We start from the raw sequence: 144,179 nt of genomic DNA, 5'->3' as shown, positions 1-144,179 counted from the left end.
CATGCTGGATATGTTTTAACCAGTTTGACATATACAAATATACATATATATATATATATATATATATATATATATATATATATATATATATATATATATATATATATATATATACATATACATATATATATATATATATATATATATATATATACAGTGAGGAAAATAAGTATTTGAACACCCTGCTATTTTGCAAGTTCTCCCACTTAGAAATCATGGAGGGGTCTGAAAATGTCATTGTAGGTGCATGTCCACTGTGAGAGACATAATCTAAAAGAAAAAATCCAGAAATCACAATATATGATTTTTAAACTATTTATTTGTATGATACAGCTGCAAATAAGTATTTGAACACCTGTCTATCAGCTAGAATTCTGACCCTCAAAGACCTGTTAGTCTGCCTTTAAAATGTCCACCTCCACTACATTTATTATCCTAAATTAGATGCACCTGTTTGAGGTCGTTAGCTGCATAAAGACACCTGTCCACCCCATACAATCAGTAAGAATCCAACTACTAACATGGCCAAGACCAAAGACATGTCCAAAGACACTAGAGACAAAATTGTACACCTCCACAAGGCTGGAAAGGGATACGGGGAAATTGCCAAGCAGCTTGGTGAAAAAAGGTCCACTGTTGGAGCAATCATTAGAAAATGGAAGAAGCTAAACATGACTGTCAATCTCCCTCGGACTGGGTCTCCATGCAAGATCTCACCTCGTGGGGTCGCAATGATCCTAAGGAAGGTGAGAAATCAGCCCAGAACTACACGGGAGGAGCTGGTCAATGACCTGAAAAGAGCTGGGACCACCATTTCCAAGGTTACTGTTGGTAATACAATAAGACGTCATGGTTTGAAATCATGCATGGCACGGAAGGTTCCCCTGTTAAAACCAGCACATGTCCAGGCACGTCTTAAGTTTGCCAATGACCATTTGGATGATCCAGAGAAGTCATGGGAGAAAGTCATGTGGTCAGATGAGACCAAAATAGAACTTTTGGGTCATAATTCCACTGAACGTGTTTGAAGGAAGAAGACTGATGAGTACATCCCAAGAACACCATCCCTACTGTGAAGCATGGGGGTGGTAGCATCATGCTTTAGGGGTGTTTTTCTGCACATGGGACAGGGCGACTGCACTGTATTAAGGAGAGTATGACCGGGGCCATGTATTGCGAGATTTTGGGGAACAACCTCCTTCCCTCAGTTAGAGCATTGAAGATGGGTCGAGGCTGGGTCTTCCAACATGACAATGACCCGAAGCACACAGCCAGCATAACCAAGGAGTGGCTCTGTAAGAAGCATATCAAGGTTCTGGCATGGCCTAGCCAGTCTCCAGACCTAAACCCAATAGAAAATCTTTGGAGGGAGCTCAAACTTCGTGTTTCTCAGCGACAGGCCAGAAACCTGACTGATCTAGAGAAGATCTGTGTGGAGGAGTGGGCCAAAATCCCTCCTGCAGTGTGTGCAAACCTGGTGAAAAACTACAGGAAACGTTTGACCTCTGTAATTGCAAACAAACAAATATTAACATTGACTTTCTCAGGTGTCCAAATACTTATTTGCAGCTGTATTATACAAATAAATAGTAAAAAAAATCATATATTGTGATTTCTGGATTTTTTTTTTTAGATTATGTCTCTCACAGTGGACATGCACCTACGATGACAATTTCAGACCCCTGCATGATTTTTAAGTGGGAGAACTTGCAAAATAGCAGGGTGTTCAAATACTTATTTTCCTCACTGTATATATATATATATATATATATATATATATATATATATATATATATATATATATATATATATATATATATATATATATATACACACAATTTTTTATCAAGAAATATATTTTTTTTTAATTCAAATTTCCTTTTCCAGGTGTCACCAGGATTATGTTTTTTTCCTTTTTTATGGACCATGTGCAAGTCAGAGGTCATGTGACCAGGACAAAAATCACTTTGCTACCCGAAGATGATGATAATGTTATATGATAGTAGCATGAATAATCGAGCGGTTTGGAAATGAGCGCGAGACCAAGATAGACTGAAAGAGTGAGAGAGAGACTGTGAAAGAGAGAAAGAGAAGAGAGATAAAACAAGGAAGTGGTTGAAGCTTCAAACAAATCGATACGAGTCTGCAGCTTAAGCTTGAAGGCTACTTGAGTGGAATCCGAGGCACGTTCAGTCTGTATCTTATAATCCGCCCGAGTAAATTCTCCGTGCCGTAAAATGCAATTTATGAGGGGGAAAATAAAGGAAGTGAAACCTAGAATACAGACAAAAGAAATAAAAAAAAGGAAGAGGAAATACGAAGAAATGGACAGGAAAAACCAATGAACGAGTAAAACCTGCGCCGATGCTGATTGGTCGGTGTGGTGTGCAGCATTGTGACATCACAACACCAAACGTAATCCACAAATACAGATTTTCTATGTGGAAAATCTGGTAGAAATATAAAAATAAATATACCATAAAAGCAAGCAAATGACAATTACATATAAGTTCTAGATAAACAGCTGAGTTCGCAGCTCCATATCGTGGCTGAATTTTCTTCCGAAAAGCATTAGGATGATAAAAGATGCAACAATAAGAGGAAAAAAAATAAGAAAGAAAGCTTGAAAGCTCACCAAATCTTATTTTAACTTAATTTCTCATAGTTCAACTCACCATTATTGTAACTTAATATCATTATTTTAACTTACTACCATTATTTTAACATAACTCATTAGTTCAACTTACTATTATTATTTTAACTTAATATCTTAGTTCAACTCACTATCATTATTTTAACTTGATATAGTGTGGATTACTATTATTTTCACTTAATTTCTTATAGTTCAACTCAATCTCATTAGTTCAACTTACTACCATTATTGTAAATTAATATCTCATAGTTCAACTCACTATCGTTAGGTAAACCTAATATCTCATTATTTCAACTTACTACTATTATTGTAACTTATTCTAATTACATGTAGTTCAACTTACTCTCATTAGTTCAACTTCCTACCATTATTGTAACTTGATATTGTTCAACTCACAATCATTATTGTAACTTAATCTTATTTCATGTGGTTCAACTTACTATTATTATTTTAACTTAATGTCTCATAGTTCAACTCACTCTCTCATTAGTTTAACTTACTATTATTGTAACTTAATATATCAATTCAATTCACTATAATTTTTTCAACTTAATATCTCATAGTTCAATTTAATATCTAATTAGTTCAACTTACTATTATTGTAACTTAATCTCATTACATGTAGTTCAACTTACTACCATTATTTTAACATCTCATAGTTCAACTTACTAGTATTGTAACTTAATATCTCATAGTTCAACTCACTATCATTATTGTAACTTAATCTCATTACCTGTAGTTCAACTTACTACCATTATTTTAACATAATATCTCATAGTTCAACTCACTTTCTCATTAGTTCAACGTACTATTATTGTAACTTAATATCTTATAATTTAACTCACTACTATTATTGTAACTTAATATCTCATAGTTCAATTTAATATCTAATTAGTTCAAATTACTACCATTTTAACTCAATATATCATAGTTCAACTTACTATTGTTTTAACTTCATTTCCTATAGTTCATCTCACTCATTAGTGCAACTTACTATTATTATTGTAACTTAATTTCTCATAGTTCAACTCGCTATTATTGTGACTTACTTTCTCATTCGTTTAATTTACTATCATCATTTTACCTTAATATCTGACAGTTTAACTCGCACTCGTTTGTTCATTTCGGCAATATCATTGTTTCGATTTACTCTCTCATTAGCTCCTCTTATTGACTCATAACGTAATATCTCATTAATTCAACAGACCATCATTTCAACTAAATTTCTCATAGTTCGACTCACTGTCTCATTAGTTCAACTACTAATTAACCTCACTATCTAATTAGTTCAACTCACTAACTTATTATTTACCTCAATATCTTATATGTTGATAGCACTACTTTATTCGTTGGTTGCAGCAATATCACTGTTTTGATTTACTATCTAATTAGTAACTCAAACTCAATATCTCATTATTTTGACTCACTATCTCATTTTAAATAAGCACTTCACTTAAGCTTTCTATATCATTATTTCAACCCATTAAAAGTAAAGAAAGCAAAATATTACATACATTTTCACTTCTTAGAGTTTTTTCTAAGCAGAAATGCTGCTCTGGAAGCATCATTTTTTATACAGCATTTATTTACACAAGACGTTTTACCCACTGCTGTATATACAGTATAACAAAATCCACCACAATACCTGCCACGTTGACCTTGTCCCCATTGGCGGTGCTAGGAGCGGGCGCCGCCGTGCCGTTGGTCAGGTTGGAGGCCGAGCCGTTGACGATGATGATGGTGTCCACTTTGGACTCGAGCTTGGACAGCCTGAGCATGATGTTGTCCAGCAGCACAGCCAGTGTTTTCTTCAAATCTACAGTATTTGAAAGAAAGAAGCCCGGGTGAGAAATATCAATAAATGAAAACAAATTGGGTCTGTGAAGATGAACAGAACGCCATGGTAGAATCCGTTACCATGACAACCGTTACTATCGATTTTATATCATCGTCACCGATCAAAACTTGGTATGGTGGACAAGTCACGTGCGCAAATCCTAATAATAAACATATATACGTGAATAAAAAAAAAATATTGGCTTTTGCATATGTCGGCACTTCGCAGGTTTTCCACTGTAGAAAAGTCTTCAGGACTGACGGGCTTGTGCTTTTCTCATTGATATCTTCAAAGAAAACAAACAAACAAAAAAAAAAAAGATAATGAAAGACTATCAGGACTATTTGGTAAAGTCTAATCCACAGGAGCAGCACCTACACAGCTCAGCTGCTGCACTAAAAAGATCTCAGTACATGTCCTCAGTCACGGCCCGGATCGCTCCAAAAAAAAACAAAATACACACAAGATCCACAGCAAAAGAAAGATTTACAGCATCGTTCTACACCACACTGGCATGTGGATAAGCACTTAAGCAAACAATGACACACACACACACAATCTCTGAGCCCCACACTCAATTCTTCAGACTGATCCTCAATCAAGCCCTGATATGAGCTGGAAGAAGAGCAATCAATACGTCAGCCATCTTTCAGCTCATCATAAGAGAGAGAGAGAGAGAGAGAGAGAGAGAGAGAGAGAGAGAGAGAGAGAGAGAGAGAGAGAGAGAGAGAGAGAGAGAGAGGGGAATTGGGTTTAATGTGATTATAATGCTGACCATCCTGAGAAAGAGAGAGAGAGACACAGACAGACAGACAGACAGACAGACAGACAGACAGACAGACAGACAGACAGACAGACAGACAGACAGACAGACGGGAAGAAAGACAAAACGAAATAAGAAATAAAGGGACAGAGAGAGAGAGACAGACAGAGACATGCAGGCAGATAGATAGACACACAGACAAACAGAGAGACAGACACAGAGATAGATAGATGGATAGACAGACAGACATGTTAAGTGAGACAGACAGACAAATATATAGATGGACACAGACAGACAGACAGACAGACAGACAGTGTCTACGTAGGAAGACGGGCAGCTCAATGTGAGAGACAGACAGACAGAGACAGACAGGCAGAGACTAATTAGGGGCCAGACAGTGAGACAGCACAAGTAAGAGATAAAGAGGTAGACAGACAGGGACAAAGAGAGACACAGACAGACCTAATAAGGACCAGACAGACAAAACGACAGAACCAGACAGGTACAGACATTGACTGAGAGACAGGAAGATACACAGAGACATGAATACATATATAGAGAAATAGACAATGAGAGAGACAGAGAGAAAAAAGAATTAGAGAAAAAACAAGAGGGGGAGGCGCTTAATCACTTGCTCAAAGGTTAGACAGAATGATATGTATGCATGCATGTGTGTGTCAGATTAGTTTTTCTAGCAGCGAAACGAAAAGAAAGCAAAGATGGAGATGCAGAGAGTGAAAGAGAGGCGGCAAAACAAACGAAAAACAGAAAGATAGGATTTTCCAACCTCATCATCCCCCTCTTCTGCTCGCTCACTGCACCAGGAGCCGGAGCTTCAAGGTCAAGTACACAGACGCTAACAGTTAAGACAGCATTAGCTTTCAGAAAGGGCACGGCAGTCTGCTCGTTCGTCTAACAAACCTGTAATGACTTCAGGGGCGTCAAAACTTTCTGCTTTTGTCTCGGTTTCCTTCAGGGAATTATCACATCCTCTGCGGTACACCCGTGGAAAGATATCGAACAGAAGCATTATTGGTATGGAGGCAGAGAACATGCTACAGCAGTGAAGCTAATTCTTTTCTTTCCTGAAGATCGAGCAAGAGTTCGTAATTTATTCACAATAAAAAAAATTTTTCCCCAGAACGACTATTCTACTATTTGCACTTCCGGTAGACGCTAAACTGATTTTCGCTGCTGTGCGTCTGTACAACTGAATGTGGGGCTGCAACGATTTCTCAAGTAATTCGAATACAAAAAAAGCTTTGAGGTGAATTATTGTTTAGTCCATTTAACTACACACGAGGTACTGCGTTTCCCACGGACCATTATTACTGACGCACCTCCAACTCTGGAGAAAAATGTAAAAAAAATACTTGCTACCTGCACAGAGCGCTTTAGGGGTTTAGCGGGTGGAGCATCAGTAATAATGGTCCGTGGGGAAGCACAATGCGCGGTGTGTAGTTAAATGGACGAAACGAGTATTCGAGTTACTCAAGAAATCGTTCCGACACGATTATTAAACGATATTAAACTCCTACATGGCTCCTTGCCAGTCGAATTGCATAGTTCATTACAGTAGTTAATTTTAAATTCAAAAAATAAATACAATGACAATGCATGGGTTACAACTAAAATGTAACCACAAACTCAAATGCAACCACAAAGTCATACAATTGAAAACACACATCCAACTCAGATTGAACTCAAAGGCGTGTTAATCTCACTAAAATTATATCCAAACTCTATTTAACACTAATTAGACACAAACTCAACCTCCACTCTTCTGGGAGGAGGCTCCACTAGATTTTGGAGTGTGATTGTGGAGATTTGTGCTCATGCATCCACAAATATATTAATAAATTCAGGTACAGGTGTAGCGCGAGAAAGCCATTCAACATCTTCCACTTCAGTTCACGTTACAATATTTTCATGGAGCTGGCTTTGTGCACAGAGGCATTGCCGGGCCGGAACAGGTTTGGGTCTCCTAGTTCAAGTGAAGGGAAAATTCCATGCCACTGCATCCAAAGACATCATCCACAATTGTGTACCCCAACTTCATGGAAACAGATCGAGCGCTTATGGAAAAGTCGGGTGTCCCAATACTTTTGCTCTACGGCGTATCATGCGCTAGTAAGAAATCTGTAAAACGCTGCAGAGAGCAATTTCATTTCATTGTGAGATCACACTTCCATCCTTTACAACTACTTAAAGCCAGTGGGATTTTCTACACACTAGACAATCCATGTTACCATGCCATAGGTTGCTGAGTGCATCGTCCCACATCATTAGCACAAAATCCCTTGCAATAAAATCCATCAGGGATCCATCTGTCCATCTCATTATCTCGCCTTTCTACAAATGCTACATATTTTCTACCTTTAGTATGGACCGAAAAATGTTCACATGGTGTCTTCACAAGTTAGTGGCCGTTTAAGTCTAAGCATATACTTTCTAGGATGTTTACAAAGATGCTATATTATCATTTCCAGGAGAAGAGAGATTGACCAAAGGTACAAACTCTGTGTCCTTGAAAGAGGGCCCTTGTCTGTGGGGTCTGTGCCCTTGACAGCAACAAGATATAATATCATTTACCTTTAAATCTGAAAACAATCTGAAAAACTACTCATAAGCTGCATTAACTGCACATGATCTCCCTACAGTATATCCTTATAGTTTGCATACAACTGCATTTGTAGTTCATGTACTTAAACTGCTTAAACTACTTCAAACCAACCACAACTCAACCACCACATCCCACCTAAAATAAACTACAACCGGACCACCACAAATCAACTCAACTACAAGTCACCTAAACTCAACCCCAAACGCAACTCTATTACAACCCAACCTCGACCACAGTTCATTCAACTGATTCACAGCAAGACCACAACTCAATTATACACCACTTAACTCATCCTTAACTCATTAAACCACAACTTACTTAAAATCAACCACAACTCATCACTCTTAACCACAAATCTAGCCTTAAATCAACAACTCAACCACCACAAATTAACTCAACCTTTACCACAACTTAACTCAATTACAATTCACTCAACCACAACTCAATTAAACTTCACTAAACTCGACCACAATTTAACTACATCCTGCTCAACTCAACTCAACCACAACTCAACTGAATTTAAATTTACTCAACCACAACTCAAATAAACCTCACTAAACTCAACCACATCTTAACCACATCCTGCTCAACTCAACTCAACTCAACTACAACTCAATTAAACCTCACTAAACTCAACCACATCCTGCTCAACTCAACCACAACTTAAATACATCCTGCTCAACTTAACCACAACTCAACTCAATTGACGACTCAACCTTAGTCAAACCCAACAATTCAAATATGACTAAAACAAACTCAACCCCCAATTAAACATATTTTAACATAAAACACAACCCAAACGCACACAAAAACTAATCCCAAACTCTAATACATGAGACCAGTTATACGCAACCTTAGGTGTCTCATCAACTATGGGCCAGAGTTCAATTCCTGACTGGCAATTAAGAACTAGCTAACATCATTTCAGCTACCATCTTTTGTCAACAATGAGCATTTTAAGCAACAAAAACCTGGGTCTAGTAACGCTAGGAATAAAACATTCAGACCTGCATCAGTCCATTTTCCAATTGAGGCACTTACAACGATTTGAGGCCGTGTGATCATGTTACAGTATCTGTTCGACACTTTGAGCAACTCGAACAACTCCAAATGAATCTGAAGGCATAGTGGGAAAGAGAAAAAGAATTACCATACCATGTATGTATTCGCAAAGAAAATCGGACAAATTACAGCAAAAAGGTTTTTCCTCCCTTCAGAGGTTACACTGAGCTGAAACTCAGGTAATATATGAGCACTTCTACTTCTGCGTGCCGACATTCGATAAGGCTTAGAATGAAGGAGCTCGTCTGGGATTACTGACCTCTCAGCAATCTATACGTTCTTTCTTCCCATACACCGCCCCCCCCCCCAAACCAACCACCACCGCCATCTCACTTTCTCGCTCTCTCTCTGCCTCTCTTTAGTCCTCCACGAAATTGATCCTTGGCTTTGCAGTCGAATAAGCTTTCCCGGCTCACTTTGCTCAGCAGGAGAAACAACTCCTCAACATCACTCAAGTCTCTCCATAAATGTTTTTTCTTTCTGGAAACCGAGGATTCGCTGCAGTTTCGCTCACCCGCACCGGGGTGCTTTCGCGTGACATTAAACAAACTTTTATCGGTTCCAGTGTTAGGACATTTCCTCGGTCCTTTCTAAAACTGTTACCACAAAGTTGGAGGCACACAAGTGTACAGGATGTCTGTAGATGCGATATATCGTGAAATAAATCTTTCACTTAAACTAGGGAAGCAAAACCTGTTCCAGCATGACAATGCACAAAGCCAGCTCTATGAAAACATGGTTTAAATGGGTTGGAGTGGGTGACCTTAAGTGAAATCTCCTCGAAATCGAGTGGAACAACTTCTCATGCCCCCCCCCCCCCCACACACACACACACACACACACACCCAAACCTACCCTAACACCACCACAGGAAGTCTCAAGTTTAACTGGTTTCAACTGTGAGGAAGAGGATTAACTGTGAGGAAGAGGAGGCGAGTTCCCCAGACACGAGATAACCATCAGTCAGAGATCTCCTTACACTGATAAATTAACCAGACAACTTCCCTTCCTGACAGCACATACAGTATCAAGAGCAGGCCCAGACACATTATCTTGGTTTGGACAAAGACAGCGAGCGAATTTTCCAAATGCCCATGCTCGGTGATGAAGGTACATTATATGGACAAAAGCACTGGGACATCTGACTTTTCCAGCCATACATGGCTCTTTCCATGGAATTTCTGCACACAATTGTGTCTTTCAAATGTGGTGGCAGGAAATTTTCACTTGAACTAGGAGACCCAAATGTGATTTCTCAACGCTAGGGCCCTGAATGTAGTCGAGGTGTTGTGGAGCTCGATTGCAAAAAAATGAATAAATAAATCAAAGAAAAAAAAAGAAAAGAAAAACGCATCAAGGACTGCGGCATTACATTTTCACCCAAGCAACTACAAAAACTACGACAGACCATTTCTTCGCATTCGGGTTGGGGGTAAATACATATACAGTAATACTCATATTTACTGCGGTTCGAATCTGGCGCCCCCCTGGTTTATCGTGGAAATGCGTTTATCACATAACTAATTTGTTTGGCTGATTTTTCCGGTTCCTCGCGGGGAGCATGACAGACCAAAAAAATGTACAAAAACAGTACTGTAAACATAAAATAGCATTTTTGGGGTGGCGTCCGGAAATTACCGTACTTTGTACCCTAAAAAATGCCGACTATTAAGCAATCACGTGGTTTCATGTGGAAACGTTTCAAGCCAGTCTCAAAGTCAGTTGGGAACAAAAACCCATTCGTTTATTTTTACTAATATGCTGTATTTACTTCAAAAAGCCTCTCAAAATACGACTGCCCCAGAGACCAGACAATTATTTCTACTACAAGGCTGGTAAATTTCCAATACTGATTGGTCAAGATCGCGGTGATAATGTTGACAAACACCGAGTTTGTTCTGTAGCTTTTCAAGACAAGGTTAAAGTAATAGCACTGTATAGTCAAAATAAACAAATGTAATTGTTACGTTTCCAAGAGATGTATAGTTGGCATTTTTCTTCTTCTTTTTCTTTTTTTTTTGCAGTCAGCAATGCCAGCGATTTTTGTTTGTTTACTGACTTCTATATCATAAGTAATTATGGACCAAAAATCTTCCCTGAAAAATCTTCCCAATGATGTGTAGATTATTCACAAATAAAAATCTCAATCACTGGCAAACTCAGGTAAAACCTGTTTGGGAAATAATACACCTCACCTTCCTATTATAGGAAACGAGGCCAACTTTAAGCCAGTACCAGTAACTCTTCCAAATCTTTACAGAAGGTTCTGGACTACAGAAGTTCTGAACTACTCATAGGCCGTCCCGGATTGAACTTGGAACGGACACTGATGACAGAATTGTGGTCTGTAGCGAAGTCTTGCCGTCACACAAACGCGACATTGAGAAAATGGCAGAAGCCGAACAGTTGAACAAAAGGTCTGTTTGCTTTTCACACGCTCAACGCTGGCAAGTACCTGCTCTAAATCAGGGCCAGGATGGAATATAACACAGGTTGCGCTGCGAAGGTAAAGCCGAGGTGAAAAGTTAGGGGCTTTTAAATGAAAAAACAGCCTTCAGAGTTTACCCTGGGTCAATGAACTTTAAACAACCCAAGACCTTTCTCAGCATTCCAAAAACCCGCAATAATCGCATCACCATAATGAGATTATCTTTCGAGTGAATAGATTTGGATTAATTATGGAAGGGAAAGAACAAAAAACTAAACAAATTATCAGTCACATTCAACATGTGCCAGATTCCTGATTGCCAAAGGTTTGGCCTGTGTTTGAATTGGGACGCTGACAACTTTGAAATCCTGGATTTAAGTAGCTGGGCGTTGATGGTTGGGGGGGTTTGGATGGGTGTTTGTGCGTGGGTGTGTGTGTTTGGAGGGTGAATAGCTGTTATCCTGTCGCATAGAACCAATTCGGATGAGCATTTTTAGGGAACAGTGTGAGGTTAAGGTGTACAATTTAGCACTTCAGTGTGCTTTTAAGAACTGATGCCTTCTACTTCTACCACTGGCCGATTTCAGTGAACTCATTACAGATCACAAAGTGTGACATGAATCTAATATTATGTAGCTTTATGTTGTTTTACGTGTCACCAGGGTTCTGGAGGAACATTGTTTCATTTCGCTGTGTACTGCGTCAGCTATATATGGTTGAAATGACAAAAAGCTTCTTAAATGTCTTCAGAATGCGCTGAAAATAAAACGAGCAAAACAAGAGGATTTTGTGAAATTGTGTTCCAAAAGCAGTGGTGGTTTCGTACACCAACCATTTACTTGAGAAAAAGTAGAGCTACAGTAGATAAGATATTACTCGAGTAAAAGGGCTCCTTGTACCCTTTTACTTGAGTAAAACTAGTTCACTTAATGCTAGAAAGAAACTTTGACCAAACAAATATAGAACATTACACTTTTCTTTCATTGTAAATATCCTCTTTTAGTATGAACACCAGCTTCACACACTCTTAACATCCAGGCAGTTCGGTTCTCCAAAACTAATCTTCGCCCGTTGGAGATTTCTTTCTGAACTCACTGATCCAATAGGATTTAGGTGCAGTGACTGGGCAGGCCATTCCACTGATGTACGCTTCAGCTCATTGTTTTGTTCTATCATGAGGAGGCTTCCAATGAGCTGCAGTCCACATGGGAATTAATGGTAAAGTATGGAATGGTAGCCATGTTGGTTCAGGATTCCTTTCACTTTCCAGAAAAAGTCTCCAACCTTCCCTGCTCTAAAACAACCCCAATCTATTAAGCTTCCTCCACCATGTTTGACTGTGTGGTTGGAGGCAGTCTGCTAACATCATCCCTCCTGTTCCTCATCTAACATAAGTTCTTCTTTCAGAGGCAGGAATCTCGAATTTGAACTCAGCTGTCCACTGAAACTTCTTCCAGTCATCCACTGTCCAATGTGTGTTTTTTTGTCCTTTATCTAGTTTCTTGAATTACATGTGTGTGAATGAGAGGGAGGGCAGTGGAGTGGTGCGGTTGCAGGGAGAAGAGGTGGAAAAGGTGGAGGTGTACAGGTACCTGGGGTCAACAGTGCAAAGTAATGGAAAGTGTGTTAAAGAAGTAAAGAAAAGAGTGCAGGCAGGGTGGAGTGGGTGGAAAAGAGTGACAGCAGGAGTGATTTGTGATGGAAGAGTATCTGCAAGAAAGAAAGGGAAAGTTTATAGGACTGTGGTGAGACCTGCGATGTTGTATGGATTGGAGACAGTGGCATTAAGTAAAAGACAGGAGGTGGAGCTGGAGGTAGCAGAGCTGAAAATGTTGAGGTTTTCGTTAGGAGTGATGACGATGGACAGGATTAGAAACGAGTTTATTAGAGGGACAGCGCATGTAGGACGTTTTGGAGACAAGGTGAGGGAGGTACATGGGGTATATCAGTAGAAGAATGCTGAGGATGGAGCCACCAGGAAAGAGGAAAAGAGGCCAAGGAGGAGGTTCATGGATGTGGTGAGGGAAAACATGCAGGTAGTTGGGTTGAAAGAGGCAGATGTAGAGGACAGGGGGGTATAGAGACGGATGATCCGCTGTGGCGCCCCCTAATGGGAGAATTTTAAGGTTTAGAAAGGAAAAAATAAAAACAAGAACAGTTTTACGCTCGCATAAAAAAAGAAAGAAAGAAAAAGCACCTAAATAAATCTCCTCACCCCCCTCCCACACACACACACACACACAAGAGATCAGTCACGGCAAGACGTTAATAATCAACTAATCCATGTGAGATTAACTTCAGGCTGAAAGGGAATTCAGTGTAATAAAAGAGACTTTAATTCGATTGTTCTTGGGCTAAAATGCTCTTAGTGCAAAAGTCAGGAAAGCGCTGGGAAGTTCCGAGCCTGCCAACTTTCCTCTACTAATGTGATCCGAATAAACAAAGCGTGGTGCATTATGCTAGACACCTGAATTTTCCAGCCGTATGTGGTTCTCCAACCAAAAAAAGTTCTCAACAAGTTGAAGGTGCACAAATGTCTTAGGATGCAGCGACATGAGATTTTCCCGTCACTTCCGCTTCATGGAGATAAGAGTTGGAGTGGAGGATTTGAGCACTAATCTCTACAGGCACGCTCCAAAATCCGGTGGAACGTCTTCCCAGAAAAATTGAGCTTTTGAGGACTAAATGAGAAATGGGATGTTAAAAAAAAAAGACCAAAGAGTACCACATAGGAATCGTATGGTCAGGTGTCCCCCTGATACACCATATAGTGTATCTAAAACAAAAACTACAGGATTCGGTGTGCTAAGTTAGCGTTAAATGTAGCCACACTTGGGAGGGGGTTGAAGAACAAAATAAAACACTCTCACTGGAAAACTCGAGACTTTTGACATTTCACTCAAGGCAGATGAAAGTCGAGCCCACAATGAGGGTGGGAGGGGACGTTTAAGGTTCACCGGCCGAAACAACAATAAAAAGCCACAGCATGATAAAAAGCGTGTAGCTAATAAAACTATAAACAAAGTATCCAGCTGGATCTCTCCAACAAAACAAATTTTCTACACAATATCAACAGGCAGCAAATACCTGCAGCATATTTAACGTACCAGATTTACCGCTTGAGCAAGCGTTGCCCGGGTGCCTCCGACAGTATTTGCTTGTCTAAACAGTTTTCGGATGTACCGCCATGAGGGGTGTAAAAGAACATTAGCACGCGTTTTTAGCTCCAAGGCGCACCTTAACTGAGTGCCGGGTTTGGAGGAAGAGCAAAAAAACAAAGCCTGAAAGAATGGTTTTGATCCTAGAGGACGTTGCTGAAAATATCCGCTGCAGTCCTGAACTAATTGGACCGTGCAGCTCCCAGGGAAGCTGGAATATCATCATAAATGAATCATAGTCCACCCCCCAAAAAGCGCTGGGATCAACATCTACAGTTTGGGGCGTTTTTATTTATTGAAAAAGAAAAAAAAGGTTCCCTTTTGAGTTTGGTAACTCTCAAGGTTTCTTCCTCATGCCATTTTAGGGAGTTTTTCCTTGCCTCATTTGGCACTGGTTTACTCAATTGGAACGAACCTGTACATTCTTTTTTAACAGTTTCGATGTTCAATGTGCGTTGTTAAAATCGCTGTACAAATAAAAATGAATTGAAATTAACCAAAATAATTGTTTTGTAGTCAGTCTACTGTCGTGCTAACGACACAATCATACGCCATCGTAAATCGCTAGCCACGCCCCCGATTTGTCCAACATTGCATTTCTTATGGAAAAACAATCAAATGAACTGAATGTGAAAACTTTGCACTGTGAGAAAACAAAACGTCGATAAGAATTATCTTGGCGTCTTACCGTATGCAGTCATGGTCCCCACGTACGGCCCGTCCATCACGCCCTGGTTCTCCTCGGCCAGAGCTTTGATGTATCGCTTGCTCAGGTCGAGGATCTGCATGCGTAGCTGGGCGCTGCTCTCGTGCGTCGTCCTTTGCTGGATGGTAAAGTGTAGCAGCATCATGCCCCAGATGAAGCCGAAACTCACCAGGAAGAAGCCCAGCTTCTGCGACGACAGCTTCCATAAGTATATGGAGCCCATGTTTGGGGGAAGAGGGGGAGGGGGTCGCAGAAATTAAGCAGGAAGGTTCAGGATGGGTCGAGTTTCATGGTCGAGACTCGTAAGGATTGAGGGTCGGGGTCTCCCCTATCTAAAAAGACTCATCCCGTAGACGGCCCATCCCTCTTGCTCGTCAATGAAGCGAGAGAGGCGTCCACGCCGGATGATCCATGCCGACTGAGATGCTCTAAACAGAGAAAGAGAGGGAGAAAAGGCCGATCAAAACCTGAAAGAACCCACAAAAAGTGAGCCCCAGCTATAAATGTAATGTAAATGCCCCGGATACCTCGGAATTAAAACCGAGAAGTCGTATTCTCAGAAACTCAATGGCATTTTGTAATAAATAAAACACTTTGAACCGTGAAGCTACACCTCTTCAAGCCCCTCCCCACAAACAAGCTAAGGTTTCCCAGAACCCAGCACTATTTTTTTTTCTCTCTTTCATGCAGTACAGTCATAACCCGATAAATGTGCACTAAGAATCAAGAAAAGACTGCTATACCACACAAAAACTTTACAACTGAGACGTGTGACTGTACAGCACTCACTCAAGTGCACAAAACAGGAAAGCAGGAAACATCTGTTCAGGATGGGTAAAATGCAACATATGCTTTGTGTTCAAGTCTTGTTTGCTCTGTGGAAGTTGGTTGCATTTGGCGGTTTAGCCAAATGCAGGAGCATCCTACAACTTTTACTGGACATACAGTAGATCTATCCAGTGATGAAATGACACCAACAAAGGATGGATGAAACTGGACCTGATAGATGTCAAATAATATAAAAAAAAGCAATAAAGTCCAGTCTATAGTGTGGTAGAACCATCTTCTCTCTCTCTAAACCCCATTTGAAGAAGCTAAAAAATTAATACAATTGGACACAGAATTCAAGATACGAGATTCAAGATTGCAAAAAAACTAAAAAAAACCAGTAGAACCTTAAAGGCGCTCAATGGCTGTTCATGAGCATCAATATCTCACATACAGTATCATCGTTACTATAATTTCTATTTCTAATATTATCCTATTAAAGGGTTTATTGAAAGTTCATGGACTTCATGGAATGGCGCCCATTTTTTTAAATAATTTTTTAGCTCAGACAAAATTCGTAACATGTTTATGTGGATGATAAACGATGCAAAATAAGATTCGTCTGCTTAACGTTTGCATTTGATTGCTCACGGAAACCAAAAGCGGGTCTTTCAGGTGAACTTAAACATGCTTGTCTGGATTTAGTCTTCACTTTGTCTCGCCATGGCTTGGACTTTGTCTTAAGTGTTCTTGACTACAACACAAGCTACCTGACAGAAAAACTTGAGAAGTAAAACCAGGAAGAAGCAGAAATATCCTAAGACTGATACGGCTAACAATATGAAGAAACCTAAACCAAAAGCGCATGATCAAACGGCTTGGAAAAAGTCATATGATTAATGATGGTCACTGCTATTACTTGTTTAGAAATCGAATGTTGCTATCCACTGGGATCCATAGGTTTTAAAGCGCTCCACTTTATTGCCTTTTTACTTATTTACCACCCAGTGAAGGACAGCTGTTGGCAGGGCGCTGATGGGTGCGGCACAAACACACACTAATGACCGATCCCAAAAGACTAGACAGATGGTACCTGAATGATCAGCGAGCATTTTCAATGCTTTGAACTGCTAAGGCTTTAATGTGAATTGAAGAGATGATGTTGAGGAAGTAAAGCAAGCAAAGTCATCACAATCTGGAATGCCGAGTTAGCAGCAAAGCTATCATCAATGTAACAAGCAAGAGGTCAAGTTACTCACAAGTGGGTCATTATGAAATGATTCGCATTATCCCAAAATAAGGACAGGCTTTTCTTTAGATTTACAATCCCAGCATTTAGCACATGCAAGATCTCATTTATACAAGTGAGCATTTGATGGATAAGGGCCTTGTTTATGGGCCCTGGGGAGCTTTTTATACTGGGATTTAAACCCACAAACCAATAAGCCACCACAAGAAATTTTGGACTTTTTACAAATCTTTTTGGTTTCATCAGACTGCTACTTCTATATTCCACAAAGAGTTCAAGTACGTACAAATTCTATTTGGTGAAAGGTATCGATCAATAAAGAGGAACTAAATATACCAGTAAATAGTGGTTTGCCCGATAGTGGATTGTCTCGATGGCTAGATTGGATCGTGCTTTCCGAAAATCGATTAATTGAGTTTTTAAAATGGATACTGGATTAAAACAATTATAACACCCCACGCAAAAAAGTACTGAATTTAGTTAAAAAAAAAAAAACAATACAGAATCATATAAAATGTGCTTAATGAAAAAAATATGGACATATTAATTATATAAACAAATATTGAGGCTATTCAATGTCATGCATTCGAACGGAAAAAGAAACACTCCAAATAAATAAAAGCAATTACATCCAAAATGAATAAAAAAAATCATTTAAAAAAAGAGAGACAGTCAAATAAACAGCACGTGGTTACAGTTATTCGCCTTTAGAGGCCGCTCTCGTTCTGCAACCCGGAAAAACTGTGGGTATGGATTTTTCTAATAGCCGATACCAGCAATCGATTATCGGCGGGGATAAAAATTTATGAATCATTCGAGCTTTACAATGAACAACGTGAGGGCCATCATAAACAAGTGGGGCAACACAGTGATATTACAAAAAACAGGAAACCTTCCAGAAAATTCCCAAAAATAACAAGACAAAAATAGAATTTGTAATCACAGAGGCTGCCAAGACACCAACAAAAACCTTAAAGGAGCAGCAGATATATCGGTAGAGTACATTCATATTCATATCATATATTTAAATGGCTCAGCTATAAAGTTGTGTGGCTAAAACTAACAACAACAACAAAAAAGATTCATGCTCAACACAATCACGCCAAACCATGTGGCAAACTTGATAATGGTCTAATATAACCAATTTCAAAAAGCATGTATGAAGCAAAAAAATCAGTGAAAGAATATCTGAAGAGCTACAAAAACCAGTTGATTTACATGCAAAATGTGTCTTCAAGAAGCTGAAGATGTAAAAGAATTGTACATTTCAGCATCACAATGGCTCAAAGCATGAGCCCTGAACTGAATCCAAAACAATCTGCAAAGGGGGTGACCTGGAGCAGGCGGACAGTGTGGGGGGAAAAGAAATCGAAATAACCCAGAAGGACTGAACGGTGCAATAAAATCAAAGGGTGGCTGAACAAAATACGGGGTGTGCACACTTGCTAGACTATTGTAATTTTGACAAAAACCTGGCAAGCAAAGCAGAACTATGTAAACTCTATTGCTCTACTACATATGATTCAGGCATCATTCGGACCAGAAAAGCCTGTTCTACGACGCCTCTCCTCCCACAACTTATATAATTTTGGCTAAAGTGTAGCCTACAGTCTAACCTGTTTACAGTAGCGACACACTGTGGGCGTGTCTCTGTTTATTCAAGTATGTGCGGCATTTATGGCGAGGCGAGAGCAAGACGAGTTTCTCAAAGTGTAAATATGCTCATTATTTCACTTTAGTTGAGCATAAAGACCTTTTAGTCAAATGTAAGCTGTGTCTTTCTGGTTCGAAGGTCGTATCTACTGCGATAAACAGCAACTCCGATATGTCGAAGCTCCTCCAGAAACTCCAAACGAAGCTAGAAGCTAACCCAGTGTTCTGTTGTACATTGTTAATAGTTTTCATACTAACACAACAGCTTTTATGATGCAGAAGCCACTTTAGTTTTTGATTCTGAATATATTATTCAATTACTTTTGTTATTTGTTTCAGAAATCGAAATTCGGTTTGTGCTGGTCTGACTTTAATAAAATAGTGTTTAAAAATGACTTTGTGTTTAAGTCAGTTTTGTGTTTGTAGACCATAACGCATAAAAGAGCATTAATGGGAACATTAAAGAACGTTCTTTAAAAAAGTAACTAAAAAGTTACTTTTAACAGTAACGCATTACTTTTTTGGTGTAAGTAATCAACAAAGTAATTGAGTTACTTTTTGAATGAAGTGACTAGTAACTGTAACACTGGTCACGAGTGCGTGGGAAGCCACGGCAGGTCCAACCGGTCGGATCACACAGAATAGCTACTGTAGGCCGAATTGCTGAAAAAGTTGGTGGAAAGGTCTGAGAAAACACAGTGCATCAGCTTGCCGTCTATGCGGCGGGGGTACCCTAGGACACCTTCAAAGGTCTTGTGGAGTCAATGCCTTGGCCTCGTTTTTTAAGAATAAGGGGAACCTACCTGATAGTAAGCGGGTGTTTTTAAAGCTGATGAACAACTACATGTTCTTGGGTGTTCGGATAAGTGTTTAAAAAAGCAAAGTGGAGATTGTATTTATTTGTATAATTTGTATAACTTGTTCTACCGCTGCAAAAAAGGAAAACTTCTTCATAGGACCACGACATTCTCGAATCCACATTTCCAGCCCTAGCTAGAGAAAGTCGGACAAATTTTTTAGCTTGATTTTTGATCAAGAATCACACAACGTCTAGGACTCAACCTTAAAAAAAGCCATAAATCACTTTGAAAGTAATTATGCGAAAATTCCTGTTTCCTTTACGCATCCAGATAACCGCATCCTCGTTTTTAGTCTAGCTACTCCTTACTCAGACTAGTTCAGTACCGCGTTCGTTTTTCTTTTACATTATGTTAAATACGCGCAACCCCGAAAACATGGAGTGCGAGTATGCGTGCGAGAGACCGAGAACCCCCTCCCGTTTTACATACTATTCAAATTCGCTTACCTCACCCACGTCAAAAGCATTTGAATGTAACAAGCAAACGTGCTAGAAACATATCTAAACAAACTATTTAGTACACTAGCAGGGAATTTAGTATAAGTATTAAGCAAACCTAGAGAAGAAAATATTCATTCACTCATTTATTTTTGGCAATTTAAAAGTGAAGAGTTTTTTTTTTTTTTTTTGGGGGGGGGGGGGGGGGGGTTCCTTCCTTTTTTCAGTAAAAACGTGGACACAGCCGGAGGTCAGCGTTGCCAACAAGTGGACGGAATTTGCTTTTCTTTTTCAGGGTTTACATTGCTTTATTAACTCGGGTGTGATTTTAGCTAGTACCATGATATTTGTCCATTTTTTTATACACGATCTGTTAAATATTAGAATTTCTCAGAGAATATTCCAAAATTGCAATTAATAGGATACAATTTTTTTTATTTGACTAATACTTTAATATAATCTCACCATATATATGTGTGTGTGTGTGTGTGTGTGTGTGTGTGTGTGTGTGTGTGTGTTTGTGTGCGCGTGCGTGCATGCACTAAAGAAGCTCAGGCACCAAACAATTGTCTACTCCCAGTATAGAAACCAGGCCTTTTGTGTAAACGCAGGTTAGACAGCACACACACTTACACACACGCACAGGGCTACGGACAATGCAAAACTACTTATCATATAGAAAGGGGAAACAAGGTTTACATCAGAGCACTATCCTTTCATCTACGAACACACACCAGCGCCTTCACTCTGACGTGCATTTTAAGAAAGAGGAGGAACAAAGATCTGTTCAAATACAAAGTAAAATCAACAAATAACCATGCAAACCCCTATAAAGCCTTATAACATTGATAGAAGGTGACAATTGAAATGTTTGAACACACACGAAAAAAAAAAAAGGTTGATTTCCTGAGGTGGCTTTGGTTAACACCTTATAGAAAACGGATAATCGTAAAAGTTCCTCAGTTGCACTTTGAATACTTTATAACACTCGTTTGTTTAAAATAAATAAATAAATAAATGAATTAAATTGTAATTAAAAATTTTTTTACACAGTTATTGAGTGGAAAACAAGACTGGTGCGTTCTACATCAGGTTCTACAGAGCATACAGAATATTTAAGGGCTCCTCAAGCAGGTGGATCTGGTTAAGCTTCATTACTGAGGATTCCCACACTAATTAATGGCCACGCTTTTTCTTTTTTCCTTTGTATATTGTGCACATGGTTGAATGTAAAGTGGCTCGAAGTGATGAGCAGGAAATCATTTCACACAAAGCTTTACTTAATGACTGTCAGTTTAACATTTACGACTCTTTACACCCTCCCCACACACACACACACACACACACACACACACACACACACACACACACACACACACACACACACACACACACACACACACACACACACACACATCTAAGAAATGCATCAAATGTAAAACCGCTCTGATAAATCAGTAGATAATCCGTTTTTCTGTGTGTCAAATCCGATAGTTAAAAGGTCAGTAACTGAAGGTCTAATTACAGAATCTCAGACCAGACAAAGACATTATAAAAAAGCATTTATAAAAAAATTATAGTCACAAAAAAAACTGTTTAAATGTAATTAAATGAAATATAAAAAAATCTAATATATGTACTGTATATATATATATATATAAGATTTTTTTTTATATTATTTTTTTATATTTGAGTATATTAAAAAAAACTGCATACAAATCTAAACACATACTGCATATGATATGATAAAATATAAAGCCACTTCAAATACATAATCACAAATAAAAAAATAAAAAAAATAAAATAAAGAAAAAGAATTGACTCGAATTGAGGTCGTGAGTTGACAAAGAAAATTGAGGGAAAAAAGGAAAAGTCATCCAAGTTGGCTATAAATTATTACACATTGATGGAGCTCTGAATACAGAAAGACCCACACACACACGCACGCACACACACACACACACACACACACACACACACACACCCCAAAATTAGACTTTCAATCTGACTTTAAATAAATAATTGAGCATTTCATGTCTAACTCGCACAGGGAGCTCTTTTCCTGTCTCACTGAAAGAACAGGATCTTCTTTCATTTTTCAATGTTATATTATATTTCAAAGTTGAAATATAGTGCTATAAATAGTCCATAGTTCTGCGATACGTCGTGTTCACGTAGAAATCGGAAGCGTTCGAAAAAAACGAGGAAATTCGAAACAGTAAAAGTGTAGTGCATCTACTGAAAAAATATAAAAAATTTAAAAAAGAAAGAAAAATGAGATGATAATGATATATATATATATATATATATATGTGTGATTATTTATCATTATTTGTACTTCAGCACAAATTCTAGACTCCAATTGAGCTAAAGGTGCTAAACTATTTTTGTTTTCTGGGAACCTTTTCGAAAGAAGAGCGCCACGTTTTTTTTTTTATTTTAATTTTTTTTTACCATCGTCATGGAATTTTTTATTTATTTATTTATTTTTTACACACACAATGACGGGTGACATTCCGGCTTCTAAGGAGTTCACTGACCTTGAACATAATTAACCAGTTCAGCGGGAGTTTCATGCCATCGAGGGCAACTTGAAATAGATACGATGTACACAGTTGAATTTGTTTGACAACCTTAAGTGATTTCCTACCAGCCCACGATCTTCCATTCCATATTCGATACACACGCACACAAAAGGTATTGGGACGCCTGACTTTTCCAGCCGTATGTGGTCAAATTGTTACCCCGAGAAAAAGTCTTAGGCAACACTTGGACAGGACACCTTTGGATGTGGCAGTTTAAATTTTCCCCTTCTGCTCTATGAAGATAATGCTTTTGGAATGGAAAATCTAGAGGAATATCTTCCCACAAGAGTGGAGGTTTTTTTTGATGTTCGTAATATGGCCCCCAGAGTTGTTTCGCCGACCTTCTGGAAACGTTTTTAGAAACGTTCGGGTGAAAGGCTGCTCGGAGGAAGGCATGCGAGAGGAAGACCGAAAGCTTTTTATAACCCATAGATACAATCTTCATGCAGGAATGCTTTAAAGGGCAAGCCAGAAGAATTGTAGGTGTGTGTGTGTGTGTGTGTATGGGGTGGGAATGACAGATGGAAAAAAAATAATAATACAAAATTGAACAAACCCCCAAAATGTTCATCAGCGATCTGGAATGTTCCGAAGAACTTTGCAAGAACATTCTCCGTTTTCTGGAAGCACATTGCGCAAAGCTCGCGTCCGTCTATTCGACGCGGTCTTGTGGTTTTTGGCCGCACGCATCGACCCAGGCGCTTTGGCTCTCCGTGTTGAGCGCCATTTTCGCCGTCGATATTTTAAAAGCTCTTGATTTGATTAAGCCGCGAGCGAGCCGGCCCGAGGGGGTTGAGTCATTTCCAGGCTTTGAAAGCCGAGCGCATCTCACCCTGCCGGAGTCCTGGCTTCAAGAAGAAATATCTAAACACACTATGGAGCAAAATTATTGGGACACCTAACATTTACAGCCATATGTGGTTCTCTCTTTTTTTCCCCCCAGAACCTAAACCTGTTCCAGCACGACTATGTCCCTGTGCACAAAGCCAGCTCCATGGCCTTAGAGCTCTAAAACTCAACTTCTATTGAACTTGGTGAACTGGAACCCCCAGGCCTTGTAGGTGAATGAGCACAAATCTAGTGGAACATCTTTCCAGAAGAATGGAGGGCATTTCAGGAGATGGAGAACACTCGAGAATCCCCGTTATGAGCGATCTGGAATCGGCCAAAAATTCGGCTCGTCTAACAGCCCCCAAGGACCAATCTAAGAAACCGCTGCCTTGAGTCCCGTGTTTCACTCGTGGTCCAAGCGATTTCTGTGTCTGATAAGATTGAGAACAACGACGGGTGGAGCCGAGGAGCCGGATGGGGCGTGCGGCAGAGGGGCTGTGAGGGTTGTGTGGGCATCTGTGATGTGATCGGGATCGCTCTAAACCTCGTAAAATCCCTTAAAATGTCACGTTTGGTATACGCCGTTTGGACGCACTTATACCTACGCCGCTTTTTAAACAGGTGCCACCACAACAAGAGAAACACCTTCCCCGTGACCGGACAAGAGGAAGAAACACTTGCGGTGTCCGTGTGGAACAAGGCCGCCAAGCCGCGAACCAGTACCGAGCCTCAGAGAAAAAAAATAAAAACGTGGAAAAGATGCCTGAGCGAATGTCCCGCAGTTGTTGGTCGCAATTTTTTTTTTACACAAAAAATAATAATTCAATTAGTTAAATGAAAATCCCAATTATTCTATAGTAACTCTATTAACTTATAAATAATTTCTCAAAGCAACTGTTCAGAAATAAAGCGTCTATAGGGCTGTATAAAAGAAGAGATGAAAGTTTGCTCCTTGTAATTGTACGTTTATCCCTAATGATGGAATCAGTGGTGGGTCTGGCAAACTCCCTGAGACTTCATGAGGAAGAACTCTTAAAAGGAAGCAGACTTGAAGTAAATCCATCCTCATCTGGGTGGCACCATTGGGAATGCCCATTTATTACAGTTCCATCAAAGAAGGAATGTATTATGGTGTGCTGAGCTCTATTATAATTGTACAAATTGAGGTCTTTGAACAAAATTAAGGTAAGGTGAGTGACTCCAGTCACTCGTTCACAAACTCAATACACCATGAAAAGGGTTTTTCCAATGGGCCGAACCACGAGCGCAAACAGAAACGTCTACAGGGCCCAAACAAAATCATGAGCTGATCATCACCAAGCCCAAAGTATACCACGGAACTTAAATGCAGTAGCAGCCCATGCATTTTACACCTAGACCTTCAATGGTGTCTTATGTGAACAAATTCACCTCCCAATACCACCAGAAGCAGAAACCAATGAAAGCGGTCGAAAAGACATACGTCGTCCTCAAGCAGAAGCATCGATATTAACTTTCTTTTTTTTTTTATCGGCTTCTCCCGTTAGGGGTCGCCACAGCGGATCCTCCGCACGTTTGATTTGGCACATGTTTTACGCTGGATGCCCTTCCTAACGCAACCCTCCCCAATTTATCCGGGCTTGGGACCGGCACTAAGAGTGGCTGGGGATGGTTCCCTGACCGGGAATCGAACCCGGGTCGCAGCGGTGAGAGCGCTGCATCTTAACCACTAGACCACTAGGGGACCTCAGAAGCATCGATATTAACCTTCTTAAAATCACCCTGTGGCATTTTTGTGCTTCTTTTTCCGCACATTACAATTTTCCTGGGGATTTAAAATGAGGGCAAATTGTGTGGGTTTTGTCCAAATTTCTACAGAAACGGAAACACGAAAGTATAAATAGTTCATGGAAATGGTTCGTCTCGAAAGTGTATCTGCGACCAAATCGGTTTCTTCTCCAGCAGAACGGTTCCTTCTCCTCCTCGGTCCGACCATCCAATCAAAGACCGTGAAAATGTTACTGTACGCCTGCTAGAGGGCCTCAGAGTAATCTGATTGGCAACACCTTCCAGCAACATGGATCTGAATCTACAAAGAGCTCACGCACGTCATAGTATATACAAGGCAAGTTGGTGATTCTGAGAAAGTCTTACTATCCCTGAATCACTCCAGGACATGATTATGATAATCGTACATTAAATGACTCCAGGCCTAACAATCATGACCTCAACATCTCGTAAACACCAAAGAGAAGCTGAACGGTGCAAACCAGTATCCTCCTCAAACCAGTATTCTACCAAACACCATGCCACCAGCAGGCTCGGAATCACCAGACTCGCACCTCAACGTCAATTTAGTCACATCCAGGTGCGAGGAAACCGGGAAAAACCCAGAGGAAACCTCCCCCCCCCCCCGGACACAAACCCGAGGTCAAACCAGAGGTTCCTCGGAAGCTGAAGCCCCACACTTCTACTTCAACCATCTAAAAGCACAAGCAGTGGTAAAACCCATGACTGGAAATGTATGATGTCATGATGCTCCAAAATGATGATGATGGTTGTAACGTGCACACCTGCTCTCCTATATGATGAGGATGAGCATTAAAAAAAAAAACACTACTAACAACTCAACTATGGAAGACATTGGAGAAAAGCTGGCCATCAGGTTGCATCTGGCACCAGGATACATTGGAAAAGCAGAACCTGGAGATCAATGACAAAGATCAGACCTTCTGCATGATCGTTGCACCTATTTGAACATAACCAGATCAGCTCGAGAATCAAACAACAAATCAGGAGTTTGTTTGTTTATTTGCTCATTTGTTTATTATACATAGCTCCTTTAATGATCAGGGATAAAAGGATACAGATACAGCAGCAGGTTCTGGAACACCGTAAGGCCAGGGACAGCAGCACCGCAGCACACTGCTCACGCTCACACACACACACACACACACACACACACAGCCAGTCGTCTCACTCACCTTTCTGTCCTCGTTTTAAGACCGATCCAGTGCGATTCAACGCCCTGCGTCTCCTGCTTCGGACGCCAAAATCCGCGGGTCTGCGGGATCACAGCGCAGTCGGACCGCTCGTGCGTGTATCTCCGTTTCACATTCAACAACATCCACAAGGGGAACGAAGGGAGCGTGGCGATTTTCGCAATCAGAGATTGAACGCAGCGGGGAGGAGGGAGGGAGCAATAGAGAATAAGGGATCGGGTCGATTTTCACAACAATAAACAAAAATGTGAAAAAGTGTCCCAACAGTCTTTATACACAAGGGAAAGTTATTTATTATATGTATATTTATTATATTGATCTTAAATCTTTTTTTTTTTTTTTTTTTTTGGAATATACACATATATAAAACATATACAACATAATTTATGATCCTGCCTCTGGAACATACTCTCGTGTGCCAAACACACAGAAAACAAAAAACACCGATCACGAGGAAACAATTATGTCGAGATCGCGAGAAAATGAACTCGTGATCTTTAAAAGGCAAGAAAGAAAGAAGTATTATAATGCATGGCCTCTTAGGACTTACGTAAAACCCCAAAAGAGAACAATGAGATGAATAGTCTTAAAAAAAAAAATAAAAATAAAAAAATTTTAAATAAAAAAAAAAACCTCCACAAACTACTATGCTATTTAACATTACATCATAATCCGACGGAAGGTTCAAGGAGAGTATGCGTCTTGGGGGACACTGGACTCAGACCTCGGCGCCAATTTAGTCACGTAAACGCACCGCATATTTTTGTGAGGCAGGAGGAAAACGAAAATCCCAGAGAAAACCTTAGAGACAAACCTGAGATCAGACCAATGCCTCTCAAACTGATGCGTTGACATGATGATGGATAGATGTGGGTTTAAAAAGGACACCTGACTCTTCCAACCATATGTATTACTTACACCACACAGTTTCAGCACGACAGTGCCCCTGTGCACAAAGCCAGCTTCATGAAAATATGCTTTACATGGATTGGAGTGGAAGATCTTGAGTAACCTGCTACAGCGCTCCAACTCCAACCCTATTAAACAAAATAAACTGTAACACTGAATTCACCCAGGCCTTCTCACGTCACCTACATTGGTACCTGGCATTACTAACGCCCATGTGGCTGAATCATCTTAATAATAAATCTTTGGAAATCTTTGAAAGCACACTCCAAAATCTAGTCAAACATCTTTCTGGCAGAGGATTAGAACAGCAAACAGGGAGTAAATATGGAATGAGAGGTTAAAAAAAATGCACAAACTTTTAATTTTGTTATACATATAATACACATCTGAGTGGATGCACAAAAGTACCCAAGAAAAACAGTGTATACAATAATATACATATATATATAGTAAGTAAAAAAAAAAAAAAAAAGATTGAAATGATGAACCAACGACTGGATGCGGTCTGGGATGCCTGGGTTATTTTCACACCTTTATATTTGTTATAACAAAACAACTGGTTGGTGATTCCACTTCAGTTTAACATCTAAAAAAAGATTTATTCATATACTGTATTAGAATCCAGACCTGTCCAATAAGCCTTTTAGTCTGTGGTACACTTTCACTATACTTCCCTCAAATGTCATGATAAATCACGAGGAACCCTAACGAGAAAACAGTGAATTGTTTGTGTTTGTCGCCATCTGCTGGATGTGGTTAAAATTGCATCATTAAAGCTCGTCACGTGGCTGTAAAGGAACTGACATTCACACGTTCTTTCAAAATCCGACATCAATCAGTTGCTATTCGGGTTTTTTTGGGGGGTTTTATTCTTCAAAAAAAAACCAGATTTTTAGGACTGAAGCAGCTATATGTGAGAATTAGAACAAGGAAGGAAGGAAATGACCTGTGTGTGTGTGTGTGTGTGTGTGTGTGTGTGTGTGTGTGTGTGTGTGTGTGTGTGTGTAATGGCTTCCTTCACATCATTCTCATTACACCATCACTGAAATCTTGTGGTATTGCTCACCAGTTTAGTTATTTGAAAAACACCGATTCGATCTATTTCATGCGATTTCAAGGCGATTTCACAGCTAGATGACATTCGAGCGATTTGGGGTACTCCAAAATAGCCTCAAATGAAGCGTGGATTAGACTCAGTTGTCATTCTGAACAGTCTGCAGAAAGAGGAACAATGATCACAAGACTGAAAAGGAAATGCGAAGGAAATGAAATTTGAAATTTAGCTGCGAGACAAGACAGGCTTAAAAAAAAAAAAAAAAAAAAAATGCTGAGTCAAAGGAGTTTCACTGGTACAGCCGATATGACTTTTTTTTTTAGGACGTTTCATCATTAAAAAGACAAATGGTGCTTTCAGTCTGATGGTGTGTATATTATTGTTGAAGCACAAGGACACTATAATGGGTGTATAATAAAAATCTATGTCAAATTTTCATGTTTGAGGTGAACAGAAGCAAACTTTACCACAATTTTCTACAAAAGGACATCGTTTCTGATTCCAGGACAAGATAAGGTTTAAACTGAAGCATTCGGAGGTCTTAGGAAAGTAAGATCCGCAACTGGGAATGGAAATTCCCAAGCATAATAAACACTGATACTAACACTCAACAAACGTGGGCTCCCCTTTAAGCAGCTGAATAAGGATCTAAAAAAAAAAAAAGTGTATTATTAGCGACTGGAACTAAATACCAGAAAACTGAGGAGGTAAAGGCAAGGATTTGCAGGAAGGTTTAGCTGATACCGGGAGTGCTGATGCAGGGCTCTGCCATTCCTTAATCTCGATAAACACCAGAAACAAAGGCTGTGAACTGATCTAGTCGAAATGGAAATCTTTATCCTCAAGCACCAAAAGGTACACTATGTGGACACCTGACCCTTAGATTAGTGTTTTTGGAAATCCGATTCCACATTTAGTCCAAATTTGCTGTTCTAGTAACCTTCACACTCTTCTGGGAGGATGTTCCACTAGATTTTCGAGTGCGCTTGTGGAGATTTGTGCTCATTCAGCCACAAAGGTGTTAGTAAAATGAGATACTGTTGTAGGTGAGAAGACCAGGTTTTGTTCCAGGTCAGTGGTCAGCGTTCCAAATCACCCCGAAAATGTGGATGGAAAGTACGGTTGAGATCAGAGCTCTATAGCAGGCTACTCAAGACCCTCGAGACTCTACAAACCCTTTTAAACCATATCTTCAAGAAGCTGGATCTGCGCACAGGGACATTGTCATGCTGGAACAGTTTAAGTAAAGGGGAAATTGCAACGCTACCGCATCCAAAGACAATTATGGCACAGGAAACACTTCAAAGGTCAATGAAACCAAACTTGAAGAAATTGGGAATGAGTCTCACTGTCCCCCGACATGAACATGGCATGCGTATGTATAGATTGAACATGCTGTGAAATCAAAACGGCCAAATAATTTCTCAAAACGATGACTTTAAGGGAATCCTAGCTAGGATCGAGAAAACATTTGTAAGCTACTTATTACGTACATTATGCAAATTACTAATCACTGACTTCAAAGGAAACATTCACACTATACTTTTCATCCCATTGACCATTCATACACATCAAAGTGCAAATTCTGACAACTCGAAACAATGCCATTAGAAAATCCCCACGTCACAGCACGACTCTTCAGAAAATCCAAGATGGAGGAAGCGGCGATGATTGCAGTGCTGTTTTATACAACAGCGATTCTGCATTTAGTATCAATTACAAACTATTTTGTAAACGCTTCAAGGTTCCTCTGAATAGCAGTTCGCCGCTTATAATAATAACTTTGCACGAAAAGCTGTCGGCACCGCCCCCTTTATTAGTAGGGCGTCAAACTTTTGCACACGCCACGATTAACGTTTTCCTTCATTAAGTCCAACTCGCAGGGAAAAAGAAAAACCAAATGCCTACACATGGCTCAGGCTTTGAGTCATGATTCTGATCCCGTCTATTGCGGGGTTTTTTTCCTCCTCAGAATAGCAAGTCTACACAATCACTTTGTTCCAAGAGACTTCCAGACATCGTGTTCCTTAAAAAAAGGCCAGAATGTCTCAGACCTCTGCAAACATAGCAGTGCCGGCATCACAGGCTGCAACCCGAGAGAAAAAAAAAACAAGAGCTGTGAATGTAGACGAAAGCATGAGGTTTGATGCACCTGATCAACAACAACAAAAAAAAAACCCAACAACAAAAAAAAGGATTTTAGAACCATTTATAATTATAAGCAAAGTAAAATTGATAAACACATACAATACATTGACAAAGTTTAATTAATCTGATTGGTTAATGCAATGGCCTTCAAGAAATATGTACTTTCGGAAGGCTTTGAGGCAGATTTCTTTAAGCTGGCAGCACATGATATGGTGGCTGATTGGACAAAAACTCTAGCAATCAGACACCACTGGAAGCAGCACAATAGTCTATTGGGAATAATTAAATAAAATCAAATCAAATGTAAGTCGGTAAAACGTTAACTTACTTCTGACAGACGCAAAGTCTTGCTGTCCGTGAAGGCCCACCACCGATATACAGTACATATTACACTAGCTACTAGCTTTTAGATATCCAGACAACAGTAGTACCCTAGAGCTTCGACTACTGCTACTAAGGTATCCAGATGTATAATAATGCTAATTTGATGCATCAGTATCGTTAAAGTCACTATAGAAACTACTTAGGACATTCGAGATTGCTTTGTTTTCAGTATGCTCTTCAATATAATAAAATGATCTAATGCCTTTGCCTCGTAGAAGCTAGCAGTGGGTATATGCCATTCATGGCTTGACAGTTTCAGGTAGTATTCCACCCACTCCATCAGCTACGCTCTAAACTTACAACATTTTCCAAAGATGAATATAAAAAAATAAAAAAAATAAATCATACATTTTTTTGCCTTGTGTTGCGTCTCTGACACATGGGAAATGAAAAGCTGCCGAAGGATGATGTGTTCAGATGAGCAGAACAACCTGGTTGTCAAATAAACCATGTGAAATGCTGTATATTAAAAGTCTTAAAAAATTGCTTTTTTTTTTTTTATCATGTGATTTCTTATGTTAAGCAAATTACTTTTATTCAGGGATGGAGGAAAAAACAACAACGATATTAGCAAGACAAAGCTCCAATATTGCTACCCAGTTCCATAAATTCTAAATTACAGACTGATCTGCAGCAAACATAATATAAAATAAAAGCTTTGGTTGTTTCCCTTGGTCCATCTTACAACTATCTAGTATGTCTAGTCTAGTCAGACTTCCAACATGCTAACCTGGAACATATCCCCTCCCCTGAAACAAATATTATTCATTACATTCAGGGCAAGGTGAAACCTGTATACCAGTGCTCATTATCTGTCATCGTGAAACAGCAGGGGGGAAAGTCAGGTGATATTGTCCAATGAGGTGCTGTGGCTGATGGGAAGTGTAATATTGTGTAATTCCCAGGTGATTCATCTCCAGGTCAAGATCTCAGAATAACTCTTCATGACTCTCTGCGCTCCCCTTTAGCCACTGCTCGTAACCTTGGGGTAACTATGGACAATCAACTGTCCTTCTTCTCACATGTCGCTAATGTGGCTCGTCTCCTGACGATTTCTTCTCTCGTTTCAAGACTGGACTACTGCAACTCTCTGCTGGCAGGTCTTTCTCAGAGCGCTATTCATCCACTGCAAATAAACCAAAACGCAGCTACACGACTCGTGTTCAATCAGCCCAAGTTCTCCCACACCACCTCACTGCTGCGCTCCCTTCACTGGCTTCCAGTAGCTGCACGTATCAGATTCAAAACACTGCTTACAAGGGCAAAAATGGAGCAGCACCATCTTACCTCAGAGACCTCATCACACCTCGCACTGCACCACGCTGTCTGAGATCCTCCAGCACTCCTCGACTGGTACCGCCTTCTCCCAGAATGAGAGATAAGTATACTTCAAGGCTTTTCTCTGTTCTGGCATCAAGGTGGTGGAACGAACTTCCCCTAGATGTTCATACAGCGGAGTCCCTGGCTATCTTTAAGTGATGGTTGAAGACCTACCTCTTCCTGAAACACTTAAATTAGCACTTTCCAAGTTTGCTTTGTAGAATTCAAGTTGTAAATGTGATGTAAATGTAATGGGTATAATCCTAATACTAATTATATGTCAGCCTATACTGTACATTTGATTTATGAAGTACCATGTTAACAACCCAATTTACAAAGAAAAATGTTTCTCGATTGTTTAAAACTGTTGGAGAGGAAGAACATTTGTTGTCGAGTCCCTGAGAGCTGATGTCCATCCGATATCCAGTGAGCTGTTTGAGATTTTACAACCTCATTGCAGCCACTACGTTATAGGCGCACGCACCATTAACCAGCAACTAATCGAGACCTAGAAGTATTGTACAGGCAGAGTAAGTCAGAGATGCTAAACCGTGCCAGAACAATGCTAGCTATTAAGGGCTTCAAAAACAAGCAGAAAAAAAAAAAAAAAAAAAATTATATATATATATATATATATATATATATATATATATATATAAAATATAAATAAAGATAGGCAGAAAGCCAGTTATCATCAAACCGGGTATGCTGGTATTGTAAGTAATGTCGCAGCTGAATTTTGAATTTTAAGAAGTTACAGGCAAACTGCTGCGACCAAAAAAACATTTTCTGGCAAGAGAGAAAGGACTTACAAAGAGGTTGATTTACTAGTCAAATTAGAGGTCACGGTTGGTGTGAACAAAACATGCTGCCCTGGTGTGACCAAATCATTCAACAGAGTTGTTGTGGTTTTGCATGGACATAAGAAAATAAGCTCTCATTTGTTGTCATTTTCCCAAAGACAATTGTTCCTTGTGCAGACTATAGAGCCACGTGTGGTTTATGTACCACTGAAAAGAGATTCTTCTGTTTAAAAACATTCCCAGGGATCTTTTGAAAAGTAGACAGGACCAAGGACAGATCCTTGTGGGAAACCCTGAGACCAAGAACATCCTGTGACTGAGGTATGACCTAAACTAGCTACATTGCTTTGTACACACCGACCGCACGCCCAAGGTCACGCATTATAAAGGGATATAATGAAGTACTAGTGGCTAAGGCAGCCCTAAGAAGCAAAAGAGCACAGTTAACATAACGCCAGCGAGTAGAAGGTCAGTAGTCGCTTTTAAAAAGGCAGGCTCTGTGCTAGGAAATGGCTTAACCCCAGAAAAAAACAAAAAACACATTATCACCCTCCATATGTGACCACAGACCACAAAGACCCCGGAGACAAAAGATAATTTTTAAATTGTAAAACCAGTAAAACCCCCTAATGTCTAAGTCTGGATTTTTTTTTTTTTTTTTTTTGGAAGACTGGCTGCACTAGCACTTACAGTGCCAGACCTTAAGCAGGTGTGTATAATTGATAAGATGTTCAGGACTGTAATTTCACACGGCTCATTCAGGAGGAGGAGGAGAGATGGAATAATATCCTGAAGGGGACGTAGGGGATTTTTAAAAAGACAAACAAAATAAAAATAACAGAATAGAGCTGATTAAAATGAATTCAAAACCACTAACCTAGCAATTAAACAAAACTTGTTTCGTGCACAAGGGCATCGTCGTATTGAAACAGATTTAAGTCTTTAAGAAACTAAGAGAAAATTTCATGCTACCACGTTCAAAGACGTCCTAAACAACCGTGTGCCCCCGAATTTGTGGTAACAGTTTGGGGAAGAAAAACAACATATGACTGCAAAAGTCTCCACCCCCACTTTATATAGTATATTTACAGCCTGGCAATGAAATCCGTACAGCTTTTGGATCTGCAATGTCATGGAAAGAGAGCTCAGCAGGCGCAGATGAAGCTTTAATGAAATAAACCGCAAATGATCCGGAACGCCAAAGAGTCAAACACTCGTCGCATTGAGAGGGCAGAAGTGTGGTCATGAGGAAATAAACGGCTGTATTGTACAGTGTCAGTAGAAAGCGCATTTCCATTCCGTTGGTTGGATTTTCTAACATTTTAGTTGGCACTCACTCATGTTACTTGTCTAAATAAAGTATAGGTGTACTCCCACAACTGAGCAGTACTGCATGCTATGGCGGGTGGCTGTTCTGAAAGGGCTTTTTTATTATTTAAAGGGGAAGGAAAAATAATTAAACAAAATAGAAGATAGAATTAGAAGATAGAACAATAGAAAATGTGTGGCTGAAATCGGAACACCACCAAGTTGCCACTTCTGGGCCCTTAGCCTCAACTGCTCAGTTGTATAACTGAGGTAATTGTAAGTTGCTTTAGACGAGGGTGTCTGTCAAATGCTGTAAATGTAAAGTAGCAGCACTTTGAATTAAAATAAATAGGTCACCCCTATATTCGGGCGTATGGGTGAAGGTTATGGTTATGGTATGTCATTATGGTGTTATGGTCATCAGTGATCTCTAACTATCATGGAAAAACAAAAGACAAGCATGAGTACTAAGTAAAGCCCAACACACACAATCAAATAATGGCTTATTCATAACGACAAGAAACAGCCTATAGTTATACGTTCCAATATTTCTGATCTCTCGGGTCGCTCAAAACCATAGGTGCATTGTTCCAAGTTGTTTAACACATCTGGCCAATGGAAAAGTACAAAACTGGCAACGTGTACATTACTTTATGCTACAGGCACCCGCACTGTTCTTTGTGAAGGCCTCATGTCAGATTCCTTTGAACTGGCAACATGTGATGTTCTGGCTGAAATACGATTGGATAGAAACCCTAACAAACAGACTCTGCTTGATGCGGCGAAACCGAGAGGAAAGGGATTAAATGAGCCCAAATCCCAGCACTAGGATTTTGCCACTTACCTTCAAATGCTCAAGTGAATACAGAAGGTAATTGTAAGTCAGTTTGAATGAGGGTGACTGCTACATGCTGTTAATGAGTAGTTTACTCAGTCTTTTTATATTGGGTGTAACTGCCGTTTGATGCCAATCCCAGCAGGGGTATGATACTTATTAAAAACCTGTTAAACCCCCTTTAACTATCATGGAAAACACCACACACACAAATACCGGCATATTCAAAACAAGAAGAAACACCCGTTAGTGCCCTTGTTGTTCATTGCACACGTCTGGTCAATGAAAAAGTACAAAATTGCAACATATGCAAATCATTGGTCATAAAAATTTGGAAAGGTATTGAAGTGCTTTTCACGATTAGCTTTTCCCCCTCCCCAAACAGTTCGCTGCAGCAAAACGAGCAAATGGTGGCTCAAATGGTATATTCTTGCCCAACCAATAAAACAAATACAAAATCAAATTTGGGACCTTTTTTGTTTGCCCAGCATTATACAGGTCAAGATAACTCAAATTTCAATCTATCTAAAGTCAAAGTTTTCTTTTCCCTCTATTTTCAAACTTAATGCTATCAGATGTTGTTGATTTAGAACTTAATATTTTAATAAATTTGACATCTTTTAACCTGAAGGTGGAGCACAGGTGGATCTTGAAAACGTTTGAGAACTATGATATTTATAGTTTTAGCATTGTTGAGTTGATCAGCTGTTCACTGACTTGAATAGTCCAATATCATTCACGGCCGTATTTAGCTGCAGTATTCAGTGTTGTCCAATTGATAAAAGCTCCAGAAGTAGGCCGTCAAGGAGGATCAGACAAGTCTGAGCAGAACAGTTTGTTAAAGCATTCTATGATAAAGTTCAATACACTTTCGACTTCAAATTATGCCGAAGCACATTACAATTGTGCAAAACTTCGACATGGAGGTTAAGATGCAGCTCCTTCAAAATAAAATTCTTATAAAAAGTCAAAGTTTTCTATTAACCGTAATCTAAATGTTAATGGCTTTCAATTTCTACTTCTAAATGATGAAAGAAGATGCTAGAGCAATTACATTAAGAGGCATTAGTTTTGCTGTAATATATTGCAGTTATTCACACTTCCATAGATAAGAGGAAGCAATTAGTCACACATTTTGGCATCAGCCTCCATGAACAAGTGCATCAACTGTGATGGCTCTGTGAATACAGTGGTGTGAAAAAGTGTTTGCCCCCTTCCTGATTTCTTATTTTTTAGCATGTTTGTCACACTTTAATGTTTCAGATCATCAGACTAATTTAAATATTAGTAAAAGATAACTGAGATTTAAATGAAGGCTTTTATTATTGAGGGGAAACAAAATCCAAAAGTACTTGGCTCTGTGTGAAAAAGTGTTTCTAAATCTAATAACTGGCTGCGCCACCCTTAGCAGCACCAACTGCAATCGAAGCATTTGCGATAACTTGCAATGTGTCTGTTACATCGCTGTGGAGGAATTTTGGTCCACTCATCTACGCAGAATTGTTGTCATTCAGCCACATTGTGTGGTTTTTGAGCATGAACCGCCTTTTTAATGTCATGCCACAGCATCTCAAAAGGATTCAGGTCAGGACTTTGACTAGGCCACTCCAAAGTCTTCATTTTGTTTTTCTTCAGCCATTAGAATTCAGGAAGGGGGCAAACACTTTTTCACACCACTGTATATCTAATAAACTGCACTGCCCGTCCCAAAAAAAAGTCACCACTTGGATTTTACTAAGCAAATAGGTAAGAGCCTCCCATTGGATAATTACTGCATGGATGAATATGTTTTAGCTGGCAACAAGTTATTTGACCCGAACTGATGCAGTAAATAGCTTCTGTCGGAAGACGTGGAAAAGATAATCTGTTTCAGATGGGTCAAATTATTGGCATGCATTAAGCAAACATCGAAGGAGATCTCTAAAACTACTAAAATTCGGTGAAGAACTGTCCAATGCATTATTAAATACTGAAAGGATACCATCTTCAAGGAAGAAATGAATCTGGAAAAAAAAATCCTGAATGATCATGATTGGCGATCGCTTAAAATAATTAAAAGTAATAGCATCTCCACACGACGGGAATTCAAGGAATTGGGACTATACAGCTGTGTACCTTTAAGAAAACCATTCATCAGTGAGGCTAATTGGGGGAAAAAGGCTTCAATTTGCTGGGGAGCATAAAGGTTGGACTCTGAATCAATGGAAGAAGGTCATTTGGTCTGATAAGTCCATATTTACCGTTACAGAGTGATGGACGCATCAGGGTAAGAAGAGCAGTGGATGAACCGATGCACCCATTGTACCTAGTGCCTACCAAACAAGCCTGTGGGGGCAGTGCTATGATCTGGGGTCGCTGGAGTTGGTCAGGTCTTGGTTCAGCAACGTTATGTGCCCAAAGAATGAGGTCAGCTGACCACCTGAATATATTGAATGACCAGGTTATTTCATCAAGGGATTTTTCTTCCCTGATGGCACGTGCATATTCCAAGATGCCAGGATTAATCTGGTTCAAATTGTAAAAGAGTCGTTCAGGAAGCATGAGACATCATTTTCACATCATTTTCACCGACCTTAACCTTATTGTGAATCTTTGGGATGTGCTGGAGAAGACTGGAGAAGACAGTATGAAGAAGAAGAGCAACATATGGCCGGAAAAGATCCCAAAATCCCTTTATGTTACAGATTCCATTTAAATCCACCTAAATTATAGTTTTTACCTATAAATGTACAGTTTCCCTGCACCTTAGCTGAAGACATTCAAACCTATTACCTTACAAGTGGCCTTACTAGTTGAATAATGAAGCTACTTTATTTCTACATAAGGTACTTTCTGAACAACTGATAAAAGAGAGCTTTCTTTCAACTTTTATTTGCTTTGCCAGATTCCCATTGTCCCACTTTGTTAACATTTGGTATGGGCGCATTGCTTGTCAACTGCTTGAACTTGTGTCGGTTGCTTGATGGTCCTCCGCCTGACAGAACTTAAATGTAATGTAAATCAGCGGGGTTCTGATCTCCTCAAACAGAGGTCCTTGCTCAAATGTTTGCCATCTTTAAACCAATTAGTTTTTACTTTGAAGGTGTGTTTAGAAATGCTTCAACTCTAATTAACATGCTGGTGTCAGGTGTCTACTACATAATCCTCCTTTTTCTGAAGTGCACCAGATTTTTCCTGCAGCGAAATGCACAACACAGTGACAGTATTTTGCTGCCATCCTTATACAATACATTTATAGCATTTGGCAGATGCCCATTATCGAGAAAAAAAGAAAAAACAAATAAATTTATTTTTACACACTTAGCAGCCTAAGGTTAAGGTCCTTTGTTTAGAGGCCAGCAATGGCAGCTTGGTGGTGCTAGGATTTGATATCCCAGCCTTCCAAAACAAGGGCCAATGTTTGACCACTGAGCTCCCATTTCTCTACTTGTCCATGCTGTATTCATAGAACTAATCATTATGAAGAAAATGGTTGAGTTGTTCTCACAGCCATCAGTGCCAAAGTAGCCCTAGCTACAGGTGCATTCCTATTAACCCCTAATAATGATAAGTGCCCAATCAGAAGCCTCCATACTGATTAAACTGGTGCAAACAAATAAACAAATCCATGCTGGTTAGCAACACTTTGTGTGTCCTCTGTATTCCCTAAATGTATACTAGAACTCTCAAGAGCAAAATGCCAGTAAAAAACACCTTCCGTTTTCCATTTATACCAAAAAATAAAGGGTTTTCAATCGTGTAGTCTTGTGGTAACAGTCATTTGTGTTGTTATATTGGTTGAACCCATGTGTGGAGAGGCCTAGAGTTCAGCAGTCTCACAGCTTGAGGGACGTTGATGTACAGCTCGTCTGTTTCCTTGTTTCTGGAAAGTTTCCAGATGGCGACGGGACAAAGAGGCCGTATACAGGAGTGCTGTTTGTTACAATCCTTTGTGTCTTTTTTGTAGGCCTCTACTCTGCCCTGCAGCTTTGGATTTTATGTGATTACAGGACTAGAGTTAATCAACCACTACCGGGCCTGATGGTCACTTTCGGAACGGTTGCCAAACTAATTCCGAATGTCTAGAAGCTTCCGGTAGATGCGTCGTTAATGTAAAAAGCGATCATCAGTGGCACCAAGTGGGTACATGTACAGTATAGCCATAATACTGTTTTAGCGGTGATAGTGTTAAAATCCCTGCTTAATTTTTACACGTACAGATCTTCAGAATTCACGATAATTCTACCATCAGTGTTCCGGATCTTGTAAATGGTTACTTAGGCGAACTCTCATGGATTTTCTACCCATTGTCCTGCTCAATAAAACCTTATAAAAAAAATGATCAAAGCTACTAATGGGTCTCAAAATAGTATTGTTAATGCTTCTCAGCTCTCCTGCAGACATGTCAGAGATTTTTCACCACAGCACAGTTGCAAAACTCCAGAATTGACAGTATTCACCTAATGAGCTGATGATGCAATAAGATCCCTCGGTGCTTAACTGGTGTACGAGGAGGGGAAAAACAAAACATTTATAATGTAACTAATTCAGTAAAATGCTTAACCCTTTATCAGGGAGTATAATGAATTAAACGTTTCAAGCACACAGCTAAGGAAGTGGACAGAAAGTGACTGTCTCAATGGGTACTTGACAGAAAGTGTCTTACTGGACACTGGAGAGGAAGTGACTATGCACAGGCAGTGACATGGTCTTACTAGATGGGCAGTGACTTTCATGGACACTGGACAGGATGCTGCATTTCTCACTGTATATTACACTGGAAATCGTATGGTCTCTTTTGACAAGACTGTAAACAGCAGTGTCTAAACTGACAATACATTATATTGTCTTACTGGGCACAGGACAGAAAGTCTCATTAGAAACTGTACAGGAAATGACATTGTCTCTCAGGACACTGGACAATGTTTTACTGAACACTGAACAGGAAGACGTAGTGTGTCACTGGAAATGCACAAGAAGTAAGACATCCTTATCTTAGTAATGTTGACCTGAAGCTTCCTGTTGGCTAAGAGTAAAAAAAAACAGCCCGGCAGGTTGTGCTGAGAATCTCGAGAGAATTTACCACAGTTTTTTTCTTTTACAGACTTTTGCCTAAAAGGTCTGGCAGCTGGCAGACAGCCTTTAATGCTATTCACCTCAATCTCTGTGGAGACCATGCCATCTGTTCCAAACCCATTTTTTCCATTAATATACATTGCCCATCCAAAACAAAAGTCACACGCTAATAATTCGTTGGCTTTGATTTCGCCTGCTATAAATCTCTGATCTCAACCCTACTGAATTGAAATGCACCTCACCCTACGTCAATACGCCTATACTAACGCCTATGTGGCTGAACGAGCGCAAATCTTCGCAAGCACACTCCGAAATCCAGTAGAACATCTTCCCAGAAGAGTGGAGGTTATTATACCAGCAAATGAGGACCAAATTTGGAATGGGTATTGAAATATGTTGTATCAGAGGTTTGAGTGAATGTGAAACGGTAGTTTGACCTTAGCAGCAGAATTCTGGCCTTGTGTGCAGTACAGGGGCTCAGTGATTTAATACATACTGAACTTAAAAAAAAACAAACAAAAAAAAACACAAGAAAACCCAAAAAAACACATTCTGTACCTTTTTTCCCTCCAGGTCATTTGTAATCGAGGCTGCCAAAGCAGCTGCCTGCTGCGTTAATGGAACAGATTTTAATGTGTTTGTCATGTGTAGACAGCAGGGATAATGACAGGAAGGGTTTGATTAGCTCATTTTGATACTAGCAGACAGTAATGCACAGATGCCATTTATCCACAAAATGCCAGATGTTTTTTTTTTCTTTGTTTTTCGCATTAATATTGCTTTAAAGAAGAGGCAGCTTTTATTTGAACCCACGTTACAGCTGAGTAAAAATCTGTATTTGTATATCACAGCTTGTTAGGAACTGGGGTCAAATGGCACCTGTGGAGCAAACAAGGTTAAGAGACTTAATCAGTGGCAATGTTTAGGTTTGTATTTGTAACCCAGTTTGATAAGAAGTGGCAGGTCAGCATTAATATGGTTCTCCTAGCGCAGATGGCTTTGTCAAAGGCCCAACAATGAAGCTGCTGGAGTTTGGAAGCTTAACTTTTAGATAAGTAAAATAACCAGGGCCGAACCATTTTTTGCCAACCTCAGCTTGTTAGGAAGTGCAGAATCAGTCATAATACAATGCCTTTGGAGCAAATAGGGTAAAATAACTTGGCCCACCAATGGCACTTCTGGGTCTTGAACCCCTAAACCTCTGATCAGTAGCCAAAAGCCTTAACCACTGATCCTGAATTGCCTGTTTAATGCATCATTAAGCATTTCCTTATATCCCAGCTTGTGAGGAAGCAAGGTTCAGCTTTGAGTTTCACATTGGATAATGTGCCCCTGGTGCTGGTTGGGCTTAGAGCTTTGCTCAAGGGGTAACCCAGAGCTTTACCCATGTAGCCACCTTGTGGACAGAGTCTACAAAATCTTGCTTTTTGTCGGTTTTTTGCAATCTGTACACATTTCAAAACTACGTAATTTAAATAACTATGACGGAGTCATAAATGTGTGGCCTGTTACCCATGTTTACGTTTACAAAAATGTACAGTAAAGCCCTCCGTAACTTCAATTTACCCTGAAGTGGCAAAATATTCCAAAATTCGTTAGATTTTTATTTTCCTTGCAATAATGCTGAAATCTACTTATTGCATGAAATCGGAGAACTGGAATATTCCACGAGTCACATTTTAAATAAAAGGCCACACCACTCAAGAGAAGTCACTCCCCCCCCCCCCATCATTATTTTCATTTAAACTTGTGGCATTAACTGATGAAATGCAAATCTGTTACTTAAAAGTATAGACTCAAACAGAACTATAAGCAAATCATAACTATTAAATGGTTTGAAGTAAATCACAGCAAGGTCAGTAATAACTGCTATTTAATACTTTCAGACAAACATGACTCGTATATGCCAGAATATACTGTATGAATGCCGTTTCCTTTTTATTTATACTGCACAAAGCTGCATGTCTTACATTTCTTTGATGTAATTTTGTGGTTCTCCACGCTGTGCTTCAGTTAGAAATCATGTTGTAGAGTCACTCTAATGGAAACAATAATTATGTATCCTGCAAGCTTCTCTCAACCAGGCCAAACCCTTTGTTTCTGCAGCCAAGGCCACAGACTTGTTCAGATGATGTCAATAACAAAGAGCAACATGAAGTGAACATGAGTATATTTAATTTGGAATTTTACGTAACCAGACTAAATTTAGATTGATTGGCCAAATCAAAGCCATGTATGGAGAAAAAAGTGGAAGGAGGATTGTTTGGAACTACTGAAGCAACACTTCACAACACCACAAGTAGCTCAAAGCCAAACACAAGTAGGTTCAGGCCAAACCTTGAGGCAGATGGACTGCAACAACACTAGGCCACGTTGGAGTTCATTTCTGTCAGTCGAACCAGCCATTTGAAGCCATGTCCACACTGATAGGTTTTTAATATGGAAAAATGCAGAATTTCTCTCAGTTTTTCGCCATCCGTCCACGACGAGACGCCGTTTTCCGTCAACAAACTTGCTCTCCAAAGTGGATAAAGTTGAAAGCAGCATTTTCACGTCGCAGTGTGGACTGTGAAAGTGGAGGCTTTTGAACACGGAGACCCATTTTTAAATTGAATGAACAAAAAAGTAAATAAACGGCGGGCGAGAAAACGTTTTCAGACGTTTCAGTGTGGATGAAAAACCATAGTGTGGACGCGGAGAGTTTTTAGAACACGACGCCCCTTTCAAACGTATCCCGATTAGTGTAGACGTAGCCTGAGGCTACACTGGTGTAAGAGCTTCAAAACTGGACACTTGAATTTTAAAGTTACAGCCGTGTCAGGGCTCTAACTTGTTTTAACTCTATGGCAGTCTGAAACAGGTAGGTGTGGAAACCCATATGCAGAGACAGACTCAAGAATGTGGAAAAATCCATATTTTATATACAAAGTCTAAAAACCCACAAAATGGAGAACAGAAAATATTATCATCCAGAAACACAGGTTCCAAAGAAGTTGAAAGCAAAAATTCTAAAACGGAAAAAAACTAAACTTTTCGGGGACAAAAAAAAATCTTGAACAAAGAGTCTCGGCATATCAGAGAAGCAGGAGACAAACAAAGACGTATTTAGGAGATAGGAGACTTGATAAAAATTCGAACTCAGCAATACTTACCTCACAAAGTCAACAAACAAGCAACAAACCAGCACAAAATGGGGAACAAATACATTCAGGATAAATGTGAAAGCGGCATTATCGTCTATAAATGCTCCACGTCCACGCTATTGTTTTCGATCCCTGTACTGCGCGGGAGCAAAAGGTAAGGTGCTTCAACCTGCGACATTTCCACCTGGAGTTTATTTACTTCCTGGCTTTCTGAGAAAAATGTTTTTAAAAATATCAGTGTGGACAAGGCCTCAGGTGGGAACAATAGGATCTAGAAAGGGACTCGTGAACACTCTGGTGACATCTGATGGGGGAAAAAGTAAAACAAGGAAGAAAAAAACTAAAAGCCAAAATTTTAGTCATCCACAATGGCTGGATATACTATTACTAGCATTCATTCATTCATTTTCTCCCGCTTATCCGTAAGTCGGGTCGTGGGGGCAGCAGTCTAAGCAGGCCCCCGCCTTCGACTGCTGCCCAATCCTCACAGCACTGTCCCTTACGGTCCCTCCTGCAGGTGGTGAGCACACGGGAAGGCGGCCCCACGTCACGGACCTTAATATTTCCCTCGTAAGGGACCCCCGGAGCATAGAGGGTTAAGGGCCTTGCTCAAGGGCCCAAGAGTGGCAGCTTGGCGATACCGGGGCTTGAACCCCAGACCTTCCGATCGGCAACCCAGCGCCTTAACCGCTGAAGCCACCACTCCCCCATTACTAGCATTCAATATCTTAAAAAAAAAAAAAAGTCTCTTTGCTTTAACGAATAATTACCAAAAAGTTAACTGGAGGCCATGTACTAAGTGCATCATTTCTACAGCGTTAACAGCTAGGCTCAAGTCGTGGTCACGACAATTTGTGGTATCTCATGGCTTTAAACTATATGTGCTTTGTGGCCTTGTAATTTTAAGTGCAAAACACGAAGAATCAGCTGTCAAGCAGGGCAGATGCCAACAGGTACCTTTACCTCAATGTAGAGCCAATCAAAGCAGACGAAGAATACACAGGGCAAACTTTCTGCAAATACACTGACCAAAAGCTTTGAATATGGTTTGAATTCATTGTGGAATTGTTACATGACCTAAACACTAATTCCTGTCTGGATTTGCGAACGTTTTTGGCCACTATCTTGTACTAAAGATGAGTAAAGTCGGAGTTACACACCGTAAAGTCTTCTCTGGCGCACCACAAAGACTTTCATAGATCTGTGAAAATGGTTCCACATACCTCAGTTTTTCACCATGTGAATCTAGTCCTCCTGATATATGTGTGCAGTCAGGGAAGAAATAAAATTCATTGATGGGATAACCTGGTCATTCGATATACTCGGCATGCTCCATTATATTGCCATATCATATTGCTGAGCCGAGACCGGACCCACTAATGCAACTCTGGATGATACTGGCTCCATAAGGCTTTTACAGTAGTCACTATACATGACTAGTGCATCATTTCATGATTACCTGGACATGCTCATCACTTTGATATAAGATAAACTCAGACTCATTAGATCACATGACCTCTTTCACTGCCCCACAGTCCAATTTTTCTGGTGGCCACACAGTCCTGTGATACTGAGACACTCTAGTCTTGAATTCTACTGTGTTTTTTTTACAGTGTAACTTCACACAAACTTGAATTTAAACCCAAATCTTTTTTTGCATGATGCAGGCTAGTAGCTTTGACTCAATCAGTTCTTTAGTTTACAACTCAAAGACAGTGTTCGGGGAGTCGTCCATTTTCAGGTCAGTCTCAAAATCCTTGAAATCCTTCCAGGCCACCAGGGAGCACTGATGCTCACTATATTTCTTTCTGGAAAATTGAATTTTGATTACAAAAACCTCTAAGTCATTAAATAATAAAATCACAGTGAGTAAATTCCATGTTACATACTACTATTAATATTATAATAAGTAGATTCCCCCCCCCCCCCCCCAAACTTGCCATCCTGCCTGTTGTTGGTAAATGCCAGTGTTTTCCAACTCAAGTACTGTATGTAGCCATGTGACTGGAAATTGTGACAAATGTGTCCCAATATGTAATGAGCCATATTCCTTGCTAGTGCCCCATTTCGTATCTACTGGGAATCTGCATCTCCCTAACTAAGGTAGATGCGATTTGCATCAACAATAAGATTAAAGCTATAAAGCCGATACGATGCGATTCCCTCCATTACAATGTGGTGCGATCCGATTTCTGTTATATTCGACACAACGGCATTCAACGGAATACGATGCGATGGGAAAAAAATAATACCGTATGATGCTCTGCAATTTGATATGGTACAGATAGTTTGCTTTTATTTCTTTGCTTCAGACAGCAAATCAAAAGGTCCCCTGGTGGTCTAGTGCAGGGGTGGCCAACCCGCGGCTCGCTGGCTGGGTTCATGCGGCTCTTACGTTCATATCGAAGTTTGTGTTTGTTTGTTTTTTAATGTGCGTGTTCGCTTCGCTTGAGTTCAATACGGTATTTTAAGACCTAAATGAGCTTGCCCCTACTGGGAAACTTTGCGGTATATCAGACGAAACACAATTGTAATGACGCAATAAAAAAGCGCAGCCAGCACACGGTTATCTGGATAAGAGCAACATGTCTGCGGTGTGCGGAGAGCGATTTCAAGAGGGGGTGTATCTGCAAAGAGTTTCTCCAAGTCGGGTTTAATGTATCATCTGAAATCCAAACATCCCGATTGCCATTCTAAATATGAGAAGAACGCGGCGCAGAAAAGTAAAGTCAATCCGAGCATGCGACTCCGTCTGATGGTGCCGAGGCAAAAGGCATAACACAAAAAATGATGGATTTCATTGACTTTTGAATTGAATTTTCATTTCGGTGCATCCCTAAAATATTATCGTTGGTGTGGCCCTCTGACACAATTCAGGTTTCTCATGTGGCCCCTTGTAAAAACTAATTGCCCACCCCTGCGGTATATTCATCTCACGCACATGCGCATTTGACGAAAATACCATATGGAACTCAAGCGAAGTGAACACGCACATAAAAAAAAAAAAAACACAAACAAAGTCCTTGTTTTCTACCCTGAAACACGTGAAATCAAAGCATCGATCTGTTCTGACTGACACTCATGTGAAAGAATTGCTTCGAGTGGCAACAACGGAATACGAGGCAGATTTGAAGGGGCTTGTTTAAGGCAAAGGATGCCAAAAGTCCCACTAAGTAACATGCATAGTAAAAGAAAAACGCTATTGTAAATTATAATATTTTTGTTTGTGGACTTGGTTAAACTAAGAGTTTGTGTGTGTGAGACAGTGCACACAATGTTCATTGTTGAAAATGACTGTCCTGTGGTCTTAGAACTGTAGGAGTCAATTTCTTTCATTATGTGGGTGTGTGACAATAAATCTGGCTGAGCAGAGGTGTGTGTGTGTGTGTATGTGTGTGTGTGTGTGTGTGTAAGAGGAAGGGATGGGTGATGTTCATGTGTGCCCATGTGTATGATGTGGCTCTTTGCGGTAACACAGTAAAAAATTTGGCTCTCGGTCTCTGACTGGTTGGCCACCCCTGGTCTAGTGGTTAGGATGCGGCGCTCTCACCGCTGCGGCCCGGGTTCGATCCCCGGTCAGGGAACCGACCCCAGCCACTCTTAGTGCCGGTCCCAAGCCCGGATAAATGGGGAGGGTTGCGTTAGGAAGGGCATCCAGTGTAAAAAACATGTGCCAAATCAAACATGCGGATGATCCGCTGTGGCGACCCCTGATGGGAGAAGCAGAAAGAAGGTTTTTAGACAGCAAAATCAAACATTTACAATAGTGCCTTCTGACTTCTAACGCATGGCCTTTACGCAAACGCCTTTGCATTGCGGGTAAAAAAAAAAAAAAAAGAACGGTGAAATAAAACCAGATTTCGTTTTCGTTTCCCTTTCTGTCTTTAGAATGATGCAGCTCTACCTCTGCCATGTTAATCTGTATTCTATGTGACTCTCATGTGACACGCCTCAGTCTCTGTAGTGTTGTGAGACGTCGTATTCACGTAGCGTTGGAGGTTTAGGTCACTTTCTGAATTCCAAAAGATGCACCATTGCATGCATTTTGACATCCCTAGTATGTACACGACCACGGGAGCTGAGGAACTGATTGAGATCCAATCGCCGGCTCTTATATATATATATATATTATATACACACACAGTATATATGTTCTCTCATATGTAAATACGCTTATTTAAATGCAATACAGTACGTATGGTAACGAAGTGTAATATCAAACGAGCTAAATAAAATACAGGGCTGATTTTAAGTCTTCTTGCACAGTGACTTGTTCACAATTGATTAGCCAGTTGTAGTTAGTATAGGTGAAGTAGCCTATTTATGAGGAAGTACAGTAGGTCCCATGGGGCAGTAATGTTAGAATACCACTGTGTCAGCAGATTTCAAATGCCACACCGTCTGTTGCACCATTCCTCCCAGGACAAGATGGCAAAAAATGAACCAACCTAATAATAAAAAAAAAAAAACCCTGTGTTTTGTTTGTGTCAGCAGATAAACAGCTCCGTAAATTATTTTACATTCCGCGGTCGCTCACGGTTTTGCTAATACTACATCCATGGTATTGAAATATCATGTTTGTGTACTTTTTATATTGTACATTAAGCATTTTATTTAGTCCTTACTAAAAAAAAAAGGACGAATGAATAGGCTGATTTATTTATTTGTTTGTTTTTGCGGTTTCAATTAATTTAATTCAAATTTGCTAATCATTATTTAACATTGTATTCAATTTTCTATTATGAACATTTTTGGCAAATACACAAAATGTTACTTGCTACTGTAGCATCTGTTCTTCTGCTTTTTTTCAAAATGAAAAAAAGTGTCGTTATAGTGCCATCACAGGTGCAAAAGAGGTTATCCATTATATGGACATACATATCGGGACTCCTGTATTTTCCCCTCATATGTGGTTCTTCCATAAACTGTTGCCACAAGGCACACAATTAATGTTGTAGAATGAAATGTTGCTTTCAAATGAACTAGAAGACCCAAACCTCTCCCAGCAGGACAATGCCCTTGTGCACAAAGCCAGGTCCATGAAGATAAGGTTTACATGGGTTGGAGCGGATCTTGGGCGGCCCGATATAAAGCTCTGAACTCAGCCCTATTGAACACCTTTTAATACATTGGAACACCCTACATCAGTACCTGACTTTACAAACAACCTTATGGCTGAATTTCATGGAACCCCAGGGAGTTGATGAGGAACCATCCCCAGCTGCACAGAGTGGTCTCCAATCGAAGAGAACCTAATCCAGAGGCATGCCGGGACGAAGTGGGCAGATCCGAGGAGGGGTGAGGGGCAGGAACAGTGGTCACTGGAACCTCAGGAGCATATTTAACTCGACCGAGAGACCAAATGGATCTAGTGGAACATCTTTCTAGAAGAGTGGAGGTTATTAGAACACCAAATGGGGATTAAATGTGGTATGAGATGTTTAAAATCCTACACAAACCAATCATGGAATTACCATTTAACATAACATGTTACCATAATGTTAGTGCTACATTCGCTATGTTTTAAAGTATACACACCCTTGACCATGTGCACCACAGATAGCCTGTTGCCACAAAGTTTTAAGCACACAATTACAGTTACGAATTTGTACAGACATGGTCCGTTAGGGTCGATGTGAAAGAAATTGAATGGCCCAAGCATTAACCTCAACCCCACCGAACACCTTTTGGATGAATTAGAACACTGGGCACGTGTCCATGATTCTCAATCGACATCGGTGCCTGACCTCACTAATGCTCTCGTGTCGGAACGAATACAAGTCTTTAAAGCCGTAAAAAAAATCTTTCGGGAAAGCCCTGTCAGATGATCGGTGCTTATTATGAGAAAAATAAGCAAAAAACAGCGGGTGTTTGAGGAGGCATATGCATAGTAATGTCCATGGTTGTGGAATGGTCCTAAATCTTGGTTAAAACGATAATGCTTATTATGTGTAAAAGTTTCCAAAGCTACTTTCTGTTTACAAGCAGGATATCCAGAGGATTCTTGGACCTGTTCTAAAGGCATGTCTTTGGAATGCCTTCGACATTAAAAAGGAAGTGTGGGACGATTCGTTAAGCTTGAAAACAAACGAGAGTGCACACATTTATAGATGAAGAAGATTTTCGCTTTTGCATTCTGTGAGTTGATGAGACAAGTGAAGACCCAAATGTGCCAGCTTTTGAGCAAATCTGAAAAGAAAGAAAAAAACCTCCAAAAACCCCACAATCTAAGTTTCCAAGTCATAGTAAGCACGCAAAAAAAAAAAAATCACTAATAAACAAAGTGACGAATTCATGACTAACCAAAACCTGGAACATGAAGCAAGGAAACATCTAGACATAGCAACCATAGATGACAAGAATCAAATGCCGTATCGAAAATTCTCTTGCTCATTTCCTGAGCCCTATAGAGTACATGGCAGTTAAGTTTGGTATATGTAAGATTTTTTAACCAAAAGGTGCACATTATATAGTGTACATTGCACAGTGTATATTACATTCTACACTGCAGTCATTGAATCCGTCCTGTGCACATCCATCACCATCTGGTTTGGAGCAGCAGAAAACAGGACAGGAACAGACTGCAGCATACAGCTAAAACAGCAGAAGCAATCATTGGTGCTCCCCTGGCCACTCTCTCGGACTTGTACTATACAGGAACCGAAAAAAACGGGCAAGAAAAATCGCAATGGACGCTTCGCACCCTGGACACAACCTCCTTCAACTCCTCTGCCAGACACAGGAACAGTTTCTTTCTCCCGGCAATCACCCTCAATAACAACTGACCTTAATTATATGCCCTGCTTTATATGTTACACACACTATAGCTGCTGTATATTGTACAGATGTTCTAAAATGGTGTTATGGAGTTATACGAGTGTTAAATTGTCCTATTTAACACTCATATCGTCAATATTGTCTCGCATGCGCCATCTTGTTACATCCGAGCTAAATGTATAGTGTTGTTTATGTCTGTACTTTTGAAAGTCACCAACAGCTGGAACCCATTCCCTTGTGTGTGTCAACACACTTGGCCAATAAACCTGAATCTGATTTGATATACTGTATTATAGTGCACCATGAAGGAGACAGTGAGCGCTTTCAGATGCAGCCAAAGGCTGTGATGCAAGGTGAAACTTGCACCGTTGTTTATTTGGTCAAGCATTACTCAATGGCAAAGGACAGGCAGAACTACGCATTGCTCAATAGGTGTTAAGGCTTTCTGCTGATACAGTGAATGTAGACAAAGTAATCGAAGCTAAACGCAGTACAGGTGAACACAATAAGGGAACAATCCAATTACAGGACATTCACTTTAAATGGTATTTGGCAGACACCCTAATCCAGAGTGACTTTTCTCATTTATACCCATGAGCAGTTGAGGGTTAAAGGCCTTGGTCAAGAGGCCAGTAGTGGCAGTTAGGTGGTGCTGGGATATGAACTAATGTCCTTCTGATCAGAAGTCCAACTCCAATTCAATTTTAATGTGACTTGAGTAAAAATTCTTAGAGTATCTGATTGTAACAGTATTTTACTCGCATTGAACGCAGGCTTGCAGACAGACAGAGATTAACCTCACTGTTGAATAGAACAAACACATGACCTTCAATAGTTTGCCTGAGCGCTTGTCCTGTTTTGAAGCAAAGATGAATGTTTCCTGCGTGTCTTCCACACAAAATAGAAAAAAATATTACTTGCCCTTTCCTTTCTTTTCTTCCTTCTTTTGCTTTCCACAAAAAAAAAAAAAAAGTCAATTCTCAGCACTCTGCCTCTAAGTGTGTGTGCATTTATGTCTCTCCAGATGGGTTCTCCTTTCATTGTGGGTTTTTTTTTTTTTTTTTTTTAAACGTTCACCTGATAGATGACCCACTGGTTGCTTGACGTAATTTGTGCTACCAAAGAAATACATAGCGTACAGTCATGTTGTTCTGGGGAAATAATTAAATGGTGGAGCGGTATAATGCTAGACAGGAAGCAAAGCGGGCTGAAGTTTTTTTCTTTTAGATTGACCGAAGTGTTTTATTCCTTTTACGCTACAGCAGCTCGAGGAATCGTTGTTCAGCTTTGTAGATATTTTATATTGTGATGGATCATTATGCAGTATGGAAGCTACAGTATATGCAGACATTCCCCCCCCCCCCCCTTCCCCCTAGCTTTCTTACTTCTAGTACTTTAACTGGTCACTCTTAAAATACTGTTTAGAGATTCAGGAACTATGCATGAATTTCTAGTTCTTTATTAACATATGTCTTAAACTCATTCACTTAATGAAACCACTCTATAGCTAGCTGTCACATTAGCTGAGTGAAGGCTATGGAAGTGTTTGCTCAGGATCCTGTACTGTATCTCTAGCTTTGGATTGTCATCTTTTAGCAGGTGCTCAGCAGGAACCTTAGGGTAAGGCTGCTGGAGAAATGGCCCACTGTTAAAGACAACATTCAGCAAATGTTGTACTGTAGGATTGAGTCAAGTTCTGCATTCGGGGTACAATACTCCAAAAACTAATCTGGAGCCAGTCGATAAGAACTTATTCTCATAGAAACAGCAGCACCAACACAGTTTCCTTCGGTTCAAACATTTTTCCCGTTCCTCCAAGGACAGTGTGTATTTAAAGCAGCCAAGTTGGTGCCTATTATCTTGGTAAAGCCTATATTGTGTTTTTGCGGGGGGGGGGTTTTGTTTGTTTGTTTGTTTTTTTCTAAAGACACCATTGGCCATTGCTGTCTTTAGTTGATGGACTGCTGAGATCTCTGTCCTTGATCTTCTTAGACTCCTGCGATTGTGTTCATCAAAAAAAAAAAAAAAAAGAAGTGAATGTATACAATGCAGGAAAGTCTTCTAAATGCTGGAAATTCTTGCTTCTCCATTCAGGTCAAAGCATTTATTCCCACTTTTCTGTCGTAATTAACAGTTACAGCATCACGTGTCAATCTGAGTTCCTGCAGTAGGTGACTTCAAAACGATCGTGCACGTGTGTAGCGTTGGCGCATCGAGTTGGCGAACGTCCCTTATTAACTTCATTAATTGAACATAAGGCAATTCCTTTCCGACTTGAAATACAGCGACCATTGGAGCCTAGATGTCCACTTTTGCAGCAGCAGCATTTTTATTTATTTATTTTTTTTAACATCTCTGCGCTTGAATAGGCTTAATAGAGCTGTCTTTGGATTCAGCAGCCGTATAGAACATCTAGTCCATAAAATATCAAATATTGCTACACAGGGCACATTTCCTTTAGACTGCTGTTCCAAACGTTACAAGTATGACTAATGTATATGTAATAGTTTAACGGTTAATGCATTTTGCTGCAAAAGTTTGTTATTACCGGTTATACTGTACTTAAGATTCGTTTGCGCTTTTTTGAACATTTTCATTCCACATTTAGTGCCTACTCGCCGTTCTAATAACCTCCACTCCTCTGGGACAAAGTTTCACTAGATTTTGGGGTGCGCTTGCGAAGGTTCAAGCCACAAGGATGTTAGTAATGTCAGGTACTGATGCCTGGGATTCAGTCAGCTTTTTAATCAACATGTTTTACAGGGGTTGAGGTCAGCGCTCTATAGCAGAAGATCTTCCACTCCAAACCATGTAAAGCATATATTCATGGAGCTGGCTGTGTGCACAGGTGCATTGTCATGCTAGAATAGGTTTGGGTGTCCTCAAATTCAAGTTCATTCTACTGCAGTCAAAGACGTCTAGACAAGTGTGTGTCTGGAACTTTGTGGTAAGAACTACAGTACATATGGCTGAAAAAAAAAAAAGTGTCCTTTTTCCCCATGTAATAAATGTATTAATGAAGAGCAACTTATTCGTTTCTACTTAGTTACCCCAACCTTTTAAGCACCACGGACCGGTTTAATGACGGACAGTATTTTCACGGACCGGCCCTTAAAGTGTGGCGGATAAATACAACAAAATACTAACTGGTACTAACTGGGGTACCCGGGGGTTGGGGACCACTGATGTAGACAATTGAAAAATTCATTTGTATTAAAAAAAAAAAGTCGTTCATTGAGTAGTTTTGTTGTTGAAGAAGTCTTATTTGCTCATAGGCGCAATTCTCTTGATGACTTTCTTCTCTCAAGCAAAACAATTATCTCGATTTGACTTGTGGTGTATTGTTTTCGAACCTTTCCACCACGTTTTGTATCGCTATCATTAGGATTAATCTTTTACTGAACGCTTTCTTTGGTGCTTTTTTGTCTCCACGAATATTGTTTTTCAAAGGCGTGCTAATTGCTATCTTCTTCACCGCTCTGTCATGGTTATGCATGAGGAACATCTTCAAATGGAGTGTGTCTTACAGATAAACCGCCCACACTGCCTTCCTGATTAATAAGTTACTATGTTCTCGCTCGTGCCGCTTGCGCTGGAAAGGAGGTCGGGCCTCGGCAAAGGAAAGCGGGGGAGGAGGACCCCCTGCCAACATGGAAATAATGCATTTTACAAGCAGATGTGAATTGGGCTTCAATGGACTTGCATCCATTGTAAAGGCATGAGGGCATTAAGGACAATCAAAAGATCAATATAATAATATTAATTGTATTATTTTATTTATTTCCCTTCATACGTCGGTCTTGCAATATCACTGAGCACTTGCTTGTCCTCTTCTCAATGTCTTCAGGAAATTCGGATGATGCAAATCGGTCAAATCTGTTGAAGCGGCTGTTGCATCAGGTCCTTCCGGTGCTGAGATTTGAGACGCGTCTCAACTTGTAAATCTTCTATTCGTGTTAAAAAGCAAAAAAAAAAAAAAAAAGAAAAGAGGAAGATATGTTAATACATTGACTTTCTCTTCAGTCTGGATCACAATAAGTGATTCACTGAATCTCCTGCTCTTTGGAAACACAGAGTTCTTTGCTGTGAAGGAGAACATATTTATAAAGTGTGGCCTCATATTCAAGAGCAGTCAGAAGATTAAAAATTGTTATTAGGTCTGACATCTGCTGCTGCCACTGCTTCTTCTGGTTGAATAAACACTGAGACATACAGCATGTACCTCCATGATTAAATCCATCCCATCACTTGGGAGCCTATTAGTTTCTGCATTTTTTTGCTGTAGCACCCAATTGAATCCAATGACATGGTTATAGCGCTTTTAACAATAAACATTGTTAACGAATTGCATTGATGATGAAGCGTCGCAGGAAATCTTGAAGCAGACACTTTTCGAATTCCTTATCTCTGTATGACAACAGACCAGCGAGACAAAAGGTTCCTTGTTATTGCTCTTTTTCTGCTGGTAAAATGTATACACTATATGAAAAATGTCTGCAGACACTTGACCACAAGATCCGTGTGTGCTTTTTGAACATCCCGTTCCACATTTGTTCCCCATTTCCTGTTCTAACCACTTTACATACCGGGCATATAGGACAGTACATACAGAAGACTCATGAAAGGATGGAGCGTAGAGCACAACGTCTGGGACCTTCTGATATTAGACTATCACGGTAACGTTTATATCCTCCGACTAAGATTCGGACTGGCGAGTTTGTGTACGTGAGCAGGTGTAGTTGTCCAGGCACAGGGCTCTAATCGACTCCGGGTCCATAACGAATGATTTATTGAAAGGACGGAATGCTTCAAATAATCTATTCAAATTAAAGAAGAACTACAAACAATAAGGTGATGAACTTTAATTAGACTTAATCAAGATCAATCTTTTTTTACTTATTTAGATTTGAGTTCAAAAATTGGATTCATGTAACAAATTGCAATTCGTTTTAGTAGCTTTTACAGCAGCGCATGAAAGACCAACACACAGCATTCCATCACCAACGCCAGTGGATTCAGTAATTGGACCACTGGGTGGGTCACCCCACATAACCGTTTGGGGAAGATACGAGGTGGTATCAAAACGTTTCAAGACTTTGTTTATCTACGTCGCCTCACGATCACCTTCACCTTCCTGCCACTTCTTTAATGTGTCTTGGAAGTCCTCTTTTCCAAGTGTTTGAAGCACCTTCTGAGATTTGTGCCGGATCTCCGCAACGGTGTCAAAATTGCTTTGATCCAGCTTTGACCTGGATCCTAATTTTCGGGAAGAGGATGGAGTCCACCAGAGGTGGGAAGTAATACTTCTTTACTGTACTTAAGTAGATTTTTCTGATGTATATTTATTGTTAAATCTTTCTTGTCATGAGCCATTTCAATGTTTAAAAGTTTTTTCCATTTAATTTTATTTGTGTTTTATATAAGGGATGCTGCCATATGTTGCTATTTTTTAAACAAGGATATACATACACTATAATTCTAAAAGTATTGGGTCACCTAGTCATTAGTACGGTATGTAATTTTTGAGCATTGCATTCCACATTTTGCCCCAAATTGCTCATATATTTCCCTCCACTCTTCTGGGAAGATGTTCCACTAGATTTTGGAGTGTGCTAATGGATATTTGTGTTCTTCAGCTACAAGGGTGTCATGAAAGGCAGGTACTAATGTAGGTGAGGTGAGGAGACCTGGGGTGCAGTCAGCGTTCACATTCATCCCAAAGGTGTTCAGTAGGGATGAGATCAGAGCTCTATAGCAGGCCACTCGAGATCTTCCTCTCCAAAGCATGTAAACGAGATCTTCAAGGAGCTCACTTTGTGCACATCACCATGTTGGAACAGGTTTTGGGTTTCCAAGTTTGGGTGAATGCAAACTTTAATTATAGCGGATCTCAAGATGTCCTGCATAATTGAGTGCCTCCAGCTTTGTGGTAACAGTTTGGAAAAGAACCACATATCGCTGGAAAGGTCATGTCAAACGTCTCTGGGACAGATTTGTCCAATATCACGCAGAATTTCACGCATGCTCTTTATTCTTACTTACTATCGACAATGAAATTGAAAAAAAAAAACGTGATTAACGCACATGGTCAAAGTAGTGCCAGTTTGTCTTTAAACTTTTTGATACCACCTCATATGGCATATGGCAAAAGTCAGGTGCCCCAATATATTTGCCATCCCTACACACACACACACACACACCCTATAAGCATAGATTAGGTGAAGTTTTCTGTCAGGAGATGTTTCAAAATTTATGAAAGGAGTTTTGAGTTTTGATGCTTTGAAGAGTTTGAGCTTCTCGGTTTCTCAGTAGAATGATAAGCTGTAAAGTGGTTTTTTTTTTTGTTTTTTTTTTATGGCTCATTAACTTTGAGAGAGAAAGCAGATGAGTTTGTGAGTGAATGTCTTTGTGTAGATCTTATAAATGCAGGGATAATTAGAGCCAAGTTGATTTTGGCTCACAATCTTAAAAAGGTTTCATTATAAATATCATCATTCTGATGTGTAATAACGCATTTTAAAAGAACGTATATCGTGTGTTTTCATTTTTTTTTTCCTCTGACAAAAGTACACACATCCTTCACTCAAGTAGAAGTACAGATACTGATGTTTTAAAAGAAGTTCTAACTACACTTTTTCACTCAAGTTAAAGTAAATATGTTTGGGTTCTGACATGTACTTAAGCAAAAAGTAGTTATTACTAAAACCTGTTTTGGAAACTGGACCTCACGTCATGAATAAATTAATCCAAAAGAATTTCAAATATTGTTACCTAATGAATGTATCCAGGATAAACATCCACCATATAAAACACCAGCAGAGAAATAATAACGACGATCAGGTGATCAGGAATGTCTCTGTTCTCGGTCATGTTTACATCACTGACTCCCTCTGTCTCATCTACGTTAACCCCATACTTGCTTCAGCTCCAGTCGCGTCCCACCTGAAGATGATGGACCTTTAAAGTAGTAGATGCCCGCAAACATCCCGAACCATCTAGAGACGTACCAGCGCTTTTTGGAATACACTTTATGTGGAGTTTGGACATTAGACCTCTTTGAGTGTTTAAAGGCTCTGGCATGGAGAAGCCGGTGTTGGATCTATGATGATCTTAAATGAGCTATTTTATGAGTTGCTCAGTAGCTTCTGGTTCCATAACGTCAACTGACTGTACTACTAGAACATTACTAATAATCTTACATTGACAAATGTGGATGGGTTTCCCTTTTGAGTCTAGTTCCTCTCAAGGTTTCTTCCTCATAACATCTAAGGGAGTTTTTTTCATCCACTGTAAAAATGTCCACTGTAAAAAGCGCTATAGAAATAAACTTGACTAGATTGAAAAAGCAATGCCTGGAAATTGATTAGACATTGATGACGTCACCAAATAGATTAAAAGTGTCTGGATCGAAAATGTAAGAAGTAGAGAGGACAGATATTTGTGTAAAAAAAATGTAATGGGTGAAAGTCAAAAGTTTAAAAAATAAACAGTGAAGTACTGACACCAGAAAAATTTACATAAGTACAGTAACAAAGCATTTGTACTTCATTACTTCCCACCTCTGCAGTCAAGCTTCACTTGTTGGCAGGCTTTAAATCACCAGGCGTCTCATTCGGACTTTAATGACGTCGGATCCTCTGCTGTATTTTCTTCTTTGTGAATTTTAGTGGTAACGAATAACACGACTACAGAGAGCAGGGAACAGAAGGTCTTGAGGATATAATGGAAAGGATGGATCCAAGATAATCGAAGTCCACAGCTTGAATTATCATGCCTGTCCATCTCAGTCTTTGTTCACGGTGCATTTGCAGTGGCAGGAGTGAAGCGGCGAAGGGGAAGCGCAAGACTTTGTGTATTGAACATGCCCTGAAAGGACCCTGTGACTGACAAGCGCAAATCTCAGAGGGGAAAAATATAACGGATACCCAAACACAGTTAAGGCATGCGAGATCAAATCGTTCGTGGAGTGAGTGGCATTTTTATGAAAATCTGGGAAATTTAGAGAAAGTGAATTACCTGCATTTCACTAGCAGACTAGACTTCATGGGGTTGAAAAAAAATGAGTATTAAAAATATTTTCTAGGGATATGTTGGCTTCTGAAACAGCCTCAGCCTGTCAACCCCTACACTTGGGATAAATCAGCTGAGTGGCAGGACTTTTTGGACCAGGTTTGAAGAGAAAAGGCTTTCCACATTGGTGAAGGCTTTTGGAGGAACTAACTTCAGATTGGGATGTTCAACAAGGTGTCCAGTTATAAAGGAATAAAGGACACAAATGAATAAAATAGATAATTATCAAGTGTCAAAGTGCTTATCGATCCTTGTCTGAATATGTCTCTTGGCATGGGTGTGTCTATAGAGGGTGATAGAATTGGGAAGTTAAATAAACATCTATACCCGTTCATCTACCCATCTATTTATCCATAGCCCGTCCGTCCGTCCATCCATCAACATGCAGCAGTCCATTGAACTAATTTTTATTTGTATAGCTCTTTTTTGGGCATTGTCTCAAAGCAGCTTTACACAGATAATTTATGAATAGTATAAATAATGAATAAATAAAGAATGAATAAGAATTTAATAAGTGTAAGTATTTTCCTAATACGCAAGCTGGCTTAATATTTCCATCCATCCATCCATTACCATTCATCTATCCATACATCCATAGCTATCCATCCATAACCATTCATCTGTCCATCCATAGCATGAATCCATTTATCCATCCTTCCACCTATCCATCCATCACCATCCATCTATCCATACATAACCATTCATCAATCCATCCATATCTATTGAAATCCATCCATCTATCCATCCCAAGCAATCTATCTAGCCATCCATAACAATTCATCATCTATCCATAGCCATCAATCCGTTCATCCACCCATAACCATTCATCTATGCATATCTATCCATCCATGTCCATCCATACCTATTTAACTACCCAATTCAATGAGCCCCTCCTTACTTTTTAAATACAACCTGCTTGAAACGTGTTTAAACAAAGTTTGTTTAAAAAAAAAAAAAAAAAAAAAAGCCAAAGATTGTTGGTTTTCTCAGATTCAGTAGTGTCAGTATTATCTGTTTTCAACAATCAAGTAAACAAGCACGCAAAAGGTTAAGCAATACTTAAAAGAATAGACAAGCTAAGAGTCAGGTGATCATAAAAACTATATACTAGACAGGGCTGGAAGGATAATGATAAGCAGGCAAAGCTGAAGGCAAACGATTGCGAAGAACAAATGCTTTTAATGATCCCAGGCACAGTGCTGGAGTTTCAATGGTTGTTCAGTTTGTCAAAAGCTGTTCAAAATTATTGCCTTACTACTGTGCAACATCCAATTATCCAATGATGCCTGAAGCAGGTACAAATGGTGTACTAGCTGCACATCATGAGTTTTATCACAGGCAGAAAAATAATCTCTCTAGTCTTGTACCGGGAGACCCCTCTGCTAAATTGGGGCCATTTTGTGTGCTTTTTGGTGTAATCTGCCATGCCGGAGGTTTTTCATGGATTGAAAGCTCAAATTGTGACCATTGGAAATTGATGGGAGATGTGTTTTTGTTTGAATTTTTAAGCTAGAAGCAGTATTGGTCATTGCCTTATTGCCACAGAGCCAGAATGCGGCACTGAAAGACCCCGTTCATCAATCTATAGCCAGTAATCCATCTGTTTTTCATTAATCTATTCATAACAACCATCTCTGTCCATAGACATCCGTCAATCGGTATCAATCTCACTAAACAGGATCCCAGATGTTTCTGCATGACTGCATGAATGCAATGCTCTTGTGGCATTAGTTATTGCATGTATTTAGAGGTTGTATAAAAAAAAAAAAAATGAAATAGTGTGAAATTAATACATTGGCCATGGCAATATTTCCCCCAATTTATAATTCTTCAAATATATAACAACACTTTCCAGCGCTATTCAAATCTAAGCTATACACTTGTTGTAGAGTGCCAACAGCACAAAATGCCAAGGCAATGTCATCCAGTGGAGCGGAAATTCTTTTTCAAAAACAGTTTGCTGTTTAGTCTAACTACATTTCACCATCTTGATTCAGACCCCATGTTTAACCAGTAGGGCACAAGTAGGGTATCTGTGTCCCTACTTGTTTGGGGTGGGCCCATTTGACATGTAACCACTTTTTCAATGTGTCTAGTAATCCAATTGTGGCCTGGTTTGTAGGTAACCATGGCTTTGCCATTGATGACCTATAGCTCGTATCCCATGACAAAATAGCTTAGGGGACTATTTATCATGGCCAACAAATGGCTGTTGCATGGAAGAATACCTCAGGAACATATTTGACAGAGAATATATACAGAATTCAGGGGTATATACTGGACTATACTATAAACATCTCTTTTCTAAATGGGGCTGCCCCACCACCTGCAGCATCCACTGATCCAATAAAGCAGGTAGAAATAGTGGCCCAGTGGCTCATTAGTTTAATGACTGGCAGTATATTTTTATCCATAAACATGTATCAAATTCTTCCCAATAGTCAATGGTTCTTTTTTTAATGACCCATATATACTTTAGTTTACACTTTCCTGGATTCGGACAAAAAAAAAAAAAAAACTAATTTAAAATCCCTAGGAAAACCATAATGCACGGCAAAACTGCACAAAACATTTAGAGCTAGAGATGATGTATGCGGGCTGTGGCTGCAGTGAAAGGAGACTTGTTGAATCGTGTTCATTGCGTTTCTTGGTTTCGTGTCTGTGTTTAAACTGGGATTCTCTAAACATGGATGGTTTCTAAAGCCGTGGCGTCATAATGACGGTGTGGACCGAATTTGGATAAGACGCCGTTGAAGATCTAGGTGGGAAATGCATGACCTGCCAGACCCTAACGCAATATCCTCCCTCCTCATGAAAAGAGGGAATGGCTCAGGGTCGAATCCCACTGGTTTATTGAGCACCAACAATCCTGCATTTCCACTTGGGATTTTATTCGAGTATACCAACAGTTTATGGGATGGTTGCTGTACCTACAGTGTGTGGTGCAACATTCAAAAATGCAACAAGCCTCCGGACCATCAGAGTAGATAGAGTAGCATATCAACCCTAAATATGTTGACTACAGTGGTTCTTAGGAGGGTCCATTCAAATTGCTCTGTATTATAAAATACATTTATACAAATAAAATGTAACCACATGGTCAAAGGTATAGGAACAGTCGACATTTTGTGGTTCTTCTCCAAACAATTGTGCAGGTCATGGACTGTCTTTAGAAAAAAACGTTCTTTCGGCTTCTCCCATTAGGGGTCGCCACAGCGGATCATCCGCAAGTTTGATTTGGCACGTTTTTCCGCTGGATGCCCTTCCTAACGCAACCCTCCCCATTTATCCGGGCTTGGGACCGGCACTAAGGTTTATGCAACCCTAATGGCTGGGGTTGGTTCCCTGACCGGGGATCGAACCCGGGCCGCAGCGGTGAGATCGCCGCATCCTAACCACTAGACCACCAAATGGTAGCATTAAATAATCCCTTCACTTGAACTCGGACACCCAAACCTGTTCCCTGTACACACAGCCAGCTTCATGAACATATAGATTACATGGATTGGAGTGGAAGATCTTGAGTAACCTGCTATAGAGCTCTAATCTCAACCTTGTTGAACGTGAACCCCAGGCGGTCAACCTTACTTCACCTACATCAGTGGTTGATTTTACTAACGCCCCCTTGTGGATGATGCCAAATCTCCGAAAGCACACGCTATTGCAACATCATTTAAGAAAAAAAGATAGGTGGAAGTTATTATAAAAATCACGTACGAATCTTAGTGTGTCTGAAACCATTGCTGTCATTATAATGCGCATATATATATATATATATATATATATATATATATATATATATATATATATATATATATATATATATATATATATATATATATATATATATATATAGGTCCCAGGTGCTCTATTTTCCATGCAGTGTGTTCAATTACTGTACGTTTAGTCTTCCTTCACGTTAAAACAATGCCCACGTCCCTCTCTCTTTTGTAAAAGGTTAGATGTGTGGCAGAGAACAATTTCGGGTTAATCCTTTGACCTGTTTTTTTTTTTTTTAATTGCAGATGAATCACTGCAAGCGTTCGTTCCGTTTTAAAATAACTTTAATATCCTGGATATCACTGGAATGAATCATTTGACTATTTGTTTCTTACTGACATTTAATGAGTTCAACAGGAAATATTACCAGAGTTTCAAACATAATATTTACTATACTCTGTCGAGCTTTGCACAGACCACTAAACCCCTAGACGTTTGGAACGGCATTACAGAATGTGCATAAGACTCACTTTAATGTAAATGTCAAACGAAATCAAAGTTTCAATAATAACCCATACACGTGATATGGATCAACAAAAATATTGGGACACCTGACATTTCCAGCCATATGTGCTTCTTCCTCACACTGTCAGAGGCACACAATTGTATGGGATTTCTTTGGATGCATGAACTTTTCCTTTTACTTGGACTAGGAGACTGAAACCTAATCCAGCATGACAATGTCCCTGTGCACAAAGAGAGCGACATGGGGTACATCTTGAGTGGCCTGCCATAGAGTTCTGGCCTCAACCCTGCTGAACACCAACAGGATAAATTGAAACACTGATCGCTTCAGGCCTCCTCACCTCATCTACATCAGTACTGGACTTAACTAAAGCCTTTTTTGCTGAATGAGCAAAAATGTTCTCAAGCACACTCCAAAATCTAGTGGAACATGTTCCCAGAAGAGTGAAAGTTTTATTTCAGCAAATGGGACCTAAACGTTAACCAGGATGTTCAAAAAATGTGTACCAATCTTACAATGTTACTGCTCTCTCTTTCTCTCATTTGCCTTTCTAAAATCTTGATGTAACTTAACTTTAAATTTAATTATTCAGGAAAGAGCCAAGGTAAGGGTTTGGGAAGCCATTCGGTCATCAATTATTCATGATTTTGCTGCACTTTATTTTTTTTCTCCCTACTGAATTAATTAATTTATTTTTTTTCAGGAGAGGGTCTGCAATAGGACACTTGATTGACAGGGATTTCATCAATTAAAAAATAAAAAGAATTAATAAATAAAATAACATGCAAGTTAAATAACAGACCGACACCCACAAACAGAGTGATCAAAAGCAGGAAGTAAAAAAATAAGAATAATTTCTTAGGGGAAAAATTTAACTGTTTCCCAGGAAACACACTTTCCTCCTGTAACTGTGTTTTGTGCTTTTTCATATATTTTTAGTACAGACCATGAAACAAAACAGAGCTGTGCATCCAATTAAATGTAGTCTAATGCCTTCCCCTGTGTACGTGTAGAACGAGTGTGTACAGTATTAATGGTGCGAGAACATCAGTATATAAAAAAATATATATATAAAAAAAAAGGGTTTGACACTTTTCAAGGGGTAAATCTGGAAAATCTTCCACATTGGCATGAGGAGAAAAGAATTTGATGAAAGTGTCCCCTAACTCGTTGTTACTCCTGAGATTCTTTTGCACGATTATTGAAATGGACGCCAGTCGACGGAGGAATGAATCCTGATAATTGTGGGTTCAGCGGCTCATATTTTAAAATCAGTTTGAAATATTAAGTGCATTTCTATTTGTTTGCATTGGTGCGATTTAGTGAGAAGGAAAAGGAGGTGGTACTGCAGTGGCTATGGCTCTGGGTTACTGATTTGAAAGCTGCTTGTGTTGGGCCAAATCTCTTAACCCTCTCTGCTCCAGGACCACTGCATCATGACTCTCCTCAGACCCCAACTTGCTAACAAGCTGGAGTATGCAAAGAAAGAATTTTTATATAGTTGTGACTAGTAAAATACCATCCTTTTTACTCTCTAATGTATAATTGGTGAATAAAACATGGAATGTGTTTAGTGTTAGGACTAGAATGGGAATTCACAACCAGACCCGTTTCCCTCGTCCCTCACCATCCTGCCACTGGTTTGTTAACTGACTGTTTGCTTGTTTAAATGTCCCTGATTAGTTCACCTGTGTTCCCCCTTTAAATCTGACAGTTTCTGATAAGGAAGTGCATCCCCAGAGCATGATGCTGCCACCACCATATTTCGCTGTATTTCAGCCCTTCAGTGTAGTACTTAAGTAAGTATTTGATAAAAATAAGTGTTTTAAGGCTGTTTGGATAAGGTCATATCAGCTTTGCCCACTGTTTGGGACTGATTATTCGAGCAAATTTGTTCCAATCCGATCTGGTTGTTTAGATATTGCTATTTGACTAGAATGTTAAGCAGCGCCAGTAGGATTCAGATTTGGACTTTGACCTAGCCACCTTTCTTGTTTTTGTTTTGAACCACTATTTTATACCTTTGTCTTTAAAAACTGCTATCCTGCTTTTTTTTTTTTTTTAGCAAACTGAAGCAGGTTCTCTTGTAATACTCTACCATTCTGTGATTGGTTAGTTACCTGACTGTGTTCACTCGTTTTGTGTTACTTCTTAAATTAGTTTGCTTGCGTTTTTTTTTTTAAGCTGACAGGTTTTGAGCGGGAAATGTGTCCCTGGAGCATAGTGCTGCTGCCGGTATATTTCACTCTAGGAATTGCGTGAATTGAAACATGGCCTGTCGTTGAGTTTCTATTACTTTGAAGCCTGTCTAAAAATAGTTTTTCAAGTTCATACAAAAAAATAAAGAAACAACAAAAACCTCACATATTGAGTGGGTCAGACTCATGGACCATGGTTTTCTTCGCCAGTTTCAGTTTTGTTTTTTTATTATTATCTTCTTTGTAGATATCATACAAATTGAATCAGCCCATATTCTATATCTCCTTCTTCCTCCAGGCTTTGATCATCACCTGTTTCTTTAGGCTCCCCAAATGGATATCCTGGTTAGATAGATGTGCATTTGCTTCACCCCACTGCAAAAGTGTTCTGCTCAATGTTTAAGTCTCTGTGTTACTGATCGGAAGGTTGGGGGATCATGCCCCGGAATTGCCAAGCTGCCAATCATGGACCATTAAGCAAAGCCCATAACCCCTCTGCATTCTAGAGGTGCTGCAACATGTTGGACCCTACGCTCTGACCCCAGCTTCCAGTGATATGCGCAGAAATAATCACTGTGCTGTAATGACACGTAAAAAGCCATCCTTAAATTGCCTGATCAGTAAGTTTTGTAATCCAATACCGTTTGCCAAAATGTCCAAGTTGCTCAACAGTTTCAATCACCTTATAAAACAACAAGACTTGCGATGAGGCTCCTGCGATGAGTTTCTTTTACCTCAGGCGATGAGACGGGATGAGAGGCGGATACGGCTGAAAACATTGCAGCGCCTTGCAAAAGTAATCAACCCCTTATAAAAGTAATCAGACTCATCTGGAGTACAAATGCTACTATTTGACCCTGATCGTTTCGGCTGGTGTTTTTTTACTGCAATCCAACATGCTCTGAAAGCCATTCAGTTCATTATTTCTCAGCTTTTGGGATTCACATCTGGACTTTGACTTGGCCACTCTGGAAACTTTTTGTTTGAAATTCTATTGTATTGCTTTGGCCTTGTTTTCAAGTCTGCTGCCCTGCTCAAGGCGATTTTTCTTTTTTTTTCTTCTTTTTTTTAGCAAACCAAAGTGTAATGCCGGCTTATAGTTTGCTCCGTCCATTCTGCCTTCAAATATGACAGGTTCTGAGGACCGGAACATGTCCCTAGTGCATTGTGCTGCCACCATATTACACTGTAGGTCTAGTGTGAATTGAGGTATGGCCTGTGTTAGGTTTCTGTCACACATGTGACTTTGAAGCTTGTCTATGTGCAGTATCTCAATCTTGGACTTGAATCACGCTTCTTGACACACACTCAAATTTTTCCCGCACCCGCACTCGTTTGCTGCGCGTCCCACTGTACTTGGGGCCCCGAAGTGCGGGTCTCTACTTGACATGTCAAATCTCTTGGATACGTTTCATTTAATACACTATTTTCCACTCTGTTAGTGTATTTATTACGTCTCTTGGATCTTTTGTTGGTCTTCTATTTACAGTTTTTCAATGATGTTTCATTGTAGATCTAGAATTTGGGAGGTGGTTAGCAGTATATGTTAAGTCGTTTGCCTGTATGATCAAGATCATGGGTGGTTGAACACTTAAGCGGGTGGCATTTTTTGAGTTTGTGATTTTCTTTCAAATTAGCTTCACATATAATCCTCTGTAAGAGCACATGATTGTATAGTTTAAAAAAAAAGAAAATCTGACTAAGAATTAACTAAGATCAATTTCAGGTTGTTAAGAACTATTGGCAGATGCCACTATCTAGAGCGACTTACATTTATCTTGTTTATACATCAAATCGTCAAGGGTTATGCTCAGCTTGGTGTGCCTGGGATTTGAACTCACGGCCTTCGAATCCAAAATGCATTGGTTAATGCATTATACTTACAAAATACTATCCATTTGTTGTTCTTGATCATTAAATAATCTCCAAGTTATGCACTGATTATTAAACAGTAGTCCGAATCACTTGGATGGATTACAGCCCAAAATATGGTTGGATCTGGGCAGAAAAGTTCAGGTATTACACAAAGAAAGCTGTCACTAGGGGCAGCATTATCAAAAGTTTCACCAATTATGGGCAGTGTGTAGATCACGGTTGGATGGTGAGGTGGTGATTTGAGGTGCAATGATGTGTATAATCCCTCTCATTACCAGGGATGATACACATTAAATTTGTCATTTCTGATGTGAGTCGTCGCTTTTTCGATTTCTTTCAAATAACCAAGATGATGCTTGTTAATTCCACAATACAACCTGCCATCATTGTATCCCTGAACTACTCATTGGGTCAACCTGCTGACTATGTGTTAGAATTTAATACGGTCCCAAGACTAGTGATTGACTGAATAAAATCTGTCAGCCAGATGATCAGTCATCAGGCACTGAAGCATTGAGAGACATGAGCAAGTAAATTGCAAAGGAGATCCAGGACAAAAAGGCTATGCTCAGGGCTTGTCGTATCCAATGTAGAAGAAATCATTATATATATATATATAGCCAGAAGATTCAGGAGCTTCATTGATCTTTGGGTAGTGATTAGATATGGACGCACCTGCTTGTTTTATATGAACATGGATCAATCTGAGGAGCAGTATATTTTGTATACACCCCCCCCACCAAAAAAAAAACCCCTACCCTCCTTATCCATCTCCCCCAGTCTCTTTATTCCTCCTACTCTTTTCCTCCTGAGTGCGTGAATAAAATTACGCAGATGTAAATGTCCACTCAGCTGGATTAATGGAGCAAGCTGTGCTCCTGTTTCTCGCTTGAAGGCAATGAACAAAGGAGGATCTCCTGCGCGTCTCCACCACTGATTAAAAGCTGCGCACATGTCTTTAGTCATGGAGCGCACACTCGCAATGAAACACTTCTGGAGAAGGTTTTACGCGTGATCGTATTGAACGCTGAATCGCTTCAGTGGAATTTGGACTCTCTCTCCTTTCTCCCTCCCTCTGTCCCCTTTTTCTTCGTTTTTCTCCCTCTCTTGCATTGGGGTTTTTTTTTTTTTTTGGTCAGCCAGGCACTGGATGATTTTACCTGGGCATAATGGACTTAAACGCTGTTGGTGCGTAAAAATCTTGGCACTGCCAATCTTGGACGGCTGGAACAAGCTTTTTTTTTCTCCACTTGGATCCAATTTGGACTTTTTTCCCCCCTGTTTGATTGCATGATAATCAGAGTGATTTCAGCATGCTGAAGCTGCTCTGTGCACAAGTTTTCCTTTGGAGTTTGGCCAAGGGGCAGGTGAGCATATGAATTTCTTTCCTTTTTTTCCTTTTTCTTGTTAATTTCCTGTAGCCAATTTTCCTGGCATGAACGTGCATCTCTCTCTTTCTCCCTCTCTTTTCTTGTTTATTTCCTTATTTATTTGAATTGGAGTGGCCAATATATCTATAGGAACAAATTGTGAGAATGGGAACGTAACAATAATAAATCATATTTGTTTTATATTAGTATGTCATTAATTATCAAATATTATTGCATTGTTTTTATTTACACACAATTTAGTTCATTTCAATGATTTCTATTTTTGGAGTTTTAACACTCAGACAAGCAGGATGCAATACGTCGTCTAATACAATACTAATAACTGAAATGATTCATGAAAATATTTCTAATATTAATAATAAATACATGAGTTTGTTTTGCCGCAAATTAAAAATTCATTTCATAAGTGAGAAATGCATTGGGTTTATTTGGGCACAATGGAGGCTGCATAATTAATATATTGACATCAACCTATTATTTTATATTTAAAAATGTAATTTTTTTTTTAAAAACAACGAATTCTATGAATTTTCTGTTTGTGTGTGTGGGGGGCTTCAAGTCATTCTTCTGGTCATTTCATCTCAAATGTGAAACCTTCAACTCCGCTGTGCAGTCTGACCTTTCCAGCCAGGCTTAGCATGATAAATATTAGGGTTTGTCTCTCTGCGCAAGAACCATTGCATATCCGAGGCACGGATAAACGCTCAGTGTCACTGCTCGAGTCCAGTGATGCTGCACTTTCGGCTTTCAGAGCGACTGCCTGATTTATTCTGATGCAGCTGCTGAACGATCGGTTGTCTTTGTGACTGCTGTGTGATCATCACGCCATGTCCACAAAAAGCTATGCCAGTGTCGTCGTCCCCACTGATACAACTTGAAGTGATTTCCTGGCACTGGTGGTGTTGTTGAGCAGTTGAGAAGAAAAAAATAAAGTAGGAACCAACTCAAGAGAAAACAACTCAATTGTGCAAAATTCAGTCAGTTCAGGGGGCGGTGGTGTGGGAGGGAGGAGGCTCACTCATCCGATGCTCTTGATTCCAATCAACTATTCATTTTATTAAAGCTTTCCCACCTATGCCCCCTATATAGGAACCATACATTTTGAAAACCTTTTTACCTTGTAGTAAAGTTTGGAGGTGAAAGCTGTCTGTAAATGCCAGGGATCTTGTGAAGGATCCTTGGTATTAGCCACTGAACTATTAAACAAACCGGAATCTGAATTGCTGAAACAACTGTGCAAACACAAATTCATAAAATCAAATGATCAAAATGTCCAAATAGAGGGCATTCGCAAACGGCCCTCATTTGAAAGGGTGCCATTTATTTTGCATGCTATTGACAGGAAGCACTCATTTCCGGAAAAAAAAATCGTCTGCATCAGGGTTTGCGGATTTTTCCCATTTTTCCCACCAATACTTTTGAGTAGGGCCTAACGTAGGGTACGACTCGTGTTCTTTCTCCGCAGCTGGTGGATCCCGAGGTGGGACTCACTGCACAAGAACAGGTCCTTCTCCTATATGACATCAAACTGCAGTGTCTCCAGAACATTTCCGAGCATGATCCTGAAGGTAGACGTCTTTTTTCACACATCCAAAACAAATACCACCCCCCCCCCCCCACACACACACTTTTTTTTTAATTTTTTTAGCATCTGCAGTAATGTTATTTTGATCAGAGGAAACCCTGTCACTTGCGGTCGACTGGGAGAAACATGCAATTGATCCTTTTTTTGAAAGCCAGTCTCGGAGTGTCGGAAATCTCTGAGAGGAAAGCACTCCATCGGTTCGAAAAGAAAAGAAAAATGCCCATCTCTAATACAATGTCGCTCAATCCAATTTAATAAAGATGACTTTGTGGACACTTGTGGACAAAAGTAGCCTGATTCATATTTGGAATTTTTTTCTTTGTGTTTTTTCTTTAGCTAATAGCCAGGTCTTGTTTTCCCTCAATAACAAAAATCTTCATTCAAAATCTGCACGTTGTGTTCACTTGTGTTATCTTTTACTAATATTTAAATTAGTTTGATGATCTGAAACATTAAATTGTGACAAACAAGAAAAAATCTAGCAATGAATAAATCTATACCGGTACGTTAGATTACAAACTTAAAATAAATCAGACCACAACTCTTGATTTTTACAACGCAAACTTGGAAAGTGCTAATTTAAGTGTTTCAGGAAGAGGTAGGTCTTTAACCGTCGCTTGAAGATAGTCAGGGACTCCGCTGTATGGACATCTAGGGGAAATTCATTCCACTACCTCGGTCCTAGAACGGAGAAGAGCCTTGAGATATAGTTAGCTCTTATTCTGAGAGAAGGTGGTACCAGTCGAGCAGTGCTGGAGGATCTCAGACAGCGTGGTGCAGTGCGAGATGTGATGAAGTCTGAGGTAAGATGGTGCTGGTCCATTTTTGGCCTTGTAGGCAAGTGTTAGTGTTTTGAATCTGATACGTGCAGCTACTGGAAACCAGTGAAGTAAGCGCAGCAAACCAAACCAAGCTGTTTCCATAGCTGCTCGGTTACAACAACAAAAAATTGTGTTTTATTGGAATCGCTCATCAACTAAGAGGAAAAGATTAGAGTGACACACCAGTCTGGGTATCTGAAAGAAATATAAAAGAGCTGCTTTGCTTCAATCGATCTTCTCAATGGGCGATCCATGAACATTTTTAGCGAATAGTTTGAATGACTTGGTGACTAATGGGTGGTTTGAATAGGACGTGATGAAAACGTTCCTTTTTCGAGAGCCAACACGTTTCATGATGGACATGAGAAGAATTATTGCTTGTCAAGCAAAATTGATTCAAGAATTTGGGTGAACTTCACAAGGAATGGACTGAGGCTGGGGTCAAGGCATCATGAGCGACCACACACAGACCTCTTGTTAAGCCACTCCTGAACCAAAGACAATGTCAGAGGCGTCTTACCTGGGCTAAGGAGAAGAAGAACTGGACTGTTGCCCAGTGGTCCAAAGTCCTCTTTTTTTTTTAAGATGAGAGCAAGTTTTGTATTTCATTTGGAAACCAAGGTCCTAGAGTCTGGAGGAAGAGTGGAGAAGTCATAGCCCAAGTTTCTTGAAGTCCAGTGTTAAGTTTCCACAGTGTGTGATTTGTTGTGCAAGGTCACTAGCTGGTGTTGGTCAACTGTGTTTTTTAAAAACCAAAGTCACTGCACCCGTTTACCAAGAAATTTAAGAGCACTTCATGCTTCCTTCTGCTGTTTTAGTTTTTTTTTTTAAAGATGCTGATTCCATTTTCCAGCAGGATTTGGCACCTCCCAACACTGCCAAAAGCACAAGCTGGTTAAATGACCCTGGTGTTGGTGTGCTTGACTGGCCAGCAAACTCACCAGACCTGAACCCCATAGAGAACCTATGAGGTATTGTCAAGAAGAAAATTAGAAACCAGAGACCAAAGAAAACCTCCATGCCACACCTGCAGCGGTAATTAAAGCAAAAGGAGCCCCAACCAAGTATTGAGTACATGTACAGTAAATGAACAGACTTTCCAGAAGGCCAACAATTCACAAAAAATGTTTTTATTGGTTTTATGAAGTATTTTTATCTTTTGAGTGAATTGGTGGGTTTTGATCAATGTGAGCACAAAATCATCACAAAAGAACCAAACGACTTAAATTACTTCAGTCTGTGTGCACTGGATTTATTTAATATACGAGTTTCCCAATTTGATTTTAACTACTTTGTTTTGAATTACTTTTCCCACGATATTCTAATTTATTAAGATGCACCTGTAATTATAATGCAGCCAAGGACAAATGATGATGACTCATTCCTGATTGTTTTGAAACTGAAATTATTCGCTCACCTTCTGAACAACCTTGTGCGGTCGTCAGGTGAACTAACAGTAAACTAATTGTTTCTGTGACCTGTATAGAGCCTATTGCTGTTTTATACAAGAAAGAAACGAAAAGACAAAATGAACAAAAGTCAGTTGAGTGATGATTCAAATTCTATCCGTTTCTAATTATTTAGCCTTGGCTGCATTGTCTTGTATGGTGTCAGCATGATGGGATGGGGAAGGTGGGGGTCGGTGGGCCACTGGAAAAAACATTTTAGTTCTGCTCAAGTAAACGAAATGAATCGCAATACCAAAGTTCTGGAGTTCCCATTTTCGTTCGGCTTTTGTAGTCAAATCAGAGAAACATTATATCCTGCAGTCTTATACCTAATATACAGTGTATTGTGTACATAGTTGATCAGTTGATGTTGAGTACTGAGTGTAGAGCATTTAGCACTCAATATATATAAAAAAAATATAGCCGAAAAACACACCTGACCGTGAGGTTCATCTGTGCTTTTTAAACAGCCCGTTCCGCATTTAGTCTCAATTTGCTGTTTTAATAACCCCAACTCTTCTGGGAAGATGTTCCACTAGATTTTGGTCTGTGCTTGTGGAAATTTGTGCTTATTAATCCACAAGGACAGAGCTCCAAATCAGAGCTCTACAGCGGGAGGATCTTCCATCCCAAACCATGTAAAGTAGATCTTCATAGAGCTGGCTTTGTGCACAGAGGCACTGTCATGTCAGAACAGGTTTGGATCTTCTAGTTCAACTGAAGGGAAATTTTCAAGCCACCACATCCAAAAGACGTCAATTGTGTGCCTCCAACTGTGTGGTAACTGTCTGGGGGAAGAGCACACATGGTTTGAAAAGTCCAAAATGTCTGTCCATATAGTAGACATACTGTATATACATGAATGTGTACAAAGTATGAAATCCAGGTTTGTGATGCGCATATTTGATTTGGCACACGTTTTACGCTGGATGCCCTTTTCATAACGCAACCCACCCCATTTTTCCGTGCTTGGGACCGGGACCAAGAGTGCACTTGCTTGTGCAACCCAAATGGCTGAACAGCCCATGCAGGACGTTTTGAAGACAAGGTGAGGGATTCGCGATTGAGATGGTTTGGACAAAACGTGCAAAGGAGGGACATGGGATATATCGGTAGAAGAACACTGAGGATAAGGCCAAGGAAGAGGTTTATGGATGTGGTGAGGGAAGACTTTGAAAGGTTTGAAAGAGGCAGAGGTAGAGGACAGGGTCGTATGGAGAAGGATGATCCGCTGTGGTGACCCCTAACGGGAGCAGCCGAAAGAAGATGAAGTGTAGAAAGTATATTATAGAATCTCAGATTCAACCCTTGAGCATCAATGGATTAAGACTATTATCAGCTAATTAACTTCAGCTAAAGATAAATGAGATTAATTTCCCAGGCGAAAATGTACATAGAGAAAAAAATGAAAACCAGCGTTTTATGCCATCAAATTTAGAGTTCAATCTGTGCGGCTTTCTGTCATTAAATGCAAAGATCCAATGCTACAGTTAATTTTTTAAATTGGATTGGAAGATTCCTATTAAAACCTGATGAATGCGAACACTAACTGCACCCCAGGCCGCCTCCACCTCACCAAACCTCACATCAATACCTGACTTTACCAACAGTCTTGTCTCCACACATCTCCACACTACATCTAGTAGAACATCTTCCCAGAAAACTGAAGGTTATTATTACAGCAAATAGAGAATACATGTGGAATTGGATGTCCAAAAAAAAAAAAAGCACAAATCTTATCGTCACGTGTCTACAAGTGTATGGAACGTGGAAACACGTCTATAATGCTGCATGTAATCATATGATGATGCCTTTGTAATTTGTAACATGCTGAAATCTCAAGTGAACGGCATGCAAGCAAACGCGCGTGACTACAGTGTAATTATGTAATAACAGGAAAAAGGAATAATGTGACATCTGAGCATGTGAAAGATGAATCAAGTGGAAAATCATAAAAGGAATAAAGAATGGTGAAAGAAACCGGATTTCATTGTGAAACATCAAAAAGGGAAAGAAATCATGTGGAAATAAAGAAATGAAAAATGCATCGTTTGCTGTGGAAAGAAAATCATATGGAAAATTAAACATAAATCAGACATGAAAATAAGTGCAATAGCAGAAACATTACATATTTCATTTTGTTTGATTTTTCTTTCCAGACATAAACAAAGGAAAATGTGGAGAAAAAAAAAATGTGAAATGAAAATGTCAAACATAAAAAAATAAAAAATAAAATCCACCATGAAAAACTATGGAAATGTATCAGTATATGGCATGTCAAAAAGTCAGGACAGCATCGTCTTCTATGCTACAGCAGTGTTAGATTTCAACATCTGATTGGTCAGTGGATGTTAATTCAATTTCTATTAGAAAGAAAGAAAATAAATCAATGCATAATATAAAGGTGTTTACTAGACATTCCCAGCACCAAGCTGCCACTGCTGGGCCCTTGAGAAAAGACCTTAAACCTCAATTGCTCAGCTGTAAAACGTATATTTACGCCATTTATTCGGAGCGACTTACAATTATCTCGATGTCAAAGGATGTCGATGCAGAATTGCACAGTAATAATGCATTTCTAAATCCATAAAATGTTCCAGTTCTCAGGAATCCTGTGATAAATGTTATGTGAGGCAAATGTCCCTTTAAAAAAAAAAAAAGGCCTCCTTACATCAACCATTATGAGCTTTATTTTTCTACACAGGCCAATTCTCAAATCCATTAAATATAACTCCTAGGTTATGTTCAGCATCTGCCTGACACAGTCCCCTTTGTACTACTGGTTACTATAGAAACAATAACAAACAGAACAAACTTCAAATAATGCATGCTTTCTGTACAATCAGATTCACTTCTTCCAAACGAGTGGGCATCAATCTTTCATATTTAATAACGGTTATTAAAAAAAAGTGAAGGAGGTACTGTTAGAAAAGCCGTCTTGTACTGTAGAATCTCACTGCTTCACCCCTAGCATCACTTTTAATTAAATTCACCTAATGTCGTCTCTCAACTGAGCAATCTTAGGAATCTTCCATCAAGAACATCTTTGGTTGTGGTATTTTTTCCTTTATTTCAACTTGGAGACTAGGAGTTCCATCAAGAAATGGGTTGGAGTAGAAAATCTGGAGTGGCCTGCTATAGAGCTTGTTCACTCAGGGTCTGATGTTGGTGAGGTGAGGAGGTCTGGGGTGCAGTCGGTGTTTTAATTCATCATGTTCAACAGGGTTGAGGTCAGAGCTTAAATACTGTAGCAGGCCACTTAAGATCTTCCAGTCTAACCAATAGACACCGTATCTTAATGAAGTTCATATAGCTCAGAGGGGCATCATCATTCTGAAACAGGTTTGAGTCTCCAAGTTCAAGTGAAGGGAAATTTCTTCATGCTACCGCACCCAAAGGCATCCTATACAATTGTGTACCTCAAGGTTTGTGGTAGCAGTCTTGGAGAAGAAGCTCATATAGCTGAAAATTTGAACAATTGGTGTAAATACTTTATTGTACGTGTTGTGTTATGACTGTGCATTCATTGTGCATGCTCAGATGACGTGTGCCCCCCTGGATGGGACGGACTCATCTGCTGGCCTCAGGGTTCTTCAGGGACTTTCACCAAAGTACCATGTCCTGGGTACATCTACGACTTCAATCACAACGGTACGACTTTTTTGCTTTCCACTTAATAAATTGGGTTTCGGTTTTTGGTCCTCTATCCAACGTCCGTGTGTTTTCTTGCAGGCTATGCGTACCGTAAGTGTGACGGGAATGGAACCTGGTTCGCGCTGGAGAACAGAACCTGGGTAAACTACTCGGAATGCATGTGGTTTCTGACACCGGGAAAGGAACGAGGCAAGGTAACAGGGCTCAATCATGTGACACAAGTAAAGTGTATTCCGAAAATATATACATGGAAAGATTTGTTGGTCAGCCTCCACAGATAAAAAACAAAAAAAACAAAAAAAAGAGAAAAAAATTTTTCCTTAAAATAACCTTAATGTAATTGGTGGTAATCATCAATAATCCATTTATAAGACTTTGCTTTTGATCTAAATAATTAATATAAATAATAAAACAAATGAAAAGAAAAATGATGGGACACAACCACTGAACCACCACTGTCCTGACCATAAGGTTAAGGCTCTGGGTTACTGCTCAGCAGGTCAAGCTCAAGTACTGCCAGTACTGCCAAGCTGCCATTGGTGGGCCCTTGAGCATGGTGCTTAACCCTGCCACAGAGGCACCGTACCATGGCTGACCCTGCGCTCTGACCTCGGCTTCCCAACATCGCTGGGATATGTGAAGAAAGAAAAAAGCACAGTGAAATTCTCTTTTTTCTTCTAATAGTTTGTTGCACAACCTTTAGAGGTAACCACTGCACACAAGTGATTTCTGCAGCTCTCAATTAGACTTCTACATCTATCAACAGGTAGTCGGACCCAGAATGGTCTAGCAGGCTCAGCTTTAAAGGGTGCCTTATCCAGACTGCATGGTTCAAGTCTGTCCATAGACGTTTGATAGACTTTAGACCAAGGTTTATAGATGGCCATTTCAGAATAGTCCAGTTTTGTTCACTCCAGAATGGCTTGGTTCAGCAAAGCGATTGAAGCTGGATGGTGTTGTGCCTGTGAGCATACGGGAGGTGCCAAAAAAAGCTCGTCAAATCTGTCAAATGATCTGTCAAATCAGATTATTGTGCTTGAAGAGCACAATGATCTGATTATTTGAATTTCTTTTCTAGGGGTACCAACAAATTAGTCCGTTCTGTGATCTTATGATCGTGAATTGGAACGTGACGGGTGTAAACGGTAAACGCAAAGTGAATTTGTCCAACACTGGTAAAAGTTGTTTAACTGTTACTACTATTCATCCCTCTGTTTTTGTTCTATCCGAATGCTCTCAGAAGGACTTTTTTGAGAGACTGCACATCATGTACACTGTGGGCTACGCTGTGTCCTTCAGCTCTTTGCTGGTAGCCATTTTTATCATCGGCTACTTCAGGTACTACTCATTTCAGACGCCTGTGGGGGTGTTTTTCCTGTATTTGCCCATTAACATTCAGCCTTTTTATTCATAACACAGGTTCCAACATCACAGCACCCATTTCTGCCGTTGTTTGTTATTCCATATCTTGTACATAAAAAATAAAATTGCTATGGAGGGGGTCAGGCTTTGTATCTTTGCAGGACGATCAGAAAAGTAAGCTTGCAAAAATGCAAATATGCATGGGATTTAATTTTCCTAAATGTACTTCACGAGGCACTTGTTCATTTGAAAGACCAAAGTACCCTGATGTATCACGGCTGTAAAGTTCCTATGATCATTTTTTGCTATAAGACTCTTTGCTTAACCAACTCAGTTTATGTGAAAAGACTCAACACACCGATCTATTCATAGAATGGTAAGTCAAATACTGATTGATATCTATAATAAAAAAATGAGCACAAAACATTCTTTTAAAATGACTTAAATTTAAAAAAGTGCACAATTAAGGCCACTGGTGTTGCGGCGAGTTCGAGTCAGGAGATTCTTCCATCATTTATTCCTCTCAAAACGTTCTGCTTGCTGTTGAACTGTGTGTTGGTGACTATGCGCCAATCAAAAGTTTAAAACAGAGCACGCGCTTGACCCTGATTGGTGGCTCGCTGCGTGTTTGACTAGCCAAGTTGTTTGATTTCGGAAAATGGAGTCGAGTAAAAAAAATTATTTTTGCTAAAGTATACATGTAAAAGCTACTAAAGTACAGGAACTAAGTGCATATACTTTGTTACTGTCCACCACTGAATACATGCGATGTTCAGTTTTAACATTAGAGCTGCTGACAGGTGAAGTGAATAATATTGATCGTCTCAGTACAATGGCACCTGTCCAGCAGTGGGATATATTAGGCAGCAAATAAGCAATCAGTTATCGATACTGTTGTATTGGAAGCAGAAAGAAAATAGGAGAGAAAGTATCCTAGGCAATCTGACAAGCGCCATATTGTAATTAGGTCAATGGATCTCCAAAACAGCAGGTCTTATGAGGTGTTCCTCTATATGCAGTGGTAAGCATTTACCAGAAGTGGTCCAAGGAAGGACAACTTGTGTAAACGTGACAGGCCCGTGGACGGTCAAGTCTCATTAAAGCGTGTTGACCCATTAGCTGATGTAGCAGAAATTGCTGAAAAAGCTAATGGGGTTGCACAAGTACAGAATGGTTTGACAGCTCCTACAATGAGCAAGAAAGCCTCGGAAATGGACCATGAGACAGTAGAAGAAAGTGGTCTAGCCTGGTGAAGGACATTCTCTTTCACATGATGTGGATGGCCGGGTGCCTGCAAATCATTCACCGTGGGAAAAAATGGTACCAGGATTCACTATGGGAAGAAGACAAGCTGGCGGAGGCATTGTAATGCTCCGGCCAGTGTACTGCTGGGAAAACCTTGGCATTCTTGTGGATGTTGAATTTACATGTACCGCATACCTAAACATCGCTGCAGACTAAGTTAACGGTATTCCCCCAATGGTAGTGGCTTCTATCAGCAGTATAATGCAACCGTGTCATTGTTCGGGAGTGGTTTGTGTAACATGACAGAGTTCTAGGTGTTTTTGATTCCGAATTAACATCTGTGGGATGTTCTAGACAAACAAGTAATATCCAATGAGCCCCATCTTGCCACTTTCAAGACTTAAGGGATGTTCTGCTAACATCTTGGTGCCAGATTTTAGCTGTCAACCCGGCAGGCTATAGCAATTAAAACCAAATAATGTGAAGACTTTTAGCTTTAATTTGCTTCCAGCTTTAAAAAACAGCTTGTTAAAGCTGGTTCCCGAATTTATGCAGTAATTGGCCAAGATGTGTTTAACATGGCATTCGAAAGGGGTAAGCCTAGCTATGTATTCATTTATTTTTGATTCTTTATTATCTTTTTTTTTTTTTTTTTTTGCACGTGACTATCCTGAAAGCCTAGGCTAACAAATACGATTGTTGATTGCCTCGGGTACCTACCGTGGTTTAGCAATATGATATTGATCGCATCCCGGGATTTTATTGTCCTTGTTGTGGACAGTTGTTTCGAAATTGGCACATACAAATAAGCGCTAAATTCTGCCCAACAGAAAACAGGTGTCTGTTACATCTCTGCATCAAGAGTTTTATAATACCGTGGTACTTAATTGGGACTTGTTGTCCTCTAGCAAAAAGTCACAGCTAATCAATAAAAATCAATACAACATGATGATTTCTTTCCTGACGGCAGTGGTCTCTTGCAGCATGGTCTCTTCCCCATTAATATACAGTACAAAGGGTACTCCATAGATCTCACTGAATAATTGATAAGGATGGAAATTATGTAAATCGTATGCTATGCCCTTATACTTGGCAACTGTCAGACGAAGTCAATTCGAAGTTAATATGCTAGACAGGCAAAACTCAACGTTTTAAGAATATCATATCATTTTGAAGAAAACTGATCGTCTTACTGATGCACTCGAGAACCATGGGAACCAAAAATCCTCACATTTCTCGAAATCTGTTGCCCTTCTACATATCCATCCATCATTTGCATGATCTGAGCGACTTAGAAGATGAAAAGTATTTTGTAGGGCTTTTATTCACAAGTTTTGCCATTCCTTTGAAAGCAAGTCCTCGCTCCCCTGTGGAAAGCGTATCTTAAGCGGTACGAGTGAGAGGATCCTCGGATTACAAGCTGCAAAAGCATATCGTTTGATTCTCCTCCGCAGGCGGCTTCACTGCACCCGAAACTACATTCACATGCACCTGTTTGTATCCTTTATGCTGCGTGCTGTCAGCATTTTCGTGAAGGACCTGGTGGTGGATGCCAATGGCGGCATGCAGCAGTACGACGCGGTGCTCATGGACAACAACGCGGTTTCCATTAGCCCTATGGACAAGACTCAGTATGTAAGTACTGGATAGCAGTAATTTTTTTTTTCCCTTTTTAGCTGCAAAAATGTGTTGCTGTCGAAAAGGAAACTTTTGCGACACGTTATGACTGGTGGACGGTAATGTACCTCTAGAGAGTGTTACTTCTTGATAAAACCCGTTTTGCAGCAGTGTGGTACAGTACCAATATAAACTGTCTTTGCAGGTTGGCTGTAAGATCACAGTGCTGTTGTTTATCTACTTCCTTGCCACAAACTACTATTGGATCCTGGTTGAAGGACTTTACTTGCACAGCCTGATTTTCATGGCTTTCTTCTCTGACTCCAAGTACCTCTGGGGCTTTACACTTATCGGATGGGGTGAGTGTGTTCTCTTTGGAAATGAATAGAATAGGAAATTGTATATTATGTACTTCCACATGTAACTATTTAAGAAACTCAATGAATTAAATGCCAAACCCTGGCCCAAGTATTAGTTTTTGGGTTATACGTTTGCCATTCTGCCACTAACCTCCATCTGGTAAGTTTTCGATTGACACGTTCTACAAGTAGAGCAAATTTAGGAGAGCATTCTAAATGCATTTCTAGATCGTTATAATGTTTTTACTTTTCTTACTTGGTAAGTAAATGAAACTTTTTGAAGAACACTCTGGATGCAGTTCATTCAACATAGATGGCCCAATCCACAAATATTAGTTACGAAATAATATACTGGATAAAAAATGTCTGCTACAAAGTACAAACAATAACGATACAGACCACATTCAGAACGCTTTCCACAATCTGGGCAAGTCTCAACTTCCGTGAGCTGTTCTTACCTCAATAAATAAGTTTAAGTCTTATCACTCAATGGATGAACCACTTAATGAGTTAAATTTGCCACAATTAGCTCCAGGAAGTGAAGACCTTCAGTAAAGATTTCCAGGAAGTAAAGATGTTCAGGACTCCCCAGAGCTCAAATATTGATAAGGAATCATTAAACTATACAAATTACACAATATAAGGATACATACAGTAGTACCACATCCAGAATGCTTTCCAATATCTGCTTGAACCCCCATGAGAGGTTTGAAACCTGAGTTTTCCGTTCAAGACCCTTTTTTCTCTATCGTATATTATTGTTAATTTCATTTAAAACATTTCGCTCAAAACTTCAAAACTTTTGCCATATGTACAGTAAGTCCACAGAAGCAGCTCATTACCTCACAGCCAACCAGAACCGAAAGAAAACCTGGCCAATGTTCTGTTCTGTTTTTCCCCTCTTTCCTTGGCTTCCATTCTTCCTTTTCATCTCATCACATTCACACGATACTCGTTAAAAATATCACATAAAAAATGATTTCCTGAATTATCCTGGCCTTTATGCATGCACAGTGCCACCCCTCCATCATTCCCCTATCGTATTCTCTCTTCATCCCCCTTTCATCTTTTCACTGTTATTACTTTAAAAAGCCAGTCTTTTTTATTCTTCTCTTCGATACTGCTAGACAGTGCATGTCATTCAGCCTGTCCAGAACATCTCATTTTGTCCTGTTCCAGCGCTTTCTTTCCCACCTCGCTCTCCGTTTGTGCTCTGATTGGAGACGTCCCCTTAAGATTTCTCATTTATTCCTGGTTTCCGTTTGAGGCACAGTATCACCTCTGAAGCAGAACTGATGGCTTTGAAGTGCAAATGCTTGAGGGAATGCATTCTTTCGATCAGTCTTTAACTCTCTGTCTGAATGCCAATGAACAAGTGCTTGCATAGTTGACGATCCAGCCGCATTCGGTGAATAAATAATGTCGTTGTGGGTTGTAGCCTCAGATTTGTCACGTAATTTGTTCATGCATACTGGATACAATACTCTCTGTAGCGTTCAGTGTCGGGCCGTGCATTTCACACCCAGGCCTTTAGGGGTGTCCTACCTGAATCAGTCCACCTCTTACTCCCATCGTTATGACACCTCTTCTATAGAAACGATCAAATTTATTCTCCTCTGTCAGCCATTGTGAAATAAAAAAAAAAAAAAAAACTGCTAGTAAATCCAAACAAATATATTCTACAGTTTGTGAGCTCTGACTAGTGTGCACTCTGACCATCATGAAAATGCTGGCGTTATTGGACGCCTGCTGGATGGCCCCAGTGTAAGCAACTTGAAATCTGATTGGTTAAAGCAACAGCTTCAAGCAACATGTATTAATGCGACCCATACTGTTGTTTCAGAAGGCCTGAAACAACAGTATGCAGATTTTGACCCTGGTCATGTGGTGCGATGGCTTTAGTCTGATTGGCTAGAAAGCGCAACCAGGAGAAAAGCTATGCAATGAAGAGAACAGACTATTGGGAATAATGGCTAACTAAATCCAACTTGCCAATGAGATTGAAGTGCTTTAAAGACATGCCCGATTTGTGGCAGAATTAGAATCGATTTACCCTATCGACTTGTCCAGATTCATGATATGTTCAGTTCAGTGGTTTGTACAGATATATCCACTGATTTGTTTATTTACTTGTTCTACAAGTTACCCCAGTGCAGGCTAGTTTTTGGAAAATGGTCATGAACACGATTCTAAAAAGTTATGCGATTATAAATGGTTAATGTTTTCATTGCCGCAACAACTTTCTCAGTACAAACAAACTGACCAGCTACAAAGCCCTTTAAAATGTCTGAGCTAAATGCTAATAACACCTAGCAAGCTACAGTGACCTAAAAATGGAACGATATTGAAGAAATCCACACTTAAAACAATTGACAAATTTTTGACCAAAAAACCCCCAACAACTTTGAGAGACAATTCATAACATTTTGCCTGAACAATTAAAAAGCAACAATTTGAGGCGAGATTAAGCTACGTTAAAGGCTGTGTGTGTCTTCATAGTTTGATTTTTAAAGTTGCTCCACTTTTCCTAAATGACCATTCGCTCGTCAATAGAGTCACTAATGCAGAATGTAGCTTTAATGGCTAACTAAAAGGATGAGTGTGGGATCCAGCCTACAATAAGATCTCTCTGGCATGAGCAGACTGTGCGCTTGGGTCCAGTTTGCAGTATTTTCAGGCAGTCAAATTGCCTCAGAATCAAACCAAATCGTCAGAGTTCCATAAAAGATTAAAGCCCTGGCTCTCGCAGTTATGTCTACTACATTTGGCCTGCCGTTATCTCCTTGACATCTTCAGTCTGGTTCCTAATCTCCCGTTCTGCTCTTGGCAGGTTTTTAAAAAGTCCATACCAAGGTTTATATTATTGACATAACAATGTCTCCTTTTTTTTCCCCCGGATGTCCTTGGACACATCCTGAAAGCACTTTTTTAGAGCTAGGTCACAGCTACTCTATTCGTAAATGGCTGAAAGCTGCCATTAGTACCTCGAGTTTTTGTGTCATGAGGTATTTTTTCACTGATTGAACGGAGAAAATACTGTCGTTTTCAGCGGTCACCAGTGCCATAGGCGAATCAGTTTTCATCTCCGGGCCTCAAAGCTCTAAATCAGTGGCTGAATAGTGACAGCTTGAAAATTGCGCCTGTCTTTTTTTTTAAACCGAAATCCTAACTAATGATATCGTCGTCATAAATTCAGCATTTTCTGTTCTGATAGTTGTTGGCTGGACCATGATCTATATATATATAATCTACAGGTTTTTTTTAGCATCAGTATCTACAATATTCTGAGGAGAAATAAGGAATAGTGCTGGAAATTTGGCAAATAAAAGATTAATATCTTGAAACAAAATTACTGATCTTTTTTTTTTTCTTTTCCAAAAGAGACCAAAAAGTGTCTTCGCAGACCATTTTAGTCAAGATTCTGCTGCCTCTTTTATACAAAATAGTAATAACTAAATACTGTACTTGTCTACTGTTACAGTATTGTACAAAAGTCTTGTTGAGTGGTCTTGCTAATGCAAAAAATATGGATTTAAGTCTGTCGAATTCTGTGATCTTTGGCTTTTTTTTTTAATGGAACGATGTGAATGAAAGCTGGTTTTATTAGCAAGCTTCCGCTGAATGGAACACGTACAATATGTGGATGTAATGCTCAGGCATGTCTTTCATAAACCTGGCTTGATAGGCATTCATCAGAGCAGTCTTTTTGACTTGAAAGAGCAGGACAAATACAGGTGCTAGAAATTACATTAATTATAATCCATTGCATTTACAGGTTCCTGCTATTGCTCAAATGTAAGTGGAGGTCACTAAATACAGTACTTGCCATTTTCACCTATAGAAGCCATTTATTCTGTTTTTTTATTCTTTTTTTTTTCCCTGTTAATACCGAGAGTAAATTTCCCATATTTACTGGTTGTATTCTACTTAACATCCTGAAAAATAGTTATGTACGGTCATTAAACCACTGCTGAAACAAAAATTCTAAGCTTTTTGTAAAGTACTGTATGCTGGACACATTGAAACTACATTGTAACCCTCCATATTCATGAACTCGAAAACCTCCCACCTGACCTTGACGTAAACGTAGGCGCTGAGGCATTAAATCAGAGATAGGATCCATATGCAATGTGATATTAAATCGCAATTCAGTGTCAAAGTGATTAGGAAGGCCGAATTGGCAAATAAAGAAAAGAGGATCGCCGAATGCTCGAAAAACAGAATAATCGCAGGACACAACTGGAGTGAACGTTGCTGAAACGCATGCTTGGGCTTACATGGTAAGGAAATCAGGAAGTAGGCATGAAATGATCTTCAAAAACAGCATTTTGTAGAAAAGTGGTGGGTCTGGCAGGGGGATAAGAGTGTTGAAAAGGGCTCCATAATGTAGCTGTCGATCATTGCACATTTAATGTGACCCTGTTGGTCCTTTATCACATTGTGTATACATGTTATGTGTGTTATTAATGTGTTAATAATGATGCTTTGCTTTGGTGTGTGTGTGTGGGTTTGTACAGGCGTCCCTGCCCTCTTTGTGTCGGCGTGGGCTGTTGTCAGGGCCATTTTGGCAGATGCACGGTGAGTATCAATTATCGTTAACACACTGACCGAAGCATATGCACATAAACACAATGGTATACAGAGACACACAAAAGCGCACAGGTTCACACAAGTCCAATTCCTGGTTTGCAGCAAAATGCTCCCTTTATTGTGAATTTCCGTTCATACTTTCTCCTCGTAGCGTTCACTCTATTTTCTTCTCACAGGTGCTGGGAACTGAGTGCCAGCAATATTAAGTGGATTTACCAAGTCCCTATTCTGACAGCAATCGGAGTGAGTAAAGAACGAGTTTAATTGTAAGATGACTTATTGCTGATCAAAAGGTCAGAATGGTTAAGCTAGCTTTGGGCTAATTTTATCAAACACGGTGGCAAAGGGACAAAATTTGGAAATTAGAGACATAATCAGAGACAGGCAATGGGCCAAGAGGTGGTTAACAAAACAGATGTCAGAGAACGGGCTGGAATTGAAAGCGTGAGACAAAAACCGAGCGAGATTCACATAGCAAGCAATAACACAAAGGCTTGGTAATGACAGACGAGCGCAATCGAGCGTTTTCGACCGTTTAGACCTGTGTAATTGTGGCTAATGAGTAGCTTGAAGATATAGAGGAGTCTGTGGCAGCCATGTTTGAATGCTAAAGTGTTTGAAATGGAGTTATACTGTTACCTGGCTGTATTATTGTAGATCTTCATCAACAAATCTTTATAGGCGAATAGGAGCTCAGTAAAAAAAACATTTTCATGTCTTCAGACCACTAACCTTCTGGGGTTTTTTTTTTGTGCAAGGCAACCAGTTCAAAAGAATCATTAACAAATACAGATCATTAATCATCTTTAACAGCTAGCATAACTAGCATAAGATTACCCAGTGGGTTAAAAAAAAAAAAAAAGAAAAATCTGATTATTATACATTCTCTCACTGGCAAGATAGTGCTTTATGAAATGATTATTAGCAAGATTGGTTTAATATAGCGCATCTAGCTAAGTGAACTAGCTTAGGCAGTCTCTTCTGAAGTCTCTTCTTCTGTTTACGCCGGCCAAGAAGGGGAAGCCTTTTCCATATACCTCTTTTGATGTGGCACATGATATTGGGCCTTGCCAAGATCTAGTGTATTACGTTGTCATGTAATTGATTATGTACAAGGAGAAAACAACAAACTAGCAAAAACGCATGAACGAGGAAAGCTGTCTGACTTTGAGCAAGACAAAAAGGCATAGGAGACAAAGTATAACATGAGCACTGGGTTATTCATACTGTACAAGTTCTAGACTAATTATCGTTCAAATGTGTTACTGGAATACGTGCGTCCCATGATGCCCAGTGGCTGATGGGAAATGACCCTCTCCGTGTCCCTGTTCACAGGGTTATATACATGTTCATCATTCTCAGGCAACCGAGAGTTCCTTTTCATGTGTTTAATAGATTCGCTCATCAAAAGCTAGTAATGCACCTGACTAACATTGATTCGCATCCCCGTAAGACTACAAAAGAACAGAAGCCGAAAGAGAACTGAAACGAGTGCTAATGAATGAGTAAGCAATGAAAACGCAACCACAAAATTGTCACCCTCGTGAGCTCAATCTCTGTGCACAGCTGTAGGGTTTTCAGACCATTAGAGGATGCCATTATTTTGTCAGAGGGCTAGGAATTCCTATCTATGTTCCTGTCTATACATGTACCCCATTAATCCAGTGTCTTGTAAAAAAGCCCTGGAGAAATGATGGTTTCAGCAGATTTCATGTGAGCAATCGCAAACGGTCCAACATGTGAATGGGGTTAAAACAAAAAAAAGAAAAGAAAGTGGTGGACAGTATCAATGTAAATGTCATTTTTTACTCTACATAAGTAGATTTTTCATGTATATGTATCTGGCCTTTTTACTCAACTACATTTTGCGAAATCAGTCTCTCCTTTTTTCAATTACGAGTGGATAAAAAAATAAAACTGGTCAAACACGCAGAAAGACATGGCAGACCGCGCTACCCTTTTTGTTTTGATTGCAGTTTGGTGGTATCTACTTATCACCAACATACAATTCAGCATCAAGAACAACAACAAGCAGAACATTTCTGAGAGGAATAATACAAATCAACATTAAACTGAAATTGCCTTCTTATTTGGATCTAAAGGAAATTGTTCAGCTACAAAGTTTTCTGCTCATGATACATTTTTATAGACATCAGTGTCATTATATTAATAGATTTGTGCTGAGAGATACAGTCTTTTCATATACACTGAAGTTGATAGAGTCTTATGACAAAGGTGATAATGGGAAAATTATAGCCATAATAAATCGTATTACGTTGGATACTTAAGTACATTTGAAGTCAAAATATTTATGTACTTTTACTCAATTGAACGTTTAAGAGAGCAGTTTTACTGGAGTCATTTTTCAGTGCATCTCTAACTCATGTATAGTACATGGTTTCTGTATTTCGTCCACCACTGGTGAGATGAGAGGGAAAAAAAAGGGCTCTAGCATGGTATCGAGGCTTGGGTTTGACAGAGACTGAATGCAACTGAATGTACACTTCAGTTCAGAAATGAAACTTGGATATATTTTAGAGTAGTCAATGTGCAGCTTGTATAACAGTACAGATTTACTGTCCTCTGAAAAATAACAATATGCAGCCCCATTGTTATGCAGAACGGCATTAATCTTCCTGGGCATGGAATTCACCAGAGCTGCACAGATTGTTGCTGGGATCCTCTTCTACTAATTCAGTTTGGGGTCGTTATTATGTTGGGAAACTTCCGTTCGGCACAGTTTATGAAGGGTGGGCATCATGCTTCAGAATGTCACAGTAGATGTTGGAATCGCAGCTCCCCGGTACCAGCAGCACTCATGCATCCTCAGACCATGATGCTACCACCACCATGCTTGACTGTAGGCAAGACACAATTTTCTTGGTACTCCTCACCAGAGGGTCACCAACTGAGCCAAACAAGTTTATCTTAGTCTCATCAGACCACAGGACATGTTTCCAGTAATTCATGATCTTGGACAGGTCGTCTTTAGCAAACCTTTCGCAGGCTTTCTTGAGAGCCAGCTTTAGAAGAGGCTTCCCTCTTTGCCCTGCCACAAATTTTTATGGTCACGCAGATAAAAACAGGAACACAATAAATAGGACCTACTCCTGTGATTTTTCTGACCTTAGGAGTGCCCGAGGATTCAAATGTCAAATAATTTAAATAAATAAATACAAATAAATAAATCACTTAACCTTTGTTGAAAGCCTTGAAATGGTTGTTTTTGAGTGTTTTATGTAGGAACTAAATTGAGAGACTCGTCTCTCTCTCTCTCTCTCTCTCGCTCGCTCTCATCCTTAATATGTTGCTAATTAGGTTTGCTTTGGTGTCTGCCAAGAGATAAGTGATGCATTTGGCGAGGCGTTTATTTTTCACTGAATGCCCCTCGAAATACTGGCCTTCTTGTTGAATTTGTACCCAATTTGGCTTGCTCGAACCAGGCAGCAAACTGAACAAATGCTAATTAAATCAAAACAAGACGAAACTATAAGGAAAATAAAAACTTAAAGAAAAAAAGCTAGCTCGTGGTAAGACCTAGTTCACGGTTACCTAGCTCGCGCAAACAAATTTGGAAGATCTATACAGCATCAAGAACAATTCTTTGAAAAGGTATATATCTGAAAGGGAGATTCACAATTCTTGATCATGTAAGAGCTAATTTTGGTTGAACCTGAGAGTGTGCACAAATGAGCTTTGTTTTGAAACCTCATAAAATCAATAGCTCTGTGGGGGCAAATAAAAAAAGTCAAAAGAATAACAAGAATGGTTTGAGCCAACAGTAACTCGAATACCCAATTCTTACAACCGTCATGAGCAGATAGGAGTTTTAAAATGGATCAAACCTTCTTAAAAATGTGGATGTGGATTATCCCTTACATATTGGCTTTATGGTCAGTCTATTTCTTTTTTTAAATCAATTTCCTTGCCCTTCTGGAAAGGTAGAACTTGATTGATTCGAGTTATCCAATGCCTCTGCAACCTAAAACCTTTCTATCAAGTAAACACAAAAGAAAGTGAGCACTCATGCCAGCAATTCCATGTCATGCCTCCAAAAGATGGCACAGTGGTGAAGGCTTAGAGCAACTGTTCAGAAGATTGTGAAGTTGTTGTTGCGTGGGCACTCGGCACCTTTTTCATTTATTTGAAAAAGAAGACATTTCGCCCCGAGGTTGATTTCAACACAGCAGTCATAAACCGAGATACGCAGTATATACAACGTTCTCCGTGGCACGAGGTCGCCCTCAGACTCCACGAGCTTTAAATCTGTCTGATTTGCCAAATTAACTGCCATATCCTTGAGATTTAAGATTTATAAGATTTTTATATTTGAAGACAGACCTACTGTTTTTTTGTTTTTATTGGGATTTAATAAAAATACTGCTTTCCTCACTCACTCTGACTGGAATTGTCCGTTAATGAAAACAAATCGACTCCAGGAAACGCATAATAAAGCGTGTTATATAACAGCTTAGTGGTTAGGATTTTGTCTCATGAGTCCCAGCACCACCCCAACCTACAACTGCTGGCCCCCTTTCAGGGCCCTTGACCGATTGAGAGAATCAATTCTCACAATACACTTTTTTTTTTTTTTAAAACAAGCCAGTTTAAGAGTTACTTTTATATAACAGGAACTACACTATAAGGACAAAGGTATTGGGACACCAGCCATATGTGCTTTTTCCTCAAACTGCTCCACAAAAACAGGATGTCTTTGAAATTTGCCCTATCCACTTGACCTAGGAGACCCATACCTGCCCCAGCATGACGGTGCACAAAGCCACCTCCATAAAAATAGGCTTCACATGGGTTGTGCTGGAATGAGCTCTTATCTAAAATTATTGAAAAAGTTGTAGTAGTGCAACTGAGTGACCATTTAGAAGCCAGACAGCTACTCCATCCTTACCAGTTTGGGTTTAGACCAGGTTATTCAACAGAAATAGCAAACTGCTGTTTAATAGAAAAAGTAAAAAAGTCCCTGGACAAGGGTAATGTGGTGGGGGCTGTATTTATTGACCTTAAAAAGGCATTTGATATGGTCAATCATAGTTTGCTTTTATCTAAAAATGTTGAATTAAAATTTTTCAAATGAGGCAGTGTTGTGGTTTACATCTTACCTCCAGTCTAGAGTACAGTGTGTTAAAGTTGATCAAAACATATCCACACTCTCAAACATAAAAATGGGCATTCCGCAGGGTACTATACTTGGCCCCATGCTGTTTAGTCTTTTTATAAATGACTTGCCCCTGCACTGCCCTGATGCCAGATGCCAGCTTTATGCGGATGATGCAGTTATTTATGCATATGCTAAGTCACCTGAGCAGGCTGCAGCTGTATTGTCTACTAGTATGTTTGACATCCAACAATGGCTCATCCAAAATCAACTAGTTTTAAATCTCACAAAAACAGTTTCTATGTGCTTTTCCATTAAAAAGCTGGATTTAAAAGGAAGATTTAATATTAATATACAAAATACAGAAATTAATCCAGTTACAGAATTCAAATATCTAGGATTGGTTTTAGATCCTCAACTAAAATTTGATAAGCACATAAAGAACATTTTTAAAAACAATACAAAGTAATCTCAATTGTTTTAAATTAATTAGAAGTTTTATACCGCACCAGGCAGCCCTGCTGTACATGCATGCTATGATCTTTTCTCATATATCGTACTGCATGACAGCATGGGCTCAAGCCACTCCTACTGCAACCAAATGCATACGTTCTGTATACAACAGGGGAATAAAAATTATGGACAAAAAACCAATTCGACACCATCACTGTACCATTTTTAAGAAATATAATTTAAAGAATTTTGAGAGTTTTAGCAATTTTTGCTTTCTTAAATTAATTTACAAGTGCATTAATCATTTAGTACCTGAGCCTTTAAGTTTATTTATTGAGAGACAGAGCAGCATTCGAGTCACTAGGAGTTTTACAAATCATGACTGTAAAATTCCATACTGTAGGACCAGTTTTGGTCAGACTACCTTCTCTGTGAAGAGCTCCAAACTCTGGAACTCATTACCATCTGACATTAAGACTATACTGGACTTTAATGTGTTTACTTCCAGGCTAAAAAACTGGTTAAAGACAAACCAAAGGTGCATTTATTTTTAACTAGTAGGTAAGAGTTGTATATGATATATGTGTATATGTAAACTTTATGGGTAAATCTCATGGGTAAATTTTTATTGTGTATGACTAGGAACGGGAATTGTCCATATCATGTTATTTGTTTAAATTAAAGTACTTTAGTATGTAAATTGTACTGTGTTTAGAGCCCAACCAGGGACAGGAGTTGAAAATTAGCATTTGCTATAAACTTTTTATGTAGGATTTCAGTGACAAGCTTGCTTTGACACTATGTATGTTGCATTGTCCCTGTCAAATAAATAAAATGAAATGAAATCCCCACAAAACCTATAGGAACATCTTCCCAAAAGAGTGTACTGTAGGTTCACAGGGAATGAGGACTAAATATGGAATTAAATGTTTAAAAATGCACCTAAAAACATTTTATTGTGTCCACAAACAAATGAGTCATAAACGAGTCATATATATATATATTTTATAAGATAAAATCTGGCAAACATATCAGCTATAGTCTTTAAAAATAGTTTTCCATATTGTCATGTACGTTCGGCGCATTGCTGGTCGAAATTAACTACAAACGAACGTCCGATTTATCTCGATTGGTTTAAAACAATATTGAGATGGTTTGGACATGTGCAGAGGAGGGACATGGGGTATATCGGTAGAAGAACGCTGAGGATGGAGCCACCAGGAAGGAGGAAAAGAGGAAGGCCAAGGAGGAGGTTTATGGATATGGTGAGGGAAGACATGCAGGTGTTTGGATTGAAAGAGGCAGATGTAGAAGACAGGGGGGTATGGAGACAGATGATCCGCTGTGGCGCCCCCTAATGGGAGAAGATGAAATAAGGTGGTTTAAAACAATATTGGCTTAATGAATAAAATATCGCCAAGCGTTTGCATGATCCAGAAGAACAAGAGTAGCTGTAGACTTTTTGTGTGGGTTGTTTTTGGTCATTTATATAGTAGAGCACTTAACAAAAGTTTATATTGTTCTTGCCTGTTTTTTCTTTTCTCCTCCTGCAGCTGAACTTTATTCTGTTTGTGAATATTGTGCGCGTTCTGGCCACCAAGATCCGAGAGACGAATGCCGGCAGATACGACACTCGCAAGCAATACAGGTAAAAGCCATTATTATTAATACTACCAATATTCCTACTATTATTATTACTACTATTATTATTGATAGTATTACTATCAATAATACTATTTAAGTAAGAAAAAGCAAATGGAGTTTAATGATAAATATTTTACGTACAGAAGGCCTCGTTGCTTTGTGAATGGGGGTCAACATAGTACAAATATGTAGAGAGAAGAAAAAAAAAAAAAAAAAAAAGGGTCTAAAGACTTTTAAGTTGATTTGTAGAACCCCCTCGCCCAAAGCGATCCAAAACCCTGCAAACTAAATAAATAAATCCACCCCCACACACAAACAGAACAGAACTTTTTCCCCCACGCACATTCGAGTAGTTTCTCAGCCAGGCAATTTAGATAGACTTAAAAGTGAATAATTTGTGTAAAAACAATTCAAATCAATTATACTCTTCACAGTTCAATCCAGTTTCATTTTGTGCGTTTGTAGAGCACTTTCAACAATGGACACGGATCCAAAGAAGCGTACCGAAGAGAGATTTTTCCAGCCACCAAAAAAAAAGAAATTTTTTAGAATCCAAGAACCATAAATGACAATTCATCATGTCGACAATACTTTTATATTTGCTATATTTTTGTCTTGGCCACTTTGCTCTGGTTATCTCATAGCACTTTCTTCTTCTTTTTTTGCATTTTGAAACCTTGATGTATTGATTTATTTGACTCGACTGCTTGCTGATGGCCTGAGAGCGAAACTCATTTTAAACTGCCGTGCCATTCCGGGCTACTGTTTCATTTCACCGGTGGTCCAAATCGATGTGAAATCTGGGAGGATGAGAGACATTGATTCGGAGAACCGGATTGGGGAAAATGTGGGGGGGAAGACGGGGGTTTGGAGATGTGCGGATATGTGTTCAGTCACTTGTTGAGCAATTCGAACCATCCTTGACGTACTACAGACGGTTAAAAAGTTACAACTACTGCTACTGGGAAACTATTACAATGGAGTTCATTCCTGGATTGCATACACAAAGCCTATGGTTAAGTGGGAGCTCAGTGATCAGTGGCCCTGAAATTGTGAGGTCCAGTAATCGTACATTGTTATGGAAAAGTTCTGCCAAATGGCATCAATTGCTACTTGTAGCTTTAGACAGTGTTTGCTACACTATATTGCCAAAGGTATTGAGTCACCTGGCCTTTCCTGCTATATGTGGTTCTTTTCCAAACTGTTACCACAAACGCACTCATTTGTACAGGACGTCTTTAGATGCGCTCTATTGAGATTTTGTTCACTTGAACTTGGAAACCCAAAACCTGTTCCAGCATGGCAACCCCTGTGCACAAAGCGAGCTCCTTGAAGATATGGTTTACGTGAGCTCTGATCTCATCCCTACTGAACACCTTTGGAATGAATCGCCGACTAGACCCCGGGCCTCCTTACCTACATCAGTACCTGCCTTCCGTAACACCCTTGTGGTTGATTAACACAAATATCCATAAGCACACTCCAGAATATGGTGGAAGATCTTCTCAGAAGAGTGGAGGGAATTCTAAGAGCAAATTGGGACTAAATGTGGAAGGCAATGCTCAAAATTATAGTGATATATCTATATAAATCTGAGATTTGGTTTGTTTTTTAATAGTTGGAAAGTTCCAATTTCAACATAAAACATGAACCTGACTTTCTCTATTGTGTGGCAGTAATTTATTCTTCTTAGCAATTTGCACATTTGTAGACATGTCCGCTAGCAAGCGAACAGTCGTGCAAAATGTCGCCAAAACTACAAGTAACAAGTGCAACATTACCTATTAGATTGCACCAGATTGTGGACATCTATGTGGCAAACTAAATATGTCTTGTTTTAGAAAAAGCCTAAAATAGTATTGCTATAGTGTAATATCCTATAGAGGGGATATTGACTCATCCTTCCGATACCTAATCTGTAAATATTCTCCATTACCCTAAAGGAACATTCTGATAAAGTCAGAGATGATGCAGCTCGGGTTATTTGTGTCTAACGTTTCACAGAGGTGCACTGTATTGCTTTAGAGAGGGTGCGGGGGTGGGAAACACATTTCTTTGAAAGTACACAAAGGATATCAGCTTTGCCTTTGGACACGACGTAGGAAGACGGGCGCACAGAGAACAGTTTCACCTTTTACTCAAAGTTATGCAAAATAATATCTCTAGCACAAAACTTTGAATCCGTTCATCATCCGTCATCCGTATATTTTCGATATCAATTACTCTAAAACAGGGTCACGGGAAGCTTGGGGCCTATTCTATTGGACACCTCAAAAAGGGTACCAATCCATTCCAAGGTACAACTGTATCTGTACTCTTTGGACCGAGATACCCTTATTTACACCATATTTACAGAATTCCAAAGACATTCCTCTGTAACAAATTGGCACACACTTTCACATTACAGATTTAACCCAGAGGGCAACTATAACAACAACCCATAGAAAAGAACTTTGTATTTGCGGTCAATCTAAAAACGAAGCTATTGTAAAAACGTAGTAGAGCAAAAACAAAAACAAAATCCTGTCAGTGATTCCTCCATAGATGATAAATACATGGAAGCGCATGTCTTTTTGAAATTACAGTAATCAACATTCTCACAAAAGTGAGTACACCCCTCACATTTTAGCATTGATTTTGGTAATATCTTATCAAGGAACAATAGAAATTAAACTTGGATATATTTTAGTGAAGATTCTATAGCAGCACAGATTTAAAAAGCATGAATCACTGGAACCATGTCCTGTGGTCTAGAAAGTCTAAAATGAAATTTTTGGTTCAGATGGTGTCCAGCATGTGTGGCGACACCATGGTGAGGAGAACCAAGAAAATACTTTTTCCTACAGTCAAGCATGGTGGTGGTAGCATCATGCTCTGAGGCTGCATGAGTGCTGCTGGTAGTGGGCAGCTGGGCTTTATTGAGGGAAATGTGGATTCCAAAAGTTTTCAAACAGGGCCGAACGGACAAAGTTTTGACATTCTCACTGAGGGTGTACTCACTTTTGTTGCCAGTTATTTTCGAGGACAGTAAATCTGATCTGCTATACAAGCTGCACATTGAGTACTAAAATATATCTACGTGCCATTTCTATAGTATTTCCCTTAAGAACATATAATAGAATGGTTGCTGAAATGTGACTCACGCACTCACTTTTGCGAGATACTGTACGTCATAATATACAAAACATCCAAAATGTCAAGAGGAACCAGAGATATTAAGCGTTCCTTCTTTGTAAGATACACTATAGAGTAGTTGTAGTATAGTTTCTATTTGTGAAATAAAGAATAAACGTCGCAGAATCCTAAATCCAGGTGTTTCTACCAAAAACAACCTCTTATGCTCAAATAAAAGACTTAATTGCATGCGAGTTTATCAGTTTGCCGGGTACAATGATTGTATTTTCCAGCATCAAGAATTCACTCCTGTTAGTTTCCTAACGTGTGCTTTCTGTGGAGAGATACTTTCCAGTGACGGCCCATCATTTTTATGCTGATGGTGAAACTTTATGCAGGATGTCAGCAGCTTCCTGGGACCAGGTCAAATGTGTCTGCAAATCTCTCTCCATAAGGATTTTTGACACTGTCCTCAGCAATCTGATGTAGTTGCTGTCCAACAAGCAATATTTCTAGCTGTAAATCTTCCCATTGCCAGTCATTATGCTTAATGTTGCTCCACAAGACAATTTTCTTTGGAGATTAGGGGTGACGGGATAGACCTTGGGCACTGGGACAGGATATAATGGTGTGGCTTTTATTACCCTAGGTTAGCGGGAAGTTGGCAGGTGGGTTTTTTTTAGGGGGTTGGAACATATTGTGGTATTCTAAATTTTTCATGCAAAGAGTCTGCTTTCCTGTGATTGCTTTAGGTTTCAAAGTTGTGTTTGATCGACCAAAAGATTAATACCCTGTCACACGAAGCAGATTTCAGAGATTAGGTGCTGTGACACACACTGATTGTACCAATCTGTTTACAATTGTACCAGCTAGTATCCAAATAATCTGTTAGCTTTGATTGCTTCATTAATAATCAATTCTAAGCCCTCATTTTTGCTGGTCCAGAGACAGACCATGGCACACAATAACAGGCAACAACAGGCAGATAATCAATATACACTACTAGAATTACACAACAAATTCTGCAAAAAGTTGCCCCATACCTTGTCTGTTTTGTCCACTACTTCAAGTATGTAAAATGTGTTAGTCAGACCACATACAGGAGGTCTGGGTTTGAGGAGATGCACTAATATGAGCAGCAAATGAGCAGACACTACTAACAAGCCTGTGTGTGTGTGATAGCTAGATTTCTTTTTTGGGTGTGACTAAGCTTTGGCCTGTCCCTTTGAAACCTATCAAAACCTTGAACTAGCAAAGCCTTGGCTTAGCAAAGTTTGCTTGGCACCACCCAAGCCTCTTTCGACCACCCGCATCTTTAGGGTGGCAACTTTAAAAGCCTGCAAGTGTAACTGTGATAATGACTGCATTTGAACACCAGGTCTCAGCTTGCAGGCCAATCTTAGCCTTGAAGAATTTCTCCGATTCTACAGCAGCCATACTATCCTTCTTATGTCTGCTAATTGGCTAGAAGGATGACTGCCCACCAGGATGTGAAAAGGGCTCTTTTGGATATCCGTCAGCCCCATCTTTTTCATCATGTATGTTGTAGGGCGGGGTGGTGGCTTTATCTTTGGTCAATCTGATCAAAACATGAAGACAGAAACAGAGTACACAATATGTCTATAACCTCTAGTGGTCCTATTTTCTTGGCTAGATGGAGGTGAAAGAAAACTACAGAACAGACAGGAGCCAATAACCAAACTTTAAGGAAAACCAGACTCTGCAAACCCATAGGAACAATGCAGCAACAGCACTGGGGGGGTCAGGGTGGGGGCTAGGCTAACAAATAGGCTAGCTTGGCTAACAAGCTAACACATGCTATACAAGCAGATATAAAATGTACACCACCACACTCAGCGGGGTATAATAAAATAAGGGGAGACTCTTTACAGAATTGGAGGACTGGCCACCTGTAGCTTTATAGTGTAATGAAGTCTAACATGCTCAGACAAGTCGAAGAAAGGGAAGGGAAGGGTGGCCACAAACTGTATTTTTAAATGCTGTTTCGTACATATTTACACGAATATGTAGGTGGTACTACACATCAACGGTTATCAATTTTCGATTGTGACCCATGAATGTTACGACATTCATTTATGGATTCGGTATAGTTTAAAGGACACTTCTCGGAAAGAATTAACAAGGGCTAGCTACAACGATTCCATGCGTGGAGTACAAGTTGCTGGAGAAGGCCATTACCTCATTAATGACAATCGATTATTTAATGGACTCAATTACAATACCGAGGATGAGATGGTAAAAGAAGCGTGAATGCCATTTAGTCAAAACTCCCACATTTTCCACACAGTTCTCTATTGTGTGTGTGTGTGTTTCATTACAATATAATGAATGCAGGCTGCTTTGAAAGGGGGACCAACTACAGAAGACCAAGTTTAGGAATGAAAAACATTTAGTTCAATAGGTTTTTTTTTTCCAAATCAGTTGTTCTTTGTGCAGTAAGATGCATTGCAAGATTAAAGAACCAGGGTTTTTGGTTTGCATCCCAATGTCCATGTGTATTTCCTCCAGGTTCCTCAGTTTTCTTTAACCATGCTGGTATATCTATGGGCTATACTAAATTGCATCTGTGTGACTGGTGCGCCAAGAAAGGGGTGGGGTCCAATCAAAGGACAATTTCCACCTCACGTTGTCAGTTTTTCTAGAAGGAATAGGCGGCAAACATTTTATAAAACACCAAGCAGAACTGTTCCGATTAAGCTCATGGGCAATGTGAGGAAATTTGCTTAGTCCATGTGGCAGTATCATGTAATTTTCAAATATTCCAAGGGAATTGAAAATGGCTGTTACTTTTGACCCCAGAAAAGATCCTCCCGAGTCCTTCAATGTTCTCTTCAACTAGATACAACTCTGTGCAGCTGTGGGATGGTCCCACCTCAACAAAAAAGATCTGTAAAATAAATGAGCAACTCAAAAACTTTGAGGATGGATTTGAACTGTAATTAATATCGTCTACTACAATGGTTCTGGACCACACCGGATCACTGCACACCTTAACAATGATGGAACTGTAATGAATAGACATTTTGTGCCATCCAAATGAGTCTGGTTCCTCTCAAGGTTTCTTCCTAAGTACATCTCAGGGAGTTTTTCCTCACCACAGTCGCCACTGGCTCGCTCGTTTGGGATTACATTTTATATACGTGACGAACGTATCTGTTCTTTATAACCGCTTTATATCTGTTGAATCCTGAGAAGACAATGTCCATTGTTGAAAGCGCTATACAAATAATGTATTTAATCGAATTAAGTCTTCTGTGATTCTAAGGAACCATGAAATAATGACCTTCCTCTCTCTTTCTCTCTTACCCCCACCCCCACCACCTTCACTCTGCTTAGGAAACTGGCAAAGTCCACACTAGTGTTGGTGTTGGTGTTCGGAGTGCACTACATTGCGTTCGTGGGGATGCCCCACACTTTTACTGGTGTGGGCTGGGAGCTGCGCATGTACTGTGAGCTATTCTTCAATTCTTTTCAGGTAGAAACACACACACACACACACACACACACACACACACAATCTCTAAGTGTAAATGTAATGAAAGAAGACAAAACGTGTATAAGCTTCTAGGTTACGATGTTGGACTTTTGAGAAGGTCATGAGCTTAAATCCCTGCATTGCCAAACTTTCCCTGCTGTTATTTAAAGTTTAAACGGAGGACTTTTTTACTGGAGTCATATTTTACCTACTGTAACACTAATTCTATTCAAGTACATGCTTTGTGTACTTCATCCACCGCTGGTTATTACACAACATCCAATACCTTGTAATACTTTTATATTACAAATAACACGTGTCTGAACAATTTTTTACTCATCCTGAGACTTATCCCTATCCCTTTTGCCCCGAACCAAGTGCCCCGGGGCAACTAATCCCCACTGTAGCCATAAATCCTTAATTATATACAGAATTTACACTAGGATTCTACTTCCTGTTATTTCAGAACAGTATACAATGTACATTAAAATGGTTGGGAGACTGAAATCTCATCTCGCCTGATTTATTAATTTATTAATATTTTCGGAGACCGTGCTAGATAACGGGCACGCTGGGAATGAAAGCACTTGTTCATTTTACCTGCGAGTATTAGAGCTGTGAAAATGACTAATACACACAGCTGTATACGTCGCTTACATCAGAGGATAAATAATACAGAGCGTCTCACTATAGGGGGCTCCACCCCAGCTGTGATTACGGCAATTTGTCGAGTAGCCGGTAATCCAGATGGTGTTTTAATACAGGACTACAGGAAAAAACGGAAAAAAAGAGTGCTTGAAGTTGCACTTTAAGCACGGAGTCACCACAAAAAAAAATAAAATAAAATAAAAAATTTAAAAACCCTACAAAATACATATTTGGATATTGTCCACATATGAAACAGCGGGAACAAAATGTGATAAATCATTATACACCATTTAGAAATGATCCCAGCATATGGGCCGTATCAGCTATTCTGTGTGTGTTTGTGTCAGGAAAATTGCTCTCTCTCGTATCCCTCACACTGTTTTCTATTCTGTTGAAGGGATTTTTCGTGTCCATCATTTACTGCTTCTGCAATGGGGAGGTAAGTGACAACAGCCTTTCCAGTAGCTGTCTGTGTGTGTGTGTGTGTGTGTGTGTGTGTGTGTGTGTCATGGTTTTATTCCCAATTATGTCCTAAAGCAAGCATTGCAGGAAAACAAATAGCATTGTCAGCCTTTCTGCCCAAAATGGCAGCCCTGATAAACACAACTAAAAGCTTTTGCGATCAGTTCATCTGACCTCCATCTCCCATTTATATTCCACGTTCGCAGTAGTAATTGCCTTAGTACAGTATATTAAACGTTTTAAAATGGTCAATCTTAAATGTCAGGTCTCGCTATTATAATCGTGCGGCTACAACGGGGCTTGATAATGGATGGTTATAAAAATATGACATCCCTATTAATATTTATACTATTTTTTGGCTACCTTTTCGAAAGGAAAATAGTTACTACTACATGGACCAAACGCAAAAAAAGAACACGTTAATGATGACAATGTTCGCACATGGAAAAAAGTATTACATTAGTACCGTTTTTTTGTTTTATTTATTGTTCTTTGAACTAGGAGACACAAAACCTGTTCCAGCATGACAATAAATCCAGCTCCATGAAGATATGGAGTGGAAGATCTTGAGTGGCCTGCTATAGAGCTTTGATCTCATCTCTGTTAAACATGAACGACTGCACCAAAGGCCTCCTCACCTCACCTACATCAGCACCTAGCGAACCAGTGTTGATTTACTCATTGATGGAGACTCGGCGCAATTTTTGTACGTCGCGCCGGTTAAGGGTGTCTGGGAAATGCCGGAAACGCAAATGTAGCCGACTTTACTAATGCCCTTCGTGCTGAACGAGCACAAACCGTATATACTTCGCAACGGTTTGTCAAAGAGAGTCTCCTGTAAAGGGCTGTGATCCAAGATTCTGCTTAGCAATTTTGTTCGAAATTTCGTAATGAACACCAAATTTGAATGTGAAAAAACAAAAACCAAGCATTCTAGCTAAAAGTCGCCCATTAAGTATTAGCTATAGCCAACGCTTGTCGCGCTAACACAAAGGAAAAGCCGCAGACATTACAAACGTATACATACACACACTTCATGACGTCTATCACACAATGTGCAATTACTTATTTATACAATCAAAATAATACACAACATGCAAATTTATTTATTGAATCATTTACTATTCAAAATAAATACGTTCTAACTAGAAACACCGTTTCATGTAAATACTGTGAAAACCTTTGAGACTCGAACCGACTCGGAGAAACTCGCAAGAGTTCCGATGTTCATGTGCTGCAACGTACGTCTGCAAATGGCAACACACTTGAAACTGCATGCGAGTCCAAGCAACAGTAACAGTTAAGACAGGTATGATAGTTTGCAAGTTTTAAAAACTTCCCCTTGGGAAAGCTACAGTATGACTTAAAAGATGAAGATGCATCGATAGAGAAAGACAAAAAAAAACATTTATTTACTAAAGAATGAATGTAGTAGTTGTCAGTCAGTGTGTCAGCATGTGTAGGTAAGGTAGTGTAGTACTAATGTCATCGGTCCAACAAGAAAATAAGACCTTGGAAAACCGAACCCAAAGCGTAAGTGCTGAAAAATGGGAGGGTGCATCATGAGAGCTCCCCAGTCGTGGTCTCCATTAACCCCGTGGCCTTGTGGGGAATGAACCAAACCGAAACCAACCACCATCACCCTCTCAAAAGGGCCGTGCTGTTGAGATAAAGGTGTGAAGCCTGCATAAAATCTACAGACACGATCACCAACACAGCAATCCCATTTGCATTAACAGTGATGGCATAGGGAAAGCGGCAATGTCAGAATCGAACCCAGATTATCTCTCCATCCATTCATCTTTCATGCAGGTGTAGCCTTTAATTGATCATGTTTTCCAGAGATCAGTGAGCGTGAAATCCTTGAGCTGTATTCTTGACACTCGTCTAACTCCCTTCCTAAAGTCATGCATTATATGATTTTTAACATTCTGATCCATCAAAAAGATTCTTTCAGGACCTTTTTTTCCCCCAATCCTCCCACTGTTGAGGAATTCAAAAGTTGTCTTGTGTAAATTGACATCCCCCTGAATGATTAATTATTATCCTTAACTACAACGGTGTCATTTGTGTTGAAGACATGGAGTAACTCTTTGCATAAATGTCATGAATGCATAAAGCAGTATATATATATATATTTTGTTTTTCCGAATTCCAAAAAAAAAAAGTCAAGTCAAGTCAAGAACCTTTTTAATTTCTACCACATAAAGCTGACGCATTGCACGGTGAAAATGAGACAACGTTCCTCCAGAACCCTGGCGCTACATTGTACAACATAAAACTACGACACAAGTCCATCGAGGGCAACCAGTGCAGACAGACAACGCAAGACAGTGTGCGACAAATACGCATGACACAAAATACAAAATAGCGCCGACCAGTAAACCTGCTGTATACGGATTATACGGTACTGTGCAAAAGAGGACTGTAAAGGACTATGAACAAATGCATGATTGTGAGCAGTATATCTTGCCACTCCCCAAAAGACTTCAATAATAGACAATGTCCAAATGATCTTGCTTTAACTTGAACTAGACGGTTCTTTTGGTTTGTTCAGGATCATCACGACCGCTCTCAATCGGACTGAACAACAAGTCTTCAAGTCAAGTGGGACTTGGCCTATCTATCCAAACATGAGTCAGTACATGGGAGTGAAAGAGACTGATTATCGCTTGAAAACATCGAGAAACATAATTGAAGGCGTAATTGCTCTTACAGGGCCTTGCCTTATATAATAGTTTTTTTTCTGACACTGGAGCTGAAGCAGAGATTTAAGCAAAAAATAGCTTTGCATTGTTGCAGCAGAACAAGAAACCTATAGAAGGTGCTATAAGATCGCAAGAAGAGCTTTTAAGGTCCATGCAACAGTACTAAACTCTCAAACATCCATTGGCGTAATCTGAGAATCGGGAGGTAGTGCATCAATTTTTGTGTATTAAAGAGCGTATTTAAGCCACAAATGCCTCAAGTCGAAACACTTCACGTTTAGTCCCCATTTTCTGTTTATTATAACCCACACTCCCAACTCTCAAATAGATTTTTGTGTGGTTGTGGAGTTTTAAATAAATTCAACTACAAGGACATGAGGCGCTGTTGGGTGAGGAGGCCTGGGGTGCAGCCTGCGCTCCAATTCATCATTTTCAATAGAGTTGAGATCTTACACTCCAAAACATGAAAACCACATCTCAAAAGAAGCATGATTTGTGCACAGGGGCATCGTCATGCTGGAAAACGTTTGGGACTCCTTATTCGTGTGAAGGGAAAAAAATGCATGCTACTTCATCCAACAACATCCAATACAATTGTTTGCCTTCAACTTTGTGGTTCCAGTTTATGAAAGTACCAAATACGGCTGAAAAAGTCAGACGTCCATGCTGAATGTTATTTACATTCGCTAACCTAAATCATACTGATCGTTTACTGGTTCCCTCAGTATCTGTCTAACAGTTTTGAGAGAGGCCACGAATGAGGATTTGAACATACTAATAACATGTATGGAGTAGTTTTCAAATGTAACAAAATAAAAGGTGTTCTGAATGACAAATAAATGCAAATTTTACAACGTAGTGAAAAGCTTTTTTACGGCTGTTAAACACGTAAACATAAAAAAATTGAAATAGAATAAGGATAAAAAGCAGTAAAATACAGTAAATAAAATAAGGTATAAAGTATAAGTATAATAAAAGTATAGCTAAAAAGTATGAAAATAATGTTTTAATATACAACATTACTCATTCGAGGACTTGTTTCGCCGACTCATCAGTTCACTGCGAGAGATCGGGGTTTGAATTCGAAAGTCATTTACTTTAACGGTAATATTAATGAACCCATGGCTTCTTCAGGTTGTCTTCCAGGAAGAGTTCGGATTAGAATCTGCACGCTTGTGTACTCATTGTATAGTTCAGCGCTAGCCCTAGCCCTGCTCGTTTTAGCGAGATTAAAAATGGTCGCGAAACAATTTCACTTGACATTTCCAAACAGTGCTTCTTGATGTTTTCAGACGGCGTGGCCCAATCACAAGACGTATAAAACGTGTCAATCCAATGTGCTTCTGGGAACTGTACCAACGCTCTCATAGCTTCATTAATGGTCATGCAATAATTTGCTGTATGGCACGATAAAGAAAGGGAAAGCGATCTGAAAGCTTCAAGAAGCTAGCAAACAACTTTGATTTACTACAAAATGTAGATTGAAAGCGATAAACCTGTTTCAGGCATTTTTATACGACCACACAGAACATCAAAAGGCACAACTCGAATTTTTACACAAAAACTTGACTTTTTCTCTCAGGTCCAGACAGAGATACGAAAGACGTGGCAGCGCTGGACATTAGCGTTCGACTGGAAGGGTCCGGTTGTGCTGGTTAATTATCGCTACCGTTCGGTGCTGACTAGCGTCAACAGCAACAGCAGTGTTCAATCCCAGGTCCCGGCCATACTGACCAACCGAGTGTATCGCTCATCCCGACGGACCAGCAGCGATTGCATCTCGCAGAGCATGCGCACACACTCGCATCTCACCCTGCCCGGCTATGTCTTTAGCAACTCGGATGCCGAAAGCTTCCCTCCGTCCATCCCGGAGGAAAACGAGGACGACGCGAAACACCTCGACGACATCACGCTCCGGGAAAGCACAAGAGGCTTTCCGGGAGACGGTTCCAAACCCATCATTCTAGAAGGTGACGGCAAGCACATCGACGGAATCGGAGAGGATCGGGCGTTCGTCGCCGTTGCTTTCGGAGAGAATTCCGCCTGCGATGCGGACGTCACATTGAAGGACTCGGTGCGCTACAGCAGTTTGGCCCAGGAGGAAGAAGTGGAACTATAGGAGGAAAAGTGGCGACTGTGTTAGTGCCGTTTGCCTCACACACTTGTATTCAACGTTATGGCTTGTTTATTTATCAGGTAATGTACTACAAAACACCAATGGAGGGGGTTCTATTAGATGTTTCAGGAGGATCCAGATTCCGAATCTATTCAGAGACCTTTTCTAAGTGAACCAAATTACCTTAATACTTTATATTTGTGACTTGGGAATATGCAAAGACAATCTGGAAAACAATTTGAATAAAAATCATACTAGTGAAATGGCAACAATGAGGTAAACTGTGCACAACCAAACGTACAGTAAGTTCATGGAGTTGCTGCAAACAAATATGAAATACACTAAACTATATGGACAAAAGCATTGTGACACCTGACCTTTCCAGCCATATGTGGTTTTTCTCCAAACTTTTACCACAATGTTGTCGGTAGACAATAGTATTATCTTTAGCATGAAATATTGTCTTCACTTGAACGAGAAGACCCAAACCTATATGCCAATCCAAATGCCCCCATACACAAGGCCAGCTCAAGAAAGATATGGTTTACATAGGTTGGAGTGGAAGATCTTAAGAGGCCTGCTATAGAGCTCCAACCTTAATGAACAAGATGAACTCAAACTCTGACTGCACCCTAGGCTTCCTCACCTCACCTATATCATCACCTGACTTTCCTAACGCCCTTGTGTCTGAATAAGGACGAATCCCCACAAGCACACTCCACAGTCTAGCAGAACATCTTCCAAAAAGAGTGCAGGATATTAGAACAGCCAATAGGACTATATATATGGGATGTTCATGGGCACACACCAATCCTATGGTCAGGTGTCTGGAAATGTGTTGCCCATATAGGGGTTAAAGAATGGAATTCATGATAGTAAAAGCACCAAATGCTGTATAAAATAAAATCATGACAGCATGAACTTTGTATCCAGATTCTGCCTGCACACTCTATTGCTCGAACATTGACAGTCCAATTTTGCATGGAAATTTTTTATCATTTGGTAGATTTTTCCCGGACTGCCTTGGAGGCTAGCCTAGGAAAGAAAATGTCACCGACTAACTAACTTGAAAGCATAGCAAGCCAAATTGTAGTCAAGCTACCATTAGCTAGCAAGCAGTTAGTGATAGCAGGGAAAGCCTGTGCCACTATTGTGCTAGTTTGGGAATAGTTTAGGAGAGAGAGAGAGAGAAGAGAGAGAGAGAGAGAGAGAGAGAGAGAGAGAGAGAGAGAGAGAGAGGTTAGCGCTTGTAGCTATAACTAATAAGGGGTGCCAACTGTGTTAGTGTGATTAGCCAAATCTTAAGTCATGATATTTAATTACTGTACAAGAATGCCTGTTCAGGGATTAGCTAGCTATCTAACGTTAGCTATAGTTCAATGTAGCTAACGTTAGCTAGCAAGGAGTGAATGATGTGTATCTGTGGAGTTCCTCATCCTTAGTTTGTTGCTTTGAATAAAATTTACATTTTGCCCATAGCTTGCTGGCTATATAGCACAGTACCCTCTAAACAGTGCCCAAAACTACATACATCTAAATCATGTCTCAATGACTTCTAATAAGACATTGATTTATTTTGGACCCTACATAAATTGTGATACCCTAGACCCTACATGATTGTCTCACCGATAATGAAACACCATCGACAACTGTATGATGAGCGCTATGCAGCCGTCGGCAGCCGGCAAAACTATATACGTTTGATGCGCACAAAAAATAATTCATAAATTGTGTTTAAAAAAAGTGTTTTTGCTTTTGGTTCCTGTTCAAATAGAACCAATTTGCTGTTTTGCACAAAAGTAAGCGCATGACCCCTCTCAGACAAACCTGGGATTTGTATACACCAACGTATTTTATGTAGAGAATGTGAATTAAGGTCCTGTATTATGGCGTGCTTTGTTTATTAAAAAGTGATTAAGTTGCAATACGATGCTAATGACTTTTCTACTCAAGGTGTCATGTGTGTGGCTGTTTATCCTGTTTTATGGCTGAATTCTGCCGTTTTCAGTATGTTTGGGATCTTTAGTATAGTGACCCCGGTGTAGGCTCACTGCCCATTGTATAAGGTAGTATACATCCACTGCATCAGTTTCCAGATCTGGGCTGACACAATGGCAGCCTACACTGTCACAGCCCATTCACCTAAAGGTTCAGTGAGTTACTGCAGACCTCCTGTAAACTCAAACCAGTCTGACTGATTCTTCCCTGACCTCTCTCAACAAGGCAATTCTGTCCCAGAACCTTTTTTCGACGTGGACGAATATGGAATGCTTTATGCAAATGTATGTTTATTATTAGTCAACCAAACTCAGAGCATGAAGACAAAATATTCTTGTAAATGTTCGAAAGTAATTATGGCGTGTTTTAATTACGTAAATCGTCAGGACACCAAAAGGATCTTTTGCTATGTTTCCACACGGACGGTTTTAAATGCCGGATTTGTGCATCATGGCAGTTTTTGGTGCTTGATTTGAGATGGCGCATCAGTAAAACAAATGTTTTATGATTAAAAATTATTTTTCAGGGGAGTTTTTTTTTTAATTTGTATATATCTGAGTAAAGAACGTACGTGGTGAATAAATGTGTTGAAGGTTTTTATTTGACCTCAAATATTTAGTTATATATTTTTTTAACAGTAATGGTCAAACAAATGCGTTCATTAATACAATTACTGCCGTTAAAATAGATTTAGTTTGTATAGGGCTTTTAAGAGGCATATTTTAAATAGATAAATCTAAAATGTGAAGTGTTAACCCAGGGTTATTTAGAGAAAAAGAAATATGAATAGGCAAATCAAATCTGACTGAGTTGATTACGGAGGACATTTTGCGTTTAATTGCTCATGAATGAACCTTTATCTTTTATTTTAACCTTACTGACAGACTGGAACAGCAAAAATAGCATTGAGAGGAAACTGGAAAACTTGGAGGAAACTGGGAAACCCAAGTTCAGAACTTGAAACCTAGAATATTTTAGTAACCCATAAAAATAAAATAATAAACTTATTTCTGTCATTTCAGCAAGAGTGAAATTCTTTCTTTGCAAATCCCAGCATATCAAGGGCCTTATTCAAGGGCCCAACAGTGGCAGTAACCCAAAGCTTCAACCATTGAACTACTACTTCCCTAAACTGCCCCTCACTGAGGCAATTGAACCTTGTCTTTCAAATGACAATCAGAGATACTGACCACTTTACTAATGAAGAAATCCAAGCACCAAATCCAACTAAAATACATGAGGGAAAGTTGCCGCACCATTCGGTTTTTAATATGCGGTCATGTGCTGTTTCGATGTAGAGGATCCTTGCTGCCAAAAGCTAAATCGGGAATGGTCAGATGCCACAAATGCAGGCGGACGCAAATGCAGTCAAGTTAGGCAGGCTGAAATAATCCAAACTGGCATGCCAGGAACAACTACACAAGAACAGGCAGAAGGGCAGGGATAGCGTTAAGCAAGGCGATAACAAACCCAGAGATAGAGATGTATTTGGTAACAAAGTGAAAATACAAATGATCAAAGGCTGACAGGAATGAACAGAGTTGGCACATCACGTCCCGCTAGAATCACTTAGAGATGCAGTAGTGGTGTAACTTATATAATATATAATGTAATGTGTAGAGTAAAAGTGTAAAATAAAGGGGCACAGTTCCGTTTGTTCATGTGCATCGATTTTTACTATACGAGGAAGACCTGCAGTGCTTAAGCCATCATTTCCACAGCAGAAGTAAATATTTCCGCACTGACAAAAGCACAGAACTGCCATTCCGAAGGTGAAATAACACCTTAGGGCCTTAGAGCGCAAAAGTGGGTGGATAAAAGCCGTTGATGAATCACGAGTGAAAGTCATCTACATGGAGGCCACGGCGTTTGCTTGATTTTAGCTGCTGATCAAAGTCAAATGAGCCTCTTGAGATACGTGTGTGTAAATGTTACAACGTTCAAGTCTTAATGATGGCAATGGGGTCCTGTTGGATGATTCCCTTTTTCCTGCCTATTTGGGTTATGAACATGAAGACATTATTCATAATGTCTTCATGTCTTCATTAAACAGCTATAAATACAGATGGAGTTTGTTTGTATTTTTTTTTCCCCAATACACCACATGTGGTGAGGCAGAATTAGTTAATGTGTACCGAGAGCCAGGGCACTGGATATTAGCATGCAATCTTGAGTATAGGCTTTTAATTATAGTTATCCATGTAGGAGGAGCAAAGATTCCATGGAATTTCAAGACTGGAAACTTTCAAGGGGAATATATAGTTGTTCAAGGGAATTAATGGGAATAAACTGGGAATTTAAATGTAGTTAAAAAAATAAAATTTTGGTTCAACCAACCACATTTAAAGCAAATTTCAGAATTTCTCCCCTACACGTTCCTCAATCATAGAGCGCACTTGCTGCCACTGACGCCACACCCCCTACATGCACTGTGCATTCCTTTATAATGCACATGATTACACACACAATTTCTTGAATCATGCACATATCATGGAGATTATTCACGCAAAAATTACAGGAATATTACATGCATTTATGTTTAAAACCTCCCTGTGCTCTGTGTAAACTATCGTGCAACAAAATGACACCAACAATTAAATGGTACAATTGAGATTTTTCCCATAAATTCCGACTGTTTCCTACTTGTAATATCTCCAGAAATCCCACAAATTAAGTTCCTATTGAAAGTTTCTGGAAATGTCCTTGAAATATTTTACCCCTTTGCAACCCTATGTGCAAACAATAAAGCTCATTATAGAGGTTTGTATAATAGTGCAAGTTCATTCTATTTGGTAATGTGGCTTACAGCAGCCAGGTAGCTACCCAAAGACATTGGAGTTGGCAATTAGAGTTCTTTTGTCCAAAAATTTGATCCATTTCACTAGAGAAGTTGCTTCCTCTCATTTACTATATCAGAGATTATACAGTACAGAACTACAGCCAGGGAGTAGACAAACAGGCTAAACAGACAGTCTTCTAGCTACCTTGATTCATCAATGTGGGTAAACCATATTGCAACCTGTATGTTCTCTTAGCTAAACAAATTTTTTTTTTTAAAACTCTGCTATTGTATGTAATTGCAATAAAATACAGACATACTGAATGCACAAGCAGTACCTGTACAATATTTAAATAGCATGAGGTTTCGATTTTGTCTGTTCTAAAAGCTTCAGGTCCTTAGATTTGAACCACCCCAGAAACCCCCAAGTCCGGTAAGTGTTACTGTCCGTTTGGAAAACTCTTGCTTTCTAAAAACAGGTTTTCTTTTTGGATTGCGCTCAAAAAATTGACAATACCTCCCCTAACCGTTACTTGTTTGAGGGCAATTCCGGCTGACGAAAAACAGCAAGATGCTCCCACCACCGTGCTTTGCTGTGTAAGTGGCATTTCCAGGATGAGCTCAAGTGTCGATTTTCAACCAAACGGATCTCAAAATTGGATTGGACATAATAAATCTAGTTTGCGGAGGGTCGTTTGCTATTCGAGCCGTGGATCTTGATATAAATTGCTGAGAGAATCCTGTGTGTTCTACCTGTTGTAGAAAGTTCATAAGGTTCTCTGATTCTTCTCAACTGTATAAATGCACGGACTTCCTATCAACACAGCATTGAAAAATGGTGCAAAACCCTTCTCCGGCTGAGGGGCCGGTGGAAGTAGGGACTGGGAGTAATTACTCGACACTCTGATGCTGCTCTAACCAGGCAATGTTGTTTACCACGACCATTAGGAGAATTCAGTGAGGGGTAAATAAGCTGCCTTCTTCTCGCTCCATTCTCTCCGCTCCTTTAGCGCATGCTAATTACAGAGAGCTGATCAGTGACAGCGATGAAGAAACAAAGCTTTACACTTCAGTGCATGCGTTCTCGATGATTTTGCAAGCACTTCTTGCAAAATTGCACTACTACTGAATCAGATTAGCTAGGACTTAGTTAGGGCTCCTACTGTGATCAGTGATCGTGGAAAACGTATTAGTTGTTTTCAAACAGGTGCTGTATAAGGTGAATCTCAAGTCATTAATAACAGTGTGGTGTGAGGTCCAAGTGGAAATATTTAATCGATTTTTACTTGTATGAATGAACAGAAATTCAAATATAGGGCCATCAAGAAAAAATATTAACGCACATTTTGCTAACTAAAGGCACATTTGTTGATCGAGTTGATGAGCCTGATATCCATATGTTTTACTTGAGATTAATCACTTGGTGTAGAAACCCAAAGAACCAGGAGGAACCTCGTGCATACAAAGGAACATGCAGAACTCCAATCAGAAACGGGCTCAAGATCGAACCGAGGATCCCCCTTTTTTTTCTATTCCAAGACACAAACCAGTCATATCAAAAAACATTTCACTGCCTGTCACATCATATATGGGAGGCGATGTGTCATGAATGTGAATTGGTAGTTCATCCGTTGAGATGTCAGACTTCTGATTAGAAGGTCATGAGTTTGAATCCCTTGAGCAAGGCCCCTACTCGTATACATGAAGTTCTAAATAACATCTGGCATAAAAATAAAGATATAATAAGGAAAGTGGCAGCACAGTGGCTAAGACATTAGATTTCTGTTTGCAAGGTCATTAGTTCAAATCCTCTATTGCCAACCTGCCACTGTTGAGCCCCTGAGTAAGGCGGGACCTGCCATACAGTGTGAATCTAAACATGTAAACTCTATAAACAAAGTTTAGATCTTCTCAGAATTCAAATAAAGGACAGAAAACTTTCACACTGTGCTGTGTATTTCTGTCTTTCTGTTCAAAAGATAAGTCATTAATCTGCCTGCACTAAACTAAACCTCAAGTCCGGCGTACTTTATTGAGCCTCCCCCTCCCTCTCTAAGTGAGAGAAAATCCCACAGTGCACATTCTGATGCTTATTGGCTTTGTGCACAGTATGTGTCCAGCGTCAAAGGCTTCGAGCAGCCTGAACAAATAGTAATGACTTCCAGCTATTATTGTACTGATATTGAGTGCAGGATAATTATGATGAGGACTGGAAGAGAATTTATAAATAAATAAATTAATAAATTAATAAATAAATAAATAAATAAACACTTCTGAAAAATGAAACAATAAAAAAGCTCAATAGAAATGAGAAAATGATTGATGAATAAACAAATAAATCTCACACGATGCCATTTTTATTAGCTAAGGGACAGGGTTAGAAAATGAATAACTGATTTAATAATGTTTGCATATGGCTTCACTTTTTTATTAAAAAAAATTTATAAATAAAACGTGATCTAGATAAAAGTATTGGGACTTTTCCAGCCAGATGTGTTTTCCCCCCAAACTGTTACCACAAACTTGCACACAATTGTATAGAATGTCTAATTAATTTTCCCATCCAATTGACCTCTACCTCCGATTGAGCTCTGAAATCAACACTACTGAACAACTTTGGGATTAATGTGAACGCTAACCAGGTCTCCTCACTTCCATGAGTACTTTATTTTAGTACCCTCATGTTTAAATAAACTCAAATCACCACAAAATCTGGTGGAACATCTTCCCAGAATAGTGGAGGTTATTAGAACAGCAAAAGGGATGTTCAAGAAAAACATTAAACATGGTATTTTGGCAAGTGATAATCTTGAATGGGGCAAAATTATATATATTTTTTCAAGTTATACTTTTATTAATTAAATATACAATTATTTAGTGGAAGTATTTGAAGTGGAAGCTTTTGGACAGCTTACCAGAAGGTTGTGCGATCAAATCCCAGCACCAACATGTTGCCAGTGCTGGGATTTGATCTCACAACCTTGTATTGCGAGAAATTCCTGCGTCTTGGGAATGGTACTGGTGTACATCCTGGAGTACTGCCATCTCTACCAAAGTTAATTTCTTGCAGCAAATATAGACTTTCTCTCTGCATTGAGGTCAAAGTAAAAGTGACCGCGAAACAACACGATTCCCCATCCGATAGATCACGACTTTAAATTAGTTCAACAAATTGTGTAGAGAGAAAATAATTTGTCTTAACATTTCAATAAAGCAAATAAATCATAGAAAATACTATGTTTAAATATAATTTCTTGCTGCACAATCTTGCATTTTTAGTTTATAGTATTTCGTATTCCAGGTGCTCGAACGTGTTGGTGAAGAGCGTTTGACTCTGTAATTATGGGATGTCTGCCGATCATCCAGAAAGGACCGGTGAAAACGGCGACAGAGGGTCAAGACGTCTTCCGATTTCGTGAATCGGGGTCTCCTGAGGTCTGGACCAGATATCCTCATACTGTTTTCATTTGTACTTTTGCTATTTATGCAAACTTCTGAAAAATTTACCTTTCGAGACCAGGGCAATACTGCACCGGTTCTCCTCCAGCCAGATTTGTATTTTGTTTCTCATCTGAAATGCTGATTCCCTACACAATCCTTTCTGTGGAGTACAGTTTGTTCAGTGTTGAGTTGTCCGCCTCCGCACTCTGTCTTTACATTGGGACGACTTGTTAGTTTGTCCCTCAGTGTCCACACAATGTCTGCTGGCAAGTGATGCATCAAATCTTGGCCTGAAAGTCGGTGCCCTTATTCCAAAGCAATGGCAGAATTAACCACACACTATCTTACCAACAGCAGTGTCCTTTTGCTTCTGCAGGAGAAGGAGAGGAAACCTACCAGCAAACTCTGTCTTACACAAATACAGTCTACAATCAGATCAGTATGTGATGTCCATCATAACCAGCAGCAGCAAACGAGGCGGTCACCTAGGGGTGTAGGGGTGAGCCCCCTGCCCCGCCACCGTTCTCACCATTTACAAGTTTTATGTACAGTATATATGTTTACATACTTGAATTTAAGCAATTTAACAAGGAGTATTTATAACCTTTTAATGGAAGGCTGTGAATCATTTGTACAGTACAGTGTGGGGGTGAAGTTTTGTGGTGGAAGGGCAGAGGGAGGGGTGACGATAGAAATGTCGGCTATGGTGCCAAAATGTCTAGTCATTTCCCTGGTTTTAGCACCCTCACTTCCCCCTTCAAACTGTGATTTTTTTTTATGTTTTTCCAGAATTATCCATCTATAGGCTCCTTCGTATAGCTAATACTTGAAGCTTTGTTAGCAAATGTGTTACATAATACAGCTGAAGCCCAATCATAACAAAAAAAAAGTCTCCCTCTGGCAAACCATTGACTTCACCAGACCAGAGCCAGAATGAACTTTTTCATCAATTTGAGCTACAGTAGCTGTTCTGTGCTCTTTGCTCTCAAGCAAAACATACTATTCTCGAGATACTGCAAACCCTGACCCCTTCTACTTTAAAAAAATGCTAGATCTTTCGTGATGCCCTGCTTCTGTTTGGAGTTTTTATAAATGGTAAACCTCTCACTGATGCTGAGGATGGGATTACGGTGAATGATCCACTTAATAACCATGAAAATGTCTTTGGAATGCAATTAACATGAATAGTTTTTCTCCTCACACTTTTAAACGTTTTGCACTCACCAGTGAACCGCAACTGATAAGACTTCATTATATATTTATAGACTTCTTGGTTACTTAGTTGACTATTTAATATGCAGTTACAGAAGATTTAGGATCGCAATACCTGGTGTCTTTCAGATGAGGACGGTGCAGAGACAAACTCAGAACGGTTGGAAATCCATTGTTTTTCTTTCAATTGTCCAAAACAACGAAAAAAAATTTAAAAAGTCACTCCACAACTCAAGAGGGACATTTCTAAATCTGCACCTCAAGAGGGTACAAAAAAAATTAAATAAAAAATAAACTAAGGAAATGGACCACAAAACAAAAAAAGGAACTGAAATGCTGTATACACAGGGATATCAGGCCTCAGGTGACAACAATCAGAATTAATTAGGGACAAGGGGTGTAAATTGTGACATCTAGTGGGAGGAATGGGACACAAGTAAAGAAATAACAAAAAAGCTAGAGACCTGGCAGAAATCCTTCAGATCCTGACAGAAATTAAATAAAAAAGGTAAAAATGGAACAAATTAAAAATCTAGTAGATAGATAGATAGATAGATAGATAGATAGATAGATAGATAGATAGATAGATAGATAGATAGATAGATAGATAGATAGATAGATAGATAGATAGATAGATTAGAAAAAGATTTGACCTGAAAACAGTGGGTTCAGTGACTGATGATATAAATCGATGCCGCCCTTCCCCCAGTGAACAATCAAGTGAACAAATGTTGACGCACGTGTGAATTTTACCTCAGGTGATAAATCGGGCCCAAACCTCTTCTTGCAAACGATATCTTTTCTATGAAGATAGCGTTTACAAGATTTTCTATAGAGCTCTGAACTGCCCCCCTCACTGTACAATAATACTCGTCTTTACTAACACCCTTGTGGATGAATGAGCACCCCCGCAAAGGCTCCACAAGCCCGAGGACCCCACAAATCCCCACAATGACACTCCAAAATGTAGTGGAACATCTTCCCTGAAGAGTGGAGGTTATCATAGCAGCAAATTGGAACTAAATATGGAATGGGATGTTCAGAAATCACACGCCTCACCACATCTCGTGGTGACGTGGCCACAAGCCTTTGACAGTTACAGGAAAAAAGTTGAGAACGTATTTCCTGAAGAAAACGTATAAATCTTTAAATGTACAGATGGCTTTTGACAGGATTTTGGGTAAAATAGAAACATAGACACCACAGGCATGTTTTTTTTAAACAGCTTTTCAACCCTCTCTAAGCACCCTACATCCTGCAACACATTATCTTACATTCCAAATGTTACATCAAATAAACCAGGTAGAAATTCAAAGACCAGAACGAAACAAATGGCATGGAAAAACATTTCTTTTCTTTTTGCAGATATTCTAGTATGCAAGAAAAACCAAATAAACATTCCTTCACAGCTTTTTAAACTGTCAATCATGATTGAAGCGGTCGAGCTTCAGCAGATGAACCAAGCACAAAACAAAGCCGCCGCACTTTACATACCATGACCAGGAATGATTATCATTTAAGATTTGCATTTCAAAGGTGTTTCCTTCGTGACTGATTCGTTTTAGTGGCTAATCCTGAGCTGTGAAGGACTATTTAAATACAAATACATACATACAAAATGGTCTATCGATGGTCTGTTACATTTGTTTATTTTATACTAGAATATATTTTTTCTCTTGGAATGCAAAAGCAACAATGCATGCATTAACACATCTTTTGTGATAGTACGAGTTCCCACGTTCCAAAACTAAGCTGCTAGGCAGACTGGGTGATAGGAGATGAGATGCGTGTGTTGGGATGCAATGAGTATTCCTGCCATGAGTTTTAGAGATGATACTGTTTTTCCCATAAAACTATAATTTCATTACAATCGCTTACAATGACTAGACTCATCACTTCCCATCACTCATCACACCAGCGGCCCACTCCTCGTACTTCGCTACTTACATCCGAGATCAAATGTCCAACCCAAATCAAACATGCGGATGATCCGCTGTGGCGACCCCTACTGGGAGAAGCCGAAAGAAAGGTATTAAATAACAAACCCAAGATCATTCAATTGTGGTAATTAAGTTCTGGATAATTGTTTTCATGAAACACACGTCCCGACGTGATTAATAAAAGCAGGGTTGAGTTGTTTGATAACCATGTTCGTCTACAGTAATCCCTCGCCACATCACAGTCCAGCTTTGTCTCACCATAACACGGGTTTTTACATGGAACATACAATTTTGTTTTGCAGATTTTCGCGGGATTTTGCGGTATATAGGTAGTATTGTTAAGAGTTAATTTAATTTAATTATTTTTGTGGTAAAATAAGCATTTTCTTGCTTAACAATTTAGCTTTTAGAAGAGCCGTTTTATCCACACTTAATTCATCATCATCTTCGTCATTCAAGTTGGATCTTCACTGCCGAGTACCCATGTAGAATTTTTTAATGTTGAAATTTACGTAGGTTTAAGAATATTAAAAGTGTCTAAGTGAGGAGAAAAGGTTTATAAGAGTGTCGGGACGGTTTATAAAGCCTTAAGATATACAGGGATTTTCGCCTATAGCAGGGGGCGGGGTTTGTGTCTGGAACGTAACCCCCCACGATAGGCGAGGGATTACTGTATTCAATTTGATCACGTTTTTGTTTCGACAATGGAAATTATTACACAAACCTACTACAAATTGGTCATTTTTTACTACTTATATTTGACTTGAAATAGCTATGTACCGAATTTCGATGCTAGAGTGTGGAATTGTACATCAATTTTACTGTTCTACAAAGTTCGGTACCTCAAGATAAAATGTGCTAATTCTTATATATATTTTGTTTAAACGAATTAGAAAACAGAAGGTCAACGTTATTTCACGATAAAGATATCGATATAATTAACTATACACATGCAAGTACATTTGCCCACAATGGAGGTGGGGGGTCATCTGAAGACCATGATGCCTCATAACTTTTCAACAAAAGAGCAATGAAAGTTTATACATTTATCTTCACTTTGAGACTGAAAATTATGACCTAACTGTAATTTATTGATCTTTTATAGCATTTTCTTGACCAGATCTATGCATCTTCGACTGGGCGACAGGAGCTTTCAGAGCAGGAGAAAGTACAGACATAACAAAATATATGTAAAACAGTTAACAATTAAAAATTGCACTATATACAGAACTAGATATAATGATTCAATGAATGTACAGATGTTATTTACAAGTGTGTGGTTTCTTAATGTACCATTAAGATTCCATGTATAAATGTGTCAGTTATGATGGGCAAAGTTATGAATATTTAAATTGTTCAGGTTGAGTATTGCCTGCGGGAAAAATCTGTTATTTTTTATAGGCAACAGTTCGAAGAGTGAGTGGGCTGGGTGTGTGGGGTCCAAAGAGAATTTTTTTTGCCCTTTTCTTCACTCTGGAGGATCTTGGAGGTTAGACAGTGGGTCTTGCAGTTACATTTGATGGCTGGTGAAAGTGTCATTGCCTCACATTTCTAAGGAGCAGTCGTGTGATATTTTCCCCTCAGAAACCAATATGCCTGGAAACTGTGTAAATTTTACTACATTTGTGGCGATGTTACATATGCATTTTGCAGAATGATACTACCTATATTTTATAAAATAGGGGATCAGGACAAAAGTTGGGTCCCTCATTAAGGATGCATTAGATGTACAACTTATCTGCACCATTGGCTAAGCAAAAAGGAAAAGTCTATGCCTTTCGCAGACTGATGTTAGAGCTTGTATTCTATAATTATCCAATATTCATATTATATTTCCTAAGTTTTGAAACTGTAATATTCTGAGGTAATATCTTAATAGTCTCTAAAGCTACACAGCAATGGGACCAATTCAGCCACAATTCGGTCGTTTAAAAAAAAAAAAAAAAACATTAATGGTGTCCATAAAAAGTGACATTTGTTAGTTGTGTGACATCAATTTTCATTGTTATATTACGTTTTGCAAATTTTTTTTAATTTTGAATGGATTGATGCAATTTTGACCTCAAGCTGTATCTTGGAATCTGGATCCAATTAACACTAAACACTTAATGTTCCTTTAATAGTGAAAATGATTGTTTAAAGGATATTCTTTCCGATTTATTTATTTGACATATTTCTTAATGTTAAACCCACCCTGGGACCTACTACAACTTGGGGGCACGTAACCAAGAAATATACAATTCTATTGAATTTTCTTTCTATAGAGCTTCAACAATGGATAACTGGAAATAAATAGAGAAATATACTACAAATGAGTATTGTTTTACTTCTTAAATTGCAGAAACAAGAAGATAACGTTTGCATAACTGATCCCTATGTATCGGTTTTTTCAAATGAAATTTTTTTACATAATTTCACATCTACTAGAACTTTGGAACTTTTGAAACATGCAATTCAATTCAATTTTATTTATATAGAGTTTTGTCATTGGACAGTTTAAAAAAATTTAAAACACAAGAACATACTATACATTGGTGTTGTTTAACTGTTAATAATTGGGTCCAACCGATGAATCAAATAAACGATTCCCTTCACAACAAAATTGATATCTTTCTAAAAGCTATCATGCACTATTAAGGTGTCCAATCTATTCTGCATTTCTCTCTGTATTATTCTTGCTCCTTCGCCAACTCTCAGAAAAATTTCTAGAACATCTTGCTCGGCCTTCTATCGAGCTCCAACCCTATTGAACATGATGAAATGGCAGGGCCTCCTCACTCTACAACTTTTTGTGGCTGAATGAGCAAAAAAATCTCCACAAGCACCCTCCAAAACCTAGTGGAACATCCAATGGAAGAGTGGTTATTATAAGAGCAAATGGGGATGAAATGTGGAACGCGGTGTTCTAAAAAGCACATACTGATCATATGGTCAGGTGTCCACAAACCTTTGTGCATATAATGTACTTTAACTCAAAACTATAAAATTATACTGGGATAATATACTGCAATATACTGAAATTATTAAGAGATGCCTGCTGTGCACCCAAGAAAGTGTGTGGGCATGTTTGAGCTTCCACAATATTTCTCCTTTCTGTCTTGGTATTCGCTAATCTACGTTCTCCCAATCTTTCTGGCACGTTCCCTTCATGCCGTTTCCAGCTGTTCACTGTGCGTTCTTTCAGCTCGGTGAAATCTGTTCTTTATCTTCCTTTTCCCCTCTTTTCCGTATTACCTTGTTCTTGGCTGACAGATCTTTTTTTTTTTTTTTTAACACAAAGTCCACTAGAAAATCATTGGTGTGATTAAACATTGTTTTCAGGCACAGCTCTTTTTCACCTCTTGTATTTAGCAAGTTTTTTTTTCTTTTATTCAACATGATTAAACATTGTATTCAACCGCGGCTCTTTCTACACTCCACGCGCATTATCCAAATGACTATTCAATGATAGTCTTTTAGCTCTAAATGGGAAAGGTATCGAATGAAAAATCTGAGCATTTTCTTTGAATGTGAAAGGCATCTAATGGAATATAATGGGCCCCTACACTTATTACTACAAAAGGCGAAAAACATCTTACAGAGGTTTTACTTATACATCTGCACACACATACATTGACTTGTGAATATATATTATACATTATATAGACTATATGGACAAAAACATTTTGGGCATGACTTTTCCAGCCATATGGCAATTGTATAAGATGTTTTTGGATGGGTTTTTTTCCCCTTTACTTGAACTAGGAGACCCAAACCTGTTCCAGCTCAACCCTACTGAACACCCCTGGGGGTAAAATGACTTTACTAAAACCACAAGCACACTCCAAAATCTAGTGGAACATCCTCCCAGAAGAGTGGACATCATTATAACAGCAAATAGGACACGTACATCTTATTGTCAAACATTAATGCTTATATATATATATATATATATATATATATATATATATATATATATATATATATATATATATATATATATATATATATACACACACACACATACATACACACTATATTTCCAAAAGTATTGGGTCACCTGACATTTCCTGCTATATGTGGTTTGTTTCCAAAGCTTGAGGCACTCAATTGTATAGGACGCCTTTAGATGCGTATAATAAAACTTTGCATTCGCTTGAACCCTGGTTTTACATGCTTTAGAGAGGAAGATCTTGCTGCTATAAAGCTCTGATCTCATCCCTACCGAACACATTTGGGATGCATGTGAACGCTGCCTTTCATAACACCCTTGTGGCTGATGAACACAAATATCCATAAGCACACTCCAAAATCTGGTGGAACATCTTCCCAGAAGAGTGGAGGAAATCATAAGAGTAGATTGGGACTAAATGTGGAATGCAATGCTCAAAAATCACACCGTACTAATGACCAGGTGACCCAATACTTTTAAAAATATATTGATACAGGTGTAACGGTACACAAACATTAAATATTAAAATGTAAAACACACACACACACTTATAGACATGTATTACAAAAATAGGGTCTAACAAATGTAAACTATTTACTATTTTAATTAAAAAATATAATTTTGTTTTACAAAATATACACAGTATCTCACAAAAGTGAGTGCACCCCATCACATTTCAGCAACCGTTTTAGTATCTTCTCAAGGGACAATGTTATAGAAATAAACCTTGGACGTATTTTAGAGTAGTCAATGTGCAGTTTGTATAGCAGTACAGAGTTACTGTCCTCGTAAAATACCTCAACATACAGCCGTTATTGTGTAAATAACTGGCAACAAAAGTGAGATGCTTGACAAGACCATACAAATTTGGGTATCTTGTATTAGAGCAGTTAGAATTTTGGTGCTTTGAGTATTGAGTATATTGTACAATATATATATATTTTTAGTCACCAGCAGATTTTCCTTGAATCCTAATTACATATACAAAGTACACTTCAGACGTCGAAGGCAGACAAGACATGGAGTCGAATCTCCGAGACTCGCCACTCTCGCCCTGGACTCGCTTCAGATTTCGAATTCACTAATCAAGAACAAAAAAAGCTGTTTGTTCCAGTAACTGCATCACGATTTCCTTGAACTTCAGATCAGATTCACAAAAAAAAAAAAAAATGCAAAAGAAAAACATTTACTCATCCCAAACAGATAATGACTGTGTTCCCTTGATGGTCATGTCTGCAATTACATTCACACAAAAAGAATAAAGCGATTATATATTTAATAAGACACTCGGACTAAATGGTCAACAGGGAGTAAATATGATTAAGAGTTTGGGTGTCTATTTCAAGATAAGAAAGGAATGACTAAGAGTGAGAAAAAACAAGTAAACACGTAACAGTTACCTCATGAAATAGGTCAGAATACAGCTACTACTGAACCTATAATGCATCAACACAACTAACCACAACAACAAAAAAAACAAGACATTCGCTTCATATTCTACTTTCTATACCTTCATCAGGTTTTGAGGACAAATAGATCATAAATCAGTAGGATATTAATAATATGATTCTTTAGTAAATTAAATAACTAAAGTGATAGATAGTTTTTTCGTTTTCTATACTGCTAATGCTACACAAGGTTCACTGAGGAGTCTGAAGTATATCTTAAGGCATACGACAGGGAACAGCCTGGAAGGGTGCCAACCCTTAACAGGAGGCAATTCAAATGCCAATATAATGTTTTTGGACTGGGGGCGAAAACCTTAACGCAAAGGCTAACCTGTTCTGACTCTGATGAACCTGAGGTATTCTGTCAATTCTACTCTGTAATCAAGTTCTTCTTCGTTGTAGCAATCGTTTTCTTTCTTATGCTCCTCACCACTTTTGTTCCAGAAATTGATTTGCATCCACCCTGTTTTTTTCAACATCCTCTCCAGAGCCATGCTTTTATTCTAACTCTGGCAGAACCCATAGTCAAACAAAGTCTAATGAGAACTTCAGACCTCTGGTATGATCTCTATTGCAGAATTGGGCACTCTATGTCAGAAGGCTTTCTCCACAATCTCTCGGTAAGCTGACTCATCCGAGGGTATGCCTTGAAATTTCAGTGCAAGTCCTGTTGAAATCTTTCATACAGAGTTGCAGGACAATTGCTAGACTTACAGGGTTTGGTGGCACAGAATCAAGACTTTTAGTTAACCCTTGCTAAGCAGGGCCAAAACAAGATATACTACAAATGGGGATGGTGGGATTTTAGGAAGGATGTATTTGGTACCTGGTCCTTCATTGGGGACTTACATGACTTAATTCACCTCTTAATACAACCACTATAAACGAGGGATGACTGTATTATCGGTTTGGCAGTTGCCTTTAAAGTAAAATTGATAGTTGGGGGGGGTTGCAATACCCCAATTCCTGGAGATACCATTTAATGTAGTGTTTGATATTTCATATATATATATATATATATATATATATATATATAGAGAGAGAGAGAGAGAGAGAGAGAGAGAGAGAGAGAGAGAGAGAGAGAGAGAGAGAGAGAGAGAGAGATACACACAGTTGCTTCTTTATGATATATTGGATATTACCTGACAATCTTGCCTAAAATGAAACAATGCTTTCTCTGGTAAACAATACTCGGGCCCAAGTCTGTTTAACCATGCCATTCGTAGCTTGGCCAAATACACAACTGGCAAAGCAAGAAAGCTTAAGGCCCTCAGGATTGAACAAGCCTCTCTGAATTCTGACAATATGTTCAAGAAAATCTAATAGTTGGCTCTTCTTCTATATGGCCTCAATTTCTATATATCAAGTGTTTCATTACTTTGGACCATGTCCATCCCCTTTTCTCATCTTCAACTGTTTCGTATCTTCACCATTTCCTTCCTGATCTAAAATGCTAATGTAATGGACCATGAAAAAAAGAGTCTTAGGCATAAGAGTATAAGTACAGTATTGCTAATGAACGGGTACTGCATTTTGGTGAAGTTCTTCCCTTCATTTATGACCTTCGTAAATGACACAAGGAGCACCGGTACCTTATCGAGGCGAATTATGCATCAGCGTGTCTTTCACGTTCACGTATATTTCACGTTCAGAAGATATCGAGAATTGCCAGGGATACGCAGATTGAGGCACTTAAAAGCAAGGGGACAGGACATTTTATATTGTAAACCCGTTTCATTTAACGGTGTGATAACGGGTTGGAAATTCATTACGCTGTTCTGCTACTGTGGATCGATACACTTACAGACACGTACAGTCTTTGGGCAACATTGCCATCTTCTGGCGGAAGGAGGTGTGAAATATTTTGTTTGTTCTAAAAACGGTGAAAATTCTTTACTCAAATGAGGTGTTATGTACACTAAATTTCCCAGTAGGTGTAAATGTGTGTTGGACTGTCAATTCCAATGCCCAGGATGAAGCATTTACTGAACCTGAACCACTGAATGAAGTAAAAACTAAACATTTTTGGAATCCCAACCGATTGCTGGTCAACTGACCCCGATTCACAAAGTATTCTAAAAACGTGAAGATCAGAAACTGGGAAAACGAACCACAGAACAAAGGCTTGGTAAACTGTAGAGAACTGTAGAAAAGGTGGCTACACTAATGAAGATTCATGTATAATGTGACTGTGATGAGTTTCAGAAATTGGAAAAAGGCTTGACTGTTTAATATGGGATTGTGAACAGTGATCGTGATTGTATAGGGATTCGGACTCCAAGGCGGCCATGTTTGATGGCAACAGTTTCGGGTGGGAAATGGCGTTTGAGTCTGGAAGTGGGCTGACAAGTTAGGAATTTGGATTGTTCGCTTTTAAATTTGTAAACTTTTAAAATATATATTTATATATAAAAGTATAAAAGTACTTTTCTCATTTTAAACAAAGACAGCAATGCTAGCTTGGATCTACAGGCAAAGAATCTATTGGAAGTGGTAACTCAGTACTTACAGCTCTGGGTTAGTGATTGGAAGGTCAGGGGTTCAAACCTTGGTATTGACAAGCTGCTCTATAGGCCCCTGAGCAAGGCCCTTAACCCTTAGTGCTCCATGGACATTGTATCATATACTTGTGACAGGTACAAAGCACCTTTACCTTTTTAGACATCCTTTGGTAAACCAATATACTTCTGAGGCAGGAGTGGCTACGGGTCGTTCTTGAATGATTCGTTCATTTAGAACGAGTCTTTAATGTGACTCAGAAGAACCGTCTTAAAGAGTCGTCTCAAAGAGTGAATCGAAAAGAAAACAGAATTGAGTAGCTCATCTTATTGAAACTATAGTCAACATTAGTGTTATGTAGATGTGTTGGGGGGGGGTCTGCTTATTAAAAATGTAACATTTTATTTCATTTCTGATCAGAGGAACGAAATGAACTTTGATGTACGATATTTAAAGATACAAGTCACAAAAATGATCCCATCTTTCCATCACTAAGTAATGGGATTTTTTTTTCTTCTTCTTCAATCATTTACTTAATTAACTTATATAAGGGTACATACCTCAAATCTCAGTGCGAGATTTGGATTTGGAATGGATCCCTTCTGGATTCGCATGGAGAAACCGTTGGAGTCGTAATCATATCAAGAGAAAAGAAAAAAAAATCGAATATACACGATAATCAGATATAAAAGACTGTGGCTTTTTTTGAAGCCTTTTTTTTTTTATTATTCACGAGATTAGAAGTTACAACGGTTCTTGCAAAAAGTTCCCTTCTTTCATAAATCACTTGCAGCTCATCACACAAATACTTTAATATTACATGAATAATAATAATAATAATAAGTAGAAAAACAGTAGCAAAACGATTGCTAGCACATTTCTTGCTGTTGGTTTCTACCCAGATAGTAAATACAGCGTATCGAAGTTTAGTCCACACTTTCAAAACTGGAGAAGAAAAAAAATCACATATTTATAAGCCCCGGTGCAAAAAGGTACGGCGAACGGTACACTCCGACATTACGTACAACTTCACAAACAATAACAGCCACTGCGTTGATAGGCTTATTAGGTGGGACATGAGCACAACTGCTTTACATTCATAAACACTGTTCAAAAGCTGGGTTTTTTTTTACAAATTTACAAGCAAAAGCATTAAATAAAGCAACAGTGCGTTTTTTGAGATGAATACAAGTACAAAGTTCAAGGTTTAACAGTGCTGTTATGTTATTGTGCAAGGGTTTGTGTTACACTGATCCCATTCTTCGGGTGACGTGGAGGAGCAAAACGTTCATCAGAAAAATTCTTGATGTTTTAAAGCTAAGCTGACTCATCTAAACCCCCATCAGTGCAAGTCAGAAAACTTTCATGAAAATGGCTGGACTTACAGATTTGATGGCATGGATTTAAGAGTTTCCCCTTTGAGTTGTTCAAGGGGTAACACTAAGGTATTTTACAATAAGGGTGGTGCAATTTTAAGCAGCATACATGTGAAATGTGCTACATATGTAATATTATAGATTTAAGTCCTTGTTTGACACTGTAGGACCATTGCTCAGTAATTCGTAGCAAGTGGCAGCTCAGTAGTTCAGACGCTCAAGACATTGGACTTTACATCAAAAGTTTAAATCCCATCACCACCATGTTTCCAATGTTGGGCCCTTGAGCAAAGCCCTTGTTGTATAAATAGTTTTAAGCCGCTCTAGAAAAGGTGGTCAAATTCTGTACAAAAATTAAAATAAATCATTAAAAAACGATCAGTTTGGCAATGAATAGTTGGGGTGCTGCGAGCTCACGAGCCACTTTCTTAATTAGGATTAACCAAGGAGACACCAACAGAATGTAATTACAGTTGCGATGTGTTCCATTGACCCCATCGCAAGTCAAGACATGGCCTAGTCTACCCAAGAGAGTCTACCCTCTTCTTAAAGAATGGTGATCAGTATGGGGTAGTAGTCTGTAAATTGTCAATCATTAAACAGTACATCATTTAGCAAAACAAAACAACTAACACCACTGTACTGTATAAACTACACAGAATATATGTATTTTGTCGTATCGTCATTGTAAGCTCGAAAAAAAAAAAACTTATCGTAACTCGAATCCAGCCATTAGGGTTGCACAAGCCTGTGCACTCTTAGTGTCTGTCCCAAGAAGGGTTGCGTTGGGAAGGGCATCCAGCGTAAAACATGCCAAATCTAACATGCGGATCACGGATCAAAGATTTCTACCGGATCGGTCGAGGTCCGGGTTACCAGCTAGCCAACAGGGTACCGGAGACAGCAGGGAAAGGAGAAGTGTAGGAGAGTGGAGGTTTGGGTGGGCACTTAGAATAATGGCATTGAGTAAAAGACAGGAGGTGGAGCTGGAGGTAGCAGAGTTGAAGATGTTGAGGTTTTCGTTGGGAGTGACGACGATAGACAGGATTAGAAACGAGTTTATTAGAGAAACAGTGCATGCAGGACGTTTTGGAGACAAGGTGAGGGAGGTGAGATTGAGATGGTTTGGACATGTGCAGAGGAGGGACATGGGGTCTATTGGTAGAAGAATGCTGAGGATGGAGCCACTAGGAAGGAGGAAAAGAGGACGGCCAAGAAGGAGGTGTATGGATGTGGTAAGGGAAGACATGCAGGTGGTTGGGGTGAAAGAGGCAGAGGACGGGGGTATGGAGACGGATGATCCACTGTGGCGCCCCCTAAGGGGAGCAGCGGATAGAAGTTTCGATATTACCAGTTTGTTAAGTACATTCAATCGAGTCTAAAAGCACCCTTGCTTTCTGTGGTTAACAATACTGTTTCAACAATATATACTTTCTTTATTTTTTAGCCCAAGTCTACTTACCCTTGTCATATTTTGGCTGAACGCAAGGCTAGAAAGACAGGCAATTGCATGGGGCCCTGAGTATTGAGCTAGACCCTCTGAAATCCAACAATACGTTCTAGAAAGTATCAAAACTCACAATAAACGAGAATAAACAAGTAGTTGGTCTTTGCAAAAAAAATAGTAAATCATCAATTAATGCAGACTCGGTGCTAATGTAACAATTTTAGGCTTAAAACTGACCAACGGATGCAAGCGGCAGCCAAGACGACGTACGTTAATCCACGGCTTTTTGAAGGTTATTCGGTTCGTTCGCAGCCATTGTCATAGCCAAACCTGCGTGTTTGTGTTCGGAAAAAGGAAACCCACCGATTACGCATAAATCTCCAAGCAAACATTAACCTGAGCTCGGGTTCGAATCCCGGAGACCCGATACATTTATTAATCATCTGCTACTCCTTGCATTTCCGGATCGATAACCTCCATCGGTTCCCGACTACATCAACACGGCTAGTGCGTTTTCAGGTGTTATGGCTTTGAGTAACGGCTCGTACATTTGGTAGCACGTTTAGAATCTGCGATCTCTTTCACTCAAAGGCCCTTTTGTGTCTTTATAGAGCAGTAAAAAATATACAAATCCTTGTGCTGCTGAAAAAGGATATATATATATATATATATATATATATATATATATATATATATATATATATATATATATAAATAATAGGACAAATGTAAAAAGGTAGAAAAACAAGGCCTCGTTAGGGACGTCTTTTGAATCGTCCTCTGAGTGAAACAGTGCACAGTTCCTGGACTTATCGTTATATCTTCCAGAGCAGCAACAACCAGTTTAGGAGATAAACGGAGCAATGGATGGTTTATAATGACATAACCTAACAGGAACTACGATGGAAAGAGTTGTCTCCTGAATTGGCTAGATTGAAAACAGTGTGCAGTAGTATTACATTTACAGAGCTCAGTGGTGTGTGTTTGTGTGTTACAGTAGATAACAGTCCAAGCCATCATCACGTGGTTGACGTGCCCAGAGAGGAACCAAACAGTCATAGTAGGACACAGTGAAGCCTGGTGGATCCAGATGGCCTGTCTGCCCGCCATTTAGTTTTTTTCTTCTTCTGGGCCCTTTCTGGGACCTGCTGCCTATATATATATATTAACCAAAAAGAATACAAGAGAGCAAAGAATTATTTCATACTGTATATACAATTCCTTTCTCTTTATCCTGAGGGAATTCCCATTGCCATCCGACACACTGATCATTTAGCCGAATGATTTACGATAGCTATCTGAATAAGAACAAGACTACTAACGCCACTCCAAGACTAAGACTGCGAATTTCTAAACAAACTCCATAACTACCTTGATGATATTGAAGCCATTTTGTAGCTGTGCATATTCTGATATACAGTATATATATACATATATATATATATATATATATATATATATATATATATATATATATATATATATATATATATATATATATATATATATATACGGTATCTTGGAGTGGAATCTGGATCGAGGCCTTATGTAATATCTTATAATATACATTGTTTTCCTGTTTCCACGGTATCCCAATGTGACGTTCCACGTATTCCACAAGATGGCTTTATTTGTAAACTCACCGAATGACTCTCACGAGCTCGTGAAACGCTTTCTCGACATTCATGGGCGGATCCTTCGCGCTCGTTTCGATGTACGTAATCTATTAAGAGAAGTCAAATGTATATTCAGTAGAGAAAACATCATGTACATGTAACAATATAGAGATTTGAAGAAGGAACCGATTAGTACCAATTCGCTAATAAATTCCCGGAGGTGAAAATGTCAGAATTTCTTCATACGCTATTTTGACAAAAGTTTGTGGACACCTGAACATAAGATTCCGCATTTAGTCCCCCATTTCCATTCTAGGAAGATCCACTAGACCCACTGTTTTAATAGATTGTGGAGTTTATTGTACTCATTCAGCCACAAGGGTGTTAGTAAAATCAGGTACTGATGTAGGTGATGTAGGATATTCTATACAATTGTGCAGCTCCAATTCTGCTTTGAGAAGACGTTTGGCTGGAAAAGTCAGGTGTACTTTTGTCCAAACAGTGTATCCTTAATCACATTAAGTAAATCGCCCAGCAGCCAAATCCCCCCCAATATGGCACATTTTAGGGTACTAAAAATGTGATCACATGATCTTCTGAGGAGAAATCCAACATCTTCACCACTGAGCTTCCACTTATATTGGTCAATACATATGAACTTTGTGGGAACAGTTTGAGAACCACGTAAGGCTGGAAAAGTAAAACAGATTTATCCCGTCCTGGGGAAAAAAAAAACCCCACGGTTTCAGTGAGAGCGACTGTTAAATGTTACGAGGAGACATTGCTCACGATATTAATGTGGGTAATAAACTAAAATACACCAAATTCGAGAAGAACCCGAGTTCCAAAGTGAAGAAAGTACATACGCTGTGTTTCAGTGCCATCTCCTTCCCCTGTTCGCCTGTGATTTTGCGCAGATGCACCAAGTCGACTTTGTTAGCAATGAGGACCATCGGGAATGAATCCCTGCACAAACACACACGATGCATAAAGTTAAGCAGGATCATGTTCTCTTATGTCAGACCCCAAGCCTGAGGTGTATATATACAGTATATATTGGGGATTGTAAAATTCACCGATTCGCATCAGTGCATCGGCATAAACGTTGGTACAAGTTGCCATTTGTATCGTGATGCATCGTTTTTTACCATATTTGCATGTGTAAAAAATATATTTCTAAATAATTAATACTAGATAATTGTATTATTCAGAAAGCGAACAATAATTTGTGGCCGATATTTATGTAGGTTGACCTCCGCTACGTGAAACGCGTCTTGAGAGTCGCATAGAATACGGATTGACATGGCAGAGGTAGAGCTGCATCTTCCTGGAGACAGAAAAGCAAAAGAACATCTGGTTTTATTTCTTTTTTTTTTAATTTTTTTACAAAGGCCTGTTTGTGAATGGGCAATGCGTTAGAAGTCAGAAGGCACTTTGATGTGTAAATTAGTGTTTTGTTGTCCGCACCGTAACACCGTAATTCAAGCTCCGCCCCTCCACCGGCGAACCCGCCGCAAACATATATACTGCAAAGTTTATAGCAGGGGTCACCGATATCGCCCGCAAGGACCACATGAGTCGGCTGTGGGCCTTTTCTAAAAAAATTGTTCACCATAGCGCCATCTATCTGTTTTCTACCTTGTTAAATCATTGTTGATAATTAGTGTGAGAAATCATTAACATGATCAGTGTCTTCACATAGACGAATATCATTAATTATTAATAATAACGTAAATTGAAGATTAATTGAGCAAATTTGTTATTTCAGAAGTGTGTATCAAAGTGGTAGCCCTTCACATGAATCGGTAACCAAGAAGTAGCTCTCAGTTTTAATTAGTTGGTGACCCCTGGTTTATAGAGTGCTGTACTGTTCTGATTCGCTAAATTATGTACTGTAATTTCTTAAATTATTAACAAACTACAATATACTACCCCCATACCGATCACTATTCTTTAAGACTCCTGGGTAGGCTCGAGCATGTCTAAGATATTTTTTAATTACGACGGGGGTCATTGTTACGCATCTCCATCCTGACTTGGGGGACAACCTGTATATTTTACCACAAAACATTTTCTTCTTTATTGCAATGGCAACACAATTTACATTTATTTCTACAGAACGTTTTTTCAAATATGTTTGTCATTTGCCCACAGTGTCATTTAGTTCCATTTTATAGTTTGGTCTGATTGCCCATTGATTTGCCGATTTGTCTCACTGTGTCTCACCACTGACTGTCGAACGACTTGAATTGTGGATTGCGTTCTTTCAGTCTACAAGTGACTGTTTCGGATTTTCACGCATGGCATCCTGTTATTCCCCGATAACATTCTGCTAGTTTTTCCTCTATAAATGAACACACGTCCAACCTCACGTACCTGTCCTTCACTCTCAGGATGAGCTGATGGAAACGATCGACGTGCTCGAAGCTGGCTTTGTCAGTCACGGAGAACACTATGAGGAAGCCATCGCCGGTCCTCATGTACTGCTCTCTCATGGCGCTGAACTCTTCCTGACCTGCCGTGTCCAATACTGGGGACGAACACACGGATAAATGAGACAAAATGTACCTCAAGTAATCGAATTTCAAGATATATTTGAGGCTAATAATAATCTTTCAATACACCATAATGTTTATTCTGATGCAGATTTCAACCTTCAAGAGACTCCAGCAACCACTGCAGCCTACAAATATGGCCACCACAGACTCACAAACACACACACTTTCCCGCTCTCAAGCTCCCTGCTACTAATTGTGCAGTTATGCACAATTACTGTACACACACACACACCATTTAAAGGACTTTCATTGATGGAATGAATCATTGCAAATTAAACCGTCACTGTGACTTTGTTCCCAAGATGTTACCAAGCTTTGATTTTGCCAAAACATTGATTGTTTACACTTCGGTCTCATGTTTTGGATTTGTCTGCCTTCAATTATAAAAGACTGGGTAACCGCATTATATTCACCTGTCCCTGTGTGTTACATGACAGATGTCTTCGCCTCCAATCTGGATGCAGCAGGATTGAAAAGCCAGATTGGTGTCGATACCTCACGCCACAAAAAGCGTGAACCGACGTCTGGGAATAAAGTCTCAGTGAGCAAATCACCAACGTCTAGGAATAAAGTCTGAGTAAGCATGAACTTCGCTGTGATTCGGTGAAAGAAAGTTCATTAAATAATGCTTGTGGGTGCAGAAGTGAGCACACAGACTGAAAGAAGAAAAATGTGTGTACGTTGGGATTAGAATCCATGGCGGCCATATTTGTAAGCCGGCAGTGAATACTGCAAACTGGATTTTCTAGTGCACTGGTGGTCTGGTCTGGCAATAGTTTTTCTGAGAGTGCAAAACGGTTTATCCAAACCGATAGTTTTTCCGGGTTGCGTCTGAGCTGGAGTGGCTGAGAAAGTCTGCTGTCATTATACAGTACAAGAGTGGCCTCTAGAGGTAAACGAGGCCAGTCACTGACACCAAGTGCTGTCCGTTTCGACACGCGAGCCCGCGCACTGTACCTCATCTGTGTTATTTTTATAGTGAATTAACTAAAGTTGACCGATTAAATAAAAAATTTACTTAATTAAAAAGACGCATTAGTCAATGTTTAACTTTTCAGGAATCGTACAGTAAAATGGGTATCCTTTCTTTATCTCCTAATCCAGAGCACTAAAAAGTAAAGTCAGTAAAGTCTTGGCCTGGGGTGCAGTCGGCGTTGCAATTCATTGTTTAATAAGGTTGGAGCTCTATAGCGGAAGATCTTCCACTCTAATTCATGTAAAAAGGTTTGGGTCTCTTGGTTCAAATGAAGGGAAATGTGGCTGGAAAAGCAAGGTTTCCCAATACTTTTTTGTTTATATTGTGTATACTAGCTGAACCGTTTTAGTTTATTTTGGATCATGAATTAATGAAACACATACACACACACACACACACACACACACACACACACACACACACACTCGCATATTGTACATAAAGTTACAAACACATGTAAAGTATGCACAGGCACACCCTTAAACACACTCACACAAACAAATAAACACACCCTTAATCAAATAAACCCACACACACAATAATACTAAAGACTGAAGATACAGACTGAATATAAAGAGGTTTACCATCCAGTATGGCCCACTGCCCATCGATCTCCGTGTGTTTGAGGTAGGAGTCCTCGATGGTAGGGTCGTAATCAGGCACGAAGATCTTCTGAAAGAACTGGATGGTGAGGGCGCTTTTGCCCACACCGCCGTCCCCCACTACTACCAGTTTATACGTGGGCAGGTTGTCCCCGGGCACAGCGCTCGTCGCCATGGAGACTGCTACACCTGGTCACACACATAAGCACGCTGGATGAGCACGGGCGGAGAAGCGGCGAACCCTAACACTCTAAATGGGCTGTAAAGTGATACGCAGGCACTATAATGCAGCGGCTTTGGAGAATAAGCAAAGCGCTCGGTGATATCTGCTGACCGAGGCTTTTTTTACAAGCATCCACATTTGATTGTAAAGACTGTAAATGAGGCTTTTTCCATATTGTTTTAATAGACATAATATAAAACCCATTACAAGAGAAGTTCCAGAACATTCTTTGTTCATTATCTATCTACATTATCTAAAACACTCTAAAAGGTTTGAATGGGATTTTTGACAAAAATTTCATGTTATCGCATCCGAAGACATCAGATACAATTGTGTACCTCCAAATTTGAGTTAACGGTTTGGGGAAGAAACACATGTGGTTGGAAAAGTGGAGTGATCATATAGTCATATGAAATATATAGGAAGTAACTATATACAGTAACTCATTTGTGAGATTCTAAGTGGATCAAAGTTTACATTAGTTAGTGCTCTTAAGCCGAAATGTACACAATAGAAGGAGAAGGAAAGGATCGACCCCTGAGCTACCGATTTACTATACAAGTTTGTACAGTACGATGTTTTACAGACTGATGTTTTACGTCATCAATCTGCGACACGTTCAGACCCACGTTCTCTTGCGATTATGATGGAAGCTAACTGCGAAAAAAAACAAACAATCTGTCACGTTCATTTTGTTCGTGACATGCCCAGAAAATAAACAACAATCACACAAACACTCCTTTTCCCTCCACCGCTCTACTTGCTGTACTGTCATTTGTCATCAGACACGTTTCGACATTTTCCCTGAGGTGGTTTGAAGTCTAATTGTGTCATCGGGTTCGAAGCGCCTATTGGTTCTCATAGGAGAAATCACACTGCAGGAAAGTGTGTGAAATCATCTGCCAGGAAAAGAAATATATCGCAACAGGTGAACATTAAAACAGCGATCAAAAAACAACAGATTTTAGCCTGGGATTATAGTTTTTTGAGTAAAAGCATATAGAAACGGCTTAAACATAGCGCTTATCCATCTATTGTTAGACTAATCCTATATTGCTATAAGGCTTATGGTCCTTCCTGCTTCAAATACTGTATATACTATAAATACTATATGAAAATTCGACCAGCCACCTGTTATTGCTCTTTAATAAAGAAAAAGTACTTCCAATCCGATTACTCGATAGACTAATTGGTAAAATGCTCGACTACTAAAATAAATGATAGCCACAGTCCTAGTCCAAAGTGTCAGTATTAAGTTTGAACGCCATTGTTATGTAGCACTGCTCAATCCTCATGGGCATGGAATTCACCAGAGCTGCACAGGTTGTCGCTGGGATCCTCTTCCACCCCTCCATGGATGGCACATGCCGCTTTTCCACCTTCCGCTTAAGGATGCCCCACAGGTGCTCAATAGGGTTCGGGTCTGGAGACATTCTTGATCAATCAATCACCTTCAGCTTCCTCAGCAAGACAGTTGTGTGTTCGGGGTTGTTATTATGTTGGAAAACTGCCGTTCAGCCCAGTTACTGAAGGGAGGGCATCAGGGCGTTACTGAAGGGAGGGCACCAGGGCGTCGCTTTACAGGCTGGACAGTCTGAGCCATTTATCTTAGTCTCAGCAGGCCATAGAACATGGTTCCAGTAATTCTTGTTTATGGACAGGTTGTCTTTAACAAATATTTGCTGAAACATGAGGGGTAGTCTTACTTAAAATGTATAACGTTTCTCCCAATTCAGTGGATTGATTAGGGTAAAGGCTTTTTTTTGAGATCCGTCTCTTATCCTCAAATTGGAATGAAAAACCTTTCCTTTGAGATTCGAGCCTTTACACACTACCAACAGAAGAGCGGCATGTGGTGAACGTTTGTTTTAGCCAAAGCAACTCAGCATTGTCGGAAGGGTGGAAGCGGATATTGAGAAATCGTACGTGCACGTTGCTTTTCCGTTTTTAAATATCCATGAGCCCTTTTCCTTAACGCATCGACGATTACATACTGTTCCATTATCCGGCGTCATCGGGTAACAAGCGACGCAGATTAACGCAAAATTTAGGATTATTGCAACAGAGCCAATAATCCATTTAGACGACACTTGAAGCGCAATGCATTAACACCACCACCTCCGGATATATAAAATGATTATCGTCGGTGTTCCATTTCATTGCTTGCTCACTAGGCATTTAATACTAGGTGTCACTTTTAATGTTATTGGATGCCTGCAGAAGAAATCAGGTGCTGTTATTACTTGCGTTGTGGCAGATGGTTATTCCCTCACCTTTCCCTTACGCCAAGAATTAATATGGTGATTTCACACAAATCATGCAGGTTTTTTTTAAATGTAGTGTTCTTGGCTTTCTAAACTTTCTAACCGAAAAAAAGATTTTTGCACACGTGTGACGCATAACTATAATTGTTCATTTCATCTTAATTTATTAACTTGTTTTTATCAATTTTATATATTTTTTTATATTTTTTAATAAACACCATTCCCTGGTGGTCTAGTGGTTAGGATGCGGCGCTCTCACCACTCCGGCCCGGGTTCGATCCAGCGTAAAAACATGTGCCAAATCAAACATGCGGAGGATCCGCTGTGGCGACCCCTAATGGGAGAAGCCGAAAGAAAGTTTTTAATAAACACCGTGAAAAATTCTTTGCAACCAATGATACTTGACATTAAAGAAGATTTTAAAAACAAAATAGTTCAGCTAATGCAAGTTTGAGTAGAATGTTGCGTATTTCCCAACATTCCGCTTCGGGATTTGCTTCGTGTAACCTCCAATGCCAATTAACATGATTGAAAGTTGTTTGAAATTGTTTTTCTGTCAAGCTACACATGCTCCCGACCTCCCACAACATTTTTTCTTTCCATTTTGGTCTTCCGTCCACACCGTTACGGCGTTTTTGATCAGCGAAATGTAGCTTTTTTGAAAACGATCAGGAAAAAACGGAGGCTTCGGGAAAAAGGAAATGACGCGGGTCAAAGCGTCTTACGTTTTGCTCGTACAGGGTCGTAAACTGTTTTCAACACGTTTCAGTGTGGATGAGAAACTTTGGGGAAACGCTTGAAAACGAAAAAAAACAAAATAAAAGTGTGGACGAGGAATGTCTTTAGAAAAAAATAAACCACAACCTTTAAGTGTATCCAGATAAGTGTAGATGTAGCATTAGACTTCTGAACAAAAGGTCATGAGGTCAAATACCAGCTCCACCAGGTAGCCAGTGCTGGGTCCTTGAGCAAGACCCTTAACCCCTCAACTGCTCAGTTGCATAAATTATATCAGCTCTGCATAAGTGGGACTGCCGAATATCCATCCTACTTCTCCATCGTAGGATGGCTCCACATGAACAACCTGAAGAACCATGAAGTTAATGTGAAAGGTTCCAAGAACCATGAGGATGGATTTGGACTTAATATGAACAGTTTGCTACAGTGTCCATCTACCGTGTCCATCTACAGCGTCCATCAGTGAGTAGTCAATAACCTCAAAAATGACAGAACTGTAATAAATGGATATTTAGTGGCACCCAGATTCTCAGGGTTTGCTTTCAAGTCTAGTTCCTCTCAAGGTTTCTTCTAATTTTCTTTTCCAAATTATGAATTTAAAAAAAGTATATTCTTAATCTATTTATTTCTGTAATGGTTTTGTTGTCATGCCCAAAAATGCTATAGCAACTACAAGCGAAATTGATTTGTTTGCTAACTGTTGCCTAACGCTAGTGAATCGGTTGATTGTCTGCTTGAATGTTTGAACTCTGAGGTGAAGATTGATGAATATTGTTTGGTTGAAAAGGGGTTAGAGGGGCGATTGCGCAATGCACACCATGACGTGTAATTTTCACTTTGAAAGAATTGCCAATCGAGCAGTGGCAGGAGGTCAGGGCCAGCAAAGCCTTCTCTGCTCGGCCTAAACACTATCAGCAGCACTGACCTACATTTACAACCCAAATTCTAATATTTGGTCCATGAAATTGTATACATTTATTCCCAACAGTTTATTCTCTTCATTTCGTAGCGTTTCTCTTGGCTGCACCGATTCCAATATGGGTATCTTGGGTATATTTTTTTGTCCAATCAGTTTTCAGCCTCTATGGGCTGCCATGTCAATCTAATCTGCCCAGGGCCTTCAAAGTCAGTACTGCTGTCTTTTTTACCATAGTCTACTTAAAAAATAGCTCTGTTTTTTTAACCAATCAGATTTGATATTCGCCTCACAGGGCAGCTAGCTGGCCCAGAATAGCGTTTTTTCTGTCCTCTGATTGGTTGGTCAGGTGGACACTGTTACAGCCAAGTTTGACTGATAAAATGTGTGTAGCTCTGCACACATTAATACGTTAATGAGTTAGACTTTTTTATGCCTACAGAGGAAGAGAAATTGATTTGGTTTTGGACATACCTAAAAAAATAATTTATCAAAAAAAGCTAGACGACTAGGAAAGGTCGGCCAACCCCGAAGCTAGCTAGCCTGTCTCAGCCCGGGAAAGGGTTTGTTCTCCACTTCCAGACCAGTGAATACGAGCGGTACCACTAGATTACAGCCTCTGGGGGGGGCATCTCTGGTGAGTAGGTTGGATTTTATTTAAATTTTTAATGTTTGTCATGTTATTAGACAAATATTGATTCTGAACTGCTCCAGATGATGAACGTGGCACAGTTGTGGTTGTCGTGTAGAGGTTTGGAGGAGTCTTAACTGGGTTTCTTGTTTTAGTAAAATGGTATTCACTCTCCATATGTGAAATGCCTCTCTCTCTCTCTCTCTCTTTAATGCGACGCGTTGTTATAATGCGTGTTTGTATAGTGTTGATGGTTTCTATAATCGTGATGTAAAAGTGGTGGTATTAAGTGGCGGATTAAGTCGGGTAAATCCCCACTGAAGGCCCAGGTACCAAATGCACGGCCCGCCACTGCAATCGAGTCTCTCCCAATCAAAGGACCCAAGTGAAGCCATGGATGTCAAAAATATGCTTCGAGTCCAACACACTGCGGTTCGCCACACACGTGTACCGAATGCAATCGTTTTTTTACCTGTGGAATATAGTTACAATCAGAGTTCCCTCAGGAACATATTAAGCGGCGGACAGCAAGTTTGTTTAGTCTCCGCACTTCGAGTGCATTTTTGTTACTATTAAACCTGAAAACATACACAATAATCCCAGGGGTATATATATATATATATATATATATATATATATATATATATATATATATATATATATATATATACAGTGGGTACGGAAAGTATTCAGACCCCCTTAAATTTTTCACTCTTTGTTATATTGCAGCCATTTGCTAAAATCATTTAAGTTCATTCTTCTTCCTCATGAATGTACACACGGCTCCCCATATTGACAGAAAAACACAGAATTGTTGACATTGTTGCAGATTTATTAAAAAAGAAAAACTGAAATATCACATGGTCCTAAGTATTCAGACCCTTTGCTGTGACACTCATATATTTAACTCAGGTGCTTTCCATTTTTTCTGATCATCCTTGAGATGGTTCTACACCTTCTTTTGAGTCCAGCTGTGTTTGATTATACTGATTGGACTTGATTAGGAAAGCCACACACCTGTCTATATAAGACCTTCCAGATCACAATGCATGTCAGAGCAAATGAGAATCATGAGGTCAAAGGAACTGCTTGAAGAGCTCAGAGACAGAATTGTGGCAAGGCACAGATCTGGCCAAGGTTACAAAAAGATTTCTGCTGCACTTAAGGTTCCTAAGAGCACAGTGGCCTCCATAATCCTCAAATGGAATACGTTTGGGAAATACCAGAACCCTTCCTAGAGCTGGCCATCCGGCCAAACTGAGCTATCGGGGGAGAAGAGCCTTGGTGAGAGAGGTAAAGAAGAACCCAAAGATCACTGTGGCTGAGCTCCAGAGATGCAGTCAGGAGATGGGAGAAAGTTGTAGAAAGTCAACCATCACTGCAGCCCTCCACCAGTCGGGGCTTTATGGCAGAGTGGCCCGACGGAAGCCTCTCCTCAGTGTAAGACACATGAAAGCCCGCATGGAGTTTGCTAAAAAAACACCTGAAGGACTCCAAGATGGTGAGAAATAAGATTCTCTGGTCTGATGAGACCAAAATAGAACTTTTTGGCCTTAATTCTAAGCGGTATGTGTGGAGAAAACCAGGCACTGCTCATCACCTGTCCAATACAGTCCCAACAGTGAAGCATGGTGGTGGCAGCATCATGCTGTGGGAGTGTTTTTCAGCTGCAGGGACAGGACGGCGGGTTGCAATCGAGGGAAAGATGAATGCGGCCAAGTACAGGGATATCCTGGACAAAAACCTTCTCCAGAGTGCTCTGGACCTCAGACTGGGCCGAAGGTTTACCTTCCAACAAGACAATGACCCTAAGCACACAGCTAAAATAACGAAGGAGTGGCTTCACAACAACTCCGTGACTGTTCTTGAATGGCCCAGCCAGAGCCCTGACTTAAACCCAATTGAGCATCTCTGGAGAGACCTAAAAATGGCTGTCCACCAACGTTTACCATCCAACCTGACAGAACTGGAGAGGATCTGCAAGGAGGAATGGCAGAGGATCCCCAAATCCTGGTGTGAAAGACTTGTTGCATCTTTCCCAAAAAGACTCCTGGCTGTATAAGATCAAAAGGGGGCTTCTACTAAATACTGAGCAAAGGGTCTGAATACTTAGGACCATGTGATATTTCAGTTTTTCTTTTGTAATAAATCTGCAACAATGTCAACAATTCTGTGTTTTTCTGTCAGTATGGGGAGCCGTGTGTACATTCATGAGGAAGAAGAATGAACCTAAATGATTTTAGCAAATGGCTGCAATATAACAAAGAGTGAAACATTTAAGGGGGTCTGAATACTTTCCGTACCCACTGTATATATATAATTAAGTAGATCATATCTTTAGAAAATGTGATATTAAATGTAAAAGACACACACTTACATACACATCTGTATTACCCAATTCGTTACTGGTCTAACGAATGTACACTGTTTAATTGAATTTTTTAATTCATTACATTTTATTGAATCAATTTAATTTGTGCCAATTTAATCGATATCTGGATTAAATCATTATTATATAAAAAAAAGTGCATTGCATTTATTTGGTTTATTTTATATTTATAAAATATTAAATATTATTTGATATATTATTTAAGTAAGCAGGCCTTAGATTGTTTAAAAAATGTAAACTGTTGATGTTCACAAATGTTAATAAACTGCATTCATAAATAAATAAATAAAAAAACAAGCAATTCTATGTTTTGCATTTCTTTCCCCTGACCAGTACCAAAATTGAACCAAACCGTGACCGAAAAAACTAAAAGACTAAAAATCGAGGTACATGCCGAAGCGTGAATCTTGTGTACCGTTAAACCCCTACAGTGTGCAATGTTCAGTGAAATTAAAATAAATGCGGCAAAACCTTTTTCTACACAGAAAATGCGCTTTGGAGCAATGCAACGCGTCAGATAGAATGTATATTGATCTTGTACTGTAGGTCCTTTGGGAAGCACAGTGACCTCACCTGCGGTCAAAGATTACATCACTGTGTGCTCATTTCTCACACTGAACCTGACAGGTACGCTGAACTAACTAAATAGACCAGGGTGTGATTTCTCATCCTGAACACAGCACACACCTCCCTGCAACTCAATCCCTCAGAAACATTTATTTACAAAATTCAACCCCACTTGGACATTTATTTCCCAGATTAAATCCTACCTGCACATTTGGTTTGTTTTCAGGTTCAACCCTCCGTGCACATTTTGTTTCCAGATTCAACCCTAAATGCACAGTTTGTTTCCAGATTCAACCCTCCGTGCACATTTTGTTTCCAGATTCAACCCGCCGTACACATTTTGTTTCCAGATTCAACCCGCCATGCACATTTATTTCCCAGATTCAATCCTACCTGCACATTCAACCCCCATGCACGGCTATTTCCGGATTCAACCCTTCATGCACATTTTGTTTCCGGATTCAACCCTCCATGCACATTTGTTTCCCAGATTCAATCCTACCTGCACATTCAACCCTCCATGCACGATCCTTTTCGGATTCAACCCTTCATGCACATTTTGTTTTCAGATTCAACCCTCCATGCACATTTGTTTCCCAGATTCAATCCCACCTGCACATTCAACCCCCATGCACGACCATTTCCGGATTCAACCCTCCATGCACATTTGTTTCCCAGATTCAATCCTACCTGCACATTCAACCCTCCATGCACAATCCTTTTCGGATTCAACCCTTCATGCCCATTTTGTTTCCAGATTCAACCCTCCATGCACGATAATTCCCAGATTCAATCCTCCATGCGCGATAATTTCCAGATTCAATCCTCCATGCGCGATAATTTCCAGATTCAATCCTCCATGCGCGATAATTCCCAGATTCAATCCTCCATGCGCGATAATTTCCAGATTCAATCCTCCATGCGCGATAATTTCCAGATTCAATCCTCCATGCGCGATAATTTCCAGATTCAATCCTCCATGCACGATAATTTCCAGATTCAACTCTCCATGCACGATAATTTCCAGATTCAACCCTCCATGCACGATCATTTCCAGTTTCAACCCTCCATGCACAATAATTTCCAGATGCATCCCCCCATGCACGTTTTGTTTCCAGATTTCCCCCCCCCTGCACATTTTGTCCCAGATTCAATCTTCCATGCACATTTATTTCTCAGATTCACTTCTACATGGACACTTATTTCTCTGGTTTTACTCTTGCATGCACTTTCATTTCCCAGCTTCAATCCTACCTGCACATTTTTTTTCTCAGACTTGACAGTTTGCACATTGATTTCCCAGATTCAACCTTTCCTGCATGCTTATCTGTTCATTTCGACCCTACACCCACATTTAGTTTCCAAATTCAACCCTCCATGCATGATTCATTCTCAGATTTAACTGAAATATGCCCATTTATTTCCAAATTTAACCCTGCATGCTCAGATTCAATCCTACACATACACACATTTTACTGGAATCCTGTTTCCAGATGTGTAGGCGTTTAAAGCGTTGCTTCGTCACTGTTCTTTGTGTGTGTGTGTGTGTGTGTGTGTGTGTGTGTGTGTGTGTGTGTGTGTGTGTGTGTGTGTGTGTGTGTGTGTGTGTGTGTGTGTGTGTGTAAAACCCATGATTGTAATGCTATGTGGAAAATGCCGTTTTCTTTACGAGGGGAGCAACAGCGTGTCTCTCTCGCGATGATGAAGCACCATCATGTCCACATCATGAAATCTTTTCACAGATCAGCTCTTCGCCATTAGTGGTGTATTAATAGCAGAGGCCCTCTGATGCTTCCTGCAGCTCGAGCATGACATTTTATCAGGTGCCATAACTGTCAAATCGAGTACCAAAAAAAAAAAAAAAAAAAAAACAGACAAAATTACCCTTTCAGAAGACACCATGTGCGAATGAGAAAGCCCCTTTGAGGACACGTTGAAGCGGGCATTCCAGGTGCAAGACAAGCGCTGTCGAAGTGTTTCAGCTTCACACCATGTTCTCCTCCAAAACACTGCGCTCTTCATCCATCCGCCTCATGTGTTTCAGTTCCCTACACCGCAACGGCCGCTGCAATTAAAACGCGCTCACATTTACAAGGGGGGAAAACAAATGTACCTACAAACAACATCCTTTTTAAATCATCTTCCATAACTAATATTTTTAACCATGCAAAAAAGTGAGTTCTATTTTTTTAAATAATCCGCCTCATAAAAATGTGGCTTGTAATAATAAAGAAACGCGTACGATCAACCTAAGGATCCCCCTGCCCTACGAATGGATCAGTCCGCTGTCAGAGCTGGCTGGTTTAAAAAGAGAAAGAACGCACGCGCCGACTTCACGCCAGCATACTGCAATGTTATATATCGCCGATATCGATACCGATACTTTTTTACTATTAAAATCATCCCCTTTAACCTACATGTGGCTGTACTTTCCTGTAAAGAAGAGCGGTGTGTCATGATTTAGGAGGTTTCATGATTTATTACTGTAATGGATTGAATTTATAGACATGAAATTGACATAAATTATTAAAGAACAACAAATGTAATTATAGCAAGGCTTCTTGTGATATTTATAGCTCTTGGGAGTCACATAGGTGACATAAAAATCATGAAGTCCAGCCTAAAGCCTAAATACAGAAGTCCCTTTTACAGTTCCAGTACCACTCATATTACATCACTTCATTACCATAAACTGTTTACATTGCATAACATTTTTGTTGTGTATGCTGGCAGATGAATGATACACAGCAAGCAATTGAGTCGTGTTAACTCACATTATTTCAACTTCAATACATCACTATAAGAGTCACCACTAGAGGTCAGGCTTATCACAGAATGCTGATACACAATAGTACATACATTACAATTTTGTTTACATTTTTTGTTACTTACAATGTTTACTTTACGTCCTTTACACACCGCAGTGTGCAATATACAACCTGTTTACAGGCAGCGCTATTTTGTGTATTTGTCTTGTGTTGTCTTTGCACTGGGTTGCACACGATGCACTTTATGTGGCGAGGACACTAGTTTCTGTGATTGTTATTTTCTGTGATTGTTATTGTATATAGCACCAGGGTCCAGGAGGAACGTTGTTTCATTTCACACAAAAAGGATATTCAGTCAATTACATGTTTCAGGTTTAAGCTACATATATTCCTGTAAAAAAAAATTTATTTAGATACCAGGTTTTGAATGTATGTTAATACCGGTATAAAGTCTTCGATTTAACCAGTCTGCTAAACAGAATTAGCATAATTTAATACTGAAGTTCTGATGTGACTACAGTAATAAATTTCACAGCTATTGCTTCTGTACCTAGATATTATTTTCCTCTATGAAAGGACTAAACGAGTGTCTCAGTGCCAGCACGGCCGGGGGTCTGTTTAAGGGATTATCCTCCTCCTCTTTATTGCTTTCTTTTGGCAGCTCTCTTTTTAATGTGTTTGTATAAAGTAGTGATGTTGCCACAGTAGCGAATGGCCTTCTTGCACACACACACTGCAGTTTGCAACGTTCTTATTTATAGCTGTAAAATAACGCCATTCGTTCCGTCGTCTCTCCGACATGGCGCCAAAACATAGCATAGCATCATAAAAAGTGCCTGATCACACTTGTCGTGTGATGACAGGAGAACTATCATCGACATCGTATAAACAGATTATCAGTTTCATAACCGATTTTGATTGGAATTTGCAAGAAACACCATCTGTTTGAACGACCTGCTCGGAAATATCACTGAACCGCTACAGAACATGCCTTCTTCTTAGGGTTGCCTAGTAACAAGCAGCCTTTTCCCAGAATCCTCTAGGGGTGTATCCTAAACAGCCTCTTCTCTCTCTTCTTTTATATACCCCCTATATGTTGTGCACTGAATGTCCAGATGGGGCCTATGTAGGAAGCCACAGAAATGGAAACTGACATCATCATGGAAGCCCAATGTGCTTAACTTTTGAAGGGAAAAAAAGACAAAGAACTTCTCAGTACTACGTACTTGTTAGTTAAAACGTCGGCCAACAGATGGTGCTGTTGCTGATCAAATGAATTACATTTCGATCATTTGAAATACAGTTGATATTTTCT

The 144,179-nt window shown here is 39.5% G+C and overlaps 3 protein-coding genes and 2 long non-coding RNA genes across 5 annotated transcripts in view; 2 read left to right on the top strand and 3 right to left on the bottom strand.

The window, feature by feature from the left end:
• The window catches only part of mgat5 (alpha-1,6-mannosylglycoprotein 6-beta-N-acetylglucosaminyltransferase), a 63,049-nt gene extending 36,263 nt beyond the window's left edge, over positions 1–26,786 (bottom strand). The window contains exons 1-3 of the mRNA XM_083550674.1: positions 26,577–26,786; positions 15,213–15,658; positions 4,299–4,469 (exon numbers count right to left, since the gene is read on the bottom strand). Of these exons, the coding sequence (XP_083406800.1) occupies positions 4,299–4,469; positions 15,213–15,453 (412 nt within the window). The 5' untranslated portion in view covers positions 15,454–15,658; positions 26,577–26,786. The remainder of the gene's footprint in view (positions 1–4,298; positions 4,470–15,212; positions 15,659–26,576) is intronic.
• A 27,102-nt stretch (positions 26,787–53,888) lies between these two features.
• On the bottom strand, positions 53,889–115,362 carry LOC310731254. Its single transcript, XR_014535130.1, has 3 exons — positions 114,729–115,362; positions 114,091–114,460; positions 53,889–54,277 (listed from the first exon to the last, which is right to left on the bottom strand). It is a non-coding gene; the product is annotated as an uncharacterized lncRNA (long non-coding RNA).
• pth2rb (parathyroid hormone 2 receptor b) lies at positions 67,592–106,470 on the top strand. Its single transcript, XM_083550699.1, has 13 exons — positions 67,592–68,086; positions 69,576–69,678; positions 75,505–75,615; positions 75,697–75,812; positions 76,859–76,956; positions 79,680–79,860; positions 80,048–80,201; positions 84,719–84,779; positions 84,968–85,034; positions 91,911–92,005; positions 98,473–98,611; positions 99,657–99,698; positions 104,012–106,470. The coding sequence occupies exons 1-13, from the start codon at positions 68,033–68,035 to the stop codon at positions 104,546–104,548; spliced, it is 1,758 nt and encodes a 585-aa protein (XP_083406825.1). The 5' UTR covers positions 67,592–68,032; the 3' UTR covers positions 104,549–106,470.
• A 9,036-nt stretch (positions 115,363–124,398) lies between the features above and the next one.
• LOC310731245 lies at positions 124,399–125,510 on the top strand. Its single transcript, XR_014535121.1, has 2 exons — positions 124,399–125,030; positions 125,089–125,510. It is a non-coding gene; the product is annotated as an uncharacterized lncRNA (long non-coding RNA).
• Positions 125,511–127,459: 1,949 nt separating this feature from the next.
• On the bottom strand, positions 127,460–142,146 carry mrasb (muscle RAS oncogene homolog b). Its single transcript, XM_083550730.1, has 6 exons — positions 141,981–142,146; positions 132,351–132,557; positions 130,609–130,762; positions 129,099–129,198; positions 128,260–128,339; positions 127,460–127,768 (listed from the first exon to the last, which is right to left on the bottom strand). The coding sequence occupies exons 2-6, from the start codon at positions 132,541–132,543 to the stop codon at positions 127,672–127,674; spliced, it is 624 nt and encodes a 207-aa protein (XP_083406856.1). The 5' UTR covers positions 132,544–132,557; positions 141,981–142,146; the 3' UTR covers positions 127,460–127,671.
• Positions 142,147–144,179: the final 2,033 nt, after the last annotated feature.

This window comes from Silurus aristotelis, assembly GCF_946808225.1.
Source record: "Silurus aristotelis genome assembly, chromosome: 9".
Taxonomy (NCBI): Eukaryota; Metazoa; Chordata; class Actinopteri; order Siluriformes; family Siluridae; genus Silurus; species Silurus aristotelis.
Note: the sequence above shows the minus strand (reverse complement) of the source record. Positions and strands in the feature narration are given on the sequence as shown.

What these genes read in the sequence shown, in the direction of transcription:
- pth2rb (XM_083550699.1), top strand. Translation starts at nt 68,033, where the DNA reads ATGCTGAAGCTGCTCTGTGCACAAGTTTTCCTTTGGAGTTTGGCCAAG. An exon ending in GGAGTTTGGCCAAGGGGCAG is followed by an intron (nt 68,087 to 69,575) that starts GTGAGCATATGA and finishes CTTTCTCCGCAG; the next exon opens with CTGGTGGATCCCGAGGTGGG. An exon ending in TTTATCATCGGCTACTTCAG is followed by an intron (nt 76,957 to 79,679) that starts GTACTACTCATT and finishes TCTCCTCCGCAG; the next exon opens with GCGGCTTCACTGCACCCGAA.
- mrasb (XM_083550730.1), bottom strand. Translation starts at nt 132,543, where the DNA reads ATGGCGACGAGCGCTGTGCCCGGGGACAACCTGCCCACGTATAAACTG. An exon ending in ATCCTGAGAGTGAAGGACAG is followed by an intron (nt 129,199 to 130,608) that starts GTACGTGAGGTT and finishes GTGTTTGTGCAG; the next exon opens with GGATTCATTCCCGATGGTCC. An exon ending in GAGCTCGTGAGAGTCATTCG is followed by an intron (nt 127,769 to 128,259) that starts GTGAGTTTACAA and finishes ATATATATATAG; the next exon opens with GCAGCAGGTCCCAGAAAGGG.